Source organism: Crinia signifera, chromosome 11 (genome assembly GCF_055691185.1).
Source record: "Crinia signifera chromosome 11, ASM5569118v1, whole genome shotgun sequence".
Classification (NCBI taxonomy): Eukaryota; Metazoa; Chordata; class Amphibia; order Anura; family Myobatrachidae; genus Crinia; species Crinia signifera.
The window spans coordinates 121,980,650-122,119,282 of record NC_139227.1 but is presented as its reverse complement, the minus strand read 5'-3'; the positions used below and the strand labels follow the sequence as shown (position 1 = coordinate 122,119,282).

General features: G+C 47.9%; 3 protein-coding genes and 3 non-coding genes across 10 annotated transcripts; 5 read left to right on the top strand and 1 right to left on the bottom strand.

The window, feature by feature from the left end:
• Positions 1–3,025: 3,025 nt before the first annotated feature.
• Positions 3,026–17,200, bottom strand: TMEM41B (transmembrane protein 41B). The gene is made up of 7 exons (XM_083164622.1): positions 16,992–17,200; positions 14,569–14,686; positions 13,382–13,510; positions 13,123–13,216; positions 11,667–11,771; positions 10,919–11,057; positions 3,026–5,268 (listed from the first exon to the last, which is right to left on the bottom strand). Exons 1-7 carry the CDS (start codon positions 17,077–17,079, stop codon positions 5,099–5,101), a joined length of 843 nt encoding a protein of 280 aa, XP_083020748.1. The 5' UTR covers positions 17,080–17,200; the 3' UTR covers positions 3,026–5,098.
• A 27,472-nt stretch (positions 17,201–44,672) lies between these two features.
• Positions 44,673–74,818, top strand: IPO7 (importin 7). The gene is made up of 25 exons (XM_083164615.1): positions 44,673–44,894; positions 52,690–52,771; positions 53,275–53,428; positions 54,109–54,267; positions 54,504–54,660; positions 54,759–54,848; positions 55,660–55,754; positions 55,967–56,051; positions 60,797–60,931; positions 61,199–61,298; positions 61,463–61,539; positions 62,061–62,177; positions 62,557–62,646; positions 64,534–64,699; positions 67,887–68,047; positions 69,110–69,238; positions 69,476–69,542; positions 69,621–69,746; positions 69,839–69,936; positions 70,503–70,598; positions 70,694–70,914; positions 71,053–71,258; positions 71,566–71,769; positions 71,867–71,983; positions 72,967–74,818. The coding sequence occupies exons 1-25, from the start codon at positions 44,811–44,813 to the stop codon at positions 73,062–73,064; spliced, it is 3,114 nt and encodes a 1,037-aa protein (XP_083020741.1). The 5' UTR covers positions 44,673–44,810; the 3' UTR covers positions 73,065–74,818.
• LOC146046539 (small nucleolar RNA SNORA23) lies at positions 60,446–60,626 on the top strand. Its single transcript, XR_014465936.1, has one exon. It is a non-coding gene; the product is annotated as a small nucleolar RNA SNORA23 (small nucleolar RNA).
• LOC146046538 (small nucleolar RNA SNORA23) lies at positions 63,852–64,032 on the top strand. Its single transcript, XR_014465935.1, has one exon. It is a non-coding gene; the product is annotated as a small nucleolar RNA SNORA23 (small nucleolar RNA).
• LOC146046541 (small nucleolar RNA SNORA23) lies at positions 68,817–68,997 on the top strand. The gene has a single exon (XR_014465937.1). It is a non-coding gene; the product is annotated as a small nucleolar RNA SNORA23 (small nucleolar RNA).
• A 10,337-nt stretch (positions 74,819–85,155) lies between the features above and the next one.
• On the top strand, positions 85,156–136,122 carry ZNF143 (zinc finger protein 143). Of its 5 annotated transcripts, none has more exons than XM_083164610.1 (16): positions 85,156–85,361; positions 111,898–112,011; positions 112,307–112,399; positions 112,486–112,563; positions 113,957–114,034; positions 114,229–114,470; positions 114,557–114,631; positions 115,366–115,485; positions 116,032–116,091; positions 116,377–116,452; positions 116,963–117,088; positions 120,541–120,720; positions 123,460–123,687; positions 127,730–127,857; positions 128,022–128,159; positions 135,189–136,122. In XM_083164610.1, the coding sequence occupies exons 1-16, from the start codon at positions 85,223–85,225 to the stop codon at positions 135,270–135,272; spliced, it is 1,959 nt and encodes a 652-aa protein (XP_083020736.1). In that variant the 5' UTR covers positions 85,156–85,222; the 3' UTR covers positions 135,273–136,122. The 5 variants fall into 5 exon arrangements, with proteins under 5 accessions (XP_083020736.1, XP_083020737.1, XP_083020738.1 ...); XM_083164611.1 differs by having other exon boundaries at positions 85,159–85,361; positions 114,274–114,470; XM_083164614.1 differs by lacking the exon at positions 85,156–85,361 and adding an exon at positions 96,399–96,605.
• The last annotated feature ends 2,511 nt before the right edge of the window (positions 136,123–138,633 follow it).

The window sequence follows — 138,633 nt, the reverse complement described above, 5'->3', positions numbered from 1 at the left end:
CCATCCCAGTGGCCATAGAGGATGGATATAATAGTGTAGCGTGGCACCGTGGCCGAAGCATGGCGAGTGCAGCGGTACACTAATAGTATCCATGTCGACCTATGTTGACAGACACAAAGCCGTAAAAACATCATGTCGACTTTCTGCTTGTCGACCAATAATGGTCGACCTAGACTCTGTCCACCTAACAACCCACACCCCCATACAAATTATTCCAATGTATTCTTATGTCTGGGAAAGGGACGTTGCCAGAGCTAGAAGGCAACGGACAAATACATCCTGAACAGCATATAGGGGCCGATTCAGGCCAGTTCGTAAAGGGCCGATTACGGCCCAGGTCCCGATGGCCAGGGGTTCCGAATGGGTGAATATGCGCATGCGAGTTTCGCACTTGCCAGGCCGTTCGCTCCATAGTGGGCGGAATGTGGGGTGTGCCCATAAAAACACTGGGCGTTCCCTGCAAACAATGTTGATGCCTGCTGACATCAGTGCCCGCCCCGAATTTGGCCATCTCCTACCAAGATAACTCAGTCTAGACTTTACGAAGGAGCGACCATCAAATGATATTTTGCCTGTGCGGCCGCATGGGGGTGGCTGTGTAAGTGTAGACATCCATTCTTATGCAAATGGGGGGATTTCCAGCGTTTACCTGTTCTGTAGGCTGCAAACATAAGCAGCATAGCACACAGGTCTGAATCAGGCCCTTAGTGTAAAGTGCCATACTAATGCAGCGTCATTGCATTTTTAGGACTCCCCAGGGTGCACCAGGAACACATAGCACCTCAGGCTTCAAGCTGGCAGCCTCTAGGCCAGAGGACCAGGTGTCGGCCTATTGTGCTCTGGGAGTACACCACAGCTTATTCCTGGTCTTAGCTAAGAGGACTTTGAGAACCTGCTTCCGTAGGACCAGTGATAGAGGTCTTTTGGTGACCTGTGATAAACAAGGACGTTGACCATTATCCAAGCCATTTGCCACGTGGGCTATGCTGAGTATTTGCATCAGGAAAGGCAAAAAGGTGCCAGTGCCTTTCCAAGTGATACAAACAACCTGGTTTTACTGTAACACTAATGTTCTCCTACAGGGACACACTGCTTTCGGGGTAACCGCAAATATTAAGTATTACCCAAATGTGATACATTCAGGTGATAGGATCGCATTTTGCAATGCAATCTTGGGTGGTAATATTCTATAAATGGGCCCCTAAATGGCCTCTTATTACTTTCCCAAATGACCGATATAAGTAGTGTGCATGAAACACTTCATAGGATCACAAACAAAGATACAAGTTGGGTGTCCTAATGTGTTCTCACCTTTGTATGTATCTCTGGGGCAGATGTATGAAGCCTTAGGGGCCCATTTATCAAGTAACTTTTGCGGCTAAAGTAGCAAGCCATGCAAGGGGACCCGGTACATTTAGACAGTGTTCATGTCGACCTATGTCGACATAGTTACAAAAAACATGAAAGCTCATGTCGACATTTTCAGTGTCAACCTTTGGACCCTGTCGACCATGACTGTATACCTAGACATTGTAGATGCTAAAATACCATAACTCAACCTGTCAGAGGGTAATGAGCAAACCTGCCGAGTGACCTGGGAAACGAGAGCTGTTGGGGTCCTTAAGGACCGAGGTTGGGAACCCCTGGTGTACAGAGACGACCTCTGGCCAGGAAAACAAATCTCTATCAGTGCCGCATGGAATGAAATAGAAATGTGCGGCTGATACAGCGTTGAATGCTAATGCCTCCGCCGCCGCAGCAACTGTGCAAATGCCGCCGCTGCCCGGATTAGCATAAAGACAGCAGCACAGCATGGCCGCAGGAGGTCTGAAGATGGAGCCATTGCAGCAGTGTATGATCCCTGACGGTCACTTTGAGAATGAATCCTTTCTGTGAACGCCTTCACAGACCAGTGAGGCAGCTGCGCAGTGCAGCTTAGTCCCATGTGCAGTCTGGCGATAATCATGTAAAAATCAGGGTTGAGTCCAACTGTAATTCCGTCCCTCGGGCAGGATAAGCACAGAAAGTGCAGGGTCTTCCATCCAATCACTTCCTCAGGGTAGGTAAGGGGTGTTGGAATGATATCTCCCTTTTTGGCAGAATGAGAGATATTTGGCTTGGTACCTCTATGTACTATGGGCCTGATTCTAGTTGGTTTGCAGAAGCAAACTCCTTCTTCTATGGACATAACCATGCTGCACTGCAGGTGGGGCAGATGTAACAGGTGCAGAGAGAGTTAGATTTGGGTGAGTTATTTTGTTTCTGTGCAGGGTAAATACTGGCTGCATTATTTTTACACTGCAATATAGATGTAAGTTTGAACACACCCCTCCCAAATCTAACTCTCTCTGCACATGTTACATCTGCCCCACCTGCAGTGCAGCATGGTTTTGTCCATTAAAGAAGGAGTTTGCTTTTGCAAACTGGAGGCACTGGACGGCGACAGGCATCACCTCTGGTGTCAGTGCAACATATCTTCTGGGGCGAGTAGGGGAGTGCAGGCTATTGCACCTATTGTTCCACTCCTCCCCCTGGCTACTGACCCGGGTGCTTCCATTCTACGTATTGGAGACCCATATATCCCTCTCCCACCCTAATTATACAGCCTGTATTGCCCCTGTATACCCCTCTTTCATATAAAAGTGTTTGAATTTAATGTACATTTGATTAGTTTGGGTGCATCCCCATTATTACTGCAGTCTCTCATTACTGTTACACTGCTGCCCTCTAGTGGCTGATTATATTTCAATACGCACAGGAGGCAGAGAGCAGTTCATGCTGGGACAGAACGCGTCTGATGTTTTGAAGGTAAAGTTTTCAAAGAAAATTTGAATATATTTCAATACAATTTTGAATTCCAATAATAAATTATATATGATTTGCTTCCTTCCCAAATTAAGGGGGTAACGTCGGCGTATCTAAATATTTATGGGGTAAAACAGTTCCCTGACCCCTGCTCTACCCCCTCCAATGGCTTCCTGTAACATGACGAATTACCTTTACGGCTTAGATCAAGTTACAACTGTGGCAAAGCATGCTGGGATATGAAATTCCACAAGTTATTGACCCTTGCTCTATTTGAATAAAATAGCATTTCATATTACATCACTGGTTCCATACCTCACTCATACTCCCGTAAGACTGGCTTCCTAGTCCGTACCTCTACGCTTAATTAAACACAGCTCGTCAGTTTTACACAGATACATAAACCTCATCACAGGACGGAAAAGCCTGGGTCCTGACCACTATTCTACAAATACTAAGGGGCGCATTCATTATGGATCCAGTAATCAATGTGATCTGGTCAGGATCTTACCACCCAGGATCCCATTGCAATATGCTATCCTCTCCACAGGACGTCGTTCTGCGCAGAGCCAGGAACTCCAAAAGGAGAGCGTCCCTGTAATCTGTGTTGCTGAGAGAGGGGTGGCCTGCACAGTTAACATTGCAAGGAAGCATCTCAGGTACTGGAATATCTGGCAGCATTGCATCCCCCATAGAAAATTCCTGCTTCGGTTCCTTCTGCTTACCTTCGATATTTAATATTTGTGGCAAAAACTGCTTTTTTTTTTTAATGATAAATGAGCATCTGTACCTGGCTGCAGAATGCTTCAGAGACATCCATCAGGTCTACAGGGAGATAATCCCATACTTCAGCCTGGTAACAGCGTTATGGTTACAGTATTTGGAAGATCTAATGACGGAACCAAATTCGACTGTGTACAGTGCTGTCTGTATATAAGATGGTCCAGAATTCCAGGATAAATATCCATAATCTCATACGGTTGGAATCAGACCGTAATATTATCATTGAGAGCACTCCCGTAATAACAGCATTCCAATCTGCTATTCTTCAGGGATGCTAACAGATCGTGGCCCTTATTCAGATCTGATCGCAGTACAAATTTGTTCTCAAAATAGGCAAAACCATGTGCACTGCAGGTGGGGCAGATGTAACATGTGCATAAAGAATTATATTTGGGTGGGGTTTTAATTCAAAGTGAGATCTATATTGCAGTGTAAAAATAAAGCAGTCAGTATTTTCCCTGCACAGAAACAAAATAACTCACCCAAATCTAATTCTCTCTGCACATGTTACATCTGCCCCACCTGCAGTGCACATGGTTTTGTCCATTTGAGAAGGAATTTGCCTTTGCAATTGAACCAGAATAAGGGCCACAATTAGGACATACTAGTATATAATATAAAGGGGCAGACCAGATGTAGCACATGGTTCTTACCTGCCATCAAATTGTATGTTTAGGTTGCTGCTTAATACAGGCTAATCATGAAAATCACAGCAATATCTTCCTATGAGATGGAGTCTAGCAGCAAGTCAGAAAATTGTTTATCCAAGATTACCCCATTTATTTTGTAGAATTTGCCCTTTAAATAATAAATTATGTTACATAAACCCATCTTATAAGGTTAGAGGAAAGCCTCTAGTTCTGTTAGATTTACAAGACAATTGGGGACCTTGAAAGTTCCCCCGGCTAAGGTAAAACAGTACCTATAAAACCCCATTCCAGTCTTATCAATGGGGGACATTAGAGCTGCCAGTGAATTTATTACAGGTTCATTCTTAATACTCTTGTATACTACAGCTAGGAGGAAAATAACCGGTATGCGGTATTTACACAGCCTCTATAGTGTTCCGTCATACAGAGGACATGCATCAGGTTTCTGCACTCCTTCTACGAGGAAAATATGAATGGGTTCAGTGCACAGTGCTTGCACCAGGTCCTTAATAAAGCAAGAGTTGGTCTTTAAAAGTGATGGGCAGTCACGTGGCAGACTCCACCCCACAAATAACTCCGCCCCAATTCCATCCCAGCAGGTTAATAAACCGTTAAAGGTCATCATTTTAAGGCTCTATCCATTGGGAACTTCTTGCTTCTGTAGTCCTCCTTACTAGGCGAGGGGAACCTCATTCCAGGCCTCGGAACCACGTGGAGCAGTAGAGAAGGCAGCCCTTAAAAAACGTTCCAAATAAAATGTTTTCATCCATTTAAAAAAAGGCAGTCGTAAAATGTTAAATACTTTTTCTGTAAGTCTTAAAGGAGCATCCAGAGAGGATGGTCTGGAGAGTGGAGCGGAATTATTCAAACTTCTTTTTCAACTTCTTCTGGAAAAGTGCTGGTAATATGGAGAGGACAGCAAGGACCATGAGGACGATGACGGAGTTCCAGGACACAGCCTCTCCCGCTGTGGTGAGTTGGTAGAGTGTAGTCCCGGCTTTGATCGCTACAAATGACGGCGGGGCCACACCTGTAGCATACAGAGAATGAAAGACTGATCAAGTACATGGAGTAAACACACATCTGGTAATCGCAGTGATGACCACATTAGGACAGGTGAACTGGACATTGAACAGGACATAAGGAATATAGCACTCAAATGGGTATGTTACCAGACCGCCCAATTTGAGACCTACAAGACACAAATAGCAGTATATGATATTTGCTTCATGAGTGCGATGGTATCACCCTTAAAGGGGGTGACAACAAAACGCCTGCTCCTCCACAGCGACAAGAGACAAGGTCTGCAGCGTGACATTACCCTGTAGCACATGGCTCCTGTCACCATGGAGGCAGGGGCGGATTTAGGGGTCCGGCCGACCCCTTGGCACAACATATTAAACACCCCCCCGCCCCCCCCCAAGCCCAGTCCCCTTGGCCGGTGTACTGCACACAGAGCTGGGGGGGAGGGAGTGTAGGGGAGGAGAGAGCTGCTGCCGCCGCCAATGCCCAGCCTGTACTCGGCTGCTGCAGCCTAATCTGGCGAGCACTGCATGGGATTACCAGGCTGCACACAGCCCCGCTCTCCCAGCCGCCACTTGCGTCTCCGCCGAGCCGCAGACATGGTGGACTGTGTTCCAGTAAGGAGGATCGTATGTCTTCTACATAGGCGAATCTAGGGGGTGGTCCGGGGGTGCACAGGACCACCCATTAGCCCATTTTGTAGCTGAGGGATGGGGCTTTCCAACGAGCCCAGCCCCGTGTCTCTAGCCCTCTGGGAACCGGAGATACGGCCAGGCAAAGCTGGAACGTTTTCCCTATAGGATAACATGGGACCCACTAATTCCGACCCCCACCCAGTTCAACGGCTGCCAATTCCCCCTTCGTCATCACTGAAGCTCAAGATTGATCTCAGTCGAACCCAAATCGCTGGGCCTTCAATCTGATACTAGGCTGGATCTATATGGATTAATTGGTTCCAGGGATATTGAGGTTAAACTGTTTTTTTTTTCATTTCTTAAATGTAATTTCATGACTGTTTATGTTATTTGAGGGCAGATTTCTCTGGAACCAAACAGCCCAGTTTCACGGGACCAAAATCATTCGAAGCCAACTCAAAAGTTCTTCAATATGATACTGGTCTCATGTAAATGGGTCAATTGGTTCCAAAGATATAGCTGGTTGGTTAAAGGGGGGTAGGGAGAGGGGAGTGGTTGTCTCTCCCCCTCACACCAGAAAATGCATGATCCTGGGACCATATTCCCGGGTAAATCCCTGCATTTTCTGTTGTGAAAGGGGTAGTATTTCAAAGGGGCATTATGGTGTGCAGCATCATGTGTAAGGGACATTATGTGTGCAGCATCATGTGTAATGGGTACTATGGTGTGTGGCATCATGTGTAATGGGTACTATGGTGTGCGGCATCATGTGTAATGGGTACTATGGTGTGTGGCATCATTTGTAATGGGTACTATGGTGTGTGGCATCATGTGTAATGGGTACTATGGTGTGCGGCATCATGTGTAATGTGTACTATGGTGTGCGGCATCATGTGTAATGGGTACTATGGTGCGTGGCATTTTGTAGCTGAGGGATGGGGCTTTCCAACGAGCCCAGCCCCGTGTCTCTAGCCCTCTGGGAACCGGAGATACGGCCAGGCAAAGCTGGAACGTTTTCCCTATAGGATAACATGGGACCCACTAATTCCGACCCCCACCCAGTTCAACGGCTGCCAATTCCCCCTTCGTCATCACTGAAGCTCAAGATTGATCTCAGTCGAACCCAAATCGCTGGGCCTTCAATCTGATACTAGGCTGGATCTATATGGATTAATTGGTTCCAGGGATATTGAGGTTAAACTGTTTTTTTTTTCATTTCTTAAATGTAATTTCATGACTGTTTATGTTATTTGAGGGCAGATTTCTCTGGAACCAAACAGCCCAGTTTCACGGGACCAAAATCATTCGAAGCCAACTCAAAAGTTCTTCAATATGATACTGGTCTCATGTAAATGGGTCAATTGGTTCCAAAGATATAGCTGGTTGGTTAAAGGGGGGTAGGGAGAGGGGAGTGGTTGTCTCTCCCCCTCACACCAGAAAATGCATGATCCTGGGACCATATTCCCGGGTAAATCCCTGCATTTTCTGTTGTGAAAGGGGTAGTATTTCAAAGGGGCATTATGGTGTGCAGCATCATGTGTAAGGGACATTATGTGTGCAGCATCATGTGTAATGGGTACTATGGTGTGTGGCATCATGTGTAATGGGTACTATGGTGTGCGGCATCATGTGTAATGGGTACTATGGTGTGTGGCATCATTTGTAATGGGTACTATGGTGTGTGGCATCATGTGTAATGGGTACTATGGTGTGCGGCATCATGTGTAATGTGTACTATGGTGTGCGGCATCATGTGTAATGGGTACTATGGTGCGTGGCATCATGTGTAATGGGTACTATGGTGTGCAGCATCATGTGTAATGGGTACTATGGTGTGTGGCATCATGTGTAATGGGTACTATGGTGTGCGGCATCATGTGTAATGGGTACTATGGTGTGTGGCATCATGTGTAAAGGGTACTATGGTGTGCGGCATCATGTGTAATGGGTACTATGGTGCGCGGCATCATGTGTAATGGGTACTATGGTGTGCGGCATCATGTGTAATGGGTACTATGGTGTGTGGCATCATGTGTAATGGGTACTATGGTGTGCGGCATCATGTGTAATGGGTACTATGGTGTGTGGCATCATGTGTAATGGGTACTATGGTGCGCGGCATCATGTGTAATGGGTACTATGGTGCGCGGCATCATGTGTAATGGGTACTATGGTGCGCGGCATCATGTGTAATGGGTACTATGGTGTGCGGCATCATGTGTAATGGGTACTATGGTGCGTGGCATCATGTGTAATGGGTACTATGGTGTGCAGCATCATGTGTAATGGGTACTATGGTGTGCGGCATCATGTGTAAGGGGCATTATGTGTGCAGCATCATGTGTAATGGGTACTATGGTGTGCGGCATCATGTGTAATGGGTACTATGGTGTGCGGCATCATGTGTAATAGGTACTATGGTGTGCGGCATCATGTGTAATGGGTACTATGGTGTGTGGCAGCATGTCTAATGGGTACTATGGTGTGCAGCATCATGTGTAATGGGTACTATGGTGTGCAGCATCATGTGTAATGGGTACTATGGTGTGCAGCATCATGTGTAATGGGTACTATGGTAAGCGGCATCATGTGTAATGGGTACTATGGTGTGCGGCATCATGTGTAATGGGTACTATGGTGTGCGGCATCATGTGTAATGGGTACTATGGTGTGCGGCATCATGTGTAATGGGTACTATGGTGTGTGGCATCATGTGTAATGGGTACTATGGTGTGCGGCATCATGTGTAATGGGTACTATGGTGTGTGGCATCATGTGTAATGGGTACTATGGTGTGTGGCATCATGTGTAATGGGTACTATGGTGCGCGGCATCATGTGTAATGTGTACTATGGTGTGCGGCATCATGTGTAATGAGTACTATGGTGCGTGGCATCATGTGTAATGGGTACTATGGTGTGCGGCATCATGTGTAATGGGTACTATGGTGTGTGGCATCATGTGTAATGGGTACTATGGTGTGCGGCATCATGTGTAATGGGTACTATGGTGCGCGGCATCATGTGTAATGGGTACTATGGTGTGCGGCATCATGTGTAATGGGTACTATGGTGCGTGGCATCATGTGTAATGGGTACTATGGTGTGCAGCATCATGTGTATTGGGTACTATGGTGTGCGGCATCATGTGTAAGGGGCATTATGTGTGCAGCATCATGTGTAATGGGTACTATGGTGTGCGGCATCATGTGTAATGGGTACTATAGTGTGTGGCATCATGTGTAATGGGTACTATGGTGTGCGGCATCAAGTGTAATGGGTACTATGGTGTGTGGCATCATGTGTAATGGGTACTATGGTGTGCAGCATCATGTGTAATGGGTACTATGGTGTGCAGCATCATGTGTAATGGGTACTATGGTGTGCAGCATCATGTGTAAGCGGCATAATGTGTGCAGCATCATGTGTAAGGGACATTATGTGTGCAGCATCATGTGTAATGGGTACTATGGTACACGGCATCATGTGTAATGGGTACTATGGTGTGTGGCATCATGTGTAATGGGTACTATGGTGTGCAGCATCATGTGTAATGGGTACTATGGTGCCATCAAGCAAGAACCCCCTAGCAATGAGCACGTAGGTAAGCAGCACTTATGTGGCAAATATGTAATGGGCATTACGGTTTGTTATATAGTATGTAATGGGCATCATGATATGTGGCACAATGTGTAATGGCCATTATGGTGTGTGGCCTTATGTGTAATTGGCATTACGGCGTGTAGCTTTATGTGTAATGGGTATTACGGAGTTTGCTAAAATGTGTAATGGGCATTACTGTGTATGGTCTAAAGTGTTATACCACACCCCTTTTTGTGATGCCACGCCTCCTTCCCATTAGACCACGCCCCTTTTTTGCCGCGCGGCTACGCCGCGCAAAGCTCCCCCTTCTATTATATCTAGATCTGGGACCACCCATTACCATAATTCTAGATTCGCCTATGGTCTTCTAGGGGTAGGGCGATTGCCCCCTTTGCCTCCCCCTGTCCCTGGATACATAGGCAGTGCAGCAGTGGCACACAGTGCTGCTGGCTGCTCACACTTCCTGCTGCCCAGAAGCCGAGGAACGTGCATTCTGATAGGGCGGCAGCATCCCACTCCCGATTGGTCCTTTCGTAACTCACTGCTGCTCAGCCATGGTCACGGGCAGCCTGCTGCCCTGTGATAGGTGCCGCCCCTAGGCCCGTGCCTCACAGGCCTAGTGACAATTCCGGCCCTGTATGGAGGGGCTGGCACAAGTCTCCAGGGGCAGTCCATGATCTCAAGGGATGATTGGCATGCTGCAGTAGTGAAGGCGATGTAACTGGGAGGAGTGATGGTGTATGGGGGATTTCCTGCTAGGTCACACCCCTAACTCAGGAGCTGGGTGTCACTGACCCACCATACTCTATACCACTCTTAGAAGTCAGAGTTTTTAGAGAAGCTGGGGGCTACAATGACCCACCAAAAAGCAGTGCTTTGGAGAGCTACCAAAACAGCCCTAAGCTGCAACCAATCACTGTCTCTGCATTTCACAGCGCTATATCCTGCCTCAAACAGCATTAACCCTCTGAGTGCCAAGTGGATTTGTCAAAATAGGTGTGGAAATTGCCAAGCATAACATTTTTATTCCTCATAATGACCTGTAACGGTTACTGTATAAACGAAAAAAAATCTTGTTTTACACATTTTTAAATTTGAATCTATATAACAAATGTGAGCAACATTTTTAGCGGATATTTTGGACATCTCTAACAGATGCTGGCACTCAAAGGGTTAAATATGTAAGCGATAACTAAATGAAGGGGACAGTTAGAACGCTGCACAAACTCCCATTGTAATAAAACCTCTCTCTCACATAATGCTTGCCTCTAGTGAATTGACATGGGATATTGGGAGCAAAGACTTATTTCTATGAAATTGAACGTTCAGTGATTAACTCATCTCGACCTATGGAGCATTTTAGTTATTACGCTTCATATCCACTAGGTGGAGCTCTGGGGCAGAGACGGGAAGGCCTCACCTATAAAAGTTCCAAAGAAGAATACTTTGAGGGGAACATTGATCACCGGGGCGGTGATATTGATGAACCAGTTTGGCAGGAAAGGAGTTATCCTCAGGAAAATGATATAATTAATCAGATGATCCCGATGTCGTTCGACCTGAAAAAAAAAAAAACACACAAAAAAATGAGTATGTGTTAAATAACAGATTGTGTCATTTGAACTTTGCAGAGATCATACATTCAGATCACATTACAGACAGTTGATAAAGAGGATTACAGCAGACGAGCTGTTAAGTATCCACTTACACATTAATCTCCTTATAAGGATTAGCCTGGCACAGTGGACAGGAACGGTCCAAGTATGAGGAGCACCTTTGTACTACATGCTGCAAAACACATTCAGATGTTCCCCATGCCTGCAGTTCAATTGGACTCAGTGACCCCATCATTAATAGCATCCTGAGGACCTCTGCTGGTGGGCTGCTGTAATTGCTGCTGGCGGGTGAAGGAATTGGATTCCAGTGTAAATGGAAGACAGCTTCTGATTGGATGGTGCACAGAAGTACAGCGGTAGACAGCAGATGATATGCCCGGTACTTGTGGACCATCCATGGGAAGGGAAACAGTGGTTACACTGCCAAAAATGACAAGATCATCTCCAGCTCCCATTTCAGGGATTTTATACAGCGTACAATAGCATCAGATTACCCTATTTATGATAACGTACTCTTCAAAGAAAGGCCTCCTGGAGGCTATAGGTCAGTACCTGTTGTGACCATTTCACCGCTTTCTCTGCCAGGTATTTATAGACCACCGGTCTCCCCACAAGATAAGATAACAGATAGCAGAATGAGGCTCCGAGCCCCGAGCACTGGATACAGGGAGGAAAGAGTTGAAGTCAGTGTTTCGTATGAGATGTTCTCCATTTGTAATTATCAGGATGAATTAACGCTTTATCCCTGTTCTACATCTATACTAAATACTAAGCAGGATGTCATTTGCATTTATTGTAATATTACACGTTTTCCACCCAAAACCTGGGTCTGACCTGGTAACTGAACGTGATTTCAAGTCGGATCTTGGTAAAAACCGCAGGCTGGACGTGCGCTATTGCCGGGTCTTCCCTATGCTGTACGCATCGTTACCCAGGCCAGTGACAGGTTTGACCATGGAAGCTACAAGGGTAGGAGTCCCAGGTAACATGACCCGGGTTATTTTTCTCATACCCTTCCCATGGCATAATAAGTACACAGATATTGATTGAGCAGGAAATTGTTATTGTATTTAAAAGTAGATGTTATGGAGGTCGCCAACTACACTTCAGGATCTCAAGTTCAAATCCCTTTCCCATTATAAACCCAATTAACCAAAAAAACTGTTCATTCTAGCACCCTGCCTTTTACAAAGCCCATGCAGTTCCTCTTCCCTGCCTGCGATGTCACTCTCTGCTCTAGTGCTTCTGGGTAGACCACTGAAGGTCGACGGGCCTTTTTTTTCCCCCTGAATGTCGACATGGAGGACATGGGCACCGTCAAAGTGTACTGCGTCCCCTCACATAGCTGGGCATGCTTTGGGCAGGGCGCCTTGCTGCGCTGGGCACACAATTATATTCTCCCACCACGCCCTAGTGGATAGTAGGGCATAAAATACCACCTGTCGGCACATGTCGGCTGAAAAAAAACGTGAAAAACCCATGTCGACCTTTTGACTGTTGCCCTTTTCGATATAATGCTTATGTCGACCTTCACCATGACAACGTATTTCAGGTGTTGACCTAAGGCCTATCGACCGTCAATGGTCGACAAAATGAATGTCGTCCTTAATAGGGTCAACCTAATGACGTATCTTGTGCTTCTAGCAGAGTGTGGTCTGTATATCAGCACTGATATACAGAGAGACACCGCAGGCAGGTAGGAGGAACTGCACAGGTTTCGTAAGAGGCAGGATGCTGGAATGAACACTAGTCTGGGCGCCAACATGCTAGGATTTAAATCAGGCATGCTGGGATGTGTAGTTCAACAACAGCTGGAGGGCCGATGGTTCCCCATACCCGATTTAAATATATCAGAATTTTAACAAGCGTATCTTCATTAATCCCAACTACTTGGAGGGAGGTGGGGGGGGGGTCTGCGGATCCGAATGTTGCCCATGTGCAATAATGCCAGGGAAAAAGAAACGCAGCAGTCACCTGAACTACAGCGTGATAATAAAATGATACTCACCAGACACACGAGAAATAAGGCCAGAGGGAAAGGATACAGGAACCCAGAGAGGATGCTCAGGAATATGGACCCGGGAATAGCAAATGTTTGCAGACTGGAGACTTCAGTTAAGGATAATGAACTAGAAGTGGATTATTAAGGCATATATGGCATGTATACAGTAATATATTGCTACCATTCAGGTGACGTAGACCTTTCACCTCGCCCCAAGCAGGATGGCGACAGGCTGCGCAGTGATGACTTCTCGTATAAAGGATACAAGATGTACGTGGTGAAATAAGCCACCAAGACTTCCATGTAGAACGTGTCCTTGTACTTGGACAGTACTTTCCCCAGGGCCTTGGCATCATCCATGTCCCGTGGAATCTTTATCTGCTCCCTCTCTTCCCTGCGTGACACAACAAATAAAGTTATTGCAGAGAAGTGGCAGGAATACATGGTCCGTGCTGGCACTTGTAGTGCGGCAGGCTGCCTATGTGTTATCTATGATTTGGATAGAACACAGGTTCTCAAACTCGGTCCTCAGGACCCAACACGGTCCATGTTTTGCAGGTCTCCTCACAGAATCAATAGTGTACTATATTAGCTCCATCTGTGGCTCTTTTAAAATGTGTCAATGTGTAATGAATACACCTGTGCGCCTGCCGGGTGACCTGGGAAACGTGAATCGTGTGGGGTCCTGAGGGCCGAGTTTGAGAACCCCTGAGGTAGAAGAAGCACATTGTCCAAATCACAAACCTGTTGCACTGTATCCCCCCCCTCGCACCTTTTTTTATACTTACCACATCCCCCGGTGTCCACGGCAGACTCTCCAGCGGCATTCCAGGTCCCAAGTATGCATTGTGGGCGGGAAGCGCAGGAGCGCCGGTGTCATCACTGGCATACCCGCGCTCCCTCACAATGCATCCTTGGGACAGGGGATGCCGCAGAAAAGGAATCAGAAGGCCGCCGTGGACACCAGGAAACATCGTGGATGTCGGGGGACCAGGTGAGTATCAAGCCAAAAAAATCCGAAATCTGCAATAGTCCCTTATATCAAAAAATGGTCGTAGTCCCGAGCAATTCGGATACTCAACCTGAATACACAATAAGTAATATAGCCTTGCTCAAAAGAGCATACAATACCCAGATATCGGCAATGAAGGGAACCAGTGGAGGGTGCTCGAATGTGGACAGTGATGGAGCAACGGAGGGGAGGGGGGTGATGCATTCAATAGCATAACCCTCACTTGCGACATCCCCATCGGTCTACATGTAGGGCTGACAGAGGATATCCACTGATAACCCCCAGGAGCGTGCATCGTCTGCAACATAGTGGGTACACATGTGGCAGTGTGCCCAATATGTTGGTCCGATTCCCCCGGATCAGACAACATATAGTCAAGTGGGTACCCAGCTTTAGAACCTTAACGAGCAGAGTACATCACAGTGTATACGGATACTTACTCGCTAAGCTGCGGGAAGTGCTTGTACACCAGGAACATGACAAAGGCCGCAGAGAGAAAGATGGACACCAATATGAGGAAGGAAGTGCGGGCTGAGCCCCCCTCAGAGTGCACCTTCCCTAAAACAGACAAAAATGCTGAATAAGGCCTTGCATGCAAGGCCACATATAAATATACACTGCAAGCTATTGTGAGCTCTACCCTTTCTACTGGGTGGCATGCATAGTGACCTTTTATGTAACTGTTCAATCTAAAAGTACATAAGACCCAACGGGGAGTGTGTAAGAATTGCGCAAGCTGCAGTTCCTCATTATGTTATCAGCAGGATGAAAACAAAGACGTTCAGGAACAAGCAGATTCATGGAGCCCCTAGATCTTTGCCCTCACATGGGTGACTGTACAGGATGGATCTGTCTGCTTGTAGGATAACAGATACAATTACATTGACTGAGGTCACAATGCTGTGTGTAGTCTGAGTGACGGGACATGAGAAATGAGTCACAAAATCCTAGATGTGGAAAAACTTGTTACTTTCCACCATACATCAAAGTAGTGATCTGTGAGCTTCGGACGGTGCAGGGACAGCTAGGGGGAGTTCTGGGAAGTCAGGATTGAACTTTGAGCTTTGTGAATGCTGTAAACTCTATGGTCAGGTAATTACTGTGTAGGTGAAACAAAGATGGCTGGCTAATTAATATGGATTAAATCAGTAATATCCAAACAAGAACCAGTTTAACAAAATTATTTTGGGCAAAGCACTATGACACAGGATCTGAGGGCATAAGGGAGGCTGTCACAGATCTGAGGTCATAGGGGGGGACAACACAGAACATGAGGAGATTTGGGAAGGGTGGACAACAGGTGGGGTGACACAGGATCCGAGGACACGGCAGGAAGAGGGGGGCGACACGAGATCCGTGGACACTGGCAGGATGGGGAAGGGGGTTGACGCGAGATCCGTTGACACGAGCAGGATGGCGGGGGTGACGCGGGATCAGTGGACAAGGGCAGGATGGGGAGCGTGACGCGGGATCCGTGGACACAGGCAGGTTGGGGGGTGATGCGGGATCCGTGGACACGGGCAGGATGGGGGTTGTGACGCAGGATCCATGGACACAGGCAGGATGGGGGTTGACGCGGGGTCCGTGGACTCTGGCGGGGGTGACGTGGGGTCCGTGGACACGGGCAGCATGAGGGGTGAGGCGGGATCTGTGGACGCCGGCAGGATTGGGGTCTGACCCGGGATCCATGGACACGAGCAGGATGAGGGTTGTGACGCAGGATCCATGGACACCGGCAGGATAGGGGGTGACGTGGAATCCATGGACACTGGCAGGATGGGGTGTTGACACGGGATCCGTGGACATGGGCAGGAAAGGGGGTGACATGGGTAGGGGTGACACAGGGCCCAGGGAAGGGGTGACACAGGACCCAGTGAAGGGGGTAGGAGGGAAGGGAGTTGACACAGGACCTGGGAGCAAGGAAAATTGGGATAGGGGTGACACAGGACCTGGGGACACGGGCAGGAGGGGGGACACGGGCAGGAGGGGTGAGACAGGACCTGGGGACACGGGCAGGAGGGGTGAGACAGGACCTGGGGACACGGGCAGGAGGGGTGAGACAGGACCTGGGGACACGGCCAGGAGGGGTGAGACAGGACCTGGGGTCACGGGCAGGAGGGGTGTCACAGGAACTGGGAACACGGGCAGGAGGGGTGACACAGGAACTGGGGACACGGGCAGGAGGGGTGACACAGGAACTGGGGACACGGGCAGGAGGGGTGACAGGACCTGGGGACACGGGCAGGAGGGGTAACACAGGACCTGGGGACATGGGTAAGGGGGTAGGGTGACACAGGACCTGGGGACACGGTAAGGGGGTAGGGGTGACACAGGACCTGGGGACACGGGCAGGAGGGGTGACACAGGACCTGGGGACAAGGGCAGGAGGGGTGACACAGGACCTGGGAAGGGGGTAGGAGGGGTGACACAGGACCTGGGAAGGGGGTAGGAGGGGTGACACAGGACCTGGGGACACGGGCAGGAGGGGTGACACACGACCTGGGAAGGGGGTAGGAGGGGTGACACAGGACCTGGGGACACGGGCAGGAGGGGTGACACAGGACCTGGGGACACGGGCAGGAGGGGTGACACAGGACCTGGGAAGGGGGTAGGAGGGGTGACAAAGGACCTGGGGACATGGGCAGGAGGGGTGACACAGGACCTGGGGACACGGGCAGGAGGGGTGACACAGGACCTGGGGACATGGGTAAGGGGGTAGGGTGACACAGGACCTGGGGACATGGGTAAGGGGGTAGGGTGACACAGGAGCTGGGGACACGGCTGAGGGAGGCGTCACACAGGGCCTGGGGGGTAGGGGCTCCGAGGTCCAGCTCTGTGCTTGCCGCGGGAGGTCAGCCCTCACCTCGGATTAGTTTCTCCTCCTCCGCCCGGAGACTCTGGCTCTTATCCTGCGCTGTGGTAGCGGCTCCGGTCAGGCGCGGCTTGGCCATGTCTGGCGGTAACCGGGCGGTGGATGCCGGCGAGAAATCAGCGATGTGCCGCCCTCACTTCCGTCTCTCCAAGAGCTGACAGCGCCGGGGACAGCTTCTGCGCATGCGCCAACAGCACACACTCTGACAGCAGCAGCGGAGCCGGATGTCCGGGTGACGCTCTGTCCGAGTCTCTATGGTGTCTGCGCGTCCCCCCTCTAGGTTAGCTGCTGGTGTGTTCTGTTGCTGTAGTGTCTTGTTCAGTAGTTCCCATTCCCAAACTGTGTGCCTAGGCCCCCTGGGGTGCCTCAGGACACTTGCAGGGGTGCCTTGGGTTGGTGGACCAGGATCAATTCATATTAGTTATGTGCAATGTAACAGGCAAAAGCAGTAGTGGCTGCCAATTATAACATATGTGGACAAACAGGAGCAAATCCTGCCCATCACCACATAAATGTGACATATAAACACAATGTACATCATTTTATATTTTTTTCTGAATTTCTCAATAAGAAACATTTGACCTCGGGGTGCCTTGAAAACATTTTGATGCTCTAGGGTGCCGTGATTCAAAAAAGCTTGTGAACCCCTGGTCTAGTTCCTTCTCGGTACGTGTACCAATATGACATCACATATCATATGACCAGACCATGTGACCATCGTACACCAGCAGGGTATTTAAACCGCAGTCAGACTCAGTGCAGTTACTTTTTTTCTTTCTGGTGATGACTTGTACCTGTGGTAGCGGCTACAAATAACCACTTCTGCGTCCCTGCAGCGGAAGATGGACGCCGCTGATGCTGATGAGACTTTGCCCATTGAGTGGAGAAAGGTGGTGGTGCCGCCGACGCCCTGGGGGTATGTGCAGATGTCCGGTTTTGTACGGAGGGGGGTTTGTGCAGATGTCAGGGTAGGTACAGGGGGTATGTGCAGATGTCAGGGTTTGTACTAGGGATGCGAATCCCAGGGCATTTGGGATTGAAAAATGCTCAATCCTGGGATCCCCGCGATTGGCTGATCTAATAATAAAAAGAAAGATGACCCCGCCCCCCAAACTGCCCACCCCGCACATGTCATTAAAAATGCCTAATAAGCCACCCCCGACAATCCTCCCATCCCTCCTGTGACAGTGCAGTCACTTACGTTGGTGGTAACAGGCAGGAGGAGGAGTCCTCCTCCTGCGTACTGGCAGCTAGGTGCGCCACAGCTGGCGTGTGGCCGGGCATTCGGGATCGGAACAGTGATCTGTGCTGACAGGCATGGTGGCGGCCAGGCTGCGCAGCGTGACGTGATGTCAGGGGTCACACTGCACAGCCTGGGCGCCGCCATGCTTCTAGATAGACTGCACCCCGGGACCACCCCTTAGATTCGCCTATTTGTACAGAGTCCCCTCGCATGGCGCACTGCACAATATAATAATCTATCTCTATGCCCACTTGGATTGTAATGTAAGAATAAATCGGTTTAAAAAAAAAAAATTCATGAAACTCATGTGGACCATTTTCATTTCATTTCATTTCATTCCATTTCAATTTTGGGGTGACGACGGGGCCATATATAATGTGAAATGGGTCATATTGGCCCATTTCACATTTTTTAATATGTGAGATGGATTTAATCAAGTCCATCTCATCTTGTGCCATTATAATGGCACAAGACCGACGCGATGCTCCCGATTTCAATGTTAAAAAATATTTTAACATTGAAGCCTATGGCAAAATCGGGGGCATCGCGTCGGTCGCGTCGGGCCAATGTTAATGGTCCCGACCGACGCGATGCCCGCGATTTTTCCTTTGCCGGCAAAATGGACCTGATTTCAAAGGAAATCTGGTCCATCGCGGGCATCGTGTACCTTAACTTAAAGGTACACGATCCACACGATTGTGGCCGTGCTAGGAAACAAGTACCGTAATTTAAATATATCTTTATTTTTAAACTGCTATTTACCATGCATAGAAAAAATATAACCCAACTAAAACGCTGTACATGTGATATCTGCCCGCAGCATGCAGTGCAACATGGTTTAAGGTGCGTACAAACGGGGCGATATATTGCCGGGCGATAAATCGCTAAATGCCCCCTTTTCATCGGCGACCAGAGATGGTCGTTGATGAAAAGAAACCTCTGCCAGCGGTGCTGCAGAGGTAATCAGCTGGTCGCAGGAGCAGGCTCCTGCGACCAGCGATGAGAACAGGGCTGAAAACGGGAGCACGCACCCGACGATTTGTCTACGGGGCACACTCCCATCACTGGCAATATGTTCGCCAGCGACCATATTCCCAGCGATATCAGCTCCTATCGCTGCCATGTGGCTTTAAGCCCTGTACAAACAGGGTGATATATCATTGAGCGATATATAGCTGATGAGAGATGGTCGCTGATGAAAAAGAAACTGCCGGGGAGCCCGGCAGTGGAAATGAGCTGGTCGCAGGAGCAATCTCCTGCGACCAGTGATCACTACGGGCAGAAAACGGGAGTTTTTCATTTTTGTGAAATTTCTTTGCAAATGACCATTTTCTTTACAAAAAAAGGCTAATTGCCATTATCTAAAATTCAACCAAAAATGGAAAAAGACCGAAATTGAATATGCCCCCCTGCGAATTCCATTCCAATTGAATATCCCCCTTAGAAACAAAGCTGAGAGTCACGGGAATTAGGGTAGACATCCAGTTCATGATCAGTAAAAAAATATTGAAAAGACTAGGGGCAAACACCTTTGGACCTTCTGTATGGTTTATTTATTTATTAACAGTTTCTTATATAGCGCACACATATTCCGCAGCGATTTACAGAGATTACTTGAACATTCACATCAGTCCCTGCCCCAGTGGAGCTTACAATCTATAGTCCCTACCACATGTACACGCACACACAGACATTCTAGGGTTAATTTTGTCGGGGGCCAATTAGCCTACCTGTATATTTTTGGATTGTGGGAGGAAACAGGAGAACCCGGAGGAAACCCACGCAAGTAAGGGGAGAATATACAAACTCCGCACAGTTAGGGCCATGGTGGGTATTGAACCCATGACCTCAGCGCTTTGAGGTAGTAATGCTAACCACTACACCATCCATACTGCCCTGCCCTTTGTTTAATGGTTAAACAAAATTTACATAAAAATTACACCTGGTTATAATTTGGGGCAAACAAACAAATACAATGTTTTTCAACACTTTAAAATGAGGCAACAATTACTGTCATTTAAGAAGTTAACACAAATGTAACAGAAAAGATGTGTCGGGTAACTTGCAATGAATGCTGTGATTCCGCATCAAGCAGGGGCAAGAACGGCCTACTAGGGGACTAGTGAACAAAAGACTGGAGAGTATTTCAAAATTAGTATTTTATATCAATTTAAAATGTATAATAAATACACATACAAACAATTATCACAATATAGGTATGTTGCACACAATTAAAATAAACTCATGGTAAAACGATACAAATAACGGTACTTGTGTACTAGCACGGCGCCCACGATATTTGGTCGCACAACATATAATCGCATGGCATACACCCGATGCACTGCAATGCGATTTAAAATTGTAGAAGGCCCCTATACGATGTTTAATTGTATAAGCACCCTAATGGGGGCTTACAATGTTAAATGCCACCCCACTATGAACATGAACCCGAAGCGTGGCGAGCGCCTCGAGCCCGCGAGGGGCGGCGGTACGCGTCCTCCGACCTTTTCTTACCCCCAGTATCCACGTTGGCGTGCAGTTGATTTTATATAGTGTGGCGAGCGCAGCGAGCCACTGAGCCCGAAGCGTGGCGAGCGGACGCGTATTACTTTACATGTATTCCGCGTCCCCTCGCGGGGCTCGCTGCACTCGCCACGCTTCGGGCTCAGTGGCTCGCTGCGCTCGCCACACTATATAAACTCAACTCCACGCCGACGTGGATAGTGGGGGTATGAAAAGGTCGTAGGACGCGTACCACCGCCCCTGGCAGGCTCACTGCGCTCGCCACGCTTCGGGTTCACGTTCATAGTGGGGGTGGCGTTGGGGTGCATTTAATATTGTAAGCCCCCATTAGGGTGCTTATACAATTTAAAATCACATCGTATTGTATGCCATATACAATGGTATACAATTTTAAATTGTATACCATCGGGTGCCAATCGCGTCGCATCGCATACCATCACATGCCTTATGGTCTGCGATGCGATGGGCGCCGTGATAGTACACAAGTACCCAAATAACATTTGCACATGGTACTTTTACAAAGTATCACAATTACATATTACATGTTTTGGAACAAGTATGACAGAATAATGTAAAGGGTGCTGAATGGGTTATATTCTAATTTCAAGTTTATATTGTTCAAATATTATTACAATCATTTACCCAGCTGCTAATGGAGAGATTTTAGCATATTTATTAACTATGTTGAAAAACGTAGTGACATTTAATAGGATGCGATTTAAAAAATCGCCCATTATCGCACTTTTTGAAATCGCATTTTTTGCCGCAAATTCATATATTTAATGAGGTGCGTATTCCGGAAAGAAAACTACGAATTTTAGGCATGAAAATGTGTGAATTTTAGGCATGAAAATGTGCGAATTTGGGATAATGTGCGATTTTGTGTTTGTAAAAAAAAAAAAAAAACGTCATGAGGTCCCCCCTTGACGTCATGAGGTCCCCCCTTGACGTCATGAGGTCCCCCCTTGACGTCATGAGGTCCCGTCATTGAGCCGGACCTGGTTCCAAAAATACGGGGGACAAAAAGCATAGGGGTCCCCCGTATTTCTATAACCTGCCCTAAACCGGTCCTGGTTCCAAAAATACGGGGGACAAAAAATCTGGGGGTCCCCCATATTTTGAAACCAGCACCGGGCTCCAACAGCCCGCGGTGCCATGCCACAGCCGGGAGACACATTTTACATAAGGTCCCCCGGCCAAAACATGAGCACCGTGGCTGGTCAGCCTTGGACTGGGTACCTGGAGGAGTGGGGACCCCCCCCCCATAACGAGGTCCCCCCCAGGCTTCACCCGTCCAGGGCTGAAGCCCGGGGCTGTCACCGGCGTCCGTGGCCAGTGGACGCCGGCCTGATAGGGTTAAAACTCACATACGTAACATTGCTTTATCCAGGAGAATTACAAGTGCTAGCAGACCTCCCTCGCATGCTGGGACTTGGAGAACCACAAGTCCCAGCATGCGGAGCATTAATGGGCCCGCTGGGACTTGTAGTCCACCTGTCAAAAGAATGTTAAAATAAAACACACACACAGAAAAGTATAACTTTATTTCACACACAAATACACACCTCACTTTTATACCAATATACTTACCGATCCAGGATCCAGCGCTGGTGTGTCTGCAGGGATTCAGTATGAAATCCCGGCGGTCGGGATCCCGACAAGGGGGGGACGTGGATCGCCCCCCCTTGCGGGCTCGCTGCGCTCGCCACGCAGCGGGCCCGGTGCCTCGCTACGCTCGGCACGCAAATTTATACTCCCTCCAGGGGTGTCGTGGACACCCACGGAGGGAGAAAGTGTCGGGATTTCGGAGGTCGGGATTCTGAACGCCGGGATCCCGACCGCCGGGATTTAAACTGCATACCGTCTGCAGCATAGCCAGCTCACCCCACACTGACAGTGGGGTGAGCTGGCTTTCTCCGGCGCAGCTAACAATACTTATCAATGGGAAAACATCTGGATGCAAGTTCCGGTGCGACTAAAAATCGCACTTTCAGAAAGTGCAATTTCGTGGCAAAATCTGTGGTTTGTTTTTTTTATTTTTCGCATCTCATTAAATATGCAAATTCGGGAAAAAGTGCGATTTCGGCCGTTTTTGCCGAAAATATCACATTTTCGCATCTTATTAAATGTCACCCGTAATCACTGGTCAGACAAAAATAAATTGGTTACAGCTTTAAACGAATAATTCCCTAAACGTCATTTGAGCCCTTAGGTCAGCCATTCAAAACCTGGGTCCTCATGGCGCACAAGCAGTGTATGTTTTAGTGATAGCACGGCTTCAGCACAGATGGTTGTATAAAAATAACAGGCACTAATTCAGTCTCGGAGGCAGTGACCAAGGGGAGAGGAGATGGTCATTGACCAACCATAGAGGACGGGAGGGAGTATGAAGAGAAATTAGGTTGGAGATGTAGGGCCACATTTATCAAACCATATTTGCGGGTGTTTTTATCAAACCATATTTGCGGCTAAATCCCCGAAAACACCCGTTTTCAATGGTTTAGCCACAAATATTAAGTATCCCCTAAATGTATCATGGGGGACCGCAGCAGGAATCTCCGATCCCTGCTGCGATCCTCCTTGCAGCGCCGCCGGCCACATCCCCCATAGGTTTCTATGGGGGATGCGAAGCTGCCCCATGTATCAACATCGGGCAACCCGGCTTCGCACCCCTGGGCTATCGCCATTCTGATATGGTGATAGCCCATTGTAGCCTATGGCTACACATCGCACTGCCCGAGCGGGGCAGTGCGGTAAGAGGGGTCGGCGGGCGTCAGCGCATAACCGCGCATGCGCAGACCCCCCCCCGGCTTAGGGCTTCGCAGGGATGGGAGAGAAAGATAAGCCTAGCCGTGGAGTTGAGGCCAGATAGGAGGGGAGCGAGTGAGACCACTGAGGAGAACATTGCAGTAGTCAAGCCGTGAGAGGACCAGTGAGTGGATGATAAGTGTGGTAGCACTCTGGGAGAGGAATGTCCTGATGCGAGCGATGTTGCGCAGCTGGAACCAACAGGCTTGCACCACAGATTGTATGTGGGGTGCAAAGGAGAGGGAGGAGTCAAGAGTGATGCCCAAGCAGCGGAGTTGGGGAACGTGGGAGATAATTGTGTTGTTAACAGTGTTAAAGATATTGGGAGGGGGTGATACTCTGGCTGGGGGAAAGATGATGAGTTTGGTTTTGTCCATGTTGAGCTTCAGAGAGCGTTCAAACATCCAATCGGAGATAGCGGACAGGCAGCTGGACATCTAAGAGAGGACAGTGGGGGACAGGTCAGGAGAGGAAAAGTACAGTTGAGTATCATCAGCATAGAGGTGGTATTGAAGGCCAAATGAGCTAATGAGCACACCCAGGGAAGAGGTGTACAGGGAGCATAGAAAGGGACCAAGGACCGTTACAGACACCAATGGGAAGAATTGAGTGGGGTGAGGTGGAGCCGGAGGTGGACACCGAGAAGGAGTGGTCAGTGATATAGGAGGTAAACCAGTCAAGAACAGTTACAGAGAGGCAAATAAATTGGAAGGAGATAATGCACCAGCCAATTAACTCCCAACTGTAATTTTTCAAACACAGCTGATTGGCTGGTGCATTATCTCCTTTCACTTTATCTCTTCACCAGGCTTAATACATCTGCCCCATTATTTGAGGAGAAATTATTGTTTTTACAATAAGGGGCACATTTATCAATGAATATTTGCAGCTAAATCCCCTAAAACACGCGTTTTCGGGGATTATCCGCAAATAATAAGTAGACTTCCGAATGTATCACCGCCGCAAGCCGCATCCCCCATAGGTTTGTATGGGGGTTTGCGAAGCTTCCCAATGTATCAACATCGGGCAGCCCGACTTCGCATCCTTGGGCTATCGCCTATGGTTATGGGATTGCACTGCCCCGGCAGCAGTACGGTCAGTGGGGTCGGTTGTACGGCTAACCATACATGTGCGGACCCCCCCGGCTCCGGGCATCGCAGGGACAGGCTCTTTTCCGAGCCCTGTCCCTTCACCCTGAGGTATGATACATACCTCCGATGGGATCGCAATGCAATGCGATCCTGGGCGATAACATTCTGCCTTGATAGATGGGCCCCTAACTGCGCTAGCGTTATTTTACTTATATGACGTCTAGTGAGTGCTGCCTGTTTTCTTGCTGCTATATATATGTGTTACTTATATCTCCCCCCTCTACCACACACACACACACACACTCCCCCCCCTTATGCAGACTGAAGCAGCATCAGTAAACAAGAAGTGACTTTACTCACTGTTGTGACAGGCAGCAGGGCTGACAGCTGCCTGAGTCAATGCTGCTACCATCCGTCGGTAATGTGTTCCTTAGAGGAGCAACGTAGTGCTCGGGTTAATCGGGTCTGAGCAACCCGTTTCCCTTTCATACTATGGAGGAGGCAGTGCTTGGAGCAGCGCCAGCTCTAAGCGCTGCCTCCTCCCCCACCCCCGATGGCGTTCCGACACGCCCCCACATGACATCAGTGAACGGGCAATATTGCTGGTTCGCTGATGCAATCTAAACAGACCGCACATGCAGGGTTCGCACCGGGACTGAACTGTTTCAAAGTCCCGGTGTGACCCTGAATTTGCGGTCTGAAAGCGGTATTAGGTAAGAATGTCTGTCTAATTATACAGATCGTGACAATGGCTGAGTAACAGTTGTTCCTAAATGCTTCCACTGTCTAACAATATCACTTCATACCTCACAACTATCCTGCTGATTGTGGGAACCTCCCGTTTTTTTGGGACTTTCCTTCGTCCCTCCTGGGGCCGGCAGTGTCAGAGTGTCCCCGGTGCCGGCAATTGGGAGTCCCCCCTGTCATACATGAACAGACGCTGTGCGCATGCAGCGAGAGGGGCTGGGGGCAGAGCCAGCAGCTCAAGGAACTGCAGGGCATGCCCCCACCGCTGCGAGAATTTCCCATGCCCCCAAAAATTTGGAGCTCTGCAGTCGTGCGCACTGTCCCTCCTTGACGGGATGAAAAGTTGGGAGGTATGCAATTACAGTTGACCGTGGAGTCTAAAATTAGGACCCTATCTATTCATTTAAAAAAATACAATATCATAAGCTAAATAAATCTTATCTTTTATTTAACCTGTATAAGTATAAAGTGTATTATTGCGGAATAACTGTTTGTGTCAGTCCTCCCCTCTTTCAGTTATTTTTATATGTTCTATTCCTGTTAGATGTCTGCTGGTTCTGTGTGACTCAGAACATCTTGGAATACTTTGGGGTTTACTGAATGAGGTTTATTAAAAATATCCCCAATGTGAAATGTTCATTGGTCAATGCCTCGTCTCTCAACTGCTATTGTATTACATGAACATAAAACATTCTTTACCTGCCATGGACTTGTGTGTGTGTGTGTGTGTGTGTGTGCACAATTGTGTAATACTGTAAGGCAGGAATGAAGTGCTACACACCTCATAATGGCCCTTATTCTGATCTGTGCGGAAATTCCCGCATTCTTACGGAGCGGTCCGCACGCCACGGCGTTTTGCCGCATGCGGCCATCGTCCGTCGAAACGCCCACGTGTCCTCCGCATTCGGACGGACTCACTCTTTAAGAACAGGGCGTGTTTACGGACGACATACAAAGCATGCGTGTGCGGGAGAAACACTCCGATTCGGCACGGTATTACAGAGTATTACAGAGTATGCTCGGGAATACCGCATCCGAACGGGAGCCAAGCGGTGCTACCGCACGTAAGCGGAGTATTTACGCCAAACAACCCACTATGAAGTATCTTCTGCAATACATCACATGACCCACTTATTCAATTACCTATCCTCATAAAAAACTGCTTATTTGGACTTGGAATCAATTAGATTCCAATATATCCTTACAAGCATGCCTAACACATGCATTGCACACATTAACCCTTACAGCAATTGAAGCAGCAATGGTTTCAATTAAAGCACTGACAAGCGGCCTATTAGTGAGTAATGAGTAAAGGAGTAGATTCTATTGGGTTCAGGTGTTAATGGTTGTAGTCATTAGGCGTACGTTCGCCTACCGCATGAACGAGTGGTGTCCGCAAAGCAATAGTACACTTGTGGACACCGCACATTTCTGCCCTTTTTGATCGCGTGCATTCGGAGTGGTTTCCGAATGTACGCCCCCCAACATAAGTGTACTCCCCCGTGTCCGCCCATGTTTCCGCCCCGTTTTGCCCACTTTGAAACTACGCCCATGTGTCATTCCGCATGACGCCCATAATACGCCCCTATTTCCCGAATGATAGCGGTGAACAGTTCTGGACGGGATTTGGCCGAACTGGTACCGAGTCAATGCGCGGCACATGCGCGTAGCGTTCTCCACGCATGTGCAGACGCCGTAAAGACGCGATCCGAAAGTACGCGGTAAAGTCCGCGTCAATCAGAATAAGGGCCAATGTCTGGCTACAATCAGAGCTATGTGTAGACTGTATTTATAGCTGGCATGTGAGTGGGTGTGAGAATATCTCAGGTGTACGATGACAGAACTGCAGGAAGTGCAGCCCTTTAGCAGTCAGGAAATCAATGAAGATAACACAGAGGCCGTGTGGGCAGAGATAACTGACAATAACAAATAAACTAATAATACAATTTTAACAGGGGTATGCTTCAGACCGACGAACGTGAATGATAGGGATGAGTCTCTACTTTTAAACCAAATCAAATATCGTCAGATCAGGGGCAGGTACTAATTATGGATGATTTTAACTTTCCAGACATTGATTGGATAAATGAGACATGTAAGTCAGCAAAAAACAGTGGGTGACTAAACTTGTTTAAGGATCAGTTTTTCACACAAACGTTAGAAGCTCCAACTCGTAACAAGGCATTATTATACGGCCTACACACATGCCGATATTAAGGCATTTTCTAAGCGATTTTGCTTAGTTTTGCAAAGTCGCTTAGCAAATGCCCTCACATCGGTGTATGTGTGGGGGCTGTATCGGCATCCGTGCGCGTCCCCGCGCGTCTTTATCGGTGGCCGAGATTGATGGACAGTGTCCATCAATCTCGGCATCGGCAGTGTTCTCCCACCGGAGAACACTGGCGCTGTCCGCTCGCTTAGCACACAGAGCTGACAGCTCGCTCTGTGTGTGGGCTGTCAGCTCTGTGTGCTAGGCGATAGCGGCGCAGCACAGCCCGACCTAGCATAGCTAGGTAGCCCTGCACACATCGGCATGTGTGTAGGGGATACGGTCGTTTTATCGAATGACATTAGGTCGAATGTCATTTGGTCGACCCCACTAGGTCGAATGTGTAAAAAGGTCGACATGGGTTTATGTCGAACTTCCGACTATGTCGACTGCCATTAGGTCGACTGGGGTTAGGTCGAATTGCTCTTTTTGGGGTTTTTTTGGTGCCGACATGTGCCGACAGGCGGTGGTTCATGCCCTACCATCCACTAGGGCGTGGAGGAGGTTATTAAAGCTGTGGCGAGCGAAGCGAGCCACCGTGCCCGAAGCATTGCGAGCGTCCGATTCACTATGTCAACAGTGTCCATGTCGACACTGTTGACATTTCGGCCAAAAAACCCCCAAAAAGAGCAATTCGACCTAACCCCAGTCGACCTAATGGCAGTCGACATAGTCGGAAGTTCGACATAAACCCATGTCGACCTTTTTACACATTCGACCTAGTGGGGTCGACCTAATGTCATTCGATAAAACGAACCACATCCGTGTGTAGGGCCCTTTAGATTTAGTATTAACAAATAACATAGATTTAGTTTCCAACACCAAAGTAATTGAACATCTAGGGAACAGTGACCAGTACTAAGTGGAGTGCCACAGGGGTCAGTACTAGGGCCCACTTTATTTAACATATTTATTAACGATATTGGGCTGGAATTACTCAGCAATGTTTCCATCTTTGCCGATGACACAAAACTGAGCAGAGTTATTAGAGCAACCGATGATGTCTCCACGCTTCAGAATGATCTTAATAAACTAGACGAGCGTAAAAAAAGTGGAAGATGAGGCTCAATGTGGATGAATGCAAGGTCATGCACCTTGGGAGACATAACCAGTGTGCTAGTTATAATGTAAGCGGGGAGGCATTACTTGAAAAGGATCTAGGAGCCCAAATAGATAACAAACTGGGGTGTAGTGCTCAATGTAATATAGCAACAAAAAAGACCAACAGACTTCTAGCATATAAAAGGCTATGCAGTATAAAAAGGGGCATGGAAACTAGGGACTCAAAAGTAATTATGCCACTGTACAAAGCATTGGTTAGACTGCACCTTGAATATGGTGTACAATTCTGGGACTATTTACACTAGAGAAGAGACGTTTAAGGGGGACATGCTCAACATGTACAAATATATCAGGGGCCAATATAAGGAACTGTCAAGCACCCTTTTTACTGCAAGGAAGGCTTTTAGGACACATGGGTACAAGTTTAGATTAGAAGAAAGAAGATTTTGTTGCCTTAGAAGAAAACATTTCTTTACGGTCAAGGCAGCCAAACAACGATGGAACTCTCTTCCAGGTGAGGTGGTGTCGGCTGACACAATAAATACGTTTAAAATAAGGTTGGACAAACATTTATTGGTTAAAAACATCCAGGGGTACAAATAAGTAATCTGTCTTTAAACATATCAGAATACACTACATATACTAGTTTCAGAGAGATGATAGTTGAATTTTCCACAGCCCCCTATTGAGGGGGTGTGTCATACTCAACCCAAAAGGCGTGTCTATGTCCATATATGGAGAAACTGTGAAAAGAGATTGTCAACATGGCACCTAGAAGGGTGTGTACTGCTACATCTGAGAGAATTATTTTAAAATTACCTATATCCAAATGTAGATGAGCCCAAAGCAGTTAGTAAGAGTTACTATACTTGGTAAAGTGCTAGGAAATGGTGCTGATGATTCAATGTAAATGTATCTATTTCTCATTCCTTTTTTTCCTAAAAAATGTAACAGTGTGATGTGAGCTAGGTGACATGAGGGAGAGAGGGAGATTGCTGCTATTTCAGGGAGTCTCCTGCAGAATGCAGGAGGGGAGGTAACTATGATGTAACAGTGTAATGTGGGCTAGGTGACATGAGGGAGATTGCTAAACTAATGAGGGAGAGAGGGAGGTTGCTGCTATGTCAGGAAGTCTCCTGCAGAATGCAGGAGGGGAGGTAACTATGATGCAACAGTGTAATGTGGGCTAGGTGAAATGAGGGAGATTGCTAGACTAATGAGGGAGAGAGGGAGATTGCTGCTATGTCAGGGAGTCTCTTGCAGAATGCAGGAGGGGCGGTAACTATGATGTATCAGTGTAATGTGGGCTAGGTGAAATGAGGGAGCTTGCTAGACTAATGAGGTAGAGAGGGAGATTGCTGCTATGTCAGGGAGTCTCCTGCAGAATGCAGGAGGGGAGGTAACTATGTATTGTGGAAGTCTAGTTGCACACACGCCATTTTAGGATAGTATGGCCGCCATTTTGGTTCGCAGAGTTGCGCAAATAAAGTTTCCATACCCGAGTATGTGTGACAAAGTGGACCAGAAGAGTAGCCATACTATCACACATAAATTCATAAATACATACTGACACTAAGTAAAATGTAGTTAAACGTTTAGAACGCCACACATAGCTTAGTTAGCCCTGCATACATCTGTCTGTATCATGTTTAGTACCGTTCCGTTTCTTATGCGTAGTATTCCGGTCATTGCGAATATTTCGCAATAGACACGGCCCGATAGTTATGGACATAATCCATATTCCAGAGACAGTTTCTGTTGAAAGTATGTAACAAAGGAATCTAGATGAAACTGGTTCTTATCACTGCTGACGCCGAAACCATCAAACAAAGGACTCTTAAAGTTCACTCCCCTGTACCTAGTCAAACCAGTTGTATTATCTTACCCCCCAATCACAGTGGACCTGACATACGATCTCTGACCAATGGGAATGGCCTTTGACCTCCCCCTTCTGACCCTATAAGATAGGTGACCCAGGGCTGCCCGGTCACTTCGGCACATCTACCTTTCCCTGACTTTCCACCGGGCTATAGTTCATCCCTGAACGATAGCGAGCTCTGACCGGACTGCGCTTCGCATATTTGATGAGACGGTAACGGTTGCATTAACGGTATTTATTCTTATTAGTATTGTTGGCTGATTGTGTCTTGTATCTGTTTCCTTCCCCCTAGCACAGCCTGACATAGATATTCATTGTTAGTCTATTGTATTACCTGTTAAACCTGTATTTTCAATTCCTGTAACCCCCTTTGTCCATTAGGGACTTAAATACAACCTTTTTACGGAGTTCTTATCTCCATACTTCTATACTGTGGTTTGTGTCTGTTATTCGCATTTTGCGACAAAGATATATTACGGACACTGTCCATAAAGGTATATTCGCAGATTAGAGACAAATTACTGCGAAGGGATCTCTTATTAAGGTATTGGTCCTTGGGGGTATAATACACAATAAAGGTACGCTACGCTGTGCTACGTTTTGTTCGCACGTAGTTAGGTATAAAGGGTACGCAGGTTACGGACATAATACGTAACCTGCGCTTTTCACTTATTGTTTCTTTGGTCAAAATTCATCAGCATTAACAATTGAGGGCTCGTCCGTCCGTTACACATTCTGGAGCTCAGTACCAGGCGCGCGGCTTGACCTATACCAGCAAAAGGGTGGAAGTATTATTATCCATTGCTGGATAGGCCAGGTCCGCGGCGGTGCGGGGTTCGGAAAGTGCTAGCGTTGAACCCGAAGCACAATAAGTGAAAGCCACGTGTTTTAAAGCATATATTAAGTGTTTAGTAAACTGTACTTCTGCCTGCCACAAGTAGTTTAACGGGGTATAGTGTCTTGAGTTGCTTGTTCATTACAGTATATGTACCACGTGCGATAAGGTTCGCACACATGGAGTCTGTGTTTATTATAGTACATAGAGGATCCCCTCTGTGCAAAACTATAACTGTTTATTGTTAGTTACTGCAAAAACAGGGACTCCGCCACGTGGCGACAAGTCCTGGGCCTTTTGCAGTAACGTAAAGCGTCTATTGTGTATTACGCAAGGTGCGCGCGCACGTGCCCATATCGGGAAATTTTCGCATCTTTGTACGTGATTTACGGATTAAGTGCGGGATTTATTTCGCATCTTGATACGTAACTTTCGGACGGAGTTAAGGGATTTATTCCACATTTAGGCGCAATTACTGCGTATAGCGAAACCCGAGTGCAACCTTGCAAATACACTATAGAACACGTGGGTGGCCGATTCATCGGCGGCCTGTGAACAACGCATGTACACACGTGGCTGTTCATTGGTACTGCACATGCAGCACACATAGGAACTCAAAGGTGAACAGTATTGAACCACTAGCTTTATTTAAACAGTATAGTAATATACTGTGGATAAGGCGGTGATTAATAAAAGAAAATAAGTTTTTTTCTTTTTATTCATTTTTCAAAAACAAGCAAACTCAAGCATTATTTTAATAGATTCCTATAGCGTATTATAAGGGATTTATACCTGCATAAGTATCTAGTGAAAAGCTACCAGCCTGGGAAGATTTTCTGTACAGAAATATTTCAAATATATGCATAAGACCAAGGTGTAACCAGCGCCCAGTGTGAAACATAACTGAGGCGAACGGGTGTGTGACGACACGACTCAAGCGCAGTGTAGTCCAGTGTAGGACAGTCCAGTTAGGACCGGGTTCACGTGACGACGTGCCCATAGGAACTGCCCCTTCAGTGGAACTGATCCGCTAGGAGGGTACAAGAAGATACATCGGAACCCAGTGATCCGATTAGCTACTTTAGAAAATCCAGTTTTTGGGGGTACAGGAAAACAAGTTTGTTGTACCCTGGAAAAATTGTGCCGCACCTTGCAAGTTGGCTAGAAGTTCGCTGCTAGTTGAAAGACTTGGTGATTGAGTATCATACCTCGTATCCTTCGCACCTGCTTGACTGTGGGATGTTCTAGGAAGCTGTAGAAGTGAGTGTTTGGGGAGCTCTCAGACAAGTAATAACCCACCGGTATCTATTAAGCTGTGAACGTTTATTCCTGTAATTATGGGTAATAACGGGTCACGCTGTGATAACGTGCATGTTAGGGAGGAAGCAAGCCGGCCAAAAGGATCGGCTGCTTTTATTATGTGCTGTAAGCACGGTGAACGCGCAGTTGTTTACCAAAATAAATGGAGAAAAATGACACAAGGCAGCATGTTAGAATTTCCCAGTGTTGGTAGCTTCGATCCAGAAATCTTATCGGCAGTAAAAGATGAAATATGTCTACTCTCCAATCGTAAGAAGAGAGTGAAGCACATAGATATTCTTAAATTGTGGCAGAAGGAAGGACAGGAACAATGGGGAATCAGAGGTCTGGCAATACCAGATACAATCAGCCACAATAAAAAAATGCAACCGCTGCCGCAATAGAATCAGCTCCCCCACCCCCATATGTGCCGAAGGGGTTAATGACTCATAAGAAAGACATGAGTAATAATGTATACATTGCTAACTTGTACCCTGTTTTTACCCCCTATAAGCAAGATACAGATCCACAAGGGAGATTCCTGACATCAGCCATCCCTTGCGAAGCTAGCGGAAAGGAGAGAGAGGCTGAGACAGCCCAAGCTGCTGCTGCCATTCTGGTCGAGGAGATGGCTGATGCCAGGAACACGATTGGAGACACAGGTAAGTACACACAACACAGCACAGAGATAGTTGCTCCTGGGATGTTGTCCAATGGTGCAGGGGGGATACAGATCCACCCTCTGCACACAGTGGAACCTCCTTGTGGACGGGGATGAGGTAATGCCTGTAAAGGATAGTGACATGCACAATACATGGACACGATTGGAACGTCATTCAATCATCAAAAATTTCCCTGATCCCAGCAAAGATCTGGCAAAGTGTCAGAAATTTGTAAGGGAGCGAGGAAATTCAGATGAGCCCACCAATAAGGATTGGCGATACATGTTGAGAGCTTGCCTCCCTTCACACATAGATGTCCAGAAGTTCATTCGAGACAGTGGTGTGGAGGGCGATAAGATTTTAACTGAACAGGACAACCAGGAAAATATACGCCTAATAAATATACAATTGGGTGTATATTTCCCAGCGACGGTTGAAAATACCCTAGGGTTCACCATCACACAGAAAGATGGTGAGTCCACCAGCGGATATATCTACCATGCTTTACAGGCGTTGCCAAAACACTCTGGTATCCACAGCCCCAGGGACAACATACATCTTAAGGGAGGGATTGTCTCTGTGCTGATACAAGGTCTTAGGGAAAATCTGAGAACCAACATAGAAACCATTCACCCCAACTGCAGACAAATGTCAATACACACTTTAAAGAAATCTGCTGTTGATCTGGACAAACGATTTATGACAGAAAGACAAAACCAAACGGTATGTTTCAAATGTGGAAACAAAGGACACATAGCCAGACATTGCAGGGTAAGTAACCATAGGAAACATAACACATATGTAAGTAACTGGGAGACACAATGGGAGAAGACAGGTAGGTCTCAACACATAGCCATAGCCCCACCTAGTAGCCAACGCCGCCCTAAGCATGACACATATATGCAAACAGGGAGTAGGACACACATACACCCCACATCCAGGTAACATAAGACAATATCTGAGGGAGGAGCCCCAGATATGGGTAAGTGGAATAGTTTAAATATAAAGTTTTTTTTTGTATCAAACCCGTTAACAACATTCCCTCCTGGTCTAGGTTGTGCCAAGCAATTAGTAGCAGCAATTGGGGTAACAGGAAAAATACAGCATTACCCACTGACGAAACCAGCAGATGTTACAAGCGGGCCTCTGCATACCAAACACTCTTTTCTGTTGGCTGCAGCGGCCCCGACTAACCTCCTGGGTAGAGATTTACTATGTAAAATGGGATGTGTCATCTATTGCACCCCTGATGGGGTATTTCTGGACACTCCTAGAAATCTTACACAAGAAGTGCAAGATATGCTGGACAGTCCTCAGAGGCTAATGTTGTATTCCACTGTCATAGAGTCAAATCCATCTAAGGTAGCTAAAAACTACAGCACAAATACCGAGTTCCCTTTGAACTAAAGATGGGAAGGACACAGGATCAATGGCAACCATAGCTTCAATAGAAACCCTGTTAAAAACAGAAAGTATAGCGCCCCAAAGTACAGCTTCACCATTTGAAATCTGAGGTTGAGCTGGAAAAATACCCAGTGAAATAACAAGGTTCCCAAAAGAGAACTTTTAACTAAATACCCCTAGACACAGCCCATAGTCACAACCACACTGGGAAACAGAAAGAAAGGGAGGGCTTACAAATCAGAACAGGAGTTGAAAAGGGTAAGAACCAAATAGTTGAGAGCCAATTCCCCCATAGTGCTAAATCCTGGTGTCATAAAAATAAAAGAAAAATTTCCAGTTGAAAATAAATGTACACATTACTGTCATAAATATTTTCTACTTTTTTTTTTGAGTTTTTCTCTCTCTCTTTTTCCAATTTTTTTCTCCTTCCCCTACTCTTCTGTTCCAGAAACCTCAGAGAGCCACCAAGCCCTCCCCCGGGTCTTGCAAGATCGCACACTGTCCTTACGGCCCACAAATGGGTAAATACCAATACAATGGGTTAATGATCTATTGTTATGTCCTTTCCTCATCCACAGCAACAGCAGTTGGCGATAGACAACTTCTGGTGTATCCTCCTGAGGCAGGACATAAGGTATCTCAGGACGGATTGCGGTTGCGCCTGAACAAGAAAGGGGGGGGGGGGGAAATCTGGGACACATTAGTAACCATAAACCCACAAATCATAGAAAAATAGTTTGAAAGATCTGTCGCACTCCCAGCAGAGAAATACCCATTGTGTATATGCGGTACCCCATAAAGCGAGTAGTCAATATATATTTTTCCAGTAAATCTTGAACAAAGTCCCAGTAACTTTGAGCATTGCTCCTAATGTTACCCAGGGCAACCACAGCCACCATCTTGTGAAAAGCAGTCCAAGTAATGCACAAGCATTCCCCTTCTACAAAGAATGAAAAGGGTTGTAAAACGCATTTATATATAAATAGGTGCAATCACAATACCCATGTCTTCACAGACAGATGTGGATAATAAAGAAGGAGAAACAGGCCTGATTACAGCCTTTGACATGGGTATGACTGACACAAGAGATCATGTGATTTAGAATATTAGACCTGCTGAGGGGGCGACAGATATAGTGACGTAAGAAACCTGGTGATGCCAGCCTGACCAATGTCGTACTGCAGTGTGCAATTAAACCCTATTACTTGAGCACTTCATACTTGTCTACACAGTGTAGTTGCCATAGCACTACTGGTAAACAAAACTGAGAATGTGGTGTTGGGGTGTGTTTTAACTGTTTATGCTCCTCATATAGTCTGGACACTCCTAAAATTCTGCCTAAACATGTGAAAAATATTCATCAGCCAAGTTCACTAAATGGGAACTTGCATTGATGTTACCAGTAAAATGGGTAATATTGTAAACCCAGCAACACTCTTACCAGGTGTGCCCGCCAAGGCACAAAGGGTGGATTGGTGCTGAGGTTGCTGGAATGGTGGAATTTAGTGGGAGCCGAGACGAATATGATTGCATGACATGTTTGAATCAGACCTTTGCAGCATGCCCCCAAAGGGTGGTAACAACCCATTGGAAGAGGTAAGTCATTTTTTTCCTCTCCCTCGTTTTTTCCACAACACCGAGAGGGGAAAATTGTACACTGGCTATACCGTAATAGATGGAAAAGGCATAGTAGAGGCTGAACCCATTGGACGTCTCACTCAGCAACAGCAGTCTCATTAGAGGTACTGCGGGCTGAGAGAAAAAACAGCCAATATTCATGCCGACTCCAAGTATGTTTGTTGGGGTAATGCAGAAGATCTTAGGCCCAATGGCGCCTCAGATGTTTTGTTTCAGTAGCTGGCACTCCAGTGGCGCAAGCGTTGTAAGTTTAAAAGATTCCTGACAGTCACACAGCTGCCGGACAGAGTGGCTGTTATCAAGTGTAAAGCCCACATCTTCAATGAGGATTCAGTGTCACTTGATGATGAACATGCTGGCAAGGCAGCTGGGTGAGCCATGCGCTCTGCGGATAATGTTTGTGTTCCCCCTGTAAATGTCAGTATATTCACATAGAAATACAAGATTTGTGTCCCCTGCAGGAGAAGCAGTCTGGAAGCCGAAGGGATGTGGAAAGGAATAGAAAGATGGACAAGGAAAACCAGTGACTCTGAGAACATGCCAAACTGTCAGGACAGAGATAGCCCATGGCCTGACTTGTCTTGACAGGGAAGGTATGTGGAAAATTAGTCCGAAATTACTGGTGTGCCCACAGACAGGTAAGACGACAGGATCATGCCTTACTTGTCTGGGGGAAAGAAACTGCAACGGCTGTTCCCACAGAGCCATCTCCACATCCCTCCTCCAGCAGGATCCTCTGCAGGTAATACAAAATCGGCTTTGTACAGTCCACTCTAGAAGCATTCTAGTTATTTTTTTTTTTATATATATATATATATATATATATATATATATATGCAGAAACGGGGCGGCACTCCAATAGATACAGTAAACCAAAAAACTTTTTAGTTTTTAATGGTGCAGGTGATGCAGCCATCACCTGCACCATTAAAAACTAAAAAGTTTTTTGGTTTACTGTATCTATTGGAGTGCCGCCCCGTTTCTGCATATAATATTGGGCAGGAGTCATCCTACACCAGAGGAAGGCACCCTAATCATCATTTATCAGCAACACGGAGTGCCGGACACCAGAGATTGATATATATATATATATATATATATATATATATATATATATATATATATATGTGTTGACGTTTGTGTGTATAGATATGGCAGCCCAGAAGCACCCTTGAGTATGCAAATATATATATATGAAAGGTTTAAGTCATGTGTGAACCTTTAGGGACTCATGGTACACCCCATAATCTCTTTTTGTAGTAGTAGAATCACTCTCAGAACTCCACCTCATTTGTCCCCATCGAAACATTGCTTGGCGGGCAGCCACAGGTTATGGTAATCCCACAAGGAGATCCTAGACCACAAATGCAAGTGATGTATCCACACCTGGAAAACTGCAGCAAAAGGACTTTGTTGACACCTGTTGTGAACTGTCATAACCATGAACCAGGAGATGTTGTTGTTTCCCCTGCTTTGCCATATACAGGTTGCTTGATAGACCTTTGGAAAGAACCACCCCAAATCTTGTTGACCAGCACTACCTCAATAACAAAGTCGCAGAGAGAGAGATTCGGGTACGTTCGTCCTACTGCCAAAGGAACAGAAAGCCAGAAGGTCCTTACACTCGAGGGCGAAAGAAAGAAATCGCTAAGAGGCACCATTTCGGGAGGACTGGAGAGCAGCTAAGGTCAAGCAACCTGTACAAGCTACAAAAGGGACTGTGACACACCCCACTGGTAACAGGTTGGAAGGATCACTAACAAAAATCTTTTCCTTTCTCAGTTTTCTCTATTGTTGTGGGTCCTATTCTTGTCTCCCCCTCCCACTATCCGTTCTTATCTTCAAAATCAAGGATACCGCCGCCGCACTGCTGCCAGGCATTGGACGGACGATACAGAGTTCTGAGAGTGTGTTACCCGTCCCAGTTTAGGTCAAGGTAGAATCTATAAACTTGACACATTACCCAGGACCGGATGTTTGATAGTGATAATACCATCATACTTAAAAGCATACCAAAAAGAGAGACAACAAAGAGTTCAAGGGTCTGTTGTCACAAACAATACCTACCAAAGGATGCCATATCTGAAAAACAATTGTATATAGTGTAACCACCCCTGTTTTTATTTTTATCCCAAAATTGTACATTATCCTTCGTGACCCTGAGTAGATTGTTCGATAAATGCGGCCCATCGTTTATCCGTGATCCTGGATCGGCCAAGAGCAGATGGTTTACTCCCCTTATATGTTTATTTCATGGATCCCAATTTCTTTGTTAGGATTATGAATTTCTGTATTGTCGTGTAAAATGTTTTGTATTGTAACAGTTTTATATTTACTGTTAAAGGGTGGACTGTGGAAGTCTAGTTGCACACACGCCATTTTAGGATAGTATGGCCGCCATTTTGGTTCGCAGAGTTGCGCAAATAAAGTTTCCATACCCGAGTATGTGTGACAAAGTGGACCAGAAGAGTAGCCATACTATCACACATAAATTCATAAATACATACTGACACTAAGTAAAATGTAGTTAAACGTTTAGAACGCCACACATAGCTTCGTTAGCCCTGCATACATCTGTCTGTATCATGTTTAGTACCGTTCCGTTCCGTTTCTTATGCGTAGTATTCCGGTCATTGCGAATATTTCGCAATAGACACGGCCCGATAGTTATGGACATAATCCATATTCCAGAGACAGTTTCTGTTGAAAGTATGTAACAAAGGAATCTAGATGAAACTGGTTCTTATCACTGCTGACGCCGAAACCATCAAACAAAGGACTCTTAAAGTTCACTCCCCTGTACCTAGTCAAACCAGTTGTATTATCTTACCCCCCAATCACAGTGGACCTGACATAGGATCTCTGACCAATGGGAATGGCCTTTGACCTCCCCCTTCTGACCCTATAAGATAGGTGACCCAGGGCTGCCCGGTCACTTCGGCACATCTACCTTTCCCTGACTTTCCACCGGGCTATAGTTCATCCCTGAACGATAGCGAGCTCTGACCGGACTGCGCTTCGCATATTTGATGAGACGGTAACGGTTGCATTAACGGTATTTATTCTTATTAGTATTGTTGGCTGATTGTGTCTTGTATCTGTTTCCTTCCCTCTAGCACAGCCTGACATAGATATTCATTGTTAGTCTATTGTATTACCTGTTAAACCTGTATTTTCTATTCCTGTAACCCCCTTTGTCCATTAGGGACTTAAATACAACCTTTTTACGGAGTTCTTATCTCCATACTTCTATACTGTGGTTTGTGTCTGTTATTCGCATTTTGCGACAAAGATATATTACGGACACTGTCCATAAAGGTATATTCGCAGATTAGAGACAAATTACTGCGAAGGGATCTCTTATTAAGGTATTGGTCCTTGGGGGTATAATACACAATAAAGGTACGCTACGCTGTGCTACGTTTTGTTCGCACGTAGTTAGGTATAAAGGGTACGCAGGTTACGGACATAATACGTAACCTGCGCTTTTCACTTATTGTTTCTTTGGTCAAAATTCATCAGCATTAACAGTATATAGTGCAGGTGTGCAGTGAGGTAATATGGCTGCTTCCTGCAGTCACACTGGTGATATTATACATGGTTATGCAGTGCAGGTGTGCAGTGAGGTAATATAATATGGCTGCTTCCTGCAGTCACAGTCACACTGTTGACATTATACATGGTTATACAGTGCAGGTGTGCAGTGAGGTAATATGGCAGCTTCCTGCAGTCACACTGGTGACAATGTACATGGTTATACAGTGCAGGTGTGCAGTGAGGTAATATAATATGGCTGACCCTGCAGTTACAGTTACACTGGTGACATTATACATGGTTATATAGTGCAGGTGTGCAGTGAGGTAATATAATATGGCTGACCCTGCAGTTACAGTTACACTGGTGACATTATACATGGTTATATAGTGCAGGTGTGCAGTGAGGTAATATGGCTGCTCCCTGCAGTCACAGTCACACTGGTGACATTATACATGGTTACATACCCTCCAACTGTACCGTTTTAGCCGGTACAGTACCGATTTTTAACGGACTGTACCGGCTAAAAAAATAAATGTACCGGTTTTATAAAACGGTGGCCACTCCTCGGACTCCGCAGGCGATGGCTCATGGATGGATTCGACCGAGCCCAGGGGAGGTAATTGTGTGGCTGTCCCCGTTCCCAGTGGTGCCTTGCGCTGCATCCCGGCAGCCAGCATGCGAGCTAAGCGTGACGTCAGCACGCCGCCCAGCTGACCCGCTCCCGCGCTATACTATGGGGCTGTCCGCACACGCACAGTAAAGGCCGGTAGCCCCAGCTCATGCGTCCTTGACTTATCTGCAGTCTAGGTCAGTGCAGTGACTGACTGAGCACCATGATCTGACTAGCGTGGCGGGACTTGGACCATGGAGCAGCGCCTGGTGTTGAGAGGAGCGGCCGGCCGTGCAGCCAGTGTCGTCTTCTCGACATCCCTCAGTCCTCAGCTCAAGTGGGTACATTTACACAACACATTTAAAATTAATGTCTGTCCATAGGTGGGGGCGTGGCCAAGTTGACACACCCCTCTACACCTGACCACACCCCTAAATTTGTGGTCACGCCCCCTGTACCGGTTTGCACAGTTAAAATGTTGGATGGTATGTGGTTATATAGTGCTGGTGTGCAGTGAGGTAATATAATATTGGTGCTTCCTGCAGTCACAGTCACACTGGTGACATTATACATGGTTATATAGTGCAGGTGTGCAGTGAGGTAATATAATATTGCTGCTTCCTGCAGTCACAGTCACACTGGTGACATTATACATGGTTATATAATAAAGGTGTGCAGTGAGGTAATATGGCTGCTCTCCCTGCAGTCACACTGGTGACATTATACATGGTAATACAGTGCAGGTGTGCAGTGAGGTAATATGGCTGCTCTCCCTGCAGTCACACTGGTGACATTATACATGGTTATATAGTGCAGGTGTGCAGTGAGGTAATATGGCTGCTCCCTGAAGTCACACTGGTGACATTATACATGGTTATACAGTGCAGGTGTGCAGTGAGGTAATATGGCTGCTCTCCCTGCAATCACACTGGTGACATTATACATGTTTACACAGGGCAGGGGAGGTGCAGTGAGGTAATTCTCCACGCGGTCACAGTCACATTGGTAACATTATCCATGGTTACACAGGTCATAGGAGGTGTGCAGTGAGGTAATGTGGCTGCTCCCTGTAGTTACAGTAACAATGATGACATTATTCATGGTTACACAGGGAAGGGGAGGTGCAGTGAGATATAATAATATGGCTGATCTCCGCAGTTACAGTTACTGTCATACTGGTGACATTATACATGGTGGATGGGGCAGGGGAGGTGTCCAGCGTCTTTGGGGTTGATCCTATTAACCTCGAAGGGTGCGAGTTGCTGTTCAGGTGCCATTTTCACGCTGAAAACGGCACCCGAATTAACCCTAACTCCCACCCTTCGCAGGGCTGAATTCACTGACATTTGCTCGCACCCCTATGGAGGTGCGAGCACTTTTCAGCAAATTCAGCCCGCCGTAAAGTGTGCCGGGTATCGTGATGATTCGCACTGGGTGACATTATATGATTATAAATGGTTATATGCAGTGGTCGAAGTGGAAATTTTGAAGTGGGGGTATGGAAATTTTGAAGTGGGGGTATGGAAAAGTAAAGAGTGAATATAGTGCGCACCTTCGGACACCCCCCTGTCCATCAACGTCCCCTGCCAGACTGCCCCGTTGTACAGGGGTATTACAAAAGCACAATATGTGCTGCTGAGTGATCAGAGAGCATCCTGAGGGGGAAAAAAAACTTTTTTTTTTTATCTTCAGATTAAAGTGGGGGTATGCCATACCCCCGTATACCGCCCCACTTCGACCACTGGTTATATGGTTATACAGGGCAGGGGAGGTGTGCAGTGAGGTAATATGGCTGCTCCCTGCAGTGCAGTCACACAGGTGACATTACACAGGGCAGGGGAGGTGTGCAGTGAGATAATATGGCTGCTCCCTGCGTCACACAGGTGACATTACACAGGGCAGGGGAGGTGTGCAGTGAGGTAATATGGCTGCTCCCTGCAGTCACACAGGTGACATTACACAGGGCAGGGGAGGTGTGCAGTGAGGTAATATGGCTGCTCCCTGCAGTCACACAGGTGACATTATACATGGTTACACAGGGCAGGGAGGGTGTGCAGTGAGGTAATATGGCTGCTCCCTGCAGTCACACAGGTGACATTACACAGGGCAGGGAGGGTGTGCAGTGAGGTAATATGGCTGCTCCCTGCAGTCACACAGGTGACATTACACAGGGCAGGGGAGGTGTGCAGTGAGGTAATATGGCTGCTCCCTGCAGTCACACAGGTGACATTACACATGGCAGGGGAGGTGTGCAGTGAGGTAATATGGCTGCTCCCTGCAGTCACACAGGTGACATTACACAGGGCAGGGGAGGTGTGCAGTGAGGTAATATGGCTGCTCCCTGCAGTCACACAGGTGACATTACACATGGCAGGGGAGGTGTGCAGTGAGGTAATATGGCTATTTCCTGCAGTCACACAGGTGACATTACACAGGGCAGGGGAGGTGTGCAGTGAGGTAATAGGGCTGCTCCCTGCAGTCACACAGGTGACATTACACAGGGCAGGGGAGGTGTGCAGTGAGGTAATATGGCTGCTCCCTGCAGTCACACAGGTGACATTATACAGGGCAGGGGAGGTGTGCAGTGAGGTAATAGGGCTGCTCCCTGCAGTCACACAGGTGACATTATACATGGTTACACAGGGCAGGGGAGGTGTGCAGTGAGGTAATATGGCTGCTCCCTGCAGTGCAGTCACACAGGTGACATTATACAGGGCAGGGGAGGTATGCAGTGAGGTAATATGGCTGCTCCCTGCAGTGCAGTCACATAGGTGACATTGATTACACAGGGCAGGGAGGGTGTGCAGTGAGGTAATATGGCTGCTCCCTGCAGTCACACAGGTGACATTACACAGGGCAGGGGAGGTGTGCAGTGAGGTAATAGGGCTGCTCCCTGCAGTCACACAGGTGACATTACACAGGGCAGGGGAGGTGTGCAGTGAGGTAATATGGCTACTCCCTGCAGTCACACAGGTGACATTACACAGGGCAGGGGAGGTGTGCAGTGAGGTAATAGGGCTGCTCCCTGCAGTCACACAGGTGACATTACACAGGGCAGGGGAGGTGTGCAGTGAGGTAATATGGCTGCTCCCTGCAGTCACACAGGTGACATTATACATGGTTACATAGGGCAGGGGAGGTGTGCAGTGAGGTAATATGGCTGCTCCCTGCAGTCACACAGGTGACATTACACAGGGCAGGGGAGGTGTGCAGTGAGATAATATGGCTGCTCCCTGCGTCACACAGGTGACATTATACATGGTTATACAGGGCAGGGGAGGTGCGCAGTGAGGTAATATGGCTGCTCCCTGCAGTCCAGTCACACAGGTGACATAACACAGGGCAGGGGAGGTGTGCAGTGAGGTAATATGGCTGCTCCCTGCAGTCACACAGGTGACATTATACATGGTTACACAGGGCAGGGGAGGTGTGCAGTGAGGTAATATGGCTGCTCCCTGCAGTCACACAGGTGACATTACACAGGGCAGGGGAGGTGTGCAGTGAGATAATATGGCTGCTCCCTGCGTCACACAGGTGACATTATACATGGTTATACAGGGCAGGGGAGGTGTGCAGTGAGGTAATATGGCTGCTCCCTGCAGTGCAGTCACACAGGTGACATTACACAGGGCAGGGGAGGTGTGCAGTGAGGTAATATGGCTGCTCCCTGCAGTCACACAGGTGACATTATACATGGTTACACAGGGCAGGGGAGGTGTGCAGTGAGGTAATATAACTGCTCCCTGCAGTCACACAGGTGACATTACACAGGGCAGGGGAGGTGTGCAGTGAGGTAACATGGCTGCTCCCTGCAGTCACACAGGTGACATTATACATGGTTATACAGGGCAGGGGAGGTATGCAGTGAGGTAATATGGCTGCTCCCTGCAGTCACATATACATACTACATGGTTACACATAGACCTAGAAAGGGAATGTGTGCACACACTGTGCAGTGAGAGACCTATTGCCAGTGTTTCACAGTTGCAGTGTTGTTGATGTTGTTGTGTTTCTGGAAACTACAGCTCCCATCATGCATAGCGGCGGGCGGACGTGACGTGGCTGACGCCAGGGGGACGGATCTATCCGGGCCTTGGCGCTCTCCTTCCTTTCGCGCCGGGCGCTGGGCTGTGTGGCGGCTCCATGTGCGCAGCTCGTCTCTAGCCCAGGACACTGACCGGGAATCAGCGCCTCTCCGCCAACATGGACCCCAGCATATTGATCGAGGCCCTGCGGGGCACCATGGACCCTGCCCTGCGGGAGGCGGCCGAGAGGCAGCTTAACGAGGTGAGAGCCGCTGACACATGTGGGCCCGGCCTGTCACCTCCCGCTTCCCCGGGCCCTCCGGGTCTGTGCCATGTGCTCTGTATGTCAGACATACGTGTAGTGTGCTCACATGTGCTCGTTGCCAGTCTGCCGTAGGCGCGTTGTATGTGCTCTGCATGCCAATGGGAACCAGGCAACATATATGTGCTCTGTAGGCGGTCCCACGTGTCATATGTGAGCAGATAGCTGCCACATGTGATACAGTCCAGTCTGCCCATATTGGGGTGCTGGGGCTGCACCATTTGTCATACTTTCCCATCTGCCCTCCATAACATCCTGTGTCTGTCACATGTGTTGCCTCCAAATCTGATCCTACTGGTTCTGGGACTGTACCATACATAATAATACATAATATACTTGCATCTGCCCCTCTACTGGGGTTCTGCGACTGTACCTTACATAATATACTTGCATCTGCCCCCCCCCCCCCCCCCCCTCCTACTGGGGTTCTGGGACTGTACTTTACATAATATACTTGCATCTGCCCCCCCCTACTGGGGTTCTGGGACTGTACCCTAAGTAATACATTTGGATCTGCCCCATACAGGGTCCTGAGACTGCAGCATGTGTAATACACTCAGAGCTGGCCATAGGGGCATCTGGTGATTTCCATATACTGTATATGTAATAGATCTGCCCTCGCTGTATTCCTCGGTCTCACATGTATAATTGCTGTCTGGCATGTGTAATTGCTATACTATATGTAATATACAGTAGGTTGGCATCCACTGGGATCCTTTGACTATACTGTAGATTATACATTCCAACCAGCCCCCACTGTGGTTCTGCATCTGTCATGTATGTAATACATTAATATTTAAACCTGAGGTAGGGTTCTGGGACTCCCACATATGTAATACATTCCAATTTGCCCCCTTCTGGGGCCCTGTGACTGTACTGTGAGTAATGCATTCGGATCTACCACGCGCCGAGGTACCGGATAACTCATCGACAGTCGGGATCCTGATCGTATACCAACGTTGAAATCCTGGAGGCGGGCAGTGCTGACTGCTCGCTGTGACAACTCACATGGTCAGGGTTCAACTGAATCCCTGCATACGCAGTTTTTGGAGCAAGGGGGGAAACTACGTATGCGTCCGCTAAAACGGCAAGACCCGCTGCTAAATGCAGTGGTTTCCCTGCATTAGCCGGGAGCCTTGATGTTTGGGGGAATCCTCGCCGTCCTCTGACAGCAAGGATTCCCCTGGAATGTAGAATAGGGTGAGCAGATGGCACGGAGGTTAAACGGGGAGGATGGGTTGTTTTTGGCGATCCCGGCCGTTTAGTCCCCTCGCCGGCCGCATTGAATATACCTATAACAGTTTACTGCCCAACCAATGGGCTATTCTCCCTCGTGAGGGTCCACAAACCCATAGAGGAAGAATAGAACCTGTGGCAAGCCACCGAGCCATAGTGTGCTTTTTTTGCACCCCCCTGTTGAAGTACCGGCGGCTGGGATTCGGAAGTCGGGATCCCAACAGTTGGTCAATTACTGTACTTAATCAATTTTGATCTATCTGCCCCCACCCCCACTGGGGTATTGGGGCTGCATGGCATGTAATGCACTTGCATCTACCCCCTCTGGGGTCCCATGACTATGAATGCATACCTGACTGATGACACTGGGGGGTCCCTGGGGCCCATTAATGTTAATGTATGTACTGGGATGTGGAAGTGCTGGTGTCTGCGCTGATCACTTCAGGGTAAGTAGACGGGTCTGGTGATAAGAGAACAGGTGAACGTAGCTAGTTGCTCTTTAGATTATAATCATTTGTAACATACTAATTACACAGTACTGTACAACATACATCTGTACCCTATAACATGGATACTTACTGGTTTATTTGATCAGCAGCCAATTAACCTACTAGTATGTATTTGGGAGGAAATGCACAAAACACGGGGATAACATATACCCCTTTCACATTGCAAATGCCGGGTCCGTCCCGGGAGGAACCCGGCATTTGCGTTGCAAGGTCATCGGCAGCTAACCGGTCCTAATAAGGTAACGGTGGTACGCTATGGGTGGAGAAGGCAGCGCTTGAAGCTGCCACTGCCGCCTCCATATAGTGCGAACAGGACCTGTTGCTTGACCCGGGTTACCTGTTCACACTGCCCAGCAACCCAGGTCGAACCCTTGTTTAAACCTGGGTTGTGATGGTGGGAACCAGGGATTTTCAGAAGGCCCTTTCACACCACACGTAGGCCTGAGTTGTTTGTCCAATGTGAGGGGTAGTAGTAACTCCACATAGATCGGTAATGACCTGTTTTGTGTGGGAGTAATGCTAACCACTTCTCCAGTCGGTATGCGATTGGCATTCAGTATACTGACTCCGGCATCCCGAGTACCCTCGCAAGACCTGTATCAAAACTCTGAATACAATAATATGCCAGCGTCCTAAACGGTAAGTATGCTGGGTTAACTAGCCAGTTCCTGGGGAAAGTGGGTGGGGGGTGTAGGCTAGAACGGGGTTGGTTGGGATTAAACTGCTAGAATAAAGGTTAGGGGGAGTAGTGGTGAGTGTCGGGTGCCTTACCCTGTTGGCTTTACCATTGGGATGTTTATTTCGGTGTTATGACTGCTGGCATATATAACGCTAGGATCCCATATGTATTCCCGCCAATCCTATGGTTTTATTTTTTTATCTGTCACCCCAACACACCATAAACCCTATTCGAATTGCCTATATAAAGTGGTCCATATGTGATCACTCCCCTTGTCCCCACTACGACAGGCTGTGTGTACATGCAAAATACGTGGCCTTCCGCTTATTAGTGTGGCTTTTTGCATAAATAGACTGTGTGTTCCTAGAACAGATGATTAATATCTATACATGTAAGTGTTCTGGAATCTATAACTCCCTTTTACAGGATTACTGGAGAATGATGTATTTGTCTGTCCATGAATGTCATTTGTTCTAGATCCATGGTGAAACACATTGACATGCTGCCTTAATCCCCTAGTGACCTGTATGAGGGAAGCGTGACATCGGACGGCTGTAATGTGCCACTAGCCAAAGTTGCTCTAGGCTGCAGCTTTGAGATTACTAGTAATGAGCAGATGATATTACGGTCATATAAATGTCTGGTTCCGCATTTCTGTTCTGTAATCTGCTTCCCTGCCTCTGTGTCTGTGTGATCAGGTTCTGGGTGCATTGCTGGATCCTAACGCGCCTCGTCTTATTACTCTCTTCCTCCTTAGTCATTTCCTGCATATGACTCAAAGTGATCAAATAACAGCTGTATGTGAAGCCGGCCTCATGATAATAACGTGGCTCCTGGAATACTACTTCCAGTTGCTCACGCATGGTCGCTGAGTTGGTGTCCTGCATAAGTTACATTACAGCAGCATTTAAGTTACACAGTTATGGTGTTTGATAAAAGAAAACAAATAGGAAAGTCAGTTGTGATAGTTTGTGTGACGTACATACAAACTGCAAGATTCGGTACTTGTGTAGTTTCACGGCGCCAGCATGGCGCCGTGCGTCTGAGTCCCCTTGCGGGTCTGTCTTCGCTTGCCACGCTATTTAAAATCGACTCCATGCCAACATGGATAGTGGAGGCATGAACTATCCATGTTGGCATGGAGTTAAGTTAGTTTATTTGACATATTTAGTGGCGAGCGTACACCTGGAAGTAGCACGGCGCCATGAAACTACACAAGTACCCAAGATTCTTGAATCTATGTGGACTGGGCTTGTGTTACAAGACTTCCTGTTTGGTACATGAGTAGTTAGTATTTCTGGCTAGAAGATGGTCATGATAATCTACTTCCTGATTAAAGCCAATATTGCATTTTTTTTTTATTAACTTTATTGTTCATTGCCCAGACAAAGATTGGGTTTAAAATCACAATGGCCTTAAAGGAAAAGAGAAAATGGTTTCTACGGACTTGTTATGCAGCAGTGTGCAGTCATCTCTGTAATAGAAGAATTAATCTGCTCTGTTCTCCAACATCCGTCCGGCTGCTGATCCTGCACCACCGCTAAAGCATAGAGAACTACAGAGCATGTCAAATGATTAGTCAGACTGTCACTTTGTTCCGCATTCAGCAAATTCTCTATAATGTATACTACCTACACTGGCATTCATGCTTTGATGGTATGCCGATTTATGCTGCGATCTCCTGAGCTTCAAGTCTGGGCAGAGAAACTTGTAGAAAAAGCAAAACTAGAGAAGTTTCTACAAGCGTGACATCTATGTTGCAAACACCAAACCTGCGTCCATGTTTTTAAATAGCAGTTGCTGTATGGACTGCAATTTCCTGGATTCGGGCGAATGGCTAAGGGCCTTAGAATTTCCTAAGGTTCCAGAGGATGTTACTCTGGTGTCAGGGAAATGTTCCTGAGGCATGAGGTCTTGTCGTATTCCAACCTGCAGAAAGGAATGAAAGTGAAAGTATTGTGTGATGAGCCATCAGTTACCTGAGTTACAGTCGGCATGACATCTATGTATCTGAGCAGGTGGTCACACAGCTGACTTTCAGCTCTTGTCTTGTAGGTTATGTGGAAAGCAGCTGCAGGGCTGGTGATGGATGTCAGGCCCCAGAGACATTAGCTCACTGTACTCTGACCTACAAACATCAAAAAGCCAAAGCGATGACCTCTTAAATATGCTTTTGTATCTGGACTGGAATAGCGTTCGAGATCTGTATCAGACCTGGATACTTTGTTCCGCGTGTCACCCTAATCAGTGTGTTTATGCAGGGGTGGTATTGATTCGGAATGTTCTGCATCATTTAAAGTGAAGTCTAATACGCCACACAAGAGCAAAGTAACTAATACCACTTTTACACCAGAATCCTGGGTAGGACCAGGGAATTTGAACACTGGAAATTGTCAGGGCATGCCACGCCTCAGACCCCATTTACACTGCACTTCAATCTGGGTTATTCCCAGGTAATGCCCCTTTACACTGGAAACTGATCAGCTCTGCCTTCTCTTGCTGCTGTCATAAAAAATAGCTTTTTTTGGGGCGGTTTATGATGAGTTCACAAGAAACTCTTTATGATAAAAAGGTCAGGTTTGGGGGTCTGGCAAACAGTCAGGCTGAGGGTGATGCTGTGGGGCACACTGCATGACAGCGAGCATGTGTTGCTGCGGATGAGGCTGTAAGCACAGTGCGGAGAGTGCTCGCAGTGCAGGTTCTTGCTGTAGTGTAGGGTACTGGCTATAAAAAGCCTGGAATCGCTGCTCCATGTGCCAGGGAACAGGACCCGCATTTATTTATTGCCTATTTACACCAAGCCCCGGACTGGAGCAGCAATAACCCGGGTCGAGGCTCTGCTGTAAAAGGGGTATAACTGGTATTTGCTGTTGACATGACGATGATGCACGTAACCATGTTTGGCCTGCCGATGCCATTTAACAGGCCTGGAAGAGCACTTTGTGCCAGAGATGTCCAAAGTACAGTATTTTACAGCCAATTTCACTGCTATTGTCACTGTTTTCCATGCAAGGGAGTTTTGAGATCTTGTCTGGTGTGCTGCGAGATGAAAAGGTTAAATCACTGCTGCCTCATATACTTGGAGCAGGACAGTATCCCATGGAATGGAATTCTGCAGTTGTATATGGAAGATAGTTCACACAGACATAACCTGCCGTATCCTGTGTGCATTTACACATTCCTGCAAACAGCTGGAGTAACAGCACCCGTTCGGTCTGTCGATGTACCTAATGGCATCCTTGGTTGGAGAATCCCTTGCTCTGCCCTGCCGGGATACGTAGCATCTCTGCACAATTTATTATATAGCAGAGAGGATGCTCTCTGCGGATGGCTCTGTCCTTGACTAGGCTTCCAGGATAAAAGGCATTAACTGACTGCTGTGTGGTCAGATCCTTGTGTTTATTCGAGTATCCGTCACAGAAGCCTCGTCAGACCGCTGCGTCCTCCTGCTTAGACTTTCCCCAGCAGATTCCTCTGTCCTCTCATTCAGCCATTATTAATCTGCTGCATTTCATGGTCTGGCTTAGGAACTGAATTACAGTTTATTTCATTTTACAATTAAAGGTCCATGTGTTACACTGTGCCCCCTGGTCTTCAGTCTGCGGCTTTCTGCCGGTTAAGGAAAATGTATAAGTTAATTACTTTGTTTGCAGTTGCAGAACTGTGAGACGCATCACATTCACCGCCGGCACTTGGCATACCGCGTGCCCCCTGCTGTGTCTCTGTGTAATCCTGTAACACACATTAAACCTTGCTGTAGGTCAGACCCTTACTTGGAAATGTGCCGTAGATGCGTTATCAGCATTGTCAATGCTCCTATTGGCAAAACATTCATCCGAGCGGCACGTGACGCACACTACTGCATGCTGAGCAATGCTGGGTTACAGGGACCCATTAGCGCTGCAGCTAGGACAACCGCTGCTCTGGCTTTTGCCGTCCTGAAATGGCGAAACGTCGTCCTGAAGACTCTGCGTGCGTCCAGCTGCGCTGACTTCCTGTGTCCCCACAATCAGACTTCACTCGTGGCCCAAAAATCCCCTGGCCAAGAAGAGCTATATTCCCATTCAAGCAATCATTGTGTGATGTCTCATGCCTCTAAAACAGGGGTGGCCAATCCTGTCCAAGTACCCCCAACAGTGCATGTTTTCCAGGTCTCCGCACAGAATCACAAGTGACGTAATTAGCTCCACCTTTAAAATGTGTCTGAATATTATGTGCACCTGCTGGGTGACCTGGAAATGTGCACTGTTGGGGGTACTTGAGGACCAGCGTTGGGAACCACTGCTCTAAAAGGTTTTTTTTTTGTTTTGTTTTTGTGCTCATCTCAAGTACTGGGAAGTTTGTGTGGCCAAGAGCCTATTAGTCTCCTCTATTTGTGTGTTTATTAGTCTACCACACTTGGCGAACACATTGCCCGTCTCTGACCTTGTGCAGTGTTTCAGGCGATAGTCAATTAAATAACTGCAGCTTTATTTAACTTGTTGCCCATTTTATTGGTGAACAGGGGACACGATGCGATGGTAGTTATGTATATGTGAACAAAAGTATGGGCAAGATCAAGCTATAAAGGGGGGTATTCAATCTCAGCCGCTATTTCTGCCGTGGGAAATAGCGACCACCGCCTAATCGACTTCGCCATTTCTGACAGCATTGAAGGCATATGCCGATATAACAGAACCAACCTTAAACCAACGGCGGATCAGTTTTGTCGGAAAAGCTGCGGATTGTTGAATTCACAGCCGTTTTTCAACAATCCGCAGCCGATTTTGGCAACACACCCAGTTTCCGGCACTTGACAGCCGAAACATTGAATTCCAGCCATCAAGCTGTGTGAAAACGGCCCGAGATTCCGATTGTCGGCGCCCGGCAGTTTGAATCCGAGATTAAATACCTCCCAAAGAAATTAAGCGCTACAGAATAGTACACATCTCTAATGTGTCCTATACCGAGGTTCCAGCTGGTCTCTTCCATCGGTGGTGTGCTGTGGGCCGGTGATGGCAAGCTCTACAGACAGCCGATAGCATAGTATTTGGTTAGTAATATCTTTTAGAACTCGCTTTCCTGCAGTATCCCAATCTTCTATAAAGTAAGACATGAAAATCTAGCTCTTTCCCAATTGGCCGCGTTATAAGGAACTTCCCTTAGTATGTACACAGCTTGCGATGGTGCAGTGGTGCCTTGGTGATCTCCCCACATGGGACAGGTTGGTGTGTGCAGATCTCTGCTCTGGCTACACAGTGTGCTGCAGTGTTTCCTCTCCCTGGCTCACTTTCTAGTCCTGTGGTTTCTGACTCACCTTTTTCTTTTCTAGTCCCATAAGTCTGTGAACTTCGTGTCAACCTTGCTGCAGATCACCATGTCTGAGCAACTGGATCTACCTGTACGACAAGCAGGCAAGTGTACATCTGTGCTTGGTCTGTCTGCTTCTGATAGTGCTAGCTACGTCATTCCCAGACCAGCAGTTGGTATTGGTGCTTGCAGACTACTCTGCAGAGTTTCTTTGGGTTATAGTAGAGATGGGGGGGGGGGTTATCCCAGATTTAATATGTACAGTAAAATCATTAAAATCTGGGTCTGTAACTCACCAGCTATTTAGTTTATCGAAACTTAAAATGAAAAAAGCAACACCTGTCAACCCTGCCATGTTCAGGGACTTGTCATGGAGAGAGTGGCGGTGCCTGGTTAATGTCACTGGGGTTTTAACAATTGCTTCACTACTTTCAGTGTCCCTGGTTAGGACTTTAAACAGTTATTGGTACATAATACGTTGCCATCAGGACAGTTCTGCTTAAGAATTTTTCCTATGTATTTAGCACGTGGTGGCGCTGTTGAACCAAGCAGGTAACATGTTCTTGTATAAGGTGAGACTAACCTCCTGTAACCGTTCCTTGTGCAGGTGTTATTTATTTAAAGAATATGATCACTCAGTATTGGCCTGACCGCGAAGTGACCCCCGGCGAAGTGCCCACTCATACTATTCCTGAGGAAGATCGTCACTGCATACGAGAGAACATTGTAGAGGCCATTATCCAGTCCCCAGAACTGATCAGGTGAGTGACGCATTGTGCTTGTATGCTCTGTCCAGGTGGTCCTGTCCGATCACAGGACTCAGTCCAGGGTAGTCTAAAGGCCCATACACACTGGGTGACCTTGTGCTGAAAGCCGCTCAAAACAGGAAGTTTGAGCGGCTTTCATCTCAAAGCCGCCCAGTGTGTATGCCCCAGCGGTGAATGTTGCTGCACGCTCCTGCATCGTCCGGAAAACCGTTCATCTGCTGGTAATACCAGCAGATGAGCGGCTTTAAAGATGGCTTTACTGTGCTATGCAAAGCCATCCTCTCCCCACATTCCAGGAGCGGCGCCTGGGGAAAGCCGCTCAGTGTGTATTCACACTATCATCCCTGTCAGTGGTCTTCCTAATATTGTCTTTTTGTTTACTTTTGCTGCAAGCAATATCGTTTGTATCGCTTAATTCTGCATTACCTAATGCAGTGGTTCTCCAACTCTGTCCTCAGGACCCCACACATGTCATGTTTTTCATGTCACCTGGTAGGTGCACTGTGTATAACCAACTGCCATATTTTAATGATCCGCAGGTGACCTGGAAAGCATTGGCCTGTATGGGGTTCTGAGGACCATTTTACGAACCCGTGAACTAGAGGCTAAAACGCGTTTACAGCCTGTATTTAGTATTTCATGCCTGTATCACTTCCTATCCTTCTGCATTGCAGGGTCCAGCTTACAACCTGTATCCATCACATCATTAAACATGATTACCCAAACCGCTGGACCGCAGTTGTGGAGAAGATCGGCTTTTATCTGCAGTCGGATAACAGCGCCTGCTGGCTGGGGATCTTGATGTGTCTTTACCAGCTTGTGAAGAACTATGAGTAAGTGTATGCAAGGCTGTGGTTCCTTTCTGTATCCGGATGCAAGAAACCATCTGTTTAGTTACCGGCCCCAGTAATTGTTGCCATAAACTGGAGTTCTAGCTGGTCACATCACTAATAATGCCTGCATCTATCTATATCTATAAATCTCTAGCCTGCTGGCAGGTACATGTCCCTGTCTCGGATCCTGCCACCACTTCTATAGTTGTCTCATGGTGCTTGTGGTTTTATCCCAGGTACAAGAAACCGGAGGAGAGGACCCCCCTCATTGCAGCAATGCAGCACTTTCTGCCCATGCTGAGGGAGCGATTCATCCGCCTGCTTCCTGAGCCCTCAGAGCAATCTGTCCTCATCCAGAAACAGATCTTCAAGATCTTTTACGCACTCGTACAGGTGAGTGACTGTTGTCCTGTCCTGTGCTTCCTGCTGCTGGATGCCCGCACAGACTCCTTGAGACGCACGGGACTTTAATACTCTTCTCTACTCTGCAGTACACGTTGCCCTTGGAGCTTATTAATCAGCCTAATCTGGCTGAATGGATCGAGATCTTGAAGACCGTTGTGGATCGCGATGTCCCTGCAGTGAGTACATCTGTGGAGTGTATTTACGTCGGTTTTGTTTTGCGATGTTACCAAATTAGGGATCCACTAGGATGCGGCCAAGGTGCACGTGCTCAAAAAGGGGTATGGCCGGTAGGGAATGGAGGCACACGCCTGCCGGCATCTCTATTGGCAACATTACTGATGGGGGCCATGCTTTTCATTAAATGTGAAAAGATGCTGAACTCGTGCGCACTGCATCTGTTCACTGGTAAAAGGGCAGGGTGTGGCGCCCTGCTAAATCCGCCTAGCGTGAAGTCTACCACATTATGTATTTTGTTATGCGCTTTTGCCATATGTTTACATGTTATGTGAAGTCTACTAGTTTGACTTATCCTGCGCGCGCATTTATCTGTCCATGGTGCAGTCTGGTGCTCATGCTAGTGCGAACTGCTAGCAAGATGCTGGCTGAAAAGGGGCGAGGCTACTCGTAGAGGGGGTGCGGTCTCATACCATGTGTGTCATTATTGGTGGGGTGCCCAGCACTTTTGGACTTGTTGGGCTGTCGCCAAGCTTTAAGCTCACTGTGACATTCTAAAACTGGGAATTGCTTGGCACCCAGCTGGAACACCCAAGCAGCACAATGCAATGTCTTTAAACTCCATCCACGGCTATTTGGAAGGAATAGAGTTTGGTTGGTTTTGGCCTTGTTCACCCAGCAGTGGACGTGGCAGTACGAGGAAGTGTAGGCAGTTATCTGTTCTCGATAGACAAAGGTGACGGGGACTTGCCAGGGCATTGAGCTGCCCTTCCTTCCTGTTCACCTGTTCACCTTGATTTCTTCCCTTCATAGGAGACCCTCCAGGTTGATGAAGATGACCGTCCAGAACTGCCTTGGTGGAAGTGTAAAAAATGGGCTCTGCACATACTGGCCAGGCTGTTTGAGAGGTACGTGTTCTGGCATGTGGGGGAATGCTTGGACCTCTAGGCTGGGGATTGTGAGGAACTGCTTCCTAGCCGTTTACATCTGTCTCCCATGTAACAAATTGCATGAAAATAGTGTTTATAAGTTGAACGCTTTTTATAGGATTTCTAAATGTATTACATGGTTAATCCTTGTTCCATACTGTAACCTCTTCCTCACACTTACCCTGCTCTAGGTACGGAAGTCCGGGAAATGTCTCCAAGGAGTACAATGAGTTTGCGGAAGTTTTTCTGAAGGCATTTGCTGTTGGTGTTCAACAGGTAAGTGTCCAGCCTGAATGAATCCGGACTATAATATACTAGAACATCCTGGTAAATGTTATCTGAAGGTTGAGTCTTATACATTTGGTGGCGTGTGAATTCAATGATGTGTGCACAGTGTCGGGAGCTGGGAAAGCAGTGGCTGCAGCGATGTGTACGCAGTGCCTGTAGCTGGGAAAGCAGTGGCTGCAGGGATGTGTGCAGTGTCGGGCTGTAGCTGGGAAAGCAGTGGCTGCAGGGATGTATGCAGTGTTGGGCTGTAGCTGGGAAAGCGGTGGCTGCAGGGATGTGTGCACAGTGTCGGGAGCTGGGAAAGCAGTGGCTGCAGGGATGTGTACGCAGTGCCTGTAGCTGGGAAAGCAGTGGCTGCAGGGATGCATTACATCTATTGTGTGGGATTGATTTGTACTTCTAGGTAACACACTGAACATCTCCTCTGTACTGCAGAGCATTACATCTATTGTGTGGGATTGATTTGTACTTCTAGGTAACACACTGAACATCTCCTCTGTACTGCAGAGCATTACATCTATTGTGTGGGATTGATTTGTACTTCTAGGTAACACACTGAACATCTCCTCTGTACTGCAGAGCATTACATCTATTGTGTGGGATTGATTTGTACTTCTAGGTAACACACTGAACATCTCCTCTGTACTGCAGAGCATTACATCTATTGTGTGGGATTGATTTGTACTTCTAGGTAACACACTGAACATCTCCTCTGTACTGCAGAGCATTACATCTATTGTGTGGGATTGATTTGTACTTCTAGGTAACACACTGAACATCTCCTCTGTACTGCAGAGCATTACATCTATTGTGTGGGATTGATTTGTACTTCTAGGTAACACACTGAACATCTCCTCTGTACTGCAGAGCATTACATCTATTGTGTGGGATTGATTTGTACTTCTAGGTAACACACTGAACATCTCCTCTGTACTGCAGAGCATTACATCTATTGTGTGGGATTGATTTGTACTTCTAGGTAACACACTGAACATCTCCTCTGTACTGCAGAGCATTACATCTATTGTGTGGGATTGATTTGTACTTCTAGGTAAAACACTAAACATCTCCTCTGTGTACTTTACAACAGTACCTAGCCTGTGTGTAGGGAGGAATTTATTTTAGTCTAGGTGATATATAGAATCCTGGAATGCTAGTTTTGTTTTTCTAAGCCACTTTTATTGCTATGTGTTGTAGGGGGTGGGGACTAAACGAGTGGATTCCAATTATTGGGAATTGGGAACTCATGCATTTTTAGAGTACTTAAGTAGTCATTGCATACGGCTGTGGCCGGATAGGCTGTGGGCCGATTTTATCTGTGGGCCTAGATTGAAGTGGGCCGTTATTAAAGTGGGAAAACTGATTCATAACTACAGCGTTATACCAGCGTTAAACCAAAGTGAAACTGAAGGACAAAACAACAACGGAGAAAACCAAAGTCTGCTTTGAGTGAGTTAAATTCATTCACACAACATACTACTCCTGGCTGCTTAATCTGGCAATTCAACCATAACATCAGCATTTTACATTTGCAAACAACTTTTACTATCACTGTTAAAGCTTGTACTTGCACTGTCTGTTTGGAAAATGACCAGCTGTACCTCTAATGACCTCCCCTCTCCTGCTCTTCCATTGATAGTAGGTGTCCTCTTTCTCTATACATCCTCTCTAGGTGAGCTTATGTGCTCACTCAACTTCCACTATCACATCTATGCTAACAGTGAAATCTACCTCTCCTCTCCTGATCTCTCTCCCTCTATCCTCACTCATATCTCTAACTGTCTCTCTGCTGTCTACTCTTGGATGACCCAGCGCTTTTTAAACTTAAAATATCAAAGACTAAGCTGTCATCTTCCCACCCTCATGCATAAAACCTGACCATCGCTTATCCTTACCTACTGTTTATGCCCACTTCTTTACCTTTTGTGTCACCCCTGTCTGTCTATCCCTCCCCTTTAGAATGTAAGTTCTCACGAGCAGGGCACTCTCTCCTCATGTGCCTTTCTTAGAATATATAAACCTCTGCCACCCTGATGATTGCTTCAGTGTCCTGTCCCCTGATGCAACTATCCATATTAACCATGTGCTTGTCCTAAACTGTCTTGTACTGTAATTTGTTATGTGTTTTTGATTATAACTATGCTCTGTAAAGCGCTGCGGAATATGTATGCGCTATATAAGAAACTGTTAATAAATAAATAATAAATGTGTGCACAGTGTCAGGCTGTAGCTGGGAAAGCAGTGGCTGCAGGGATGTATGCAGTGTCGGTCTGTAGCTGGGAAAGCAGTGGCTGCAGGGATGTATGCAGTGTTGGGCTGTAGCTGGGAAAGCAGTGGCTGCAGGGATGTATGCAGTGTTGGGCTGTAGCTGGGGAAGCAGTGGCTGCAGGGATGTGTGCCACATGGTCAGTCTGTAGCTGGGAAAGCAGTGGCTGCAGGGATGTGTGCACAGTGTCAGTCTGTAGCAGGGAAAGCTGTGGCTGCAGGGATGTGTGCATTGTCAGGAGCTTGGAAAGCAGTGGCTGCAGGGATCTGTGCATAGGGTCAGTCTGTAGCTGGGAGAGCAGTGGCTTCAGGGATGTGTGCAGTGTCGGTAGCTGGTAAAGCAGCGGCTGCAGGGATGTGTGCAGTGTAGGTAGCTGGGAAAGCAGTGGCTGCAGGTATCTGTGCACAGGGTCGGTCGGTAGCTGGGAAAGCAGTGGCTGCAGGGATCTGTGCACAGGGTCAGTCTGTAGCTGGGAGAGCAGTGGCTGCAGAGATGTGTGCAGTGTCGGTCTGTAGCTGGGAAAGCAGTGGCTGCAGGGATGTGTGCAGTGTCGGTAGCTGGGAAAGCAGTGGCTGCAGGGATCTGTGCAGTGTTGGTAGCTGGGAAAGCAGTGGCTGCAGGGATGTGTGCAGTATCAGTCTAGCTGGGAAAGCAGTGGCTGTAGGGATATGTGCGCAGTGTCGGTAGCTGGGAAAGCAGTGGCTGCAGGGATGTGTGCAGTATCAGTCTAGCTGGGAAAGCAGTGGCTGCAGGGATACGTGCGCAGTGTCGGTAGCTGGTAAAGCAGTGGCTGCAGGGATGTGTGCAGTGTCGGTCTGTAGCTGGGAAAGCAGTGGCTGCAGGGATGTGTGCCACAGGGTCAGTCTGTAGCTGGGAAAGCACTGGCTGCAGGGATGTGTGCCACAGGGTCAGTCTGTAGCTGGGAAAGCAGTGGCTGCAGGGATGTATGCAGTGTTGTCGGTCTGTAGCTGGGAAAGCAGTGGCTGCAGGGATGTGTGCACAGGGTCGGTCTGTAGCTGGGAAAGCAGTGGCTGCAGGGATGTGTGCGCAGTGTCAGTCTGTAGCTGGGAAAGCAGTGGCTGCAGGGATGTGTGCATTGTCAGGAGCTTGGAAAGCAGTGGCTGCAGGGATCTGTGCACAGTGTCAGTCTGTAGCTGGGAAAGCAGTGGCTGCAGAGATGTGTGCAGTGTCGGTCTGTAGCTGGGAAAGCAGTGGCTGCCGAGATGTGTGCAGTGTCGGTCTGTAGCTGGGAAAGCAGTGGCTGCAGGGATACGTGCGCAGTATCGGTAGCTGGTAAAGCAGTGGCTGCAGGGATGTGTGCAGTGTCGGTCTGTAGCTGGGAAAGCAGTGGCTGCAGGGATGTGTGCCACAGGGTCAGTCTGTAGCTGGGAAAGCACTGGCTGCAGGGATGTGTGCCACAGGGTCAGTCTGTAGCTGGGAAAGCAGTGGCTGCAGGGATGTATGCAGTGTTGTCGGTCTGTAGCTGGGAAAGCAGTGGCTGCAGGGATGTGTGCACAGGGTCGGTCTGTAGCTGGGAAAGCAGTGGCTGCAGGGATGTGTGCACAGGGTCAGTCTGTAGCTGGGAAAGCAGTGGCTGCAGGGATGTGTGCGCAGTGTCAGTCTGTAGCTGGGAAAGCAGTGGCTGCAGTGATGTGTGCATTGTCAGGAGCTTGGAAAGCAGTGGCTGCAGGGATGTGTGCACAGTGTCTGTCTGTAGCTGGGAAAGCAGTGGCTGCAGGGATGTGTGCACAGTGTCGGTCTGTAGCTGGGAAAGCAGTGGCTGCAGGGATTTGTGCACAGTGTCGGTCTGTAGCTGGGAAAGCAGTGGCTGCAGGGATCTGTGCATAGTGTCAGTCTGTAGCTGGGAGAGCAGTGGCTGCAGAGATGTGTGCAGTGTCGGTCTGTAGCTGGGAAAGCAGTGGCTGCAGCGATGTGTGCACAGGGTCAGTCTGTAGCTGGGAAAGCAGTGGCTGCAGGGATGTGTGCACAGGGTCAGTCTGTAGCTGGGAAAGCAGTGGCTGCAGGGATGTGTGCACAGGGTCGGTCTGTAGCTGGGAAAGCAGTGGCTGCAGGGATGTGTGCACAGGGTCAGTCTGTAGCTGGGAAAGCAGTGGCTGCAGGGATGTGTGCACAGTGTCAGTCTGTGTCTAGTAGAGCAGCCTGTTAGTGTCTTGCTGGCTGACTGCTCCGCTCACACAAATCCTGCGGCCGCAGAGCAACATGAGATCATAGTACTGGTCTAGCGACGTCTTCAGGACGCTTCCACCGCTGGCCAGCCTCCTAACTCTCGGATATTTTGATTGTAGATGACTGAGATGAAAGCTTTATTACAGGTCTAGCCTTTACTTGAAATAAGTATAGTCGGATTCTATTCACCCAAAGTGTAATCCACATGGTTTTTGCTAGATCATATTGCATACAAGATGCCTGATGCAGATGGTAACATTGATGTGTGTTCTATGTGCAGGTCCTGCTGAAAGTTCTGTACCAGTATAAAGAAAAGCAGTATATGGCTCCGCGTGTCCTGCAGCAAACACTCAACTATCTCAACCAAGGAGTGTCCCACGCGCTCACCTGGAAGAGCCTAAAGCCCCACATCCAGGTGAGTGTGCAGGAAGCCTGACTTCATTCTCCTAGCATGGCGGCCTCCTGGTGTTCGCCATAGCAGTAGCCGGTACAGGTTTCTGTATCTCCTATATACGGCCAGCAAGGGATTATGGGAAAAGTGAGAACATCGGGGAACGTTGCTGGCTGTAACCTAGTACAATGTGTCTGTATTACCTCAAATAAATGAGCTCCAGCCCTGTTCTGGCTTGACGTAAGAGCTGTGTTCACCACTAAACTGTAGGGTCTTCACTCTGTTATTCAGGGCATAATTCAGGACGTCATCTTCCCACTAATGTGCTACACAGACTCCGATGAAGAGCTTTGGCAGGAGGATCCCTACGAGTACATCCGCATGAAATTCGGTATGAACACTTTAAGTTTGTGGAAGAACTTGTTTGTGCAAATGTATAATTGTGGGGAAATATTCTCCTTTGCGCTTGTGGGGACAGCTGGGGTGCAGGACCTAGCACCTGTATATAAGGCTATCGGTATTTCCATGTAATACTTGTCTCCGCTCTTGTTTTAGACGTGTTTGAAGATTTTATCTCCCCTACCACTGCGGCACAGACCCTGCTTTTCACATCCTGCAGTAAGAGGAAAGAGGTGCGTGTATAGGGCCTATATCAAACTAGTGCTCTATCCATGTCAATGGTCCTATTGTGTTCATTGTACTTAGGGGGTCCACACAGATATCCCGTACAATCCACTGTCTTTCAAATTTCCCTGGAAATCCAGAACACTCCTGATTATGCCCACACAGAACAATTGATTAAACGATTTGAGAATAAACATGGGTTGTTGAAGGACTCCAAACCATATACCACATCAATGGTGCATCGTTCATCATGTCTGCACCCTGAGCGATGTGGCCTATTCGTGCACGAGGGGTCAGTCATCTTTCTGCCTGGTGAACGGATCAGCAGGCTCAATGAACGACCCTTAATTACCTCTAGCACCAGTTAAAATTTTAGTTTTGTTACATTTTATAATACTTGCACATAGTGGTTTACTGAAATGTACCAAAGTATAATTGTGCCTCCCATTTATGCTTTCTCTGTATATCCCCCCCCCCCCCCCCCTCTTGCCTTCTGTTGAGAACACCCTTGTTTCTGTTTGTTTTTTAGGTCTTGCAAAAGACTATGGGATTCTGTTACCAGATTTTAACAGAGCCAGCCGCAGATCCCCGTAAGAAAGATGGTGCCCTCCATATGATTGGTTCGTTGGCAGAGATCCTACTGAAGGTACGGGTGATGGATCTTGTAATATCGCCGGTCAGCTTTTAGTAAAACCTAGGCAGCGGGATAACCGGCGAATGAGAAGGAGACACTTTCCTGGATTATGTGCCTAGAGTCTCATCAAATCTTATGCAGATTGTGTACGGAGTAACTACAACCAATAACTTTTACTCCATTCATATGTTGGGCTACATTGATATAGATGGATTGAGTCTGGGCACTCAAACTACTTTTGCTGCTGATTGTTTTTACAGTTCTATGCCTACCACCCTAGAACCATTGCAGACCATGCTATGAATGTTATCCTTCTTGTGGTGGCACTGGGCATACAATGATTTCCGGTTATTCTGTGTAATCTCTGATCAAATTCTATTTCTTGTTCCAGAAAAAGATCTACAAGGATCAGATGGAGTTTATGCTCCAGAATCACGTGTTCCCTCTCTTCAGCAGTGAGCTGGGCTACATGAGAGCGAGGGTAAGGAGATCTCAAAGACCCCCTAATGTTGATGAGCGTGACAGTGTTGCATTTTAACTAATGTCTCTGCACAGAATAAGAATGAGCCTGGTGTAGAATTGGCACAGGATTGTGCACAGTGTCGGTCTGTAGCTGGGAAAGCAGTGGCTGCAGGGATGTGTGCATAGGGTCGGTCTGTAGCTGGGAAAGCAGTGGCTGCAGGGATGTGTGCACAGTGTCGGTCTGTAGCTGGGAAAGCAGTGGCTGCAGGGATGTGTGCACAGTGTCGGTCTGTAGCTGGGAAAGCAGTGGCTGCAGGGATGTGTGCACAGTGTCGGTCTGTAGCTGGGAAAGCAGTGGCTGCAGGGATGTGTGCATAGGGTCGGTCTGTAGCTGGGAAAGCAGTGGCTGCAGGGATGTGTGCACAGTGTCGGTCTGTAGCTGGGAAAGCAGTGGCTGCAGGGATGTGTGCACAGTGTCGGTCTGTAGCTGGGAAAGCAGTGGCTGCAGGGATGTGTGCACAGTGTCAGTCTGTAGCAGGTAAAGCAGTGGCTGCTGGGATGTGTGCACAGTGTCTGTCTGTAGCAAGGAAAGCAGTGGCTGCAGGGATGTGTGCACAGTGTCTGTCTGTAGCTGGGAAAGCAGTGGCTGCAGGGATGTGTGCACAGTGTCAGTCTGTAGCAGGTAAAGCAGTGGCTGCAGGGATGTGTGCACAGTGTCGGTCTGTAGCAGGGAAAGCAGTGGCTGCAGGGATGTGTGCATAGGGTCGGTCTGTAGCTGGGAAAGCAGTGGCTGCAGGGATGTGTGCACAGTGTCGGTCTGTAGCTGGGAAAGCAGTGGCTGCAGGGATGTTTGCACAGTGTCTGTCTGTAGCTGGGAAAGCAGTGACTGCAGAGATGTGTGCATAGGGTCAGTCTGTAGCTGGGAAAGCAGTGACTGCATGGATGTGTGCACAGTGTCGGTCTGTAGCTGGGAAAGCAGTGACTGCAGGGATGTTTGCACAGTGTCTGTCTGTAGCTGGGAAAGCAGTGACTGTAGGGATGTGTGCACAGTGTCGGTCTGTAGCTGGGAAAGCAGTGGCTGCAGGGATTTGTGCACAGTGTCGGTCTGTATCTGGGAAAGCAGTGGCTGCAGGGATGTGTGCACAGTGTCGGTCCGTAGCTGGGAAAGCAGTGGCTGCAGGGATTTGTGCACAGTGTCGGTCTGTAGCTGGGAAAGCAGTGGCTGCAGGGATGTGTGCACAGTGTCAGTCTGTGTCTAGTAGAGCAGCCTGTTAGTGTCTTGCTGGCTGACTGCTCCGCTCACACAAATCCTGCGGCCAAAGAGGAACATGAGATCATAGTACTGGTCTAGCGACGTCTTCAGGACGCTTCCACCGCTGGCCAGCCTCCTAACTCTCAAACAGTATTTTAAAGATGGATTTGAACAAATGTGCACTTTTGGTTTAGTGGGTGCTGCCATGTAACTTTCTTTTTGCCATACTTAACAGAATTGCACTTGGTTTCGTGATAGTTCCGGTTACATTTTTCAGTTTGTACCAAAGATCACTGACGGGAACAAAAAAAAAATCGCACCCTAAACATTCAAATCAATAGTTAAAATGCAGTTTGATTTTTTACATGACATCTTGGCTAGATTTAAATTTTATCCATTGGTTTTCTGTTTAACTTCTAGACTGGTGTAACAATGGCAACCACAGTCGGTTTGCTCTCCTGATGTCACATGGCATGCTGAGATCTCTCTGACTGGCAGCCATATCATGTGCCTGCCAAACAGATTTTGAAAAGGAGATGATTATTTGTGGACTGACAGGATAATATATGGGATGGTTTCTCTAATTAAATGACAATTACGGCAGTGTCATAGCTGTGCACTTTCCTAAATCCCCTTGTTGCTAACATTCTGCAGGCTTGCTGGGTTCTTCACTATTTCTGTGAAGTGAAGTTTAAAAATGATCAAAACCTGCAAACGGCCCTGGAGCTGACCAGACGGTGTCTTGTGGAGGACCGGGAAATGCCAGTTAAGGTGGAAGCCGCCATCGCCCTGCAAGTTCTCATCAGCAATCAGGAGAAAGGTGCTTCCTGTCATGTGACACAAATGTTCATGTAATTACCAGTATCAATAACTCGATTTAGATTCTCGTATATCGTATTGGTAGGATGTAAATTACTTGGCGGTTGTGTTGCTCATGATGGTTTCTGCATGAAAAGCCGGCGGTCGGGATCCCGGCGTTCAAAATCCCGATGCCGGAATCCCGAACGCCGAAATCCAGACGGGGGGGCGTGGATCGCTGCGCCCCCCCCCGCGGGCTCACTGCGCTCGCCACGCTACGCTCGGGACGCTAATTTATTCTCCCTCCGAGGGTGTCCTGGACACCCACGGGGGGAGAAAGTGTCGGGATTTTGAACGCCGGGATCCCGACCGCCGGGATTTAAACTGCATACCCTCATGATGTGAGAGTAGTTTACTTTTTTAATAGCAAAGTTTAGGAGTTGTAGAATGTAAATATGTATAAACCCTACTTACAAACCTTCCCGGTATTAAGTGAAGTTTCCCATGAGGCAAGCACTGACTGCTCACGGTTGCCTACTCATTTGTTACTGTTAGATTATTCTATCTGGGATAAATTGCCATACCTTGGGGTGTTCAAACATGCGCCCATGTTTGCCGTTGACGGTAAACGTGTTAAACATTAATGTTTACTATTAAAATGTGGTGAGGTGTTGAGCCAGCTGCACAGATAATCAGCGCCCATCCAGCTCATCTGCGTTTTCATTGGGGAGTTGGTCTGGTCCCATGTGCAGTTAAAGATAGGGTCATGGGGGTCTGTGTGGCCCTCCACCATCATTTTAAGCTGCACATTTTGACTCTGGCACACTTAAGGCCCCCATATACTATCAGTCATTCGCTTGTCACGTGGCTGTTCAGGGAGTAGTGCTGCATGTGGGGGACTTGCAGCTGTTGTAGTGACTTGCTGTGTGACGTGACATAAGTATGTCACTGCCTATGTACTCTGCCTGGCTCTGTCGGGCTTTGTCACCCTATACTCCATACGGCTTGGTGTATTGTATTCTAACTCACGTGTTGACTCTCTGCTTAGTTTGAGTAATGTTTGCCTAGCTCTCAGGTTATGTAATGTTACTCGTGCTCTTTGGCTGGACCGAGATCCTCCTTGTGTTCTCTCCCACTATCTGTCTATTGCATGGATCCTCAAACTGCGGCCCTCCAGATGTTGTGAAACTACAAATCCCAGCATGCCTTGCCACAGTTTTGCTATAAGGGAGTGTTAAAACTGTGGCAAGGCATGCTGGGATTTGTAGTTTCACAACATCTGGAGGGCCGCAGTTTGAGGACCCATGGTCTATTGGGAGTGTTGACTTCTATGGTTCTCGCATTGTCCGTATTCCTTTCGCCATGTGTATGAGTAACGACTGCCTAGCGCTCTTATGTGTCACATGCTCTGTTACCGCGAGCTAGCAATATCAGCACTCTATCATATAATCCCCCCCCCCCCGTCACCTCCTTGCTGTATATAGAGTGCTGATGTCCCTTGTTATAGCACTATTCCTTTTCAGTTATGTAGCGCAGCATGTACAGTCGTGTTTCACAATTGGAAACAAAAGTGATAAAACTGGGTAGTAATAGACCAATATAGAGGCAGGAGGGCCCTGCTTACAATCTATATGACTTATTGGGCTTGCATGTTATGTCATTTTGCTCTCACTGTAGATTAAGCAAAGTTTATTACCCATCAGTCGTGTTTGAGTGCTGTGTGGTTCTTCTCCTTCCTTCTAGCTTGCTGGTTGTCATGTTACACAAGGAATGATCTAGCTCATTCAGCCCTTCTGAGCGATGTCGTTCGATCACCCAGTGTGTACACCTCCAACAATGAAGATCATTCTGGTTGACCCGCAAAGCTGCGGGTTGGGGGATATCATTTGCTGGTAGCCGGCCATCAAATGACTTTGCAAGCACTTGCAGATCTGTCAGCCTCTGCTGACCGTAGATCTGCAGTGACCTTGTATAGGAAGCGGGCCGGCAGCTGGCATCCACTGGCTTCAGCTGCCCTCACCCACGTCAAGGATGCTTTAGCACGGGAACGCCCAGCGTTATGGGGATGCTGGGCGTTTCCATATGCGCTACCCGCCCACCACCCCCACTGCTAGGTGGGAACGGGCCGGCGAATAAGCAATTTGCTGCACCCGCTCGCCCAAAGCGGCTGCGCATAAAATGTTATGTGTAGTTGCTAAACATCGCTCCCCTGTGCGACGGTGCAGGGGAACGACTGAATTAGGCCCAGTGTGCACTCCCGCTGGTCATTGACTATTGCTGTCCCATGACATAATGTGTGTGGAGAACCTTAGGTTCAGTACACACTTCCCCCTCCTTGCTTCCGGTCTCATGGTAGTTCCTGTGTCTAAGTTGTGTCTACAGCTCGTTGCGTCTTTGAATTGGCCTAGATAGGTATTGTGTAAATCCTTCAGGTGCTTCCACATTTAACCGTCCAGGTGTCTGCGGTTGTTCCGGAAGGCCCTGATGGGTCTCTCTGGCTTTGCCGTGCATTATGTCTGTAGACTTAAGTTTCCTCTATGCCGTTTGCAGTGTAGCTTACTGCATAGGTATGAATAGCTGATGACCTAATGGGAGCTTTTGGTTCTCTGTTCCTACTTTATTGCTTTTTTTAGCCAATTACTTTTTTTTATGTCTTTCATGTAGCCTTTTTTATATTATGCAAGTCCAAGGTATTGCAGTGTGCCCCATTTAGGACAGGCCTGGCCAGCGTGTGGCGCTGCTGCAGTTTTAGCATTCCCTAATGGCAAAACTGTGGCAAGGCATTCTGGGACTTGTAGTTTTACAACAGCTGGAGGGCCACAGACTGGCCAGGTCTGATTTTAGGATGAATGTGAAGATTTCTATGAATCCATCTGGCAATCTGACAGCAATTTCTACCATTATTTTACTTTGAATCAGAACCACACTCTTCAGGAGTGAATACAAGTGTGTTCTGCTGGCTCTCCTTTGGGCTTGTGAAGTTAATGAATATCCAGTTTCCCGATGGGGGATATAGGGGGAGAGTACAAGTTTAGATTAGTTGGTGCCAGCTCCTAGTTTGGCTGCTTCTACAGAATTCCTTTTCCTGATTATTTTAGCCCAGGCTCTTTCTGAACCTATTTCTTTATTGGTAGAGACATTGGATGACTGGGTCTGCGGTCATAATGATGTCAGTGAGGGTCTATAATACTCTGGATTTTGTATTGCAGCTAAGGAGTACATTGCCCCGTTCATCAGGCCGGTGATGCAGGCTCTGCTGCACATCATCAGGGAGACGGAGAATGATGATCTGACCAATGTGATTCAGAAGATGATCTGCGAGTATAGTGAGGAAGTCACCCCCATTGCTGTGGAAATGACGCAGCACCTGGTGAGTCTCTGCTTTGTACATATCATGTGTTGCTTCTGGTTAGTGGATTAGGCATATATCAAGTATATGCAACTGAGATGAGCTGTGATTCACATTGGATTAACCATGTTCCGGATGTAATTTAGGGGGCAGATTTATTGAGCTCGGTGAAGTGAGTGTCTGCTTTTTATCACCGGCCAATCAGCTTCTACCTGTCATTTTTCAAACCAAGCCTATAACTTCAGTTAGCTGATTGGTGATAAAAACCAGACACTTTGGGGGGTATTCAATCCAGGATCACAGCTGTCGATCCCTCCCGACAGCCGTGATCCTGGCCCACTTGCGGTTTAATCGGCAGGCGGGATTCAATGTCCCGCCTGCCCATCGACACAAAGGGGGCGTGGCCTTAAACAGACATGGCTTGCCGATCGCGCCAATACGTGGCTGTTATCGGCATAACAGGCCCGCCAGCTTCTGAAGTTGGGCTCGTTCTGCCCTGATCCCTCGGTAAAGACAGCATTGAATAGAAACACGTCGCTATTTTTGAATACACATTGAATACCCCCCCCCCCCCCCCCCTTTATCGCTTCACCAAGCTTTAATAAATCTTCCCCTTATGTGAACAACATCCCTAATCCTATAGCGTTTAACTGGAGTCCCCAACTGACATTAACTTGGGCAACTGCGCGTTCTCTAAATGGGTTATGAAAATAGAGAGTGAGGAACAGATGACCTAGCGTGTACACCTCCTATTATAAACCGCACGGATGTGTGTGCAGTACAAATGGCTGCAGGGATGTGTGCACAGTGTCAGTCTGTGTCTAGTAGAGCAGCCTGTTAGTGTCTTGCTGGCTGACTGCTCCGCTCACACAAATCCTGCGGCCGCAGAGCAACATGAGATCATAGTACTGGTCTAGCGACGTCTTCAGGACGCTTTCACCGCTGGCCAGCCTCCTAACTCTCGGACATGTATGAAGCCAACAGTGTTGACACTGCCCTTAATCTACAAAGCAAAGTATTCCCCAGTGCTTGTATTGCTCTTCAGTTCTTGATCTGTTTATTAACTTTCTTCCTATCTTCCAGGCAATGACTTTTAATCAAGTAATTCAGACGGGTCCGGATGAGGAGGGCAGCGACGATAAAGCAGTAACTGCAATGGGAATCCTTAATACAATTGACACCTTGCTCAGCGTTGTGGAAGATCACAAGGAGGTAAGCAGACACTATATTTGGAAAGACCTACTTGAAATATAAAGTATATATAAAATCATCGAAGGGCATTTACAAATCGTAAATTTGCCACAGTTAACAATTGTGTCGGTTCACTTGACAGTAGGATTAATTCTGGTGGCCCAGCTATATGGGGTTTTCCATTCAAGTTACTTTGCTTTATATATTTGCAGCAGCTAGTTAATTCGGATCCCCGCTGTCACTTGTATTATCTCTTAGATAACCCAACAGCTTGAAGGTATCTGCTTGCAAGTCATTGGAACGGTTCTGCAGCAGCACGTGCTAGGTATGTACTGAATGTTCTCCTGACTGTATGTAGCCCTGTATATGTTCCAGTACCTGTAACAAAGGTTTGTCTTTGCAGAGTTCTATGAAGAGATCTTCTCCCTGGCGCACAGTCTCACCTGCCAGCAGGTCTCTCCTCAGATGTGGCAGCTTTTACCGCTGGTCTTTGAGGTCTTTCAGCAGGATGGGTTTGATTACTTCACAGGTGAGAACAGCTTGCATAAAACCTGCTGATTGGATGGTGCGAGGTTTCAGAGAACCGATCACTGACTGTATCCTCTTCCTCCCCTTGTGCAGATATGATGCCTCTCCTGCATAATTATGTCACTGTGGATACGAACACCTTACTCTCTGACACCAAGTATTTGGAGATGATATATAGTATGTGTAAAAAGGTAGGTGTGAGAAGTATGTGATTTGGGGCTGTTGCTGTTAGAGATGTATACTAGAACTGTACGTGAGCAGGTACTGATCGATTTTAACCAACAACAAAATAACTTTCTATAACTGCGCAATTGGAGATGGAAGCGATTCAATTGTTGTAAAGGCTTTAATAATAGGCGCTCATTATCACATTGTTAGACTCTGTGCTAAACCAGTCTAAGCTTTCGGGTAGGCCCACCAAATCCAATTTTTTTTTTTTTCCTGCTAGTCTCCGAAGCAGGCTGAAAGTAGAAATGTATCCCCCCCATTGCACTGGTAATCGAATGGAGCAACAATTGCCTTGCTCTATCCGGCACCATCTAGTGGCAGCCTGAAGTGAAAACTTATTTTCCCTGAAAATGTTTTCCTGAACTAGTTTATTTTTATTTTTTTCAATTAAACTTACTGTCAGTAACCCAATCAGCTATATGTAGAATTTACTTAGGGCGAGGACCAACACACTTGCCTGGCTGGGAACACTATTAGCTGGAACACAAATGCACTTGTTGACCAGAAATAACTTAGGCTTCCATCCTAGGTGCTGACGGGAGTCGCTGGGGAAGATGCTGAATGTCACGCGGCTAAACTACTAGAAGTTGTCATCTTACAGTGTAAAGGACGTGGCATTGACCAGGTGAGCGTATAGTCGCATAGTGGTACTGGCGGTGGAAAGGCATGTTGGGCGCATTCATGTGTAGCTAATGCCTCGTTTGCTTTTCTCTCCCTCAGTGCATACCGCTGTTTGTAGAGGCTGCTCTGGAGAGGTTAACTCGTGAGGTGAAGACAAGCGAGCTGAGAACAATGTGCCTGCAGGTTGCGATAGCTGCTTTATATTACAGTCCCCTCTTCCTTCTCAACACGTTGGAAAACCTGCGTTTCCCCAATACCGTTGAGCCCGTCACAAATCACTTTATCAAGCAGTGGCTGAATGACGTTGACTGCTTTCTGGGGTAAGTTTCCCGCTCAATGTGCTTGTAAATTTCAGGCTTAATATGTGGGCCGGGCAGAAGCTTGACTGCTTCCAACTTTGTGCTTAGTAATGATGAAGTAAGAGCCTTACACGGCTATGACCTTTCATTCTTACACAGATTACACGACCGGAAGATCTGCGTCCTGGGCCTCTGCGCTCTTATTGAACTTGAACAACGGCCCCAGGTGCTAAATGAGGTCTCCTCACAAATCCTGCCTGCTTTCATCCTCTTATTCAATGGTTTGAAGAGAGCTTATGCCTGCCATGCAGAGCAAGAGAACGACAGTGATGATGATGAGGATGGCGAGGAGGATGATGAGGCCGGTAAGTAAACCTGGATGCAGATCACATTGGTCTACTCAACGGTGTCACAGGATGAAACCTGACCATCTTGCTCATATTAACAAGAATGGATGACTTTTCAAGCTAGTTTCTTATTTAAAAACTCCTCAACCCTCTAAGAAATCTTGTGCATTATTCTGAAAATGGATTCATGGTTGTGAGAATGCAACTGTGATCCGTCACATATTTTTTTTTTTTTTTTATATTGGAAGGAGAGAACCAGATTCATATCTATCTTTATCTCGCCATATATCTATATCCATTAGGGTTCCATTTCCTCTTGTTACAGAGCTGGGCAGTGATGAAGATGACATTGATGAAGATGGTCAGGAATACCTTGAGATTTTAGCGAAACAAGCTGGAGAGGACGGTGATGACGACGACTGGGAGGAGGATGATGCAGAGGAAACGGCGCTAGAGGGTTACACAACACTTATTGATGATGAAGACAACCCCGTTGATGAATATCAAATATTTAAAGCTATATTTCAAAGTAAGTTTCAAATGTTTCACTGGGAACAATGCTTAGTACAGTAAGTCGGTGAAGGAAGAGCGTTCCAGAAATTCAGTTTCTCAATATCTCTTTATAGAGCTGCAAGGACTGGACCCAGCATGGTATCAAGCTCTTACCCAAGGGCTAAATGAGGAGCAGGGGAAACAGTTACAAGACATTGCAACGCTGGCGGAACAGAGGAGGGCGGCTCATGGCAAGTGTACAATGGATCATCTGAGCAAATAACACATAATGCTCCTTCATTGTGTAGACATCAATTGTCAATATTGTGTAAAAGTGAAATACAACTCAATCACACCACTCCGTTGCATGCCTCGTGTCTGTCTGGGGAATTCCCCTTGCGTCTCAATCTGCCTTTCGTCTTGTGGATTTTTTTTTAAATTCTATTATGCAACCATACTTACTTGTGGGTGCAACTACGTCTGGGCTAATAAATATGCACGCAAAGTCAGGAGCAACATTTTGTCATATGTCCTACTGCCTGTTACATCTGCATGCTGCGAAGGCAATACACATTGTATTGTCTAATATATTGTTCTGACAGACTGGTAATATTTAATTACACACTGTGTATATTGTGTAAAGCAAATCCATTGTACTTGGTCTTTATGGAGTTGTCCCATAGTATGTGCCATTATACAGCAGGTTGTTTAGTTTGTACGGCGATGCAATTTATTGTTACATCACTGTATAGAACAGGCAGAAGTTTGTACCCAGCTTTAGAAGGTAACTGATCCTGAAATTCAAACTTACAAAATAGCTTTTTTCTGAGTCTTTGTCTGCAGAAGATTGAAATGTGTGCTTGTGCAGGAACTTTGTTTTCCTATGGCATCTACCTCATTCATTGACACACTGCAGTCAGCCTCTTAGCCACCTTAATAATATGGCTACTGTATGAGAAGTATAATTAGCATTAAAATGCATGATTTCTCCTTCAGCCATCTGTGGACGCCAGACATTAGTCATGATCCTTTTAAAAGTCAGACATTGGAGATTAACTGGACTGGTTTATTTATTTTTTGCCTGTTTTCTGACATATTGTGTGTGTGTGTGTGTGCGAGCGCGCAACTGGGTATTTCGTGATTCCAGCAGCCACTAGAGGTCCATGTTAAGTTTTTTCACTACAGCATTGCGTTTGTGGAGCCACAATACTTAAGTTTTCTCCTCTTTCCTCAGAATCCAAAATGATCGAGAAGCACGGAGGATACAAATTCAACGCTCCAGTTGTGCCAAGTTCATTCAATTTTGGTGGCCCTGCCCCTGGCATGAATTGAGCTGTTGCTTTCTTTCCTGCTAACGTGTGACTGATTGTAGTGAAAAAGCTTGTGTTCCTCCCGTAGCGGTTTCAGAACCGGTTCATGTTCTCTGAAGCTCGTTCTGAACTCTGACATCGGAATCTGGAAAGCGTGAGCGGCTCATGTAACTCGGCCCTGGGACAGCAAATACGGGGGGTTTCTTTTTCCTTTTTTCTTCCCCCTTTTCTCTTTGAAGATAGAGCTCAACTTTCAATACACTGAGGAGATCTGAAGCCTGACGGGAGATGTCAAGGAGGCTGCTTTATTTTCTGTGGAAAATAAGACCATAAACACTGGGAAAACGGGACTGTATTTAATATCTTACCGTAATCACGAGGGCCAATTTACATTTTACTTCACCAGTTTTAGTGTACTAGCTTATAACACATTTCTTGCATCAGATTGGTGTTTATTCTTTTTATTGTAAGACAAAACGGAGGCATTTCGCAGATTCCATTACTGAATAGACTTGACTGTTCCTAATGTAGAATGTTGGACACTTGTAGCACTACACAAATGAATTAAATATGTAAATGAACAGCACTTTTATATGGAAAGTCACCTGATCGCCCTGTGTACAAAATTGGCCATTTGCTGTTTATATATACAAAATAAGGGATGGACAAGGCACGGTTTCAGGTTTAATTTAAAAGTGAATGCCGGGGGTATATATATATTTTTTTTTTGGTGACTTTTGTGGGGGAAGTCACTCTGGTTGTGACTTGAATTTGGTTATGTACAAAAAAGGGGATAGTAATATTTAATTGCTGCTACAATTGGCAACATACTCTGCATCCCCCCCTTTTTTATTTTCCCCTTTAAATCTGTAAATGTCCAACTTTGGATAGGAAATGGCCACGTAAGCACTGGGAGATACAGCATTTAACTTCTAAAGCATGTGTTATTGGACATGAAGCTCTATTCTTACTGAGTCTGACGTGTGGATGGAACATCTATATATGCAAACTATTAAAAAGAAAGAGATGAATTTGGCTAATATCGGCCTCAGACTAGTTTCTTGGAGTTATAAGAGGAGTGCGCTCTAGGCAGGCAAATACTGATGTGGCAGTCACCGGTATCTGGACGATAATTAAGAATACGTTAACACCATATGGTCGACATGAGTTTTTTTTTTTTAGTTTTTTTTTTTTTTGAGAGGTGCGTCACCGGATACATGGACTTGGAACGGTAAATTCTGAACACAGCCAAAACATAACGAGAGACTCATTTGGTGCTGTGGCACATATGCCTCATGATCCTGGATGTAATGTTTGTTTCTGCCTCTCTAACTGCAATAGGGTCTCAAATTTTTCTTTTTGTGATTTCAAGCAGCAATTTTTATTAAATTTTTTTTGTAAGGGGTTGATTTTGCTATATATTTTTTTTTTTTTTTAAGTAAATTGCTGTTTCAAATCATGCTTACATTTTTTTATTTAATACTCTGGCCCTTTTTACACTTGGCTTTCGAAATAAGATCCTAGTATCCCCTTTGTATCGAGTTTTTTTTTTTTTAAATACACATCTAGAAGTATATCCCCATTTCGCCATCATTTTGACATTCTGTTATTCGTTGTAATTTATTCAACCTGATCAATTTTTACTTTGGTAAAAATCCAACACAGCTGCTCAAAGGTGAAAGCTGAACTTTTGTTCTTCCTAAGGTTTTAAAATAGACACCAATGCAGCAATGACAATATTGCAATAAAATATATGAAGATTGATGCTGAATGAGATATTGTGTCAAGTCCTGTTCTGTCCAGGTTTCACCTTGTGTGGATTTATTGCACAAAACTGAGGATTTATACATAGACTGGCTGTCTAGGGAAAGGTCTTCATTACTAAACATTCTCTGTTATGTCCACGTTTAGCAAAATAATTGCTCAGTATAAATAACATTTTTCGTTTTAAAATGAAAGTTTTTTTGTTTCTTTTAAAGCTGCTTACTTGAATTTGGATTAGACTACTTCTCTTGAGCTTCCCCACTGTAGATCATCTCGGCATGTTAAAACATTTGCAACTCCTTTAAAGAGTAGGGTTACCAGAACAAAATAAGCATGACCCTTGCTCTCAAACAAATATTTGGGGAAAATAGACCCCCTAAACAGAATTGGGGCATTGGATTATGTGTAAATACCAACTGGCAGAATATGCTCTAGCACAGGCGGTCCTCAAGGCACACCAACAGGGCAGGTTTTGTAGATATCCAGGCTTGAGCACATGTGACTTAATTAGTATCTGAGTGATTCTGATTAAACCATCTGTGCTGAAGCCTGGATATCACTAAAACCTGCACTGTTGGTGTGCCTTGAGGACCGTGGTTGGGAATACCTGCTCTAGCATCTGTACAAAAAAAGACCAGCCCGGGGGGGGGGGTGGTAGGTAGGTAGGTATAATTCCGCATCCCTTTTCTTTAATAGAATCTGGCTGGGCAATGTAATATGTATGTTGGAGGTTGACTGGCATTGGCCACTGCCAGGAGTGTCTGAGGTAGAATTCTCTGCCTTGAAGATCCAGTGATGGTACTTTCCAGCGTACTAATTAGGTGGGGGGGCACTGGCTGTTTGTACAATAGTCTCCTATCAGGAGTTAATGTATTCTTATATTACCTGGGGCTAAAAACAACATTTGCTCGATTGAGGGTGATGTCACATTCATGCAAAGGACGTTTGGAGTGATTAATTTGCTGCTGAAACTTAATCCTAAGAGCTGGTCTGATGGTCCCACTCTCGGCAGTACTTTAAATACTTTGTGCTATTATAGAATTGTATTTTTTATTTAACACTTTTTTTCTTTTCAATACAAAACTAGGGAATGAACCTCAACAGAGCCATCTTTAGAAATGAAATTCCTTATTGTGTGGATTGTGATTTGAGGGTCTATTTGCTGTAACTGGAGTAGTTAACCATAGTCACCATAACAGGGTGGAGCATACTAACTGGATAAAGCTATCAGATGTAATTTTTTTTAATAAGGAATAAAAAGTTGTATTTTCCTATGCACAAATGAGCTGAGCATACAGGTCTTTCTTAAATTCATTCCTAAAGCAGTCACCAGTCAATTGATTGACGAAAAAGAATAAAGGGGTTGCAGCAAGTATGCACTGATGTTTTCTGAGCTTCATTTTAGTCCGATTGAATTTTTATGAGGATTTAATAAATCGCCATAAATTTAATGGTATTGCAAGGTTTGAGTGAGTTGTGTTCCATAGGACATTCTCACTGCGGCTCCAACATCTGTTGACCAGATCAGTGTCTTCTGCCATAGGTTCCCTGGGGCTGGGAGGCAGCCAGATGTAAGGCAAGATGATTGACTTTCTGCTTTTCACTGCCTAAGTGGAAACTGGTGCTGGTAGTGTCTCTCCAGAAGGTCTTGCTTTTGTACACTAGATCACTAGGGCAATTTATGTAAAGGGGTGCTGAATTTAGCATATTAACATCACCTTAAGGTCCATAACATAGCATGTCAGGTTTTCCCGGTTTGTTCCTCCCAAGTCCCTGAACGTGGTTGTTCACAGCTCGCTTCAGGTTTTTTTATTTTTTGGGAGACGTCAGGGGACACAGGGCTAACAGTGGGTACTGAGCAGGAAAGCGACCATTACACCACCAGAAAGGTTAAACTTCTTAGCGGGGGGTATTTAATGTGGGATTCCGACTGTCGGAATGTCCCAACAGTCGGAATACCTGGCTGTTTTCGGTCGGCTGGCCTGCAACTCGACCGGCGGAATTCGATGTTCCACCTGTCAATTGGAGAAAAGTGGGCATGCCGGCGAAAACGGTCATGGATTGTCGAGAAACGGACGTGATGACAAAACAGATCTGATTTGTTTTAAAGTTGGGTCTGTTCTGTCGAAATCCTTCATCAACGCTGTTGGTAACTGCAGCATTAAATAGGTGGCGGGATCTCTTTCCCTTGTCCGAAGTTGAATACCGCCCCTTGGCTGTCCCCCTCCAGGCCAAACTACTCAGTTTTTGTAGGTGCTGGCAGGAGCGAACATGCACCACAGAGAGGGGCTGCTTTATGCAGCCATACTTCATTTTTTCATTTTATTGTTACACTAACTACTCAGTGACAAGGTGTCTCACAGACACCTGTGCTGCTGCCCCATCACCCGGGCCCGGCAGCTGCACACCACTCCTGGGTGTGTGACCGTGGCTGGCCCTGGGCACTTGGGGGGACCGGGCACCAGGACTTTAAGACAAGGTAATGCGCTTCCTGCATGCGACTTAGCAGCTGTCACAGGCTGCACTCGCAAGCCTTCAGTCTCTGGTGGCCATTTGCTAGTAGTGGGCTCTCCTCACACAGCCCCTCCCCTGGGGACAGTAGGAAGGTTATACCCACTTGGGTTCTCTCCACTGATCTCTTCCTGCCTGCCGAACATGCAAGAGAGACACGGGGAGCATTTAGGATTCCCACTCCTTCACTGCTTGGCAAGTTGAGCAATTCCCCCTGTACCTTTCGTACAAGGACACAGGTTACTTTAATTTATGCTCCAGTCAACCATAGCTGCTTTACGGAGCTCAGTGCCAGTTTGTTTTTTAATTTGCATTGTGTGCCTTTGTATGTGTGCTGTGTCTTCTATACTGTCTTAACACGATCACTGCCTGTCAGAAGTATATTGTGTTAACTGGATCAGTTTCAGCTGCCTCTTTCTGTTCAATGTCAGAAGGCAGCAATATTGACAAAGGGGCTCCTGTACACATTGCAAAGCAGGTCTATCCAAGCTTGAGGAGGGTTATGCCAAAGGTGTCTCAATGCTCAGGTGTAGCCCATAGTTGCTGCTTCCTTTCAGAGCCTGCTTGGGCTATGGCCTCCATTTACCATTGATCGCATTTACAATGCGATCTGGGCTGAATATTACCGCCCAGGATCGCATTGTAAAATGCGATTGTTACTCCCCAATGTATTATCTGTCAGGGCGCAGGGACAGGACTCTGAAAGGAGGGGGGGGGGGGGGCTGCGTATGCGCGGTTACGAGCTGATGACCCCACTGACAGCACTGCTGCACGTGCAGTGCGATGTGCACCCATAGGCTACATGGCGATATTCCAGAGGTGGGAAGCCAGGCTGCTGGATGTTGATACATCGGGCAGCTTCGCATCCCCCATAGAAACCTAGCTGCAGGGGGGGATCGCAGCAGGGATCAGAGATTCCTGCTGCGGTCCCCTGTGATACATTTCAGCGATACTTAATATTTGCGGTTAACCCCTGAAAACGGGTGTTTTCGTGGATTTAGCCGCAAATATTAGTTGATAAATGGGCCCCTAAGTCCCTTACTCAGGTTGTGTCACAAATAGAAATGCTCTAATCTGCACCGTCCCTGCAGCCAGTGAGGCCATCTACATCACCAGTGTGTCCCCCCACCCCCTGCGGTGGAGCCTCCCAGGGCATCCAGACATCTTTAGATGCCCCCAGGAGTTCTCAAACTTGGTCCTCAGCACCTCACACATTTTACGTTTTCCAGGTCACCCGGCAGGTGCATTTATTACTCATTGACACATCTTAAAAGATCCACAGTTGGATCTAATTTCACTTGTAATTCTGTGAGGAGACCTGCAAAACATGCACTGTGTGGGGGCCCGAGGACAAAGTTTGAGAACCTGTGCCCTAGAGGCTCTTCCCTTTGAGGGTTACATAGTAGGTGAGGCTGAATAAAGACTTGCGTCCATCTAGTTCAACCTATGTTTATAATAGTTTATCCTTTGTTGTACAGTATGTGCTGATATTTTAAAGACCGATTGTTACTTATTCGTACCCATGGATGGATGCACCAATAAATGTTTATCCAACCTTATTTTAAACTAGAAATGGTCAAAATGGGTCACTAAAAATAATTGGGATCCAGCAGCTCAATCTGCAAAAATAACCAGATCTTTTAGACTAATCGTCGACTCACATTGAAAATGGGTTAATTTCATAATAATGAAGCATAAAATCTCACAAGAGGTCGGTAGCTCTCACGAGACTTCCCCCTGTACTTAATTTCCTTCACAATCATCTGGAGGGTGGGCTATACACAATAAAAAATAAAAGCAAGGGACCGACGGCTCTCCTTTTTGGGATCAGCGACTCTTTGCAGTGATCTGTACGAAAGAACCGCTTCATTCGCGAACGTCCCATTTCTATTTTAAACGTATTTATAGTGTCTGCCGACACCACTTCTCCAGGAAGAGAGTTCGAAAGTTTGACTGCTCTGACTGTAAAGATTTTTTTTTCTTCTAGATGAACAAAATCTTTTTTCTTCTAATCTAAACTCGTGCTCTAGCGTCCTAGATTCCTTTCTAGCAGAAAAAAGGGTGTTTGACAGTTCCTTATATTGGTCCCTAATATATTTATACATGTTGAGCATGTCCCCCCAAATAAGAGGGTTCCCTGTTATTTGTGTCAGAATTGGAAAAACTCGTGGCTATGGTGTCTGCTTCCAAAGTAGCTTTCCTGCCATCCGCCCCTACTTCAGGTCCCCGTGCTGCTTTCCAGTCCTTTCGCTTCATTGACAGGGGAAATTCTTTTAAAAGAACATAGCCCCTGCCCACAAAATCCTCCACGGCCAAGGTTAAAGGTCCCTGGGCCACCAGGCGATTGTAAGCCAGAGGATAAACCCTCCACATGATGGGGCGGTGCTCCACTTGGGGGATTCCGGGGGGGGGTCGCCTGCTACAGTTTTCAGGCATTTGGCTGGATAGACGCCTGGGTTCGGGATGTGGTCTCCCATGGCTACTCCATAACCTTTCAACATCATACATCACATTCCTTATTTTCCAAAAGTTCTCCATAGAACTTTAAAAAGCGCAGAGCTCTGGAGCAAGCCATCCAGAAGCTCCTGTCACCCGGGGTCATGGGTCTCAGCGAGGCACACGTTTTTATACCAGCCTCTTCTTGGTCCAGAAGTCCAACGGGTCATTCCGCCCCATCCTCCAATTTAAAACGGCTCAACAAATTCATCAGAGACCCAAAGTGCTGGATGGAAACCTTGAGGTCCATAGTGCTGGCTTTACAACCAGGGGACTACATAGCATCCTTGGACATCCAGGACGTGCATCTGCATATCACCATCAATCAGGAACATCGACTGTTTCTGCTGTTTGCATTGCAGGACCATCATTTCCAGTTTCACGCACTGCCATTCATCCTATCCACTGCACCCTGGGTGTTTACGAAGGACATGGCAGTGATGGACAGCAGACTTTGCGATCAGGGATCTGAATACTTTCGTATCTGGACGACCTGCTGATTCTGGCACAGCCGCTAGAGGTTTTGCGGGCCACTTGACCAAGGTGTTTGAGGTCTTGGACTCTTAAGTCCTGTAGAAAAAGTTCTCAGTGTCCCGTGCGCTTAGGCATAAAAAGTGTAAATGGTCACACACTAAGGGTGAATAAAACGGCAATGTCCACAGAAAGGAACAGGTCCTGATATGTCCAGGGAGCTGTCTAATTCAACTTCGTTGCCCTTTAAATACCTTCCAACCACAGGTGGAATACCAAACGAATTGCCAAGAAGGGAAACCGAGGTATTGGTGTTCAGCGGGTCAAACAGGTCCTCCCGAGTAACGCGGTTCTGTCCTCCAGCCAGGTGTACAGTTTGCTCAATGCATTTCAGACCTTCTGGTCCTTCATCAGGAGCATTGGAGTCCTGTGTCTGGCGTATCCTCTCCCTCAATCCATCCATGCATGCGGGTCTTGGGCTCAATGGTATCGGCCTTCGACATGGCGAAGTATGCTTGGTTCCACTCACGCCTTCTCCAACAAGAGATCCTCAACAAATGGTCGAGGTGTTATTCCTATCTTCAGTCCCACCTAATTGTCTTATCACCGATGGTGTGGATCTTCCTGTCCTGGTGGCTTCTGGACCAGAACCTCATGGAGGGGACCGTTTTGGGTCCACCGGTGGACTCTTCTCACCATGGATGCCAGTCTCCACGGTTGGGGAGCAGTGACGTGTCAAAGATCTTTCCAGAGATTGTGGAATGCACAGGAATCCCTGCTGTCGATCAATGTCCTTGAATTGAGGGTAGTCCTGCGGGCCTTCCACCTGGTGGAACCTTGGCTCCGAGGTCACCCTGTACATGTCCAGTCGGACAACGCGACGACTGTAGCTTATCAACCACCAGGGGGGACTATGAGTTGGGTGATATGGCAGAGGCTTCCTGCATTTTTTTTTTTTTCAATGGTCGGAGGGGAAGATCCCTGCTCTCTGCGATCTTTATCCTGGGGGTCCTCAATAAGCCGTCAGACTCTGGATGCTGGCGCATGCGCCCTCCATCCAAAAGTGATCCAGATGTTGGTGCACCATTAGGGTAGACCCGAGGTGGACTTGATGGCATCACAGCACAATCATCAGGTCACCCTGTATGGGTCCAGATTTCGCGACCCAGGGGCTTGCATGGTAGCCCTGTCAGCCCCATGGCTGTTTGCTCTGATATATGCCTTTCCCCTCATCTCGCTCCTCCTCAGAGTCCTTTGCAAGTTGAAGGCAGAAAGGGGCAAGTTGTTCCTGGTAGCCCCACATTGGCCCAGGATTATCTGGTTCTCTGATCTGTAGGCTCTGTCAGTGGCCCCTCCAATAAGTCTACCTGTGGCCATACCTGTTCACTTAAGTTCCGTGTCTACATCCGAACCTGCAGCGTATGGCTTTGATGGGGTGGAAGTTGACACCTACTTATTGAGAGCCAAAGGCTTTAACTCAAGGGTCATATCAACTATGCTGAGGGCCCACAAGCCTTTCTTGGCTGGAACGCATCTGGCGTTCTTACTGTTTCAATCACAGGACTTACCGTTTGTCCAGGATTCGGTCATTCTTGCAGAAGGGTTTGGAGGCTGGACTGCGTTTGTCTTTGAAGGTGCAAGTTTCGGCTCTATCCATCCTGTTCCGTAAGAGGTTGGCAGTATTGCAGGATCTCTGCACTTTCCTGCAGGGTGTCCTGCATATTCAACCTCCCTTTGTTCCTCCAGTTGTTTTGTGGGATCTATCAATGGTCTTTGGGGCACTTCAGGGTGCCCCGTTTGAAAAGTTGAGATTGGTGGACCTTTCCTGGCTTACCTGGAAAACCGTTTTCCTGTTGGCAATTGCTTTGGCCCAGAGGGTGTCTGTCCTGTCGGTTGCCCTACCTGATCTTCCAGCCTCATAGGGCGGTTCTTCGTACCATTCCTTTACACCTCCCCAAGGTGGTGTCTAAGTTTTATGTCAAGGAGGAGATTGTGGCCCCTGCCTTTCGGCGACTGGTATATACATTTTGCTGTATTAGCGGTCATGACATTGAAATAAGAATCAGGGAGGCAGAAGCTGAGGGTTAGATGTCATTGTAGGGCAGTGGTAGCCAACTCCAGTCCTCGAGAGCTACCAACAGTGCACATTTTCCAGACAACCTAGCTGCTGCAAAGGTGCACTCGTTACTCACTGACACATTTTAAAAGATCCACAGGTGGAGCTTATTACTTCCTTGTGATTCTGTGAGGAGACCTGCAAAACATTAACTGTTGGTAGCTCTCGAGGACTGGAGCTGGCTACCCCAGTTGTAAGGAGTAGATGACAACAGTGCAATTATTTTGCTGGGAGACCCAGGTAGAGGTCATGGCAGTAGTCTAGGCATAATGAAATGCATACAAGATTTTAGGTAGATCTTAAGTGATTGATTCTGGGTGAAATATTGATTTGATTTTTCTGGATATTTAAAGTTTAAATGTCATGTCTCGTCCACAACAATACCCAGATTTCATGTAGGTTAGGCGCTTTTTCTTTCTAAATTCCCAATTGTAATAGTCTACATGGTTGGCTGTGCTGCATTCTTGTCCTTTGATGTTAAACTCCTTTTATAAGGACTTATGTTTTATGAGCATTCAGTTGCAGCCAATAAGCATCATCCACTCCTGGAGGTCAGCTAAACAAGCATTTAGGGTTGTTATTTGGTTCTCCATACTCAAAGCAAAAGACAGGTACAGTTGTGAATCATCTACATAGCAGCAGGCCACGCCATGATGTCTGGTTATTGCACTACGTTGTAATTTAGTATGTATATGTATTCTGTTTTTTCTTCTAGACATCTTTGCTGCTTTTGACACTGTGGACCACCTTCTACGGATTCTTCACTCCATTAGTTTACTGCTCTATCCTGGCTATCTTCTTACCTCTCTGACTGCTTATGCTAATTTACCTTTCAGGATTCCACATCCCCTGCACTTACATGAACATAAAGGTGCCCATACACGGTCCGTTTAACAGATCCGTTCGGCACTTAATTAGCATGCATCGCATCCCTAGTGCATGCCTTGTGCATGCACTGTGATCCGATGCGATGTGTACCTAGTACAAAAAGTATGTGCAGCACATACTTTTTGTACCGTACGATGAGATGCGCAGGAGCGCGCATCTCATAGTACGGAACGGACCGTCTATGGGCACCTTAAGGTCTAAGAAGGCTCTGTACTTGGTACTGTACTTTCCTTTTTGCTCTCTACATCCTCTTTAGGTAAGCCTATTCTATTTCAAATATTGCCAATGATATTCTCCTTTCCCTGTCTCCTCCTTTTTGTGTCCCACTGTCTCCACCATATTTTCTTGGATGTACTAGAGACTAAGCTGATCATCTTTCCATCCTCCTCCAAACATTCACCACTTCTCACAGTCCTCTTGTTACCTCCTCAAAAACAATGCCAGGATACGACACTTTCTTACCCAGGATGCTACAAACCCTCATCTACTCACTGGTCAGCGCTAGATTTGGTAACTGTAATCTCCTTTCTGGCCTCCCTGCCAAATGCCCCTCTGTCCATCTGCAGATCAACTGATCTGCAGGTATATCTACAGACGGATCGGGCTGTGTGTTCTCCATACACGCTGCCCAATCCGCTGGGACTGACATCACCCTGAGCTCCGGCAGCTCCCAGTGCGGCTGTACGGGCGGTTGGCAGATCACCTATTTATACAGCAGACGCTATATACTGTAAGCACTTTAACAGGTAGGGAGTATGCAATTATGGACAGATAGGTGTAATAGGTGGTATGCAAAAAGGGGCTAAATGGTGTCGGTCATACGCATTTATAGTACACAATAAGGGGCAGATAGGTGTCAGTCACAGATAGGTAGTAGTCAATAAGGGACAGATAGATGTCATTGATAGGTAGATGACAGTAAGAGGTAGTGTGTAATAAGTGTCAGATAGATATCAGTGGTAGGTAGATGACCGTAAGAGGTAGTAGTAGTGTGTGTAATAAGGAGCTGACAGATGTCAGTCACAGGTAGATGACAGTAAGAGGTAGTGTGTAATAAGTGTCAGATAGATGTCATTGATAGGTAGATGACAGTAAGAGGTAGTGTGTAATAAGTGTCAGATAGATATCAGTGGTAGGTAGATGACCGTAAGAGGTGGTAATAGTAGTAGTAGTGTGTGTAATAAGGAGCTGACAGATGTCAGTCACAGGTAGATGACCATAAGAGGTAGTGTGTAATAAAGGGCAGATAGGTGTCAGTCACAGTTAGGTAGTACCCAATAAGGGGCAGATAGATGCCATTGATAGGTAGATGACAGTAAGAGGTAGTGAGTAATAAGGGGCAGATAGGTGCCAGTCACAGGTAGGCATGAGTTACTGTCTTCTACCACTGAGCTCACTGTCCCACACACGCTATATAATGGGCAGTCCTGTACGGACATACAGAAAATGGTGAGGACCCGTGTATTACACCCAGTATGTAGCATAGGGGACTAAGCCGCCTGTGGGAGATAGCCGTATAATACCAGAACAAACACTTAGCAGCTGTCAGTTTGCGGTCCCCGGGTACCCAGCCATTCCCGGAATGGTACCTCCCCGGGCTCCCCGCGCACAGCGTAAAATGGCGGCAATCATCTCCTCAGCCCCAGAACTAGAATCTACCAGAGCGCCACAGGGCGGGTCCTCGCGTCACTAGACAGTACTACGGCCCAATGAGAGAGCGAACCGAGGCGACGTCACGCGCGATCCAGCCTATAGGCTGCGAGATGAGCGAGCCCTCGGGGTGGGCTGGCTCTCCAGTCTCCTCGCAGGAGCCCTGCGCCCTGTGTAGGCAGATAATCAACAAGGCCATAACTTTCTCCTGAAGGACTGCGTCCGCCTATCAACGGAAAGCTTCCTGGCGCGATTCCGAACGTCAGCCAATCAACGGGCCAGTAATGGGTCTGAAGCAGCCTGGCGCCCCTCCTCTCCGCCGTGTTATTCAGCTATCCTGGGCGCAGGGCTGCAATGCGCGGCTGTTTCCTGCCCTGATGCATGGTGGTCGAACGGAGGAATTGTTGGAAAATTGTGTCGGAGGTTGGTATATAAATGTGTTCTTACCCAGTGTGCCTTGTTTCCAGCAGCCATCCCGGGGAGTGCTGTGCAGGGCCGGGGGAGACCGGGCCCATCCACCGCTCTCCTGCCGCCACATCCCCGCACACGGCCCGCAGCCTCTCCCACCCTGACCGCCGGCCGGCTCTGTCGCTCCGACTCGGCGGCTCCACACAGTGCTGCTCCTCCCAGGCCGCCCGCCATACTCAGGCCTGCAGCTAGGCCGCCGCCGCCCTGGGCCCTGGTGTCCTCTGAACCCAGCGCAGCCCCCCGGGCTCCCAGATCGATCCCAACCCAATATATATACCCTTATCTATATATTGGTAGTAATACTTGTGTGATCTATACATAGTAATGTATACCCTGTATGACAGTATACTACGCAGCACACGGCTCTGACCCAACATCTCCTATACTATAATTTACATATATATATATATATATATATATATACCCCCTGTGTGACAGTATGCATGTATACTACACAGCACCCAGTGCTGACCGAACATCTTAATACTGTAATATATATACCTTGTGTGACAGGATACACAGCACACGGCTCTGACCCAACATCTCCTATACTATAATGTACATACTGATACCTTGTGTGACAGGATACATGTATACACAGCACCCTCCTCTGACCCAACATCTATACTGTAATATACATACTAATAAATACTCTGTGACTGTAATATATATATATATATATATATATATATATATATATACTGGAAGATGGGCGGCACTCAGACGACTTGAAATAACAGGAGACCACACTGGTTCAAGATCTTTCGAGATTTAATCTAGTCATCAGGATACATACATATGTACTACACAGCACCCAGTGCTGACTGAACATCTTTATACCGTGATCTATGTACACTGTGTGACAGGATACATGTATAATACAGAGCACCCGGCTCTGACCCAACATCTCTTATACTATAATTTACATAATGAGATATATACCCTGTGTGACAGTATGCATGTATATTCCATAGCACCCAGTGCTGACGAACATCTTTATACTGTGATATATGTACTCTGTGTGACAGGATACATGTATAATACACAGCACCCGGCTCTGACACAACATCTCCTATACTGTAATATACATACTGATATATACCTTGTGTGACAGTATGCATGTATACTACACCGCACCCAGTGCTGACGAACATCTTTATACTGTAATATATATGTACCATGTGTGACTGTATACATGTATACTACACAGCACCCAGCTCTAAACCTATCTCCTATACTATAATATACATACTAATATTCACAGCATCCAGTTATGGCTCATTATCTACTATAGTGGTTTATATATATATATATATATATATATATATATATATATATATATATATATATAGAGGTATCGGTCGGCACTCGTGCTTGCTGAAGCAAGGTTCCGCGGTGTCTTCCAGGTTTTTGGTAGATAAACGTAGAATAAAGTGGCGGCACTCACGGGGTTAAGGTGAAAAAAGTAATTGTATTGAAAATACAAACAGTGGTCACATCAGTTGCCCGACGTTTCGAGGCCGGGCAACTGATGTGACCACTGTTTGTATTTTCAATACAATTACTTTTTTCACCTTAACCCCGTGAGTGCCGCCACTTTATTCTACGTATATATATATATATATATATATATATAGGAACGTGGTATGACTTCTGCGCCTTCAGTGTATTAATAATCCTTCTTAGATATTTATATGTGCGTACCCTCAAATGAGTGTAGAATTCTCATGTAGTGATATCTTTCTTTCAAACGATCTCCTTCCCTCGCCTTCTCTCCTGTAGGTACGTCTCAAAGGGGCATTCCAATCATGTTCCTTTGAGACGTACCTACAGGAGAGAATGCGAGGGAAGGAGATCGTTTGAAAGAAAGATATCACTACATGAGAATTCTCCACTCATTTGAGGGTACGCACATACCACGTTCCCATTTGTACTTTCTGGTCCTATGGAAATTAGGCCAATTTGATGACATTTGACGACACAGTTTGAACTCTGGAATGTTTTTAATAATTTTTTAATACAAAAAACTTTTTTGTAATTATAATATACTGCACTGTGCACTTTTCACATTTAAATCACTGGTTTACACTCAGTGAGCGGCAGCGCTGTTTATGCACTATATATACAAAGTCCAGTATCGGCACTCTCCCCTCCAATGATAAGTATAAGCCAGGTGCCCTCCAAGGTATTCGGGATAAGTAGCAGGGTGTAGGCGGCGGCACTCACGGCGATGGAAATAAATCAAGCAACTACAAATGGAAGGGTACTCTTTACTTATCACGGCGCCCATCGCGGGCATTGAATGCACTAAAAAATCGGGGGCGACACGATGCCCGCGATTTCTCATAGGGAACAATGTTAAATGTCTCAATTGACCCGATTTTCATGTTCAATGCTTCAATTGACCCGATTTTTCCATAGGAAACAATGTTAAATGGCCCACAGAGGCCAAATAGGCACCCTGAAGTGTGAAATGGCCCTCACAATTGTTAACGCCACCCCACGATCAACGTGAACCCGAAGCGTGGCGAGCGCAGCGAGCCCACGAGTGGCGGCGGTACGCGTCCTACGACCTTTTCATACCCCCGCTATCCACGTCGGCGAGGAGTCGAGAATAGAATAGTGTGGCGAGCGCAGCGAGCCACCGAGCCCGAAGCGTGGCGAGCGCACGCGGATACCTGTGAAGCCCGCGAAGGGACGCGTTTACCTGTGAAGGTATCCGCGTCCCCTCGCGGGGCTCGCCATGCTTCGGGCTCGGTGGCTCGCTGCGCTCGCCACACTATTCTCAACTCCACGCCGACGTGGATAGTGGGGGTATGAAAAGGTCGTAGGACGCGTACCGCCGCCCCTCGCGGGCTCGCTGCGCTCGACACGCTTCGGGTTGACGTTGATCGTGGGGTGGCGTTAACAATTGTGGGGGCCATTTCACACTTCAGGGTGGCTATTTGGCCTCTGTGGGCCATTTAACATTGTTTCCTATGGAAAAATCGGGTCAATTGAGGCATTGAACATGAAAATCGGGTCAATTGAGACATTTAACATTGTTCCCTATGGGAAATCGCGTCGGTCGCGTCGCACCCGATTTTTAGTGCATTCAATGCCCACGATCAAAATCGTGGGCGCCGTGCTAGGTAAAAAGTACCAATGGAAGCTTAACGTTTCAATTCTCAAGTGGAATTTTCATCAGAAGCTTCTGATGAAAATTCCACTTGAGAATTGAAACGTTAAGCTTCCATTTGTAGTTGCTTGATTTATTTCCATCGCCGTGAGTGCCGCCGCCTACACCCTGCTATATATATATATATATTTATTTACACAGCATGTGTTTGTGACTCCCCTCTTATTCTGTAATATGTAATAGGGTACTTGTTTCCTAGCACGGCGCCTGCGATTTTAATTGTATCTATCGGGTCCTAAAAAATTGCGTCGAATGCATCGCATACGATGCGATCGATGCGATTTTTAAATTGGAACCAATGTAAAATGGTCCCTGAGACCCGATTTTACATTGGGCCCAATGTTAAATGCCCCCCCAGACCTCAATTTTCATTGTATACCCACCCTGATGGGTCAAATGTCCCCCCATTGTTAACGCCACCCCACGATGAACACCAACCCAAGCGTGGCCAGTGGCGTCGGTACGCATCCTCTGACCTTTTCATACCCCCACTATCCACGTCGGCGTGGAGTTTTTATATAGTGTGGCGAGCCACCGAGCCCAAAGCGTGGCAAGCGGACGCGCATTACTTCACAGGTATTACGCATCCGCTCACCATGCTTCGGGCTCGGTTGCTCGCTACGCTCGCCACACTATATAAAATCAACTAAACGCCGACGTGGATAGTGGGGGTATGAAAAGGTCAGAGGACGCGTACCGCCGCCGCTCGCCACGCTTCGGGTTGGCGTTCGTCGTGGGGTGGCGTTAACAATGGGGGGGCATTTCACATACAAATTACCCATCAGGGTGGGTATACAATAAAAAATCGGGTACATTGGCCCATTTAACATTGCTCCCTAAATCAGGTCCATCACATTGGTCGCATTGTATGCCATTATAATGGCATACAATGGACCCCATTTTTTAATTGTCGGAAAAAGGCTAAAAATAGCCCAATATCCAATATCGCGTCGGTCGGGTCCATCGCATACCTTAACTTAAGGTATGCGATGACCCACGACGGGCGCCGTGCTAGGAAACAAGTACCTGTAATAGATATACCATTATTTGGCTGTGCGGTCTCTCTCTGATATATGCCCCTTGTTGTACGTTATTACATAAGAGGCCAGCAGGAGTTCATCCGCCCAAGGTGTGTGTGTGTCAGAAGGCGACTGCACACCCAAAAGTGCTATATCTAGCTTATAACATGTACCCTATTAGTGTTCCCGCTAGGCTGTTTTAGCGGGGCGCTGCGCCCTGCCTGATTTTTAAAGTGCAAAATGCGCCCTGCCCCTTGGCAGCGCCCCGCTAAAACAGCCTGCCTTTGTCACCGCTGTTGTGACCGGGGAAGCCCGGCGCCGCTGTACATAGCGATGCCCGGCAGTGTACAGCCTTCCGGGTGGCCGGGTCCGCCCCCTTTGCATGACGCCGCCGGCCGGGCCCACCCTTTTGCGTGACGCCGCCGGCCGGGCACGCCCATTTTGTGACGCCGCGGCCCGGGCACGCCCAAAATAGTGACGTCGGCAGGCCCGGTCCGACCCCCCGCCCTGCCTGCCCTAGTTCCTAGAAGGAACACTACCCTATTGTTACAGAATAGATACAGAATATGAAGAAAAAATAAAGACCAGGCAGTTCAATTTCTATTTGTATTAGTGAATTAAGCAGATGACATTTTTCTGTCAGAACTGTGTATGTCAATGAGGTGGCGATATGCTGCTAGGACATAACTAGATTCCCCCCTGTGAGTGGTGGTGATGTGGCGATATGCCGCTGCGAGCTGCTTGGACATAACTAGATTCCCCCTGGTGGTGATGTGGCGATATGCCGCTGCGAGCTGCTAGGACATAACTAGATTCCCCCCTGTGAGTGGTGGTGGTATGGCGATATGCCGCTGCGAGCTGCTAGGACATAACTAGATTCCCCCCTGTGAGTGGTGGTGTTGTGGCGACATGCCACTGCGAGCTGCTAGAACATAACTAGATTCCCCCCTGGTGGTGGTGTGGCGATATGCCGCTGCGAGCTGCTAGGACATAACTAGATTCCCCCCCTGTGAGTGGTGGTGATGTGGCGATATGCCGCTGCGAGCTGCTAGGACAGAACTAGATTCCCCCTGGTGGTGGTGTGGCGATATGCCGCTGCGAGCTGCTAGGACATAACTAGATTCCCCCTGGTGGTGATGTGGCGATATGCCGCTGCGAGCTGCTAGGACATAACAAGATTCCCCCCTGTGAGTGGTGGTGATGTGGCGATATGCCGCTGCGAGCTGCTAGGACATAACTAGATTCCCCCTGGTGGTGGTGTGGTGATATGCCGCTGCGAGCTGCTAGGACATAACTAGATTCCCCCCTGTGAGTGGTGGTGGTGTGGCGATATGCCGCTGCGAGCTGCTAGGACATAACTAGATTCCCCCTGGTGGTGGTGTGGTGATATGCCGCTGCGAGCTGCTAGGACATAACTAGATTCCCCCCTGTGAGTGGTGGTGTTGTGGCGATATGCCGCTGCGAGCTGCTAGGACATAACTAGATTCCCCCCTGTGAGTGGTGGTGTTGTGGCGATATGCCGCTGCGAGCTGCTAGGACATAACTAGATTCCCCCTGGTGGTGATGTGGCGATATGCCGCTGTGAGCTGCTAGGACACAACTAGATTCCCCCCTGTGAGTGGTGGTGGTGTGGCGATATGCCGCTGCGAGCTGCTAGGACATAACTAGATTCCCCCCTGTGAGTGGTGGTGGTGTGGCGATATGCCGCTGCGAGCTGCTAGGACATAACTAGATTCCCCCTGGTGGTGATGTGGCGATATGCCGCTGCGAGCTGCTAGGACACAACTAGATTCCCCCCTGTGAGTGGTGGTGGTGTGGCGATATGCCGCTGCGAGCTGCTAGGACATAACTAGATTCCCCCTGGTGGTGGTGTGGTGATATGCCGCTGCGAGCTGCTAGGACATAACTAGATTCCCCCCTGTGAGTGGTGGTGTTGTGGCGATATGCCACTGCGAGCTGCTAGAACATAACTAGATTCCCCCCTGGTGGTGGTGTGGCGATATGCCGCTGCGAGCTGCTAGGACATAACTAGATTCCCTCCTGTGAGTGGTGGTGATGTGGCGATATGCCGCTGCGAGCTGCTTGGACATAACTAGATTCCCCCTGGTGGTGATGTGGCGATATGCCGCTGCGAGCTGCTAGGACATAACTAGATTCCCCCCTGTGAGTGGTGGTGGTATGGCGATATGCCGCTGCGAGCTGCTAGGACATAACTAGATTCCCCCCTGTGAGTGGTGGTGTTGTGGCGACATGCCACTGCGAGCTGCTAGAACATAACTAGATTCCCCCCTGGTGGTGGTGTGGCGATATGCCGCTGCGAGCTGCTAGGACATAACTAGATTCCCCCCCTGTGAGTGGTGGTGATGTGGCGATATGCCGCTGCGAGCTGCTAGGACAGAACTAGATTCCCCCTGGTGGTGGTGTGGCGATATGCCGCTGCGAGCTGCTAGGACATAACTAGATTCCCCCTGGTGGTGATGTGGCGATATGCCGCTGCGAGCTGCTAGGACATAACAAGATTCCCCCCTGTGAGTGGTGGTGATGTGGCGATATGCCGCTGCGAGCTGCTAGGACATAACTAGATTCCCCCTGGTGGTGGTGTGGTGATATGCCGCTGCGAGCTGCTAGGACATAACTAGATTCCCCCCTGTGAGTGGTGGTGGTGTGGCGATATGCCGCTGCGAGCTGCTAGGACATAACTAGATTCCCCCTGGTGGTGGTGTGGTGATATGCCGCTGCGAGCTGCTAGGACATAACTAGATTCCCCCCTGTGAGTGGTGGTGTTGTGGCGATATGCCGCTGCGAGCTGCTAGGACATAACTAGATTCCCCCCTGTGAGTGGTGGTGTTGTGGCGATATGCCGCTGCGAGCTGCTAGGACATAACTAGATTCCCCCTGGTGGTGATGTGGCGATATGCCGCTGTGAGCTGCTAGGACACAACTAGATTCCCCCCTGTGAGTGGTGGTGGTGTGGCGATATGCCGCTGCGAGCTGCTAGGACATAACTAGATTCCCCCCTGTGAGTGGTGGTGGTGTGGCGATATGCCGCTGCGAGCTGCTAGGACATAACTAGATTCCCCCTGGTGGTGATGTGGCGATATGCCGCTGCGAGCTGCTAGGACACAACTAGATTCCCCCCTGTGAGTGGTGGTGGTGTGGCGATATGCCGCTGCGAGCTGCTAGGACATAACTAGATTCCCCCCTGTGAGTGGTGGTGGTGTGGCGATATGCCGCTGCGAGCTGCTAGGACATAACTAGATTCCCCCTGGTGGTGATGTGGCGATATGCCGCTGTGAGCTGCTAGGACACAACTAGATTCCCCCCTGTGAGTGGTGGTGGTGTGGCGATATGCCGCTGCGAGCTGCTAGGACATAACTAGATTCCCCCCTGTGAGTGGTGGTGGTGTGGCGATATGTCGCTGCGAGCTGCTAGGACATAACTAGATTCCCCCTGGTGGTGATGTGGCGATATGCCGCTGCGAGCTGCTAGGACATAACTAGTTTCCCCCCTGTGAGTGGTGGTGTTGTGGCGATATGTCGCTGCGAGCTGCTAGGACATAACTAGATTTCCCCCTGGTGGTGATGTGGCGATATGCCGCTGCGAGCTGCTAGGACATAACTAGATTCCCCCTGGTGGTGGTGTGGTGATATGCCGCTGCGAGCTGCTAGGACATAACTAGATTTCCCCCTGGTGGTGGTGTGGCGATATGCCGCTGCGAGCTGCTAGGACATAACTAGATTCCCCCTGGTGGTGATGTGGCGACATGCCGCTGCGAGCTGCTAGGACATAACTAGATTCCCCCTGGTGGTGATGTGGCGATATGACGCTGCGAGCTGCTAGGACATAACTAGATTCCCCCTGGTGGTGATGTGGCGATATGCCGCTGCGAGCTGCTAGGACATAACTAGTTTCCCCCCTGTGAGTGGTGGTGTTGTGGCGATATGTCGCTGCGAGCTGCTAGGACATAACTAGATTTCCCCCTGGTGGTGATGTGGCGATATGCCGCTGCGAGCTGCTAGGACATAACTAGATTCCCCCTGGTGGTGGTGTGGTGATATGCCGCTGCGAGCTGCTAGGACATAACTAGATTCCCCCCTGTGAGTGGTGGTGTTGTGGCGATATGCCGCTGCGAGCTGCTAGGACATAACTAGATTCCCCCCTGTGAGTGGTGGTGTTGTGGCGATATGCCGCTGCGAGCTGCTAGGACATAACTAGATTTCCCCCTGCTGGTGGTGTGGCGATATGCCGCTGCGAGCTGCTAGGACATAACTAGATTCCCCCTGGTGGTGATGTGGCGACATGCCGCTGCGAGCTGCTAGGACATAACTAGATTCCCCCTGGTGGTGATGTGGCGATATGCCGCTGCGAGCTGCTAGGACATAACTAGATTCCCCCTGGTGGTGATGTGGCGATATGCCGCTGCGAGCTGCTAGGACATTACTAGTTTCCCCCCTGTGAGTGGTGGTGTTGTGGCGATATGCCGCTGCGAGCTGCTAGGACATAACTAGATTTCCCCCTGGTGGTGATGTGGCGATATGCCGCTGCGAGCTGCTAGGACATAACTAGATTTCCCCCTGCTGGTGATGTGGCGATATGCCGCTGCGAGCTGCTAGGACATAACTAGATTCCCCCCTGTGAGTGGTGGTGGTGTGGCGATATGCCGCTGCGAGCTGCTAGGACATAACTAGATTCCCCCCTGTGAGTGGTGGTGTTGTGGCGATATGCCGCTGCGAGCTGCTAGGACATAACTAGATTTCCCCCTGGTGGTGATGTGGCGATATGCCACTGCGAGCTGCTAGGACATAACTAGATTCCCCCCTGGTGGTGGTGTGGCGATATGCCGCTGCGAGCTGCTAGGACATAACTAGATTTCCCCCTGGTGGTGATGTGGCGATATGCCGCTGCGAGCTGCTAGGACATAACTAGATTTCCCCCTGGTGGTGATGTGGCTTTGTGATGAGATTTTGGTGACAGGAGTTCACATGTGCGGTTATACTGGGAGGTTTGTGGTTGTTGGGAAATAATGCATGGTCATTAAAGGGGCAATCACTTGCAAGGTATGGATTTAAAAAGCACCCACGTTCTGCTGGCATCCCGCATGGTCAGCCAACTCGGGACGCATTACATCTGCCCAAGGTGTCCAATCATGTTATTGGGATTTCCGTAATTTTAGCACACCATGTTATAAAAAATAATATATTTGCTGTGTGACTGTATACACCAGGCACGCTGACGTCACTAAAGGGGCGTGCCCGGCCGCGACGACGTCCCTGAGCTGCCGGGAAAGCGCCGGGCACCGCCATCTACTGCGGCGCTGGGCTTCCCTGGCGGGACAGGCAGCAGGCTGTTTTAACGGGGCGCCGCTAGAGGGGCAGGGTGCATTTTGCCCTTTAAAAATCGGGCAGGGTCCAGCGCCCCGCTAAAACAGTCTAGCGGGAACACTAGTGTCTCTCCTGCTGTTGTTGAAGGCAATGCATCAAAGCTGTTTCCATGACAATATCACAGTACACCTCGACAATGAATTTTAGCTGCTAATGTGCCCTATAGATGCACCTCAATGTGTAATCATATACCACCCAGCCCCCCCCCCCCCCCCCCCATCTTACAGCTGATGTTGGGACTGTATGGGGGTTATTCAATATTGGCAGCTATTTCCGCCGCAGGATAAAACTGCCACCGCCTATTCAATGCTGCCGTTTCCGACAGCATTGAAGGTGGATTCCGACAAAACATCCGACTTTAAAACAAGTCGGAACCGCATTGTCGACAACGATGGCAGATTGTTAAATTCATGGCCTTTTTTCAACAATCCGCAGCTATTTTCACAAACACCAACTTTTCAACGCTCGTCAGGCGGAACATTGAATTCCTACTGTCACGTGGAGGAAAAAAAATGGCCCGGGATTCTGAATGTTGGGACAATCCGACAGTCGGAATCCCGGATTGACAGCGCTGTATAGCAGAAGGCGGAGCCATGATGATGCAGTTGTGTGACGTCACTCTCAGATGACCTATTAGCCTCTGGCCACTCCCCCTAAGCATGGACGAGGCTGCCCCCTCCCAGTAGAAAGGCCGGCATGTATGTCCTGTACCACTATCAACCCATAGCCAAGTGTATGAACACAGCCAATAAGCACCCGTTTAAAGGATTTTCCCTTTATGAGGAGGCTGTCAGCTGTCTTTCCTGTTCTTCATTAGCATCACTGTCTCTTTACAGACCAGGTTGTATGAGAATGTCCTTATCACCTGTTCCACAAGCCTGAGCAATAGTAGTTGCATCTTTACTACCTCTGAAGATGCCCCTACTACATGGGTGGTCAAACCGGTCCTCAAGAGCTAACAACAGGTCAAGTTTCCCAGATCACCTAGCTGGTGCACAGCTGTAGTCATTAGTAACTGTCACATTCCAGGACCACCTAGCTGGTGCACAGGTGCAGTCATTACAAACTGTCACATTTCACAGACCACCTAGCTGGGGCACAGGTGCTGACAATACTAACTCACATTTCCCAGACCCCCTAGCTGGTGCACAGCTGTAGTCATTACTAACTGTCACATTCCTCAGACCCCCTAGCAGGTGCACAGCTGTAGTCATTACTAACTGTCACATTCCCCAGATCACCTAGCTGGTGCACAGGTGTACTCATTACTGTCACATTTCCCAGACCACCTAGCTGGTGCACAGGTGTACTCATTACTGTCACATTTCCCAGACCCCCTAGCAGGTGCACAGATGCAGTCATTACTGACACATTTCCCAGACCACCTAGCTGGTGCACAGGTGCAGTCATTACTAACTGTCACATTCCCCAGACCTAGCAGGTGCAGTCATTCCTAACTGACACATTCTACAGATTCCACGGGTGGCCTGGAAAACATGGACTGCTGGTAGATCTCGGAGACAGTTTTGGCCACCCTTGCCCTACTCCATGGCATGGCAGTAACGCACACCTGAATGCACCATAACGGCTTAAGGGTTTAGGGGCACTTCCAGAAGATCTGGTAAGCCGACTGTCCTTGTTTTCTCACCTGGCATCTTCATGTTGGATTATTTTTATCTGAATAAATAATGACAAACTAAAGTTCATCATGGGGCAAATGTTATGTGAGGTTGTATTTATCAGACTAGGATTGACGTTCTCAGCAGACCACACACTCTGTATGCTTGTCTGACAGATTAAACTATCTGAAAGAGGGTGTCATTGTTGTTCACATTATTTTATGAACCAATACATTTCATTAGAGAATACTTATGAAAACCAGTGTCTGTATGCCACAAGCATCATCTCCTGGCAGTGTAAATAAATGACTGTTTATTGTTGTAGGCAATATTTACTTATCTTACTGTGCAGGAAGCCACAGACTGAGAGTTATATAGTGGGAGGAGCAGGGTCCCCAGCAGCACAGAGTATATCAGGAGATGAGTGATGTGTCAGTGAGGACAGGGCTGCATGTGACAGGGGCAGTGATGTGATGTGAGGAGGGGAATGGGGGCAGCAGGAAGCCACAGACTGAGAGTTATATAATGGGAGGAGCAGGGTCCCCAGCAGCACAGAGTATATCAGGAGATGAGTGCTGTGTCAGTGAGGACAGGGCTGCATGTGACAGGGCAGTGACATGATGTGAGGAGGGAAATGGAGGCAGCAGGAAGCCACAGACTGAGAGTTATATAGTGGGAGGAGCAGGGTCCCCAGCAGCACAGAGTATATCAGGAGATGAGTGATGTGTCAGTGAGGACAGGGCTGCATGTGACAGGGGCAGTGATGTGATGTGAGGAGGGGAATGGGGGCAGCAGGAAGCCACAGACTGAGAGTTATATAGTGGGAGGAGCAGGATCCCCCAGCAGCACAGAGTATATCAGGAGATGAGTGCTGTGTCAGTGAGGACAGGGCTGCATGTGACAGGGGCAGTGACATGATGTGAGGAGGGAAATGGAGGCAGCAGGAAGCCACAGACTGAGAGTTATATAGTGGGAGGAGCAGGGTCTCCAGCAGCACAGAGTATATCAGGAGATGAGTGATGTGTCAGTGAGGACAGGGCTGCATGTGACAGGGGTAGTGACATGATGTGAGGAGGGGAATGGGGGCAGCAGGAAGCCACAGACTGAGAGTTATATAGTGGGAGGAGCAGGGTCTCCAGCAGCACAGAGTATATCAGGAGATGAGTGATGTGTCAGTGAGGACAGGGCTGCATGTGACAGGGGCAGTGATGTGATGTGAGGAGGGGAATGGGGGCAGCAGGAAGCCACAGACTGAGAGTTATATAGTGGGAGGAGCAGGATCCCCCAGCAGCACAGAGTATACCAGGAGATGAGTGATGTGTCAGTGAGGACAGGGCTGCATGGGACAGGGGCAGTGACATGATGTGAGTAGGGGAATGGAGGCAGCAGGAAGCCACAGACTGAGAGTTATATAGTGGGAGGAGCAGGGTCTCCAGCAGCACAGAGTATATCAGGAGATGAGTGATGTGTCAGTGAGGACAGGGCTGCATGTGACAGGGGTAGTGACATGATGTGAGGAGGGGAATGGGGGCAGCAGGAAGCCACAGACTGAGAGTTATATAGTGGCAGGAGCAGGGTCCCCAGCAGCACAGAGTATACCAGGAGATGAGTGATGTGTCAGTGAGGACAGGGCTGCATGTGACAGGGGCAGTGACATGATGTGAGGAGGGGAATGGAGGCAGCAGGAAGCCACAGACTGAGAGTTATATAGTGGGAGGAGCAGGGTCCCCAGCAGCACAGAGTATATCAGGAGATTAGGGATGTGTCAGTGAGGACAGGGCTGCATGTGTCAGGGGCAGTGACATGATGTGAGGAGGGGAATGGGGGCAGCAGGAAGCCACAGACTGAGGGTTATATAGTGGGAGGAGCAGGGTCCCCCAGCAGCACAGAGTATACCAGGAGATGAGTGATGTGTCAGTGAGGACAGGGCTGCATGTGACAGGGGCAGTGACATGATGTGAGGAGGGGAATGGGGGCAGCAGGAAGCCACAGACTGAGAGTTATATAGTGGGAGGAGCAGGATCCCCAGCAGCACAGAGTATATCAGATGAGTGATGTGTCAGTGAGGACAGGGCTGCATGTGACAGGGGCAGTGACATGATGTGAGGAGGGGAATGGGGCAGCAGGAAGCCACAGACTGAGAGTTATATAGTGGTAGGAGCTGGGTCCCCAGCAGCACAGAGTATATCAGATGAGTGATGTGTCAGTGAGGACAGGGCTGCATGTGACAGGGGCAGTGACATGAAAATGTTTGCTTGGCCATTTCCACATGTATTTTGACAGATTCACTTGGAACTCTTTATGCTGATTGGTTACTATGGGAAACTTCTACACTGGCTCAGTTCTCCCTTATCACTGCTGCATACATTTACCCTACAACTTATGCTGCTTTCCCACTGCAGACCAGTTTAAAGTACTGGTAATCTTAAATGGTATTTAAAACAGTATTAGCATTCCCACTGCAGCAGATTACCGTTTTAAATACCATTTAAGCATACCTCCCAACAGTCCCGATTATCAGGGCCTGTCCCGCTGTCCCACCCGCGGGCGGCAGTGTCCCGCGGCGAGGGGGGGCTGTTGGGAGTCCCCCCTGTCGGCTGCTAAGCAGCGGGGAATAAACGCTGTGCGCATGCGCACAGCGTCTATTCCCGCAGCCAGGGGGCTGGGGGCATGGCTAGAGGCTCACAGAGCCTCTGGGTCATGCCCCCATAGCGGCAAAATGGGGGCGTGGCCTCGCGGGAGAGCCGCAAGTATAGGCCACGCCCCCGAAATTTGGCCACCCCCCAGTGTAAAATGTAGAGTGCCTAACCCCCCCCCCCCCCCCAAGTGTAAAGAGTGCCTAACCCCCCGTACCTGCCCTGTGCCCCCACCTCCCCTCCCCTTGTACTTACCTGCACGGGGATGCAGGGCAGTGGGGAGGCAGCGGGGGTCCATGCAGGGTACAGGCAGTCCCAGTGCCTGATGAGAACTAGTAGTTCTCACTTTGCGCATATGTAATGAGTGCACGTGCATACTAATAAGCCGCTCATTACACATGCACAAAGTGAGAACTACTAGGTCTCATCAGGCACTGGGACTGCCTGGAGGCTAAATAACGTTTAAAAGGCATTCCCACTGCCTCTTAAACGTTATTTAGCCGTGTAGGACTCTGCTTTAAAAACGGGTTGAAATACCATTTAGCTTTAAACGGTATTTCAACTCTGGCACTTTCCCACTGCAGCCTTAAAACGGTAAATTGCGCTGAAAATCGTCAATTTACCATTTTTTAGCTGCAGTGGGAAAGGGGCATTAGGCAACTTACCGGTAACTTTATTGGTAGATTTTGCAGCGCATTACCTGCAGTGTGCATGACACAGCCACTTGGTGGCGCTGGTACATTAAGATCTGGATGTAACATGAGTTCTCTATACACAGCCTTTGGGCCTGATTCAGCATGGATTACAAGGTTGCAGTACACTTTGAGTAGTTAGCCGCTGCCCAGACACAGATAACTGCGATACTATTGCAGATAGCTGTCCACCCTCAGATCCATACGCAATTCCCAAACCATCAGAAGTTTTTTGCCTTCTGTAAAACTGTGAGCAGCTCCGAGGCTGCCACTAATCTGCCACTGAGACAGGCCAATCAAGGCCAGCGCTGACATCATAGACCCTCCCTGAAAATGCTTGGGCACGTCTGCGTTTTTTTGACACCCCCAGAAATGGCCGGATACCACCCCTAACGCCGCCTTCCTGTCCGTCACTAATCACCCTCGCACATGCACAATGCACTCATTCCATAATCGCTGGGTTTGTGAATTCGCTGCTTAGCGAACCCTGCTGAATTAGGCCCTTTGTCCAGGTTACATAATGCGGGTTTGCAGAGAATTCAGGCTCCCTAATTAACATAAATGTAAATGTGCCGCTAACGGTGTTATATGATATGTCGCCGATATGTCTGTAGTGTACAGCGGCTATACCTAGTATAACTCCTCCCCGTCAGTATGCTTCCCCCTGCTGTGTTACTACACATCCCAGCATGCACTGCCACCGTTTTGCTATTAAGGCATGCTAAAGCTGTGGCAAGGCATGTTGGGATGTGTAGTTCCACAGCAGGTGGAGTGCCACCTGTTGCCTACTGCCGGACCATAACTTGCTCCATCTATATTGGCCTACTGTATACCTTGCAGCCTCTCCCCCATATTATTATGCTTCCTGTGGGGATCGTGCTTCTGGGATGCTGGACAGTGTGAGGCTGTAGTGCTAGGTATGGATCATTAAGTGGACATGCATTAGGTTGACAGGCCATAGGTTGACACTTACAAAAGGTCGACAGGCATTTAATGTCGACAAGGTGATTTTCTTTTCTTTTTTTGGTGCATATGTCGACTTAAGTCGACATGGACACCATATAAGTGTATTGCATCCCCTCACATGGCCTCACTTTTTTATTCTCCCACGCCTAGTGGATGGTAGGGTATGAAAAACCACTTTTTGTGTGTGTGTGTGGGGGGGGGGAGGGGGGGGGCATGTTGACCTTAAGTCCATGTCGACCTTGTATAGGTGTCAACCCAATGAATATAGGTTGACCCAACACCCGTATTCCCTTCCCAACCACTCTGTGTCACCAGAGACCTCCCGGTAGCCTCTGAAGCGCTTCTCTTGCATTGTTGCTGAGCCATATAGGACGGCTGGCGTTAATGCCTATACACACTAGGAGATCCCTGCCTACGCAGATATTGGGGGGGGGGGGGGTGCAAGCATCGGCAAGTGCATACACACTTGGCGATGCCGCATGTGAGGGGGGGGGGGGGGGGGCGTCGGTCATGCTGTGGCTTTAGCATAGCCATCGTTAATGAGGAACATATTTGGATGAGGGAGCGGGTCGTTAACAACGTGCATTGATGATATATAGCGTACACACTAGGCAATATTGGTCACAATATCTCTCAGAAAGCCCTTTGTGGGTGATATTGTGACTTCTAGTGTGTATGGGGCCTTTACACATCCTCACGGTCAGATTGAATGTCTTTCAGATCTTCTATATCCTCCCATGACTGATGCTTTTCAGTGATATATTCTGCAGATTCACACTCCATATTATTAATCAATAATAGAGGTTCTCTGTATATTCATTGGCCAAGAAATATTTGCAAATCAACCAGCTTCATGGTGACCTAATTTCTGGTGGGTCTCCAATACTAAGTTTGAATCTGGGGCGCGGAACCCAAAAAAGGCCGGCATAAGCCAGTCACCCCAGGGCATACATGCTGACTTTGGCATACTCCTTTCCGGGAGAAGCCAGGTGAGGAGTGAAAGGGGGCGGGTAGAGGCTTCGTTTTGGGGGCGGGGCACAGGTGATGTCATCAAGCCCCGTCCCCATGACGGGCTGAAACCTTAATTTGCGGGTCCGTGGGTGGGTGGAGGGGCTAAAAATGCCGCAAATTGCATCATTTAGCCCCCTCCCCGCGGACCTGCGAAAGTAATAGTTTTTAGACCGCGGGGAGAGGGGAAGCCGGGGCTGTAGGGAAATACGGGAGACTTGCCCCCCTTCCCGGGGGACCGTGAGGGGGACCCGATTTGCAAGTATGCCCCAGGGCAGCACACAAGTGAAAAACTAAGCTATACGTGCATTCCTAAGAAAGAAGCGATATATTCCCTCAGATTTGCTGTGAATGTTCTTTGATCTCACAGAGAAGTTCGCCTCCTGTTGTACATCGGTGCCATCTCTCAGATAAGTGTATTTTTTTTTTTGATAAACATTTTTTATTGTTTTTTTTTTTTTTTTTTGCATTTCAATTAATTAGTACATAAGAAAAGGAATAGAATATACTGATATTGTGAGACATAACTGCCAAATGGCAATGCATAGGTACATCCATGTATCTTTTTGTTTAGAACATTTGGAAATATGGTAAATATACAGTAGTATACATAACACTGCCAGAGAGTTGTCTTATTTACAAAGGTTAATTGAGTTATAGACAGAGTATCCATGTGCAATCATGGGGATAAGTCTCTTAGGATTAACATGAATTCTTAGATATAATAATCCTTATATTTCGCACTGTCAGTCTCACTGAACAACAAAACTTTCCATCTTATCTATGTATCAAACAGGGCAAATGGGGTAGGAAGGTAATGGGAGGGTAGGGGAGGGGGGGGGGGGAGGGTGGGGGAGACGTCAGACAATAGTCAGATTAAGCAATAGTCTCTATCTAAGTTATCCATTTGAAAGGTTCTAATGTCATAGCTCTTTTATCTTCTTGTTGGCAAAGAAATCTCGGGTGGTACACCTAGCTAATTCCAATTAGGTAGATAGTTGTCTGAGCAGGTACCAGGTCGTGGTCTCGAACATTTTTTGGATTCTATTTTGTGTTGGTTGATCTAAGTTGTTGATATAGAGCCCCCATTTTTTATAGAAGCGTGCTGCTCCTTTCTCCAGATCGGCTCTCAGCGCCTGTCTCTCATAGAACAGTGTGTTTAAGATATTTTGTTTTAGTTCCATTATAGATGGGGATGTCCTATGTATCCAGTGTGTTAAAATCAATTTTTTAGCTATCGTTAATATAATAGTGAGTGTCGGGATAATCCGACCTTTGTTTGGACCAAGGTCCCAGTCCCCGAAATATAGGAAGAGGCATGCAGTCGGCTGCTTCCGGAGTCTCAGAGAGTACGTAGTGTTGACAAAGTTGATTACCTTGTCCCAAAAGGTTCTGATTTTCCCGCATTCCCAGAAATTATGGAAATACGAGGCATCTGCCTTCTGGCATTTATAACATCTTCCCGTGTCACTGGGGACGAAATGTGCCCTTTGTACCGGGGCTATGTAAGCCCTATTTAAGAATTTTGTGTGGGTCTCTTGTAAAGCAACCGACTGCAAGTGCTTCATGGTGACTGGGAGTTTTTTAAGTATAGTTACTAAAGGAGATAGATCTGGGATATCCTTGGTCCATTTATTCTGGAGTTGTTGGTAGTGCGCCTCCTTATCTGTCGCTATTAGGGCAGAGTATAAGTATTTGATCCTATATCCCAGTATACAGTCTGGTCTCAGTAAATCTGAGATTGGGTCAATATCTGCTTCTCTGAGCATTGGTTTTAGGTGTGTTTGTGCGAAGTGTCTCGACTGGAGGTACATGTAGAATTGTCGGTGTGGCAGCTCATATTTCTCCTGCAATGCAGAGAATGGGAGTATTCCGCCTCCTGGGTCAAATATTTTGCGTATGTTTGTGATGCCCTTGTCCCTCCAGCCGAGAAACTCCGCACCCTCCAGACCAGGGGGAAACAAGGGGTTACCCCAGAGGGTGGTAAATGGTGAGGAGGTGAACCGTCTATGTACGGCTCTGTTGATTTGCCTCCAGGACCTGTAAGTCGCCTTGAACAGAATGGACTCTCTAATTGTCTTGGGGATAAGTCGTAATGGGGCATGTAGAAGAGCTGCTGGGGAATACTGGTTGAATATTTGGTTTTCCAGCGTGGGGATGGTGTACTCCGATCTGGAGGTGAACCAGTCAGTGATGTATCTAAAATGAGCTGCTTGTGAAAAGGCTTGTATATCAGGCATGCCAAATCCGCCCTCTGGTTTGCTTAATTTAAGTCTGCTGAATGGAATGCGGGCCTTCTTCCCTGCCCATGCAAATTTGAGGTATAGGGTTTTAAATTTCTGCAAGTCCGTGTTGTGGATTTGGAGAGGCAACATCTGTAGAAGATAGGACAGCTTAGGGAAGGCTATCGTCTTGATTACTGTGATTCTACCTGCCAATGATAAAGGTAGTTCCATCCAACCAGATAGCAATTTATCAACCGATATAAGGGAGGGGGGAATATTAGCGTTATAAAGATCTTTCAATTTTCTTGGGATCAGGACTCCTAGGTATTTGAGTGTGTGCGTGCATACAGTGAATTGCGAAGTGTGCTGAGATATGTCTGGTGCTACTGAAAGGGTTGAGAGCGGTAGTAGTCTAGACTTGTCATAATTCACTCGAAAGCCGGAGAAATGGGAAAAGTGTGATATAATATGCTGGATTGCTGGGATGGAAGTATTGGGTTTAGAGATAAATAGTAATATATCATCCGCAAAGAGACTTAGCCTGACCTCGGAGGAGCCCACCCGCACACCTGTAAAGTCCTCAGAAGATCTTAATGCTATAGCTAGTGGTTCCACTGCCAGGGCAAACAATAGGGGAGACAGGGGGCAGCCCTGTCTAGTCCCTCTAAATAGTGGTATGGGGCTGGACATATAGTTGTTTGATAATATTTGGGAGGATGATCCCGTGTATAATAGTTTAACTGTGCGGGTGAACTCCCCCGGAAGCCCAAATTTTTCCATAGTAAAAAATAAGTGGTCCCACGTGACGAGGTCAAAAGCCTTTTCGGCATCTAAAGATAATAGAGCGCAAGGCTCAGAGTTTTCTGTGGTTTCCACCCATTGCATGACCGTTAGTGCTTTACGCACATTAAGTGCAGAATGCCTGCCCCATACAAATCCCGTTTGGTCGGGGTGAACCAGGGAGGGAAGTTTGAATTTAAGCCTGTCCGCTAGTATTTTTGTGAAAATTTTATAATCCGTGTTAAGGAGTGAAATAGGACGATAAGAGCTTGGGAGTAGTGGGTCTCTACCGGTTTTATGGATAATTTTGAGGATGGCCGAATTGAAGTATAGGGGAGGGGGGGAGCCTTGTAGTATTAAATTAAATAGGGCCGAAAGAGGTTTGACAATCTTGGGGGCAAGTAGTTTGTAGTATTCATTGGACAGGCCGTCCGGGCCTGGTGACTTGCCTGTTTTGAGTGCCTGTATCGTGGCCAGTATCTCCTCCTCTGTTATGGGGGTTATTAGAGTATTAGATGAGTCTGTATCTAGTGTTGGGTGTGAGAGCGGTTCCCAAAATGTTGTTCTTTGTTGTTCGTCCGTGTGGGGGGGGGCGTAGAGTGTCTCGTAAAAATCATGTAGTGTTTCAGTTATTTGTTGTCCTGAATGGATCACTGTGCCATCTTTTCTGCGAAGGGCTTGTATGATCGAAGGGGGATGCTGGCCTCTAAGCAAGTTTGACATCAGTCTGTTAGACCTATTGCCGTATCTATGGAATCTTGCCCGAGATAAAAAAGTGAGTTTGGTCTCTAGTTGAACCAGTAGGGCATCAAAGAGTGTTTTCTGCTCAGCGTATTTGGTTTTATTTGCTAGGGTAGGAGAGGTCTGGAAATTATGGTAAGCCTCAGTGAGGCGTGATTGGGCTTCAATATATAGTTTTTGGGAGTCTTTTCTATGCTTAGCCGTGTAAGACATAATATTTCCTCTTAGGACAGGTTTAGAGGCTTGCCAAAATAGGGAGGGGGACTCTTCTTCTGTTTGGGGGTTATTGGTTGTGTAGTCCATCCAGGACGCTTCTAACATACTACGAAAAGATGGGGTATCTGTCAGCTGGGATGGGAATCTCCACTGTTTGACTGGTCCCCTATCCACAGATGTTGCCACTGCCAACCAGCACACACCATGATCTGATATTGTTATGGGCTCAAGTTCCGATCCCTCCACTCCAGGGAAAAGGGAAGAGGAGATCAGAACATAATCAATTCTCGAAAGAGTGCCATGTGCTGCCGAGAGGCAAGTGTATTCCCTTTCAATAGGGTGGCATGCCCTCCATACGTCTATTAGATGCAGCTGCGTGAGGAGGTATTGGATTCCATACTTGGGGTTAGCACGTCTGGTAGAGGACGTGGTATTTCTATCTAAGGCCGCAGATGCCACTGAGTTAAAGTCGCCTGCTAGGATTATATTTTGGTGGGCGTAAGGGAGCAGTTTAGTCGTTAGAGTGATAAAAAATTGGCTTTGGTTTGTATTAGGTGCGTAAATATTAGCCAGAATGTATCTGGAGTTATGCACAGTTACATCTAGTATGGAATAGCGACCCTCGGGGTCTATCTGAGCTGAATGCGTTGTTGTTGGGATGTTTCTTCTAATCAGGGTGACCACCCCTCTAGCTTTCGAGTTGTATGGGGCTGAAGATAATACAGCCCATCCCAAAGTATTTAGTTTTAGGATCTCCGCAGGAATCAGATGGGCTTCCTGTATGAATACTATGTCTAGGGCCAGTTTGGATAGGTATAGTAATACTTTCTTACGCTTAGCAGGGGAGTGGAAGCCCCCCACATTAATCGTACCAACCTTAATGAATGTCATTTGTCAGTCGGGAAGGGAGAGGCGACCCACAGGTCCTGGAGTCCACAACGTCTTCTGAGTTTAACATTATGAGCTTAGATGTGAGCATGAACTTTCTACGGATAAAAATTATGACATTAGACAGAATCTGACACATGGGGGGAGAAGACATGAGGGAAGAAAGGGTGGTTAACAGAATTATCGCGTCAGCAAGGTGACCCACGAGAAGTCCCCTCACCATCCTATTCCGCTATAGGTAAACAGATAAACAGACAGACAAACAAACAAATAAACACAAATACAAATATAACAATCTACAATTAAATAACCTCCGGGAAGTGGCAGGTGTGGCAAGATCAGGCAGGCGCCCCAAGATCCGAACCAGCAGAGTAAGGGCCTCTTCTGCCTCATTAAGGTGGTACAATATGGCACCCATCAGGTGTCAGTTTGGGCTTTCGCCCGCCATTCCGGACCCGATTAGTTAACAATGTATCTATTTACTTAATCTATAATTCTAGCAAACCCGTTTTCAATTAAACGTAGAAGAGAAAATAACTATCCTAATAATGCTCGGCCGGGAGGGGGGGGGGGGAGAGGGGGAAATTCCCCCCCCCCCCCCCACCCCGGCACCACCGCACCAACACAGCACCATATAAATTTTCAACAATTCAAGAAAGAAAAAAAAAGAACCTTCTAGTTCTCAACAAAATTTAGCATTAGATGATAAATAAGCCCTAAAGCCTCCTAGGTCTCAGTATGTTCATCAGCAGGCTGATCTTGGGAAAACAAAGATGGGGAGGCCGGCCCGGTGTTCTCTTCTTGCAGGAAGGACTCCGCGTCCATTACGGTGGAGAAATCTTTAAACGTTGAACCAGAGAACAGACGAAGCCGGGCCGGGTACATCAGAGCAAATTTTCGGTTGCTCCTCGCAAGGCGTGAACATAAGGGGGCAAACTCCTTCCTCGCCCTGGCTACCTCAGCTGAGTAGTCCTGGAAGATGTACAGTTTTGTATCATTCCAAGTAAGGTCTCTCTTGCGTCGGGACGCGGTCCACAACGCCTCCTTATGAACGAAGTTCAGACAACGGAATATTACGGGGCGGGGGCGGGAGTCCGCCGAGGGTCTCTGCGGGCCTATTCTGTGGGCTCTTTCCACGGTCATTCCCGCACATTCCTCGGATATTCCTAGGAGCTCGGGGAGTGTGGTCTGGATAAAGATAAAGAGGGCCTGACCTTTCAGGGACTCAGGAAGGCCCACCACTCGTAAATTATTCCTACGGGATCGGTTTTCAAGGTCATCTAATTTGGCCTGGATCTGATACTGTGTTTTCTGCATAAGCGTTGTCTTATCTTTTAATTCTGCGACGTCTTGAAAAACTCCTCCCACCACTTGTTCGGTGGCGGTGAGTCTCTTAGATACCTGCTTATATTGTGACTTTAAGTCTTGCACTGCCTGCGTCACCTTATTCGCATGGGCCTCCATTATTGGGCTAATTGTGTCCTGGATGGCTTTCACCATTGCAGAGTATGTTATAGGAGGCTCCTGTTGTTGATGGGGGGGTGGGAGCGGGGACACACCCGTGAGTCGGGGGGGGTTATCACCAGCAGTAGATGGGGCAGGTGATCCAGGGTCTGGCATCGAGGATGAGTCCTCGCTCGTGGATAGTGGTGCAGGCACCAGAGTCTCCAGCGTGTCTGCCCCCTTCCTCCCTCTGCTAGTGGGCTGTGACTGTTTGGTCTGGGGCTGGGTAGTTGAGGCGGGCGCCATCTTGTCTCTAGTGCTGCGGCTAGAGGAGCGGTGCCTAGGGGTATCTTCAGGGGCTGGGGTCCCCTGTATCTTATCAGGCTTGATGGCAGCCATTGTAACAGAGCTGCTATGTTTTTCTATCAGGGGATGAGGGTGATGAGATGGCTAGATGTATCGTGGTCTGTCCCTCTCAGTAGCTTGGCAGTGGGAGGTGGAGGGGGGGGTCAGGAGGGAGCAGAAATGGCGCGTCCTCCGCCTTTGGGGTACTCACTGTTCTGTGGGGTGAGGTTAGGGTGCTTTATGCCTCGGGTGTAGTCCTCTCCAAGTCCCCCAGCAGTGCCGTCTGAGTGCTCCTGTGTGGCAGCAGTTTTCCAGGTGCAGGCAGCTATATGCACTGGCGGCAGATCGCAGGGTGTGGGTCTCTGTTTCCCGTCACATTTAGGGCCGCTGGGCTGATGTGTACAAGCAGGGTGGCTGGTTGGGGTGTCCCGCCGGCTATGCCCGTTCCCCCTGTCTTTTTCAGCAGAAACACAGCCGCCGCGCCCCAGGTCACGTGGACGCGGCTGGCTGGTATCAATGGCGGTTTGCGGGAGGGAGCCGGGATCGCGGTGTCAGGGCCGCTGTGCAGGTCAGTTTTCAGCAGGGCGATCGCTGCTAGCGCCCTGCCGGGAGTGTTCTCTCCCCCCGTCGTACGGTGCAGCGAGGCAGCCGCCGCGTCTCCTGTCACGTGGGCGCGGGCGGCTGAAGGCAATGGCGGCTTGCGGGGAGAAGCCGGTGTCCCGGCGTTCAGGCGGCTGGAGCGCGCCCCAGGGAAGTCGGCTCAGCGGCAGGGGGTCGTCCCAGGGTGTTTAGCGGGGCGTCAGGCAGGCTTGCTAGGGTGTCCGCGGGTCCGGTCCGGGGATGTTAAGGCTGGGAGGCACGGAGCTCAAGCTGAAGCAGCCTGCTCCTCCAGCTCCGGAACCGGAAGTCCAGATAAGTGTATTTATCCAGCAATCCATTGACACACGCTGATTGTGCCCAAGTAGAGTCTAATCAAGACGTGGTTTCTGAAGACCACTCATTGTATCGGAGGTTATACAGGATGCACACTTGTGCAATCAAGACCTTTGTGACTGATTTATAAAGAGAAATTGGTACTCTTTACCTAGAACGGCGCCCACGATTGAAATCGCGGGCATCGCGGGTAAAATCGCGGTAATCGCGGGCATCGCGGGTAAATCGCGGGTACATCAAAATCGGGTACCCGCGATTACCGCGATTTTCCCATAGAGAACAATGTTAAAAAGCCAGATTGACCGCGATTTTAGCGTTAAATGCCTCAATGCCCGCGATTTTCCCATAGGAATCAATGTTAAATGGGCTACAGAGCCCAAATAGCCCCAATTAACCCTTAAATGTCCCCCCAATTTTTGTACGCCACCCCACGATCCACGCCAACCCGAAGCGTGGCGAGCGCAGCGAGCCCGCGAGGGGCGGCGGTACGCGTCCTACGACCTTTTCATGCCCTACTATCCACGTCGGCGTGGAGTTGAGAATAGAATAGTGTGGCGAGCGCAGCGAGCCACCGAGCCCGAAGCGTGGCGAGCGCAGCGAGCCCCGCGAGGGGACGCGGATACCTTCACAGTTATACGCGTCCCCTCGCGGGCTTCACAGGTGTCCGCGTGGCCACGGACACCTGTAAAGCCCGCGAGGGGACGCGCTTACCTGTGAAGGTATCCGCATCCCATCGCAGGGCTCGCTGCGCTCGCCACGCTTCGGGCTCGGTGGCTCGCTGCGCTCGCCACACTATTCTATTCTCAACTCCACGCCGACGTGGATAGTAGGGCATGAAAAGGTCGTAGGACGCGTACCGCCGCCCCTCGCGGGCTCGCTGCGCTCGCCACGCTTCGGGTTGGCGTGGATCGTGGGGTGGCGTACAAAAATTGGGGGGACATTTAAGGGTTAATGGGCTCTGTGGCCCATTTAACATTGATTTCTATGGCCAAATCGGGTGGATTGAGGCATTTAACACTAAAATCGGGTCCATCGCGGCTTTTAACATTGCTTCCTATGGGAAATCGGGAGCATCGCGTCGCGGGCATCGCGGGTACATTTATGGCCGGCCGCGACGCGACCGACGCGATTTTTCAAGTTTAACATGGTTTTCAATGGGAAAATCGCGGGCATCGCGTCGGTCGCGTCGCGGGCAGGCATAAATGTACCCGCGATGCCCGCGACGGGCGCCGTTCTAGGTAAAGAGTACCGAGAAATTCTTATATTGGACATTACCCAGCATTTATACAGAAGTTCATCAGAGGTTACAGAGGAATAAAGCAGGCAGTATTTATTTATTGGATCTGGTGCACTGACAGCGGGTTATGTTCTGGAGAAAATGGTGGCTAAGGTTCCATGCTCTGGCTGATCCTGAAGCTGCGTACGATGCTGATGACCACGGCGTGTATGCACTAAAGTGCTGCTGCTGCATGGTTCACAGTATTGGAAATGTGCTGGGAGGTTACTATTCAGACCTAGGGAGGCGTCTTATAGGAATGTCGCAGGGGAGCATACACAGCTGCTTAATCGCTCACATTTGAGGCCATTGAACGTCCTGACAGTTGAAATCCCAGGCCGTTTTCATCCGATACAACAGCAACTCGACAGCAGAAATTCAATGTTGCGGCTGTCGAGTATCGGAAAGTCCATTGATCGGCCAAAAACAGCCCCGAATTGTCGAAAAACTGACATAAATAAGACAGTCCTCGTCAGTTTCCATCAAAACGGATCCGACTTTAAAAGTCGCATCTGACACCCTTTAATTATGTCATTAACGGCAGCATTGAATAGGTGAGAAATGATATTTCCCCTGTCGGGGATAAATACCCCATAAACGTGTTTCTCTGTGTATTGCCTCATTAATGTGTTGCCGTTCATTACTATTTAAGATTGAGAATGTTAGTTGTGGTTTGTTAGCGGAGGAGTTTGTATAGTCTTAGTTGATGCTAGGCAGATTTAGCACCTCTCTGATCTGATACACCCTCCCGCCATTCATATCTCTGTTTTGTGTATGAATTTACTGCATTAGTTCAGCTCATTCAAATGAAGACTACAAGATTACAAACGTGGAATAATACTCTATAATAATAGGCTTTCTATCTTTTTTATAAAGAAGTTCCGGCACCGTGCCTGTAGTGGTAAACCATTTGGTTTAAACTTGGTTGGTTTAAACCAGCCAACCCCTCAAAAGGTGGTAAAACGGACACAGGAGACCTTCTGTAGTTCCGCAACTGAAAATATGTGCAGTTTTGTTCTGATAAAATCTGTTTCTGTCCCGTAAGTGCCGTATGCTGTATATTGGCATGATTAGAATTGTGGCTATCTGACCTGAATTCATGGTTCCGCTAGAATGGTGACCAGAATCTTCCTGTTTCCTTCCAGGTAAAACCATGCTGCTAGCCCAGATAAACCGCGATTCCCAAGGAATGACCGAGTTCACGGGAGGAGGTGGCGACGGAGGACACGTCACTCTGTGTCTCACCGAGGCTGTGACAGGTAACCGTAACCTTTTCCATCTGCAATCCTCTGTATTGACGCATAGCGTTGAGACCTTTGGGTGAAGTGGCCTTGAGCTTTTCCTAATAATGGACATTGGACTGAAGAGGTGCAAAGGGACATTTATAATACACTGGTGTCGTAGGAAGACAAGTGGACTCTTCTTGCAGTGAGGGGACTGTTCTCTTGCAAGTAACTAGCAAGTTGAACCTAAGCATGTGTTTTCTGGAAAGCTGCCTATACTCAGATTATTATACCGCAGGCCCCTAATATAATGAGATCTGTCACCCCACAGATGGAGAAAGCATGGACACCATGGAGGGTGTCAGCCTACAAGCAGTGACCCTTGCGGACGGTTCTACGGCGTACATACAGCACAGCGCCAAAGGTAAGATGGTAGCATCTCCGCGGCAGCAGACGGGGCTAACGCTAATCTCCAGAACTCTGTGATTTGTGTGTGTGTTCTGTCTGTAGATGGCAAATTGATGGAAGGACAAGTCATTCAGCTGGAGGACGGCTCTGCTGCCTACGTTCAACATGTCTCTAAAAGTGGTAAGCAGTGTTCAATTGTGTCCGTAAAGGTCACCCAGCAGGAAGAGGGCTGTATTAACCCCTGCGCTGCCAGCGGAGCCTGCAGCAGTTGTTTGGCACTGATCCTGCATGCAGTGGATTAATCGTCCTCCTGTCTGTACGTGATAAAGTGTCTTCATGCGCGTAAAGAACGTTTCCTGAAACCCTCTGTAGCCGTGATGATTGGTTCTGGCGATAATTCCCATATATGGATAATGAGGCCTATGCAGACCTGATCAGTTAGCCACCGCTCTGCCCCAATGAAATCCCGCCCATACCCATTCAAAATCAATCATCATCACATGAATGAACCCCCCCCCCCCCCCTACCTCATGTGCAGTGCCGCATAAGTCTAGACCTAGGGAGAACGGGGGTTAGCTGCTGATATCAGTTGCCCTCCCTCCCAACGGCATGCATTTTTTACGGCACTCCCAGAGAATGCTGGAGTGCCGTCCAACAAACGCCAGCCAGCTGTCTATAAGCCAGGGAATGGCCACATAGAGGGCTTGCGCATGCTCAATGTGAATCGTGCGCCTGCGCGGCCCTCTGATAATTGGCATGGCTGCAAATCGGGCCCCATGTCCGGACAATCCATGGAGAGCACATTGGCTGCAATTGACATAGCCGGAGATTCAGGGGCGGGTGCAGGGCTGCATACAGCTCCTTCTTTTTGTGCAATCTGTTCAGTCGGCAATCCAGTCCCATCCGCTTACGGTTGAACTGTGGAATGAATACCTCCCATTTATTAAAAATGCAGCTCTGGATTGGCCGCTCAGCCTTCAGTGTGCTCTTTGCTGACGTCCTACAGTAAGTCATGCGTCGGGTTAATGTACACAATGTAATGTCCGATACCGTTCCATACCTCCCAGCAATAAATCACTTCGAACCTTAGCGCTATTCAAAGATTGCACAAGCGCAAAAGTGATTGTTGACTAACCGAGTACCCGCCGACGGTGAAGGCGAATGTTCACACCTAATGCTAATAACAATCCGCAGTTTCGGGACACTGAATGATGACCCCAATGTCCGATTACACCATAACTAGATTCAATGATGTCATGACACATCATCACGGCTGGCGGTAATTACAGATATTTATATGTACTGTAAGTAGAGGTTTGACCATGGTATGAAAACAGTGTGGGGGAGATGTCCAGCCTTGAGAAGTGGGCAGGTGGTGAATTTGTTCATAGCAACCAATCAGCGTTGAGATGGCATTCATCACATACATTCCATTAAACGTTGGGTGGATGCTGATTGGTTGATATGGGCAGCTTCTCTACAGCTCATTTACATCTCCCCGTAGTTACTTGTCTATGCGGCAGAAGAGGATGAAGGGAGAATTGGTAACAGTGCTGTATGTTTGCCCCCATAGATAGTCTACGCCTGGAAGACGGGCAGGCGGTGCAGCTGGAAGATGGCACCACCGCCTACATTCATCATTCTACGAAAGGTACCAGTCAAGTTTTTTTAGCACCTAGTAAAAGATAATAGATAGAATCTGATTGGTTGCTATGGGCAATGTCCAATCTTCAATAGAACTCCCATCTTTAAATTTACCCCAATGCGTCTACTCCGTAGCTAAACCGTTCCTCAATCTCTGACCCCCACAGCAACAAGCTCTACTCCATCTGTAAATGTGTTCAGTCCACAGATCAGATAGTTATGCATCCAGTCCTCTTATCCTGGCAGATTCTTACGACCAGAGCTCGGTGCAGGCGGTGCAGCTGGAGGATGGCACAACGGCGTACATTCACCATACAGTACAGGTCCCGCAGCAGGACACCATTCTGGCGATACAGGCTGACGGCACTGTGTCCGGGCTGCACACGGGAGAAGCCACCATCGACCCAGACACAATCAGCGCTTTAGAGCAGTACGCTGCCAAGGTACAGCACGCCACACTGCAGAGCCGCCACCACGGAACACGGCACCTGTGTACGGGGCGGTGCTAATTGTCGTGCATTTCTTTCAGGTGTCCATTGAAGGTGGGGACAATGTGGGCAATAATACGTTGATCAATGAGCCGGAGCCAGAGAAGAAGATGCAGGTTTGTGCCTGTTCTCCATTCCTGTTCTGTGTGTGTGAGATTGTATTAATTGCTAATGTGTGACCAGTAAACATGACGCTACAATGGGGGACTGGTGGGGTGTGACGGATGCCTCAGTTTACCATCATAAACCCAATATCCTCTGTCTAGCCCAGTGATCCCTCCAGGATCAGGGGGAAAGCGGACCGCTTGAATGGACAATCTGGGCAGGACCGGTGGGAATATGTCCATCGCTGGCAAAGTTGGGGGCGTGCCTGGCACCTAAGGAGCTGCAGTGCTTTGCCCAAGCACTCTGATCAATGTGCCTGTGGGTCCCTGCGTCATGTTTGAAACCCATGGCTGGGTGTTTTAGCATGGCGCTGCTAAAGGGTCAGAGGGCGTTTTGCCCTTTAAAAGGGCAGCACCCTGCTAAAACAGCCTACAGGGAACTCTATATCCCATAACCCTCCATAAGGGGGCATCCTATTCGCAGCAGAACTTCACCACTGCTGATAGGTCCGCCAGGAGCTACCCCATTAGCCCAGATGCTGGCATCCTTTTCCCCTGATACCCGCTGTTATCGGGAATGATGCTTCCCAATTAGCAGCCGCTGGACCCTGGATAATACATGTTATCGGTCATTAATCGCAATATCCTTCCGAAATAGCATCAGGACTGATAGGATATCGCCCATAGTCTGTAGTGTCAGCCTCTGGTACTGGGAAAGGGTTAACCCTGCACGTCTTATTTGGTAGATTGTCTTGCAAGGGCATGCACCCCGGGTAACGCCGAAACCTCCGCAGACGAACGAGAAAGCGTTTCGGTGTGACTATGATGGTTGCGGGAAGCTTTATACTACGGCTCATCACCTCAAGGTAAACGTGTCACATGACTAGCGGCCTCTCCTATACCCCATCGTAATGGTAATCTGTACGTCCCTGTGTTGTCCATCCACATGATATATGAAATGATAGGATATTAGTTTGGCCTGGGCACTGCCAGTCAGTAGCTTGGCTTATGTGGAATTACTGCTGATACAGATGGACCAATTTCAGAGACAGAACACCGTTCCAATAGTCCTATGTGTTTGGTCATCTTCTTGATCAGGCATGTCCAAACTGTGGCCCTCCACCTGTTGTGAAACTACACATCCCAGCATGCCTTGCCATAGTTTTAGCATTCCCTAAAACTGTGACAAGGCATGATGGGACTTGTAGTTTTACAACAGCTGGAGGGCCATCGCTTGGATATGCCTGTATTAGATGGACATGGCCAAGTTTTTACACCCACACGAGTGTCCAATAATCACCGGAGTCAGGTTCCTTCTCACCACGCTGGTGATTCTTACTATTGTAGTGCTAAATTCACTAATAACGAGCCCCAAACACATTTTATTCTGCATGAATTTGTTTCCAAACTAGACAGCTGTTGGACACACTGAGAATGACTGGTGTGATCAGGACCCAGAGACAAACACGAAGGTGAATTTGTGTTGTAAGAGAACATGTAGCCCCATTGAGAGAGAGAGAGACTGGTGCTTTTTGTAATTGTCTCTGGTCACACCCATGTCTCTGCCCCTCCTGTCTCTGAGGTTGTGATTGGTGCAATGGCGGGTAGAGAACCAGGGCAGTGCGTCAGGCCTCGTGTGTGTAGCTGAAAGCTGACATGTTGTAGGGGATTTTATTGACAGTCTCATTATTCCCCAAAATATATACCGTTTGCTGAACTGTAGCCATTCTCAGGGCGTTAAAGTCTGTTTCTCACAGGTGCATGAACGGTCACACACTGGGGACCGGCCGTACCAGTGCGAACATGGTGGCTGCGGAAAAGCCTTTGCAACAGGTATAGTAATTTTATGTATTTTCTACTCTTTAACAAGAAATCCCCTTCTGTCTGTCTGGTCTGTTTCAGAAGTGTTGTACTAACCTGCACCAGGAAATTCTGAGATAGCCAGACATGAGTGGGATATTCAGACCTGGATTTAAAGCTGCTTTTTTTTTTTTCTCAAATCATGTTGCACTGCAGGTGGGGCAGATGTAACATGTGCAGAGAGAGTTATATTTGGGTGGGGTGTGTTGAAACTGAAATCTAAAATTGCAGTGTAAAAATAAAGCAGACCGTATTTACCCTGCACAGAGACAAAATAACTACTCCGAATGTAACTCTCTGCACATGTTACATCTGTCCCATCTGCAGTGCAGCATGGTTTCGTCCATTTGAGAAGAAAGCCGCTTTGTGATCAGGTCTGAATAACCTACAAAATTGCCATCTGCTGATACAGTCGCTGCTATCTATCTATAGAGTTACCTGTGCCCAAAGGTTTGACATTGACAGCATTTTACTATTCTCCAGGTTATGGCCTGAAAAGTCACGTACGGACGCACACCGGCGAGAAGCCTTACAGGTGTACAGAGGAGAACTGCACAAAGTCATTCAAGACATCAGGAGACCTGCAGAAACACATCAGAACGCACACAGGTGACGCTTCCATGCTCTTCTGTGGGTCACGTGTGTTCAGCTTCCCCCAAATGCTGCTCTTCTGTGGGGCACGTGTGTTCTAATGTCCAGCTGCCGCCAAATGCTGCTCTTCTGTGTCACGTGTGTTCTAATGTCCAGCTGCCGCCAAATGCTGCTCTTCTGTGGGTCACGTGTGTTCTAATGTCCAGCTTCCCCCAAATGCTGCTCTTCTGTGGGGCACATGTGTTCTAATGTCCAGCTGCCGCCAAATGCTGGTCTTCTGTGTCACGTGTGTTCTAATGTCCAGCTGCCGCCAAATGCTGCTCTTCTGTGGGTCACGTGTGTTCTAATGTCCAGCTGCCACCAAATGCTGGTCTTCTGTGGGGCACATGTGCTCTAATGTCCAGCTGCTGCCAAATGCTGCCCCTCTGTGTGTTGTGTATTATAATGATCAGCTGCCACCACCTCCCGCCCCTCTGTGTCACGTGTATTATAATGATCAGCTGCCGCCACCTCCCGCCCCTCTGTGTGACGTGTATTATAATGATCAGCTGCCACCACCTCCCGCCCCTCTGTGTCACGTGTATTATAATGATCAGCTGCCGCCACCTCCCGCCCCTCTGTGTGACGTGTATTATAATGATCAGCTGCCACCACCTCCCGCCCCTCTGTGTAACGTGTATTATAATGATCAGCTGCCGCCACCTCCCGCCCCTCTGTGTGACGTGTATTATAATGATCAGCTGCCACCACCTCCCTCCCCTCTGTGTCACGTGTATTATAATGATCAGCTGCCGCCACCTCCCGCCCCTCTGTGTCACGTGTATTATAATGATCAGCTGCCACCACCTCCCGCCCCTCTGTGTCACGTGTATTATAATGATCAGCTGCCACCACCTCCCGCCCCTCTGTGTCACGTGTATTATAATGATCAGCTGCCACCACCTCGTGGGGGGCGGTTAGGGTTAAGCACATGGGGGAAGATTAGGCACATGGGGGGCGGTTAGGGTTAGGCACTTGGGGGATGGTTAGGGTTAGGCACATTGGGGAAGGTTAGGGTTAGGCACGTGGGGGGCGGTTAGGGTTAGGCACATGGGGGAAGGTTAGGGTTAGGCACATGGGGGATGGTTAGGCACATGGGGGAAGGTTAGGGTTAGGCACATGTTGGACAGAGGGTTAGGCACATGGGGAATGGTTAAGGTTAGGCACTTGGGGGATGGTTAGGCACATGGGGGGGGTTAGGCACATTGGGGAAGGTTAGGGTTAGGCACGTGGGGGGCGGTTAGGGTTAGGCACGTGGGGGATGGTTAGGCACATGGGGGAAGGTTAGGGTTAGGCACATGTTGGACAGAGGGTTAGGCACATGGGGGATGGTTAAGGTTAGGCACTTGGGGGACTGTTAGGGTTAGACACATGGGGGAAGATTAGGCACATGGGGGGCGGTTAGGGTTAGGCACATGGGGGACTGTTAGGGTTAGGCACATGGGGGGGTTAGGGTTAGGCACTTGGGGGGTGGTTAGGCTGCAGCAGGTGATGGTTAGGCACTTGGCAGAGGGTTACAGTTAGGCACTTGGGGGAGGATTAGTATCTATCTATGTACTGTATATCCTACTCCCAGATAAATAGCCTCCAGGACGGTGTTTGGTATGGGGAACGTATGCAGCCCCCCCCCCTTTCCCTATATACTAACTAGGCGGCGGCTGGTACAAGGTAGTAACAGGGATCCGGTGGGCAGGTCCCCAGCTGATATACAGCACTACACTGAGAGGCGCTCAGACTACAGGTAGTATATCACATGGCAGACGACCCCTAGACTCCCCGGCTGTTATATTGTTACACACATGTTTTGTATTGATGACGTATCTGGTGTCCTGATTTACCTACCGGTACTTTCCCCCCACTGCAAAGTTGAATATTCAACACCTCTTCCACCACGTCACAAGGATGCCTACTGTAACTGTATTATTACATGTATGATATAACTGCTACAGAGCTGGAAGGGGTGTGGAACGTGTCCCCCTATTTGGCGTGTCAGTATTGCCGTTATTCCTCCTGTGCTGCAGAGCAGATCCCGCCACGGGTTATTATGGGAGTTCCTGTTGCCGTAGCATTGTGTCATTACATAACATTCTCTAACAGGCGGCACCTTGGCAGAGAATGCAGCTTTCCGAGTGCTGGGTGGGGGAGGCTCAGCCATTGTACAGAACATGGTGTCCTCTGCCTGAGCACTTGCTGTCCTGACACCCCTGGGAGCCCTTAGAAAGAAATATTTCAGATTTGAAAACACTGAGAGTAATGTGATTGGCTGATGTCACAGCGATCCCTGGTACAAATCTCTCTGTATCCGCAGGGTGTCATCAGATCACTTTATATCCCTTTTAGCAGTCAGATCTCTGGGCAATATACAGCCGTCTCCCCCTGTATCCGTCTTATGCAACATAATAACAGTGAGAAGCTACATGAAAAAGTAACGGTGCCCAACCTGTCACATGCCGTCGGGTGCTGGAAGAGGGCTGGCGGGCGTCGGTGTAGCTGAGCGGACAGCAGGTGGCAGTAGTCAGCTGTGGGCATCAGGATTTGTAAAAACATTTCAAAAGACTGGGCGATGGCATATGCGATCCATGGGTTTTGTAGCTGCGGTTTATTGAAATCGCGTGCAATATCTCACGTGTATGGGCACCATTACACAGCAAATTCCGTTGCAGTGTCTTATATAGCGCGGCAGATTCCGTTGCGCTTTACAATTGGAAACAACAGTGATTAAACAAACTGGGTAGATACAAACCGACATGGAGGTAGGAGGGCCCTGCTCGCAAGCTTAAGATTACATTTTATTTAAATCTATTTGGGTTTTTATTAACCCTTTGAGTTCCAATGTTGCTGTGAGCGATCCTCAAGATCTCTGCTAAAAATGGCAGCTTCTCCTCCCTTATCACTGCTTCATACATCTTCCCTGTGCTAGATAAGGGACAGTTACAAGGTGAATGACTGCTTCGGGCATTCTTAGCATTTTATCTATTTCTTGGTACATAAGCCTTAGGGCGATATTCAGTTCTGCTGGCAAGGGGGTGTCTGCGGCGAGGGTGGCTTGTTTTCGGCCGCTCACCCTATTCAACGTTCTGGGGGACTCCTCGCCACCAGAGGATGGCGAGGATTCCCCCGAACGGCGAGGTTTGCCGCTAATGCAGGGGGGGGTCAATTGAATACTGACCCACAAGCTATCGGCACTGCTCGCCGTCACAGCTCCCCAAAGAGCATTGAATTTACTCCATACGTGTGACGTGTTTAGACAAAATTATTTTCAGACCAGTGAAAGACACCGTTGTACAGCTATCAGCCAATCACCTCACATGAGATCCCCTTGGTTGCCAAGCAACAAGATATGCCCTTATGTGATCTGGTGGAATGGCCGGACCTGTTCAGCTTTCTCGCATTAAGTCACTGACTGAGTTGCATTGTTTATTTGACTACAGGAGAGCGGCCATTTAAATGTCCGTTTGAAGGCTGCGGAAGATCCTTTACCACTTCCAACATCCGAAAAGTCCACATCCGCACTCACACCGGGGAGCGGCCGTACTACTGCTCCGAGCCAGGCTGCGGCAGAGCGTTCGCCAGTGCGACCAATTACAAGAACCATGTTCGGATACACACAGGTACCCGGCACCTTGCCGTTCATTTATACGGGGCAAATGCATTATGTACCCTGGGTGTTATTCCTACGCTCACCACTGGAGGCACCTGTAGCCTTTCATAACCTGTTGACTACAGACATAGGGCCTCATTCAGAGCTGGATGTAAGAAGAACGTCTTTGACGCAGTGCGCATGCAAAGAAATGTTTTTCCCTAAGGTCCTTTGAGCCTTGGGAGTCCGATTGGGACTGTTTACATGCAGATTACATTGGACATCACACGCCTCAGAGCTGCCAGTATCTTTGCTTTGGGTACATCTATAGTACAAACGCAATGCACAGACACATTCTCAGCGCATCTTTAAATCCACACATATATGAGGCTCAAAACAGGCAAGTGCTCTGTCTGCTCCACTATCATGTGGCCACTAGAGGCACTGTTCTATTGCAATCTATGGCAAAGATTTACTTCAGTCTAGGGATGGCCATCGTTGGCATTGCTATCGATGGTTGCCATCCGTGGCAATAATGCAACTGGCCATCAATAGAAGCATACTATGCAATGGATGACCATTGATGTTTTTACCTATTGATGGTCATCCACTTTCTTCGAATGACTGGCCTGTGGGCCAATCAAAACATGGGGGTAGGGCTTCATGGGTGTGGGGGGTGGAGCTATGCTCCATGTCCGGGCCCCTTGGGGGGGGGGGACGACTTAGTTTATGCTTGACATCGATGGAGGAAAACCATCTGGTCCTAACCCACCGATGGCAAAACTATTCAATATATTTAGAATCATCGGCTTCAGTCACATGGCCCCACTAACACAAGTCCTTCTATACATTTTCATGCAGTAAAATGAATATACATTTGATCCTCCTTTATTTAAAAAAATCTGTACTTGTGTATTAGCACGGCACCCACGATATTTGGTCGCACACCATATAATCGCATCGCATGCCATACACCCGGTGCACTGCGATGCGATTTAAAATTGTATAAGCCCCCTATACGATGTTTAATTGTATAAGCACCCTAATGGGGGATTACAATGTTAAATGCACCCCCACGCCACCCCCAGTATGAACGTGAACCCAAAGCGTGGCGAGCGGCGGTGGTACGCGTCCTCCAACCTTTTCATACCCCCACTATCCACGTCGGCGTGGAGTTGACTTTATATAGTGTGGTGAGCGCAGCGAGCCACCGAGCCCGAAGCGTGGCGAGCGCAGCGTGCCCCGCAAGCGGACGCGGAATCCATGTAAAGTAATACGCGTCCCCTCGCGGGGCTCGCTGAAAAGGTCGGAGGACGCGTACCGCCGCCCCTCGCGGGCTAGCTGCGCGCGCCACGCTTCAGGTTCACGTTGATAGTGGGGGTGCATTTAACATTGTAAGCCCCCATTAGGGTGCTTATACAATTTAAAATTGCATCGCATTGTATGCCATATACAATGCTACACAATTTTAACATTGTATGACATCGGGGGACATCTCGTCGCATCGCATACCATCACATGCCTTATGGTCTGCGATGCGATGGGCGCCGTGATAGGACACAAGTACCAAAAAATAGGATAAAGTACTGTAGGTGCATTAACATTTTAAACAAAATGGAGATTTTGGGGGATCACGACCGCGCCATTAAGAATTGTCCTGTTTCTTTGGACCCTTACGTTAACATAATGCAGAACCAGCAGCCATGGGGCACAGTTATAGTGTTAGGGAACATTAGGTCACCACAATGTAGGTCGACAGGGTCATTAGGTCGATATGGGTTAGGTCGACTGTCCAAAGGTTGACATGGGTTGTTGTTTTTTTTTTATTGTCCCGCATGTCAACACAGTCGACATGGACACTGAAACGTAGCACCACGTCCCCTTGCATGGCTCACTGCGCTCACCATGCTTCGGGCACGGTGCCCTGCTACGCTCGGCACACTATTTTATTCTCCCACCACGCCCTAGTGCAGGGGTGGCCAACATGTGGCTCTCCCCCTTGCTAAGTGCGGCTCCTGCTGCCCTCCGTCCCCGTCCCCCCAAATCCATCTCCATGAGGGGAGGAGAGCGCGCATTGCACATCTCTCCTACCCCTTAGTGTGCATCATTGTGACTGGGCCGTCCGCCAATCAGAGCTCGCGGGCCGGCAGCCACTCCCCCTTGTGTCATATGACTACTCCCCTGACCACGCCCCTGACCACACCCCTTTTTTGCCACGCGCGCCGAAGGCTCTTTGATGTCGGCTCTTTGGCTTGATTGCCGATATTTTTCGGCTCTTTACCTCGGACCGGTTGGCCACCCCTGCCCTAGTGGATAGTAGGGCATGAAATACTGCCTGGCTCAAAAAAAAATGTCGACCTAATGACCCTGTCGACCTAGACTCATGTCAACCTTTCTGCATGTTGACCTAGATGCATGTCGACCTAAATGCATGTCGACCTAATGACCGTCGACCATCATGCTGATGACCCAATGACTGTATCCCTAGTGTTAATGCTAGAACCCCATACCTTCTAGAACCCGTGCAGTTCCTCTTTCCTGCCTGGGGTGTCGCTGTCTCCTGTGGTGTCTTTGTCACATTGTGGCCTGTACCTTGATACAGACCAGACTGTGCTACTGTAGAAGCACCACAGCAGGAAAGAGGAACTGCACTTGTGCTAGAATGAACCTTATAGCAATACAGCAACAGACAACGGGATTTACTCCACAAATAAACATTCCACCATAAATAAAACTCCAGCATTGATCTTTATTTCTTGTCCCTGAGCAGGTGAGAAGCCATACGTGTGTACGGTGCCGGGTTGCGATAAACGCTTCACGGAATATTCCAGCTTATACAAGCACCACGTGGTCCACACCCACTCCAAACCGTACAACTGCAATCACTGCGGCAAAACCTATAAACAGATCTCCACGCTGGCCATGCACAAGAGGACAGCACACAACGATACGGAACCCATAGAAGAGGAGCAGGAGAGCTTCTTCGTACCCCAGCCACGTAAGTGTCCACGCCATATGTGTGTATGTACAATAGATATGTATGGGAAGTTATACTGTGCTGTGATAGCAAGGCTTATTCCGACCATTGGTCAACGGACTCCGCCACAGTAGACGCTAGGGTTACACTGCAGCATGATACGGCAGATAAAGGCGCCATGACAGAAAGCCGTCCCGTCCGTCCTGGCTAACTGTCACCCCAGATAATCTGTCAACCAGCTGTTGGTTGCATTGTCATTGATACCGGGATCACGGAGGTGTCCGTTTTTAAGAACAAAGCTTCTGCACACATAGCAGATTTGCTGGTCGCGGACACCTGGCAGGTATATTTTGGGTGCGTGCCAGACCAGAGCACCACACCTCCAATCCTCCGTAAACAAAAGGCCTAGGAAGCATCCGTTGCTTCGCATGCACTCGTCTCCAGCCGTACCTGGCACTGGATCAGCCCCACATTCATTCATGCCGCTTCCACCCAGTGATCCGGAACAGCTGGCGGGCTCAGGAACACAGATTTGCTGCTTCCATTGTTTGTGCTGTAACAGCCATAACTTCCAACCTGATAACAGGCGCGCTGCCACACACACACACCGCATTCTCACTCACAGCTACTGTGACGCACACTGGAAATGGACACAAACGTGGAATTAAACACATGGTAAGCCTTACCTATGCACACGGCAGTAGACAGCGGTATGCAGTCATTCGGTCGACAGTGAAAAGGTCAACTTGAGTTTTTAATTAATTTTTTTTTTTACGCTCTTACATAGAGCAGGGATGGGGAACCTTTGGCCCTTCAGCTGTTTGACCTCGTCGACCTTTAGACTTGACCAATAATAGTTGGCCTTTAGACTTTCTTAGTAAACACTGTCGACCTAATGACCCATACTCTTATAGAGCCAGGCTGGGCCCAGGTACTTTTAAGGGGACGTAGCCTAACCATTGGTGGCATGGCCATTCATCCTTAAAACAAAATGCAAGAAACAAAAATAGCACTTTAAGCAGCTCCCTGACCCCACTGCAGCCCAGCACAGAACGGCATGTCCTGGGATGAGAAGAGCTGCTGCTTCTGCCATGTAATGGGGCCCTGCTGGGCCCCTCCATCAGACCTCTCTCGGCACAACTGCCTATGTATGATGAACACGGTCAGTCATTTACCACTTTGGAGCCTTGAAATTCACTAGGAGCTAGTGACCTCTTTGAGGTATGCGGCACACAGTACCTCGTGCCTCTGAGATTACAGTGAGTTTGCAGGCTGCGTCTTGGTCCTGCCCACAAATTGGCTGTCAGTGTATATAGACGAAGGACGCACTTTAAATTGTCTGTCACAGAATAAATCATTCAAAATGTAATCCTCTTTCCTACCAGCAGAGGGAGATCAATACCCCTTCTCCAACGTGCTGTAATCAGACCAAAGTAATACATTCAGATCATTATATCTCAGTATGAGATAATATTAGGTACTAGAGTAAATGTCTCCATGTTACACTTTTTGAGGCAAAATATTAAAGTATTAAAAATAAAACGCGCTGGTGACCAGCGGGAACTTTAATAATGCATAAATCATCCCGAATATAACAATATTCGGTGTATGCGGCTGTTTGTAGCTGTCGGAGATTCGTAGACTGATCCTATGGGAGAGTCTCTCTTCATACGATCCGATCACTGGTCCTTATCGATAAGTCTGCGTTTGTGCACTGTCAATGATTAACTATGACCTCACCATGTAAACACTGCTGCCATTGTGTAAGAGCTGGAAGGAACAGGCCCCATCACAGGTTTAATGGTGTCTTCTGCTGAGTAACCAGAACATTAGAGCTTTATTGCGCCATGGGTTAAACGTTAACATGTTGCTGTTTTCCTTCTATGATGGGGGAAGACTTGAGACTACTACTAGGTTGCACTGTGTTTACTGGAACGTAAATGAGCACAGACTCCTGGTTACTGCCGATGATGTCAGAGAATGATAAAGAACACTAAATGTCCATAGGACTGAACCATATTCGTGTTTTGGACCTGTCATTTCTTTTGTTCTTCTGTCTCTCATCTTTGTCTCCATCTCTCATTTATGTGCATATTCCCCCCACTTGTCCCTTGTATCTTTGTCCCCCTGCCTGACTCTCATAACTCTGCCCCCTACCATTGCCCGTCTTTCTCAAATATCCCTGCCCCCCTCCCTGTGTCTGCGTCTTTTATCTCTGTCCCCCGGTCTTTCTCTCTCTTATCTCTGTCCACCTGTCTCGCCCTCAGTTTCTTATTCATCTTTGTCCTCCCACCCCCACCCCAGCCATCCCATCTCTATCCGCCTGTCTTTCTCTCATCTCCATCCCCGTCTTTCTCTCATCTCTATCCACCTGTCTTTCTCTCATCGCTATCCGCCTGTCTTTCTCTCATCGCTATCCGCCTGTCTTTCTCTCATCGCTATCCGCCTGTCTTTCTCTCATCTCTGTCCCCCTGTCTTTCTCTCATCTCTGTCCCCCTGTCTTTCTCTCATCGCTATCCGCCTGTCTTTCTCTCATCGCTATCCGCCTGTCTTTCTCTCATCGCTATCCGCCTGTCTTTCTCTCATCGCTATCCGCCTGTCTTTCTCTCATCGCTATCCGCCTGTCTTTCTCTCATCGCTATCCGCCTGTCTTTCTCTCATCGCTATCCGCCTGTCTTTCTCTCATCGCTATCCGCCTGTCTTTCTCTCATCGCTATCCGCCTGTCTTTCTCTGATCTCTGTCCGCCTGTCTTTCTCTCATCTTTGTCCGCCTGTATTTCTCTCATCTCTGTCCCCCTGTCTTTCTCTCATCTCTGTCCGTCTGTCTTTCTCTCATCTCTGTCCCCCTGTCTTTCTCTCATCTCTGTCCGTCTGTCTTTCTCTCATCTCTGTCCGTCTGTCTTTCTCTCATCTCTGTCCTTCTGTCTTTCTCTCATCTCTGTCCCCCTTACCCTCTCTCGCATTTCTCCCCACTCACCTCACTCTCTCATCTCTGTCCTCCTTGTTTGTTTCATCTTTGCCATTGGGGGGGGGGGGGGGGGGTTTAGTAGAGGTGCCATCTCCAGGTTTTAACAGGAGGGTACAGACTTCTGTTTGGCTTTCACTGTGGGTGACGAGTTCTCCATCTCATCCCTAGCAGCTACCTGTGAGGGTGGGCTGGGCTCTAGTGCACAACTGCTAGACAGACATTGAGACCATTGTATATCTCTATGGGTTTCAATGACTTCCCGTGGATTCTGGATCAGTAGACACTACAGCTGTATTTGTGCAGGTTTATAGAAGTAGAGATGTTGTTCATATAAACCAGATTCTGGCTATTATCTTCTAGAAGGTGCTAGATAAATGATAAGCAGAGTCTGATTGCTAGCTAGGGGCAGTATCTCCACCTCGATACACTAATATACCCCATTGTTCATCATTCCTCCCTATCTAGGAGTCCTTTAAATTGTGACTGTTTGTGAAGAGGTGTGGCCATGTCACCATAGGGGCATTGGCCACTCCCCTAACCTCCCTCCCCTTAAACACTCACAATTGATTAATTACTGTGGCAACATTTCCACCAAAGCTTGATACTTCTCCCTTTAATTCATTGCCACTTGGACCAGTCTAATTAGTACTACGCTGGCACAGTTCTGGCAGTATGATGCGTTATTGTACATATGACGCATAAAAGAAAAATGCTCTATTGACTTTTCCACAATAATGCTGTATTGACTTTTCCACAATAATGCTGTAGACCAGGGGTTCTCAAAGTCTGTCCTCAGGACCCTGAACAGTTCACGTTTTCAAGGTCACCCGGCAGGTGCACAGGTGCATTCATTACGCATTGACACATATTAAAGGATCCATAGGTGGAGCTAATTATATCACTTGTGATTCTGACTATTTCACTTGATACACTTTGTGGGGTCCTGAGGACCGAGTTTGCGAACCTGTGCTGTAAACACATTTCAAAGGACAAAAGGGTCAAACAAAAAAGCATAGCATGTCAGTTATGCTTCATGTGAATTTATTGGCCACAGTGTCCTAACGCTGTATTATCTATTGTGTTCTGTCGCTACAGCGGAGGATGTCCTGAAAGGCTCACAGATAACGTATGTGACGGGTGTGGAGACCGAGGACGGTTTACCGACAGCGGTGACGCAGTCAGGACAACAGCTGGCACTTATATCCCAAGACGGCACCCAGCACGTGAGTGTTCAGGGTGTGATATGGCCTGGAGATGCACGGATATGTGTATAGACGCTGCACATGAGGATACGGACTTGTGCAATCTGTGATAATAGGAATGTCACATGTTCTACGTATTGGAGGGAATTACGCTTTAGTTTAGACTTCTCCTTATGCCGTTGCAGGTAGCTATAGTTGCACAAGACTTATCCGCATTCCACGCAGCCTCCACGGAAATGGGCCAACAGCACCATCTGATCACCACGGAATCCAGGCCGGTCACCTTGCTGGCAACGTCAAATGGGACGCAGATTGCAGTGCAGGTAATGGCTGGGACCAACGTGTCCCACAAGTGCAGAAAATGTGCTCGCTTCTCTATGACAAGTAACGCAGACCTCCTGACCACCCCAATTTAGTCATAGCAGTCAGGACAGCCTCATAATAATAGTGACATATCTTATGAGAATCTTAGGGGGGCTTCTAAAATGAAATTAAAAGAGGGGATGTTGCCTATAGCAACCATATTCTGGTTGCTGTGGGTAACTTCATCTCTTTCCATTTTTAGATGCTTTCATAAATGTACCCCTTATATGGAATGTTGCTAAATCTTCATGACCAAGAAGGTGAATAGTCCCCATGTGATCTGACCCTTCCCCAGCATGTATAGGATATATCTTATCTCAGTCTGGTTAGACATTGTTTGATGGCTTCTACAAAGTCGCTTCTCCTTTCTTATCTAAGCACATAAGTAGGTGTTTGCGGTACAGCTCTCTCCTCCTACCTATATACTCTCCTGTGATTGGTTGCTGCTGAACCACCTGACAATACATAGGCGCATCCATCACCTAAACACTCTCACTGATGCATCATTGTGCCCTATATACCCACCTCCCTGATAAGTCCTAGGGTCCCCTATAACAGGATACGGTCATTGTGTCTCCAGCATGTTGGTCGACACGCAGGAAGGTTGACATGAGTCTAGGTCAAAATGGGTTGGGTTAGGTCAACATGGGTTACGTCAACAGTCCAAAGGTCGACATGGGGGTTTTCCATTTTTTGGGAGCGGACTTCTGCCGACAGGCGGTATTTCTCTTTCAATGGTCCTGGTGACACAGCTCAACACTGGGATGTAGGAGGGTCCGAAGGAGCCAGGCACCTATCCTAAAGCTTTAGAGGGTAGGCTCCTCCCCTACTGCATCCCTGGACTCTCCAGTTCGTGTTAGGTGCCCACTGGAGTGGGTGCTATTCTAAAGGGCTGCAGGAGCAGCCGAAGAATTAGAGTAGTTAGGGGATTTTTATTATTTTATTAACTTTTACCCTAGCTAGGTAGGCACAGTGTGAGGATTCTCATAGTGAATCCTCACACTGCTTGCGCAGCAGGAGCTGACAGAAGCGCGTCCTGTCAGCTCACTGTGCACAAGGGAGACACTGTCTGGTCCCCCTGTGCAGCGCTTATAGCCTTTTCTAAAAGGCTGCCTGGGCTCCGGAGTACCCTGAAACCGGCTCCACGTTTAGGTGGGGATCATGGGGGACAGGCGCTCCGTGATGGCGGCGGCCATTTTATGCGGAGCTTACACGCTGAGCTCCTAGATGAGAGGACAGCAGCGTTGTGACAGGCATGTTCCAAGTGATCCCCATTTGAGGGGGAGACACTGGAATTAGGAAATCCTACCTAAGGAGCGGCTTGCTGGGGGTGGTTGGCGCCAAAAGGTCACGGACCCCGCAGCAGCAGGGACCTGTGGTCTCTTCCTTCACTCTGACTTTGGCGCCTTTCAGAACGCTTGCAGCGGAGCTGAGCTGGCTTACTGATCCTGGCAGAGTGACTTGGATTTCCTGGGCATCGCTTCCCCGCAGTTGAAACCAACAGACAGATAAGTGATTGGGTGCATTGCCTCTGTATAAACGCTTGTACATTGTTTGCACTGTGTATACTGATAGATATACATTTATCACTTGCATCATGTCTGAGCATCAGGCTGTGGTTTTGGGGGAGGGAGCCCTTAATGCACTGAGCGCGTGCAATGTTTGCACACAAAAGTTTGTCCCTGAGCAGATGGCCAAGGGGGGGCTTATGTATTACTTGCGCTGATGTGAGACCCATGGGCAGTGATCCCCATAGGGCAGAGCATATGGAACCTGCGTGGGCCAGGGCCCTAGGCAGGTCAGTAAACGCTTTGGTGCAGCTTTTGGACAGGCAGAGTGATGGGCTGGTAGAATCACAGAGACCTATGCCATCATCTCAGCAGTCGTCTGGCTCCTTGCCTCTTACCCAGGCAGATCCTGCACTTATCCAGGTGATGCAGGATACTGCAAAAGGGATTAACAGGTTCAGTGAAATGCTGGACAAAATGGATGAAAATGTGGCAGGGACCCCTAGAAGGTCTTATGCTTTAACTACTGTGGTAGATGAAGAGGAAGGAGAGTATACTGACATCCCCTGGGATCAGGGTGATGATTTGGAAGAGAACTCTGCTGCTGGTATAGAGGATCTCATTGTAGCTGTGAAGCAGGCTTTAAAGCTGACTGTGGAGGATAAAACTCCTGTAAAAGGTGTTTTTAAGCGACAGCGGAAGGAGGCTGTTACTTTTCCTTCAGATGAGGGGTTACAGGAATTGTTAGAAGGGGCTTGGAAAACTCCTGATAAGAGGCTTCAGATGCCAAAACGATTCCTAAATCTGTACCCCATGCCAGAGTCTCATGCGGAGCTCTGGGAAAGGGTCCCAGTTGTGGACGCTTCAGTGGCACGTTTGTCCAAGGCTACTGTATTACCAGTACAGGGCGGTGCAGCTTTTAAAGATTCTGTGGATAAAAAGCTGGAGGGAAACCTCAAGGCTATCTTTGAAGGGGTGGGGTTTACCTTACGACCCCTTATTGCTTCAGCCTGGGTTTCTAAGGCCATGATAGAGTGGGCTGGTGAATTATGCACCATGCTGCAGGCTGACCCGGGTGCATTACTGCTTGCAGAAAAGATTAAGGCAGCAGCAGAATATGCAGTTGAAGCAGAGGAGGAAGCTATTAAAATGGCAACCCGAGTGTCCACAGTCTCCATTAATGCCAGGAGAGTGCTTTGGCTTAAAGCCTGGGAAGCAGACAATGAGTCCAAGAAGGCTCTGGAAACATTAGCCTTCAAAGGAAAGGTACTCTTTGGTACCGAATTAGAGGAGATTATAAAACAGGCCACAGGCGGCAAAAGTACATTCCTGCCGGCCTCCTCAGCAAAGCAGACGTCCAGATTTTCTGCTTTTAAGCCGTCCTTTCGGCCCTCCCCTAGAGGTGGTGCGTCCTTTCGAGGACAGTCTTTCAGGGGAAGGTTTCAGCCCTCTAGAGGCAAGACACAAAAGTCAAAACTTGGCTCTTTTCACAAGAAGCCTGCCAATAAAGGAGAGTATAAACCCTCTGCATGACTGTCAGGGGCTTTGCCCGACAGTGACAAAAGTGGGCGGGCGTCTCACACTCTTCAGGGACGCTTGGGCTTCTCTAGACCAGGATGCCTGGGTGCTAGACATCATAACACAGGGTTACAAAATCCCTTTCAGAGGGCCACCTCCGAAGAGGTTCATTCCCACATCCTTACCAAAGGAGGCACGGCTGCGTACAGCTCTTGTGAGAGCAGCGCACTCCCTTTTGGAAAAAGGGGTGGTGACACTAGTCCCCAAGACAGAGTGGAAGAAAGGCTTTTACTCCACGCTGTTCCTGGTGCCCAAACCAGACGGGTCTTTCAGACCAATACTAAATTTGAAGTCTCTAAATGTTCATTTATGGGTAGACCATTTCAAAATGGAGTCTCTACGGTCAGTACTTCTGAGTCTGGACCAGGGAGAATTTTTGGCGTCCATGGATGTCCAGGACGCATATTTGCACGTTCCTATACACCCGGAGCATCAGACCTTGTTGAGGTTTGCCATAGGAGACCTGCATTTACAATTCCGGGCGTTACCCTTTGGGCTAGCAACCGCGCCAAGGGTATTCACAAAGATAATGTCAGTAATGGCGGCGGTGCTGAGGCTCAGGGGAATCACAGTAATACCCTATTTGGACGATCTCCTGTTCAAAGCAGAGTCAGCAGCCATGCTGCAGAGTCAATTGGCAGAGGCCATCAGTTTTTTGCAGGCTCACGGCTGGATTTTAAATTTGCAAAAATCTCAGTTGGTACCGTCACAAAGGCTCCAATTCTTGGGAGTCATACTGGACACCCATCTTCATCGGGTATTCCTCCCGGAGGTAAAGGCCAGGGATCTGGTCACCCTAGTCCAGGAGATTCTCAGGGCTCAGAGCATTTCAGTATGGAGGTGCCTCAAGCTCCTGGGGAAGATGGTGGCGTCATTCGAGACGCTTCAATTTGCCAGGTTCCACTCTCGGAGGTTCCAATGGAACATTTTGTCAGCTTGGTCAGGAGACACTTTGACCATGAAATCCGAGATGATAGTGCTGTCTTCGGACATACGAGAATCCTTGAAATGGTGGACAGAAGTAGATTCCCTTCAGTGGGGTCGGTCATTACAGACCTGGGACTGGTTGATAGTAACTACCGACGCCAGTCTCAGGGGCTGGGGGGCAATAGTCCTGGATCTCAGGCTTCAGGGCCTGTGGACGGCAGAGGAATCAGCGTTACCAATCAACATATTGGAGCTGAGAGCTGTCTGGAAAGTCATTTCCTTGGCGGGAGACAGGTTACAGAACCTCCCTTTGAGGATTCAGACCGACAATGCCACAGCTGTGGCGTATCTGAATCACCAGGGAGGTACACGCAGCAGATTGGCCATGTGGGAGGTGTCCAGAATCTTCCTATGGGCGGAACAGAATGTTCCAGCTGTATCGGCTATATTCATCCCAGGAATAGAGAATATAGAAGCCGACTTCCTGAGCAGGGAGGAGCTCAAGGAAGGGGAATGGAGCTTACACCCTCAGGTGTTTCACCAAATCACTTCGATGTGGGGAACTCCGGATGTGGACCTGATGGCATCCAGGATCAACCGTCAAGTGCCCAGGTTCTATGCCAGAACAAGGGATCCACTAGCGGAGGCAGTGGATGCCATGACTATTCACTGGCAGGGAGATCTCCTTTATGCATTCCCACCAGTACCAATGTTACCGAGACTTCTGAAGAAATTACAGGGGCAGAAGGTTCCAGTGATCTTAGTGGCCCCGGATTGGCCAAGGAGATCCTGGTACTCGAGGCTTCAGAGGTTGTCTGTGGACTCATGGCGTCTACCTCTGAGACCAGACCTTCTAAGACAAGGCCCATTCAATCACCTGGATTCAGATCGATTGATTTTGACGGCCTGGCTATTGAAACCACCATTTTGAAAAGAAAAGGGTTTTCTGAGGCAGTAGTACAGACTATGATAAAAGCCAGAAAAGCTGTATCTTCGGCAAATTATTATAGAGTCTGGAAGACTTACATTCGATGGTGTGAGAGAAGAAAGGCTCATACATCTCATTTTAAGCTATCAAGAATGATGGAATTCTTACAAGATGGTTTTTCATCGGGCCTAAGCCTTCAGTCACTGAAGGTGCAGATTTCGGCCTTGTCCATCTATTTCCAGAAAAAGATAGCCATTTTGCCGGAAATTCAAACCTTTTTACAAGGAGTATCCAGGTTGAAACCTCCATACAAGCAACCAGTAGCACCTTGGGATCTATCACTGGTTTTGGAATGCCTTCAAAAGGCACCTTTTGAACCTTTAAGGTCGGCTGACTTTAAGTTTCTCACGTGGAAGCTAGTGTTTTTGTTAGCAGTAGCATCTGCTAAAAGAGTTTCAGAATTGGGAGCTTTGTCATGTAAATCTCCCTTCTTAATTTTTCATGATGACAGGGCTGTTTTAAGAACAGTGCCTCAGTTTTTACCGAAGGTGGTATCTGCCTTCCATTTAAATCAGGAGATAGTTCTACCTGTGTTTCAACCCCCAGAGGGTTCTAAGAAAAGGGACAAGTTGAGAACTTTGGATGTTGTGCGTGCCTTACGCATATATGTGGACAGAGTGAAGAGTGTCAGGAAGACTGACACATTGTTGGTATTGTATGACGTACACAAGATTGGTTGGCCTGCATCTAAGCAGACTATTGCTAGGTGGTTGCGGTCTGTGATAGCCTTTGCATACACCAAAGTGGGTAGACCAGTACCGGCCAAAATAAATGCGCATACCACCAGGTCAGTTGCCACCTCTTGGGCGGTTCGACATGGGGCCACAGCTGAGCAGGTTTGCAGAGCTGCCACTTGGTCATCTGTTCACACATTTGCCAAATTCTATAGATTCCATGAGTTCGCGTCGGAGGACGGATCATTCGGGCGAGCAGTGCTGAGAGCTGCAGACCTGAGCGTACCCTCCCAAAGGACCGGCTCTGGAACGTCCCAGTGTTGAGCTGTGTCACCAGGACCATTGAAAGAGAAAAAGGGATTTTTGTAAGAACTTACCGTTCGAATCCCTTTCTCTGATATGGTCCTGGTGACACAGCGATCCCTCCCTTACGCTCAGTAAGTATGCCAGAAGTTTCATGATGTTCATGTTAAAATGGTTAAAAGTTAACAGTTTTCTGTTATAAAATGTGCATATAATATGTGCAGGCGTTTGTACTGAGTTAATGTATTCCAGTGGCTTTGAAAGATGAACTGAAGAGTCCAGGGATGCAGTAGGGGAGGAGCCTACCCTCTAAAGCTTTAGGATAGGTGCCTGGCTCCTTCGGACCCTCCTACATCCCAGTGTTGAGCTGTGTCACCAGGACCATATCAGAGAAAGGGATTCGAACGGTAAGTTCTTACAAAAATCCCTTTTTCATGCCCTACCATGCACTAGGGCGCGGTGGGAGAATAAAATAGTGCCCGAAGCGTAGCGAGCGCAGCTAACCATGCCAGGGGACGCGGTGCTGCGTTTCAGTGTCCATGTCGAATGTGTCAACATTTGGGACAAAAAATGTGTAAAACCCCATGTTAACCTTTTATACCCTGTCCACCTTCCTGCATGTCGACCTAAATGCATGTCGACCTAATGACTGTTGACCAACATGCCGGTGACCTAATGATCGGGATGCAGTTGAAATCCCGGCGGTCGAAATCCTGATGCCGGAATCCCGACACTTTCTCCCTCCGTGGGTGTCCAACCCATAGAGGGAGAATAAATGAGTGTGCCGAGCGTAGCGAGGCACCGGGCCCGCTGTATGGCGAGCGCAGCAAGGAGGGGGGGGCGATCCACGCCCCCCCTTGTCGGGATTTCGAACCAATCCCTTATGATCCACCCCCCTATAACCAACTGAACCCCGGGAAGGCTGCTCATTAGTTAGTCCTTACAAATGTTTATCAATGAGAGATTCACGGTCCTGTAGTCTGATCCCATCTCTCACTGTTTTCTCCTTAGTTGGGCGAACAGCAGTCTTTGGAGGAAGCCATACGAATAGCGTCCCGGATACAGCAGGGCGAATCCCCGGGTATGGACGATTAACCTCCGAACACCTTCCAGCGATGCGTACTGTACCCACCTCGTCCAATCAAAGCCTTGTACATGAGGAACTCATCAGCCAATACAGATATTTAAGACTAGTATTTTATATTTGGATCTGTAAGATAATGAACCTTTGCCTGGACTGTGGAAGAAGCCTGATACATTTCAGTACTGTCACTGCCCCTCCCTGCGGCCCCTCTATCAGGATAAGTCTCCGGCTCTCCGGACCTGTACTTTTTGTAAATAGAGACTGTTAATGCTAAAAGTGTTAATACTATTTTATCTTTGAGAAGAATTATGTACAAAAGACCAGTTTGTGGAATATTAAAGGAATTGAATGTTTCCTGTAAGTAGTTTCTGTATATATTTTGCGTATGTCGTCTTCAAAGGAAATATTGAATTATTTTGACATTTTTAAGTACGTCTGGGAATCTCCGAGAACAGACAAGCAGAGCCTACAATATTATCTCATCACAATACTTTATAAATAGACTCTTGTGGCAAATACATGATCCAAATAATCTCCAAGTCCTATCGCAGAGATGTGGGAAAGGCTGCCGTCTAAGAATTGCTGCAGAAAATAGCATCAACACAATATGCCGCTTCTACGCGTGTCTGCAAGTTTCTCTTTATTTATGGGGGGAGGGGGGGTTTGCCCAGATAATTTGGTCACCTTTTGGGCTGTGCCTGGGGTCTCAACCAAAAGCTTCAGTTTATTTATAAACATTGTTCTATATGTACAAAGATGCAATAAAGTTTTTTTTTTTTTTTTTAACAACTTTAATCATTGTTTTACGGTTTTGTGTCTGTCGGTTCAATGTGAATAAACCACTTTTATGAATACTTTCAATTTTCAGGTTTAGTAATCTCTCTGTTTGTACTAATTACCTAACTCGTCGGCAAACCTAAGGACGCGGTTTCGTGTGCTGTTATCTTCCCGTGAGCTTATGCAGTGTATGGCGACCACCTGTGTGACTGTCAGACTCAGACAGTGATGATTTGTCTTATTGCTGCGGTCACACAGGTAGACAAGCAGCTGTTTGCATCTTCCCGTGTGATAATTGTAAGCACCGACGTGTGGCAGCTGCTTTCATACGCTAGAACAGATGTGTCCAATTCTCCTGTCATTTGTGACCTCCACTGACATAACACCTGTACTCTGCTAGACGCCTCTATACATATATATGAAAACCTAGTCGTCTGGTTGTAATAATGAATATACTCATATGTTCAGAGATCGTCCTCTTTCTTCAGGGCTAGGCAGAAGTGATTTAGAGATTTCCCAATGTAGAAAATAGATAAAGATTTGCACTATGCAGATTTAGCACCTTTTTTTTTTTTTTTTTTACTAACAATCTTAATTGTTACCTCTCGGCTATATAACACAATCGACACATAGCTGCTTCTTACTTCTGTAACACTTATTGATACTTACAGCTCTCACTAGTGTGATGCTTTGTGGTGTTTGGCTTGTGCTGGTCCATGGAGTCCCGTGCCGTGGACTTGAAGGCCCACATACACTTGTGCTATTCGGCCCGATTTCACCCGCTTCTGACGGATTGGGCTAAGAAATCAGGCCAAATCGCACGTGTTCGGCATCCGCTCCGACCCAATGCGTGGTCCCGTGCGCTTCGGGTCAGAGGTTAGAAGTGCTGCACATAAGATATCGCATCTCATATGTGCATCCGTCAACGGCACATCGCGGGTTTCATTTTAGCCACCGCGATGTTTCATATCCAACTTTCCTTGACCTCACCTGCAGCACCCTGGGAGTCCTTTTACATACGATAAATCGGATGTAATTTAACACACGTAAAAAAAATAGCACATCAAGTGCCGAATCATATGTGAGAAACTCAAGGGAAATCTGGTCTGATTGCTCTTAAGACAAGTCAGACTAGGGCAATTTACATGCATGAGTGTGCGGCTATCAAGCGCACAAAAAGTGGTCGGTACTCTTTACCTAGAACGGCGACCATCGCATGCACTAAAAAACGGGTGCAATGCGATGGCCGCGATTTCCCATAGGGATCAATGTTAAAAGTGTGATTGGACGCGATTTTAGTGTTCAATGGCTCAATGGCCGCGATTTTTCCATAGGAAACAATGTTAAATGGGCCACAGAGCCCAAATAGTCACCCTAAAGTCAGAAATGGCCCCCACAATTGTTAACGCCACCCCACGATCAACGTCAACCCGAAGCGTGGCGAGCGCAGCGGTACGCGTCCTCCGACCTTTTCATACCCCCACGTCGGCGTGGAGTTGTGAATAGAATAGTGTGGCGAGCGCAGCAAGCCACCGAGCCCGAAGCGTGGCGAGGGGACACGGATACCTTCACAGGTAAACGCGTCCCTTCGCGGGCTTCACAGGTATCCGCATCCCCTCGCTGCGCTCGCCACGCTTCGGGCTCGGTGGCTCGCTGCGCTCGCCACACTATTCTATTCTCAACTCCACGCCGACGTGGATAGTGGGGGTATGAAAAGGTCGGAGGACGCGTACCGCCGCCCCTCGCGGGCTCGCTGCACTCACCACGCTTCGGGTTCACGTTGATCGTGGGGTGGCGTTAAAAATTGTGGGGGCCATTTAAGACTTCAGGGGGACTATTAGGGCTCTGTGGCCCATTTAACATTGTTTCCTATGGAAAAATCGCGGGCATTGAGGCATTTAACACTAAAATCGCGTCCAATCACACTTTTAACATTGATCCCTATGGGAAAATCGCGGGCATCGCGTCGCACCTGTTTTTTTAGTGCATGCGATGCCCGCGATTTTTTACCCCCGATGACCGCGATGGACATCGTGGGCGCCGTTCTAGGTAAAGAGTACCAAGTGGTCAAATTTCCGGCTGACTGACAGCAGGTCGGAGGCTCGGTGCCATGCAATTAAAAAATTGCACCCTATTACGTTTGCGATTTCTATACTTTTTTAATGGGAAAACATCTTGATGCAATATTTGAAGTGCCGATGTAGCAGCTGAGATAATGTTTCTAAATGTGGAATTTGGTATGTGAGTGTGTGTGTGTGTGTGTGGGGGGGGGGGCTTAGCAGCTGCAGGCAGTGTTTGCACACCCTGTCCCCTGCAGTAGCATCGTCATGTAAATGTAAACATGCTTGTAGATGGGGCCTTTTGACGGAGCTTCATTTAAAAGGCCGGTTCCACATATCGTCTTCGCATTGTCTCACCAATATAAGCGTGAGTCACCGTCTATAGACTCCGCATTCCAGGAGGATTACAGAATACGTGCAGTGAATGTGTTTGCTGCAGGGCAAAGGTGAAATGACTTCACCCATTACCACCGCCAGTTTACCAGAATCCTCACCGACTTGTGTCCTTTTTCTCTTTAAAGAGCCGCACTGAGAT

What these genes read in the sequence shown, in the direction of transcription:
- ZNF143 (XM_083164610.1), top strand. Translation starts at nt 85,223, where the DNA reads ATGGGTCTGAAGCAGCCTGGCGCCCCTCCTCTCCGCCGTGTTATTCAG. An exon ending in CGGAAAAGCCTTTGCAACAG is followed by an intron (nt 116,453 to 116,962) that starts GTATAGTAATTT and finishes ACTATTCTCCAG; the next exon opens with GTTATGGCCTGAAAAGTCAC. An exon ending in CCATGTTCGGATACACACAG is followed by an intron (nt 120,721 to 123,459) that starts GTACCCGGCACC and finishes GTCCCTGAGCAG; the next exon opens with GTGAGAAGCCATACGTGTGT.
- IPO7 (XM_083164615.1), top strand. Translation starts at nt 44,811, where the DNA reads ATGGACCCCAGCATATTGATCGAGGCCCTGCGGGGCACCATGGACCCT. An exon ending in TCTTTTACGCACTCGTACAG is followed by an intron (nt 54,661 to 54,758) that starts GTGAGTGACTGT and finishes TCTACTCTGCAG; the next exon opens with TACACGTTGCCCTTGGAGCT. An exon ending in TGGAAATGACGCAGCACCTG is followed by an intron (nt 68,048 to 69,109) that starts GTGAGTCTCTGC and finishes CCTATCTTCCAG; the next exon opens with GCAATGACTTTTAATCAAGT.
- TMEM41B (XM_083164622.1), bottom strand. Translation starts at nt 17,079, where the DNA reads ATGGCCAAGCCGCGCCTGACCGGAGCCGCTACCACAGCGCAGGATAAG. An exon ending in CCTTATTTCTCGTGTGTCTG is followed by an intron (nt 11,772 to 13,122) that starts GTGAGTATCATT and finishes CCCTGTATCCAG; the next exon opens with TGCTCGGGGCTCGGAGCCTC. An exon ending in CTTCTTTGGAACTTTTATAG is followed by an intron (nt 5,269 to 10,918) that starts GTGAGGCCTTCC and finishes TGTATGCTACAG; the next exon opens with GTGTGGCCCCGCCGTCATTT.